The sequence below is a fragment of the Pagrus pagrus genome (assembly GCF_965226575.1).
Source record: "Pagrus pagrus genome assembly, chromosome: 2".
Taxonomy (NCBI): domain Eukaryota; kingdom Metazoa; phylum Chordata; class Actinopteri; order Spariformes; family Sparidae; genus Pagrus; species Pagrus pagrus.
The window spans coordinates 33,146,110-33,268,005 of NC_140186.1; the positions used below are offsets into that span (position 1 = coordinate 33,146,110).

The 121,896-nt window shown below is 40.6% G+C and overlaps 1 protein-coding gene and 1 long non-coding RNA gene across 6 annotated transcripts; both read left to right on the top strand.

Annotated features, from left to right (window-relative positions):
• The first annotated feature begins 20,939 nt into the window (after positions 1-20,939).
• Positions 20,940-30,440, top strand: LOC311265330. Of its 4 annotated transcripts, XR_014623571.1 has the most exons (7): positions 20,940-21,093; positions 21,181-21,254; positions 21,943-22,052; positions 25,116-25,285; positions 27,966-28,006; positions 28,993-29,160; positions 29,261-30,440. It is a non-coding gene; the product is annotated as an uncharacterized lncRNA (long non-coding RNA). The 4 variants fall into 4 exon arrangements; XR_014623572.1 differs by lacking the exon at positions 27,966-28,006; XR_014623573.1 differs by lacking the exon at positions 21,943-22,052.
• A 4,420-nt stretch (positions 30,441-34,860) lies between these two features.
• neurl1aa (neuralized E3 ubiquitin protein ligase 1Aa) lies at positions 34,861-120,483 on the top strand. 2 transcript variants are annotated; one of them, XM_084364668.1, is made up of 6 exons: positions 34,861-35,134; positions 81,431-81,681; positions 82,008-82,329; positions 97,861-98,589; positions 115,486-115,635; positions 117,269-120,483. In XM_084364668.1, exons 1-6 carry the CDS (start codon positions 35,053-35,055, stop codon positions 117,508-117,510), a joined length of 1,776 nt encoding a protein of 591 aa, XP_084220794.1. In that variant the 5' UTR covers positions 34,861-35,052; the 3' UTR covers positions 117,511-120,483. The 2 variants fall into 2 exon arrangements, with proteins under 2 accessions (XP_084220794.1, XP_084220795.1); XM_084364669.1 differs by lacking the exon at positions 34,861-35,134 and adding an exon at positions 65,319-65,573.
• The last annotated feature ends 1,413 nt before the right edge of the window (positions 120,484-121,896 follow it).

Below are 121,896 nucleotides of genomic sequence, written 5' to 3' on the forward strand. Positions count from 1 at the left end.
TGGTCTGAGGAGGCATATACGTTTTGTATCAGTGCATCCGCCGCCAAGTACCGCCACAGACTGTCCAGGAGCTCACTGCACCACACAGCAATAATTACAGCTTTACTAATTGAGATATGAATAATAATAGTGATGATGATGATGATGATTATGATGATGATAGTAGGACTCAAGCAGGACCGCCATCCATGGGAACCTGCAAGACGAGAGAGCACAAAGACTCTGGGGAAGAAGCCAAGTCAGTAACATGCATTAATGAGACATGAATATGTACAGACAGAGAGAAAGAGAGAGTAGCTCAGTGCATCATGGGAAATCCCCCGGCAGTCTAAACCTATGGCAGCATAGCTAAGAGCCTGTGCAGGCCCTAATTATAAGCTTTATCAAAAAAGAAAGTTGTAAGTCTACTCTTAAACATAAAGTGGGTGTCTGCCTCCTGAACCAACACTGGAAGATGGTTCCATAGGAGAGGAGCTTGATGGATGAATGCTCTGCCTCCCATTCTACTTTTGGAGACTCTAGGAACCACAAGTAACCCTGCATCCTGAGAGCACAGCGTTCAACTGTGGTAACAGTGTACTATAAGGTCTTTAAGATATGCGGGTGCCTGGTCTTTAAGGGTTTTGTATGTGAGGAGTAGGATTTTAATTTTTGCAGTCCTTGAAATTTGTTTTATGTGGGAGTTAGAGGACAAATCCTGATCAAAGCTTACTACCAGATTCCTTACCGTGGTGCAGGAGGCAAGAGTAATGTCATCCAGAGTAGCTATATCATTACATAATGTGTCTCTAAGATGTTTAGGGTCCAGCACGATAACTTATTTTTTGTCAGAGTTTAGAAGCATAAAATTGCAGGTCATCCAGGATTTTAGGTCCTCAACACAAGCCTGAAGTTTAGCTTACTCATTAGTGTTGTCTGGCTTAATGAGTAAATATAATTGTGTTTCATCTGCCTAACAATGGAAATTAATGGAGTGTTTTCTAATGATATTTCCTAAAAGAAAAATATATAAAATGAATTGTATTGGTCTGAGCACAGAACCTTGTGGAACCTTCTTAGGTAGTAAGGATTCAAGTAAGGATAACTTGTACGAACTGAGATCAGTCAGTGCAGTTTCTTTAATACCGATTAAATGTGGCAGTCTTTGTAATAGGGATAAGAGCTTAGATCAGGCCCAAAAATCAAGCCCGACCCTACCCGAGCCCGTGCAAATCTGTTTAGAATTATCTTAATGAATAATGCAACAAGGACGAAGCATGTAGCCTACACTGCGTTGTTTGTTTATTCAGAATGGAATGGATCACAAATAAATGAAGTAATGATTAAAAAAACAAACAAAAAAACCCCCACAAATGCTTGATCAAGGGCCCGGCCCGGCCCGGCCCAAGGATAGTGGCGGGAAATATCGACCCAGCCCACGGGCCGGTTCGGGTCAAGTCCGGGCTCGGGCTTGGGCAGAGAATCTAAACTCTAATAGGGATGTGATGGTCAATGTTGTCAAAAGCTGCACTAAGATCTAACAAGACTAGCACAGAGACAAGCCCTTCATCAGATGTGATAATTTGCCACTTTAACCAATGCTGTTTCGGTGCTACGATGCACCCTGATTGGAAATTCTCAGATAAACTATTGTTATGTAGAAAGTCACACAGCTGATTGGCAACTGTTTTCTCAAGAATCTTAGAGAAGAAGGGAAGGTTAGAAGTGGGTCTATAGTTGGCTAAAACCTCTGGATCACGTGTAGGCCGTTATAAGCAGTTTAATTAGAGCTACTTTAAAGGAATGTAGTACATAACCTGTTAATAAGGACATATTGATCATGTCGTGTATAGAAGTGCTCAGTAAAGAAAGAACTTCTTTAAACAATTTAGTTGGGATTGGGTCTAACTGACGCCTTGATGGTTTAGATGAAGAAATTATTTAAGATAGCTGGTGACTACTACTGGGCTGGGTTTAGACCCAGAAGATCTTTTTGATTAGGTTTAGGTTTAGAAGTTACTTCACTACATTACTAAGTTAAAAGGACTCACAGTTGACTTCTGGTTTCACACTGGAGCAGCAGTCTCCTGAATGAAAGTCCTGTGCTTGTTAAACCTGACCATCCATCCCTACCTCCCCTCTAGGTCACCACATGACAACAAACACAAATATATGTCGCAATAATTTCATTTTCAACCTATATCATCGTTTTTCTGATTTGGATGGTCTCCATAAGAGACAGAAAACTTATAACCAAGATGATGACTGGTGTCTGAAAAGTATTTCAGATTCATATTTCTGTTTGATTTATTTCTGTGACTCTCAGTAGTCAATAACTGCCATCTTGATAAAGCTGGCAGGAAATTGCAATCGTAAAAATCAAGCAGCGATGACAACTGTTGTACCAATGTAAACTTAACAGCTCCCATTGCTGTTGGATGACTGGAGATGTGTGTTAAGGTTGTGTTAACAGCCTTGGCCAATTTCAATTTGTATGAGATCAATACAGCTTTCACATAGGCTATCCTGTTCAGGCTTTTTTTTACCTCTTCTCTGTCCAGCATAAAGCAAGATAAGAAACATCAAATTACATTCCTCGATTCTTTCCAAATCAAATTAGATTTCTGGGTTGTATTATACTGCTCCCTGAGCATGGTTCTGCTAATCCAATCATGGAGTGCCAAGGCCCACTTCACCCCTTTCCAAGATAACATGCACAGAATCAAATGATTTTATTCAGGAGGGATTTATGAATGAAGCATTCGTATAATGGTTCCTTCTTCTTGTTGGTGAGAGACACCCCGAAGTAACACTTACCCAGGAGGTGATGGATTATGAATGTTTTCACTGTATTTCTGTGACTCATGAACAAAGTGTGCACTTAAATCCAAGGACGGGCCTTTAAAAGTAGCTGCTGCTCTGGATACCAAGTGAGATGAAAAATCAATTTTTAATATTTTCACGGGTTCAGCTCAAGCCCACAGCTTGTCTACAAACTGAATAAGGTTAGTAGCATATATTTGTCTTCGCATTCAAAGCAGATCAATCTTCCTTATGAAATACTTGTACTTGTTCAGCTGCTTTGGCAAAACAAAAAGGTTGAACAGCCTTTTCCTTTCACCTCACAGGTGACTGCCTCAGGCTGTAAAGAAACAGGAATTAATGCTGCTGAAGATGATTGATTAAAAGAGGAACATAGGATTAAAATCAATAGCCTCACTGCAATGCTCAAGTAGAATTTTATTGTTTTAACTACGTTGACTGTCCCAGCTAAGATTTCAGATTGATTTATCGAGCAGTGTTTTTTGCACTGGTGGCAGATTTTCAAGCAAAAAGGGAAATATTCATGAATGTTTAAGTGTTTCAGTGTCTCAGGGCGCTAGTTGGAGGTAAAGACACATTCAGAAATCCATTACTTGGAGACTGATTTGAAAATCCTGCGTGGCCCTTTGTGACAGCACTCATTGTGGCAGCTAAGGGCTGTAGGAGATGTTATTCAGCACCCTCAACAAGACATTGCTTTAATGGCCAACATGGGAATATTGTCAGGCGGTTTAAAAGTTCAAAATGGAATGTAGAATTGAATATTTTTTTTTACTAGGTACAAAAATGACAGCTTAAAACCAACCAGAAGTAGTTGCACTGTAACACGCTGTGACATAGGAGAAGACTGAATATGAAGACAGTAAGCAAAATCAAAGTCAAAGTTTGGTAGGAAGCAGAGAGGAGAACATTGACTTCTGATACTACATCTCGAGAATTAGTGCAAAAAAAAAAAAATACAGGGCTGAAATGAAAATCCTTACAAAGGAAATGGAAATGAGAAACTCCAACTCTACTCAGTTACACTCGGTTAAAAATAGGGAAAGCATATGCTGAGCTTTTTTTCACTTGAAAGCTATAGAGTCAAACCCTAGCTAAGCTTCAGAAAGAGGAACTGGTGGTATCTTTCCTCTGCTATTATGCTTTAGTGTAACACAATGTCATGGGAGGAATACAACTAGATGTCTCTGACTGTCATAGATGGAATACTGCATGTGCAAAGTGGGCACATGCCCAGGGCCCTGGAGCTACTGGAGACCACTGGCTTTGAGATTTATTATCTTTTATTATATTTTATTTTTGCTCTTATATTATCTTTATTATTTGCTTAAATGTGATTTTAAAAATATTTAATTATTATAAAATCATTTGAATGTTTTGTGAATTAGCCAATTAAAGCCAATGAAATGTTGTAGTGATATAGATTATAGGTCAAATGTCCCTTCCACGGTCAACATGGAGAAACGCACAGTTGGCGATGCCTAAAAAATTACAAGACGCCACAGATCCCTCTTTGGTACAACAACTACCCGCTAATTTCATATTTTTCACCAAACAAAACAAGTGTAATGAGCATCATTGGTACCCATGTACAGAGCATCAGTGAGATTGGTGAAGTGAGGTATCTACACAAAGCCGAAAGGATACTAAAAGACTACACCCACCCCAGCCACAGTCAGTTCATTCTGCTGCCATATGTCAAAAGATACAGAAGTATCCCCTGCCGTACCACCAGACTACAGAGCAGCTTCATTCCTCAAGCTGTAAGTCTCCTGAACTCATCATCAACACTTCATCATTAAAAAAAGTTGTTTTTCTTGTGTAGCATAAAGGGACAACAACTTCCATTTTTGTTAACCTTTTGTTGTAAAATGACAATTAAATGAACCTTTGACCCTTTGGATGAAGACTACTCCTGATGCAAGACTGTTAAGGATCCTGTGCTGCGGGGGAATATATCAAGTGACAAAGTAAAAATGCTTCTCATTGAAAGAGGGGCCTCTTCGTTTCACAACAGGCAAGCAAGATGACATGTTGTGTAGTCATTGCTAACGGACAATAAGCACCATAAGAGTAGCTGTTATATTCACCATCAACTGGACATATTTTCTAGTGCCTGCAAACTTGTAAAGAACTAAACAAACCTAATCTGTCAGTAATTTAACATGTCAAAATGATGATTATAATTTCAAAGTAATACGTGTTGTGTGTTCCTGGGTTGCCCGTTGATACTGTGCAACAAAACTCTTGGAGAGAGCGCAAGCAGTGAGCGTGAACCAATTGGTGCGAGACTGAAAAGTGTGTGTCGAGGGGTCAGTCTACTTTGATGACTGTCTCTGCACATTAGAGACTATAGAACAGCACTGCATCATAAGAAATGAATTTACATGGCCTAGTGTAGTCGAGCTGCCTGTTATAGTGCATGGTAGTACAAAGCCTTTCTGCAGGGTGTTGCTTTGATCAGTGCCTTTTCTCAACCTTTTCTTTTATAAGTTTTCCAGTATTTTAGAGAGGCTGAGACACATAACTATGATGTCTTTCAGTAAAGGGGGCAGTGAAAATGACGCAGGGGCTCTACTCTACTGTCATTACCACCTGGATTGCTGGTTGTCTTTCCTCTCTATAACATCAGTGTCTGTTTGTACTAGCAATATATCCAGCCGACAAAAACATGTTGAAATTGTGAGACAAATGTGGCGAGCTGAGGATAACCGCCTGTGTTGCAACCAATAATCTAGACAAAGTGCCAGCATATAGCCAGGAGTCATTGATGATAAATTGCCATATTTAAATCAACTCGCTTCCTCGCTCATTTTTTTCCTGCCTCATCGACAACACGTGTTAATGTTTTATGTTCAACGCCCCACATGTTGCAATTTATGGAGCACATCATTGGACCATATGTTGGTGAGTGTCTTCAATTCTAAGGTCATCTGTGCTCATACACATTTGTGTGTGCATGTGTGTGTGTGTGTGTGTGTGTGTGTGTGTGTGTGTGTGTGTGTGTGTGTGTGTGTGCGTGCATTGGATAATAATACACAAACAAATAAAGTATCCCAGAAACCATTACAAACTGTTACTTACACCTCTAATAAAATAAAAATGAATGTGCACAATAAGCTGACACACGTGTTCTGACAAATATTTAAATTCGCATTAGCTGAACCTGGGGTACAATTTTTGTATTCTGTGATTTCAGCACCTTTTCAAAATGAAACTGAAGGACTTATTTTCCGTCTGAAGCACTGTTCCAGTCATTGGAAAGCTTTGGGGATACATAGTCTGAACTTTTTTTAATTCCTGGGGCCTTTTCTCAACTTATACTGCTACTCTAGTGCCGGGTGGAGTGTGGTGGAGATTTAGGCAATGAAAAATGTGCCAAGGATTGTTATGCCTTTGAGATTAACACAGTATTCATGGAATGGTGCTAAGCCTAGTCTACTTCTTGAAAGAAAGCTATGAGTTATTTACTTTAATGTTTTGTTTTACTTCGTAGATAATGGCTATGCCTCTTATCGGAAACATAGGATGCTGGGAACATAAGACACTGGGAAAACAGGACTATGGGGAACATAGGACCTAGAAACATAGGACGATGGGAACATAGTAATGATTCCCTATCTTGCACTGCAGAAATGGCAAAGATATGTTTGAGGTCATTCGCAGAGTGTTACATTGCTTGTCTGACTTGGACTGTATCTTAGTGACGATTCTTTGATAACCAGAGTAAATTGATGCATATGAGTTATGTTTGTTATATATGTTTATTTAATGATAAAAATACAGATGATACATTGTTGTCTGATGTTTTGTAACTCTCAAATATGTCAGCATATTAAAGAAAATCCCTTGCTAGTTGGGCTCTGCTACACATCATAAATGCGTGGACTTGTTTGATAAGTTGACAAGGTGTCAAGTCAGTCGCTCATTAGGCCTGTATGTTTGTACAGGACAACACTCCTTCGCTCCTACATGTCAGGCCTGCTCACAAAATCCTGCATCTCTTAGCGAATCAGAGTGTGGCGCAGTACTGCCCTGGCCAATTAAATATGAATGGGCACTCATCTCCTTATACACAACAACGATACAATATTTAGCACATGATGATCTGTGTCAGGAGGACTTTCCCTTGCATCTCACATCGAGAGCCCTGAAGAGCAATTAGGGCCCTTTTTTTCAAGAAGAGGAGAGATGGCTGGGACTTTAAAGAGCTATGTTTTAGAAGCAGCAGTACTCCAGATCAAAGCCTGGCTGTCAGAGCCTCTTATAAACCATTTTTGGGCTCTGGCTTGTGTATTGTCAGTGAAAAGTAGGCCATTGGTCCATACTTCTACGGCTGCCGTATATTTCTCTATATGTTTCTATATTAGGGGACATCAAGGAGCAGCACAGTTTTCCACTGTATGCCTGAAGTACTTTGAAATTTGCTGCACTATGAGATGCTGAAAGTTATAGGTTTCAAATGTTTGTTAACCAAAATAACAATAAATATTTTCATTTACCCTCACTGTTACCATGCTTTGCAATTTGATTTGCTTTCATTTACCCAGGTTTTAAGATGTTTTAAGATAGGTAATTAAGGTCAATCCAATGCACTTAAGGACAATTTTGCATAATTTTTAAAAAATGTATATTTCCTGAAACAATGTCCTCATTACTCATGGTCATACACAGAACATGTCAGCATTTAAGTTACATTTTCTTTGTTGCAGAATAGTTCCAGTGAACTATGCCAGTGGATTATCTAGAGTAACCAAAGCCTGATAATCTGAGGGAACTGCCATTTTGTTTTCTCTTTGGAGTAGTTATCATTTAGTCCTACCCAACACTGTTATCCTTTTGTCTACCTCTGTAGTAGTTTATTAAATAAACTGTTGATCTCGATGCAACGACTCCTATATGGATATATAAATATTCACATGAGGTACAGAAGTGGATGGAAATGCACATGAATTTGCATTTGCTGTTGCAGATTTTCTGAAAAATTGGTTAAAATGTGTGGAACATGTGGCTGAAACCTGGCTATTTTCAGTCAACACAAAAGCAGTTAGGGGTTAGCAGTTAGTGGTGCACTATGCTTAACGTGTCTTCTCACAACCTCTATGAATGTGGGGGTGCATACTGGGTGCTTCTGTCTAAATGAACGGCCAATTCAAATGCAACTGGGGGAGCTGAACATACAGTATAAGCCACAGAGAGTTAGTTATTTCAGAAGACTGGGCATTATGCCTTTTTCAAGAGTGATAGATATAGTGTAGGTGCAGATGAGGATGAAGGCTACATTTCTAAGAAACCTAACTTTAAAAGCAACAAGTGCAAAAAGACACAAAGACAAACCATTGCCATTAAAACAGAGTATGATATAGTACAAAATTGTAAAAGAGAAACAAACTCTGACCCAAAATGATGACATCGCCACCCTTAATTCTGCCTTCAAAGCTCTGGAAGGCTTGGTTGCATTTCCAACCGGGGAAACTGCTATCAATGAGCCCAGCTCTAGAACCTCTAACAACCTGAGATGTGGGCATGGACGCAGCGGGCTGGAATTCATTTCACTTCTATTTTCACCACTAACTAAATGCCATTGACCTCCATTGCATTGTTGCGGAGGCAGAAATCTCTGACAAATTGAGGCAAATCAAACCAACGCTGCCTGCATAGCTAGAGAATTTATGGGGTTTTTGTTGTTCATTTGTTGTTTTTTTCACCTTTTTTTATTTATTTGCATGACCTTGCCCTCTAACAAAAAATCACCAAGTGCTCATGTAGAGTAGATACAGAACAAGCAGGCTGCACTGCATGTAAATATATTCTATACGTTTTCCAGAGAAACACATTTAATACAGAGCAGCTGGATTATATGAAATTTGACACGTGATGTTGTGCGTAAAATAACATGCCAGGTTGGTCCTGTTGTAGTTACATCATGGGGCTGCAGGACGTGTGACCTTTACTATGAAACACAGAGGGTCTTCATATGGTCTCAAACAGGATGAGGTAAATGAAAGTGACAGGCTTATATACCTCACACCACTAACTTCAGAAGCCCACGGTGAGGCTCATAGCTTATTCAGTGTGTCTCTTGGGCCTGATTCTCTGTCAGCCTCTGCTTTAGTTTGGGGGGTTCTCGAGTTGTGCCCGGGGAGGGTGACAGCCACTGTGTATTGTAGTCAAAACAATTTGCTTGTGACATTTTGATAACTGCTATTTTTCTTGCATGACGAGGAGTGTGCCAGTATACCATTTAATTTTGTAGCAGGATGTGGGCTATGAAGTCTGAAAGAAAGCTTACAGTGGTGAGAAAAAGCCTATTATTTTTATGTCTAACAGAATATGATGAGAGTATACATAACAGAAACAGTACAAAGGGAGAGAGCCGGTAAAAGGAAGGACGCAGTGAAAAGACACAAATCTCTTGAAAAAGTAAAAAGGTGAGAGGTAGAAAAAACAGTCAGGGGCAAAAGTAGCCTGGATAAAGGCAAAGAGATCTAAAGGATGACAGGTAGGTAGATACACATGAAGGGATAGAGGGGAGAGAGAAAGTGAGAAACAGGATAAAAACAAGAGAGTGATCGCGTCTTTGAAAGCAACGGGGAGACCAGTGAACATTGCTAAGTGCATTCAGTGTCAGAAAGCATGAGCATCTGGGTTGTCATAAGAAATGGGCATTTCGTGTTCTCCCTTTGGCCGCTGTCCAGTGGATCGTGGATGTTGACCTCCCCATCAGATCCTGGGCTCCCATCCATCACTTCAGGGAGATGTATTAATGTGGCAGCATGTTTTTAACTCATCCATCACAACATCAGATGGCCCACACAGAACTCAGGTAAGGACACAGTCTAGTCGCTCAGACAATTGATTAATCAGACACCGTCTGAGTCTTTTAAAGGAAAGGCCATGTTGTATTTACAGGATACGTCATGCTCTGAGAAGACAAAGAAAGTGAACGCAAGCACGTTAATTGTTTCTTTGTTTGTGGCTGAATCACAAGGCTGATTTTTATAAATGGGTAACCAAAACATACGGACAGACTGTGTAAAGGTTTGTTATATTAGTGGTTGAGCTGCAGGTTTAGCCTTTTGTAATGGAAGGTTTTCTGCAAAAAGCTATTAGCTGTACTTCTTGACCTATATCTGGTAGTCTTGGTCCAAGGCCCTGGGTCATGATCAGTGAGCAAGAGGTCGTACAGGCTCCTGTACTTCTTGGATGCACTTGACAGGCAGTCGCTCCTACACAGCTTTCAGCAATGTGCGCCTCATGGCCTGGACATCCTCAAAGGGCTATTTGTCTTCAATGTCTTTACATGGCCTCTTTGAGTCATTGGTGGGACAGGACTGCAGCTGTGGAAGTATCATTTTGTTGGCAACTCACTTGTGGATTCACTAAATGGACACAAAATACCTTTGGAAGAATGACTGGTCTGCAAAACTAGCAGTTCTTGGATCAAGGTATTCAGGCGTTCAAAGAAGACTTTGGCATCATTCATCAGGACCCCATTTTCATCATTTCATTGAGCATGTCCCCCAGAAGGACTAGGATCATCCCTCCCCCGAAACATTCACTCTGCAACCTCAGAACAGGTGGAATGGTGCGCTAGTCAGAGAACAGTCTGAGCTTAATTCCATGGGTCGTTATCTGACCTTTGAAGATCTTATGTAAAATCAATCCAAGATGGAGAGTTTCTGCCATGAGGGTCAACATTCAGAGTGCTAGAGAGTACAGGCAATCACAGACATATACTGTAATAGCAGAAACACAGGTGGAAGCGATAGGCCAATTCTCACGTGAGCAGTAACCAGGCTGTTCACACTAGAAGCACAGTTCCAGTCATCCAGAGATTCTGCTCCTTTGTGCTGTCCTAATCACACTTAGAGGTGAGCTGCATATTAAACACTTGAATTTATAACATAAAGCTTTTTATGTGTTCCTGAATAAGCGGATTGCCTCTTCTTCAGTAATAATGATTGTATAAGGACCCTCAGCTTGTGTGATGATCTGCAGGGAGGGGCTTCACTTCTGCCTCTGTGTGTGTCAATAGCGTTCTTTTTTGTCAGAAAAGTTCTTTCAGGGTTCTGGGGAGCGGTGGGATGAGGCACTTATGCCCACACTGCACAAGGTTTTTGACATAAGTAACATTAGCTATGTAGCTGACTTATCGGCATGTTAAAGAAATAGTCCACTCTAAAACAAAATTCAGTCATTATCGACTCACCCACATGCTGGTGATAAGTCCAGTGTAGTTTCTTATTCCTCAAAGTGCAGCTGGAGACCCGCGGGGGTACGCTCCGGCAACGATAATCCATATAACGAGCTTAAGTGGCGACCGGGAGAAAACGTCCATAAAACGACACCAAAACTTCGTAATATTCCTCCATACTGCTCGTCCGCTGCAATCCAAGTGTCCTGAAGTGGCGACATCCAGAGTTTACTCCAAACGACGTCATTTAGTACATTTTTCTAGCCTTAACAGTCACTATGCTATGTTTACACGGAGGCACACTCTGCGTTCACGCGAGTCTCCCTCGCAGCTGATTGCACTACGGAAGCCGCGCCGGACGAGATGAACGAGACTCGCGATAGATACACACCTGTATTTACTTGTCGCCACTTCAGGACACTTGAATTGCAGCGGACGAGCAGTATGGAGGAATATTACAAAGTTTTTGTGTAGTTTTATGGACATTTTCTCCCGGTCGCCACTTACGCTCGTTATATGGATTATCGTTGCCGGAGAGTACCCCCGCAGGTCTCCAGCTGCACTTTGAGGAATAAGAAACTACACCGGACTTCTCATCAGCATGTGGGTGAGTCGATAATGACTGAATTTTGTTTTAGAGTGAACTATTCCTTTAACAGAGGGTTGACTACACAGCTAACAACAAGCTTACAACGTGAAGGGTGATGAAACCACAACACTCAACAGCAACATTCAGTGTCCAGCTGATCTGCTCCAACAAATAGGCTTTTCTTCTCATGAGACTTATCAGACTTTTGGTCAGGTAAAACTGATAAGGAGCGACAAACACAGCTAGAACAATCTGCTCCACAATTTCTTGGTTAACAGGGTGAGGACTGATGCCCCAAATAATACACAATTGGTGCCTGACAAAGAGCAATATTGAAAACATCGGCGCATTTCTGAAAAGTTCAGATATTTTATCTTGAAGCACGCAGAGCCAGCACAAAAAACAGTCACAGCGCACTGAAAAAGACTGGGTGCAGGGCTTTTTCTCAAGGTGGCCACATGCTGCCGCGTGCTCTCTCTCCCCATTGTGACCAATTGAAAAGAAAAGGCTCTCCAAAAGAGCCTGAGTCTTCTTCTCTACTTACTGACAAATGTGGATTCAGTCATTTTAAAAACACAATCACACACAGTATTGATTCTAATAAATATAGCGGAAAAATCTGGTCATCTCGCTCGTTCTCGGTTTAAGCATATGTGACCAGGGCAACTGTACGCCACTCTGGGAATTTCACCCAGAGAATACCCACTTAACACACAAGTTCTGATACAGAGACAAGGAGCAGAGATGTGAGTTCCACTTCAAACACTTTTCCACCTTTATTTAGACATCAGATCAATTTGGGGCTCAAAGGATAAAAAGATAAGATCATGTTAAAAGTAAATTGCTTTATTACAAAATATACTTAAAACCCTGAATGCTAAAAGGGTTAGCAGTGCAGGACAGAGGGTGGCAGATAACCCACAGGAGGGAGCAGGTGAAGGGAAAGGGGGGTCACCACCACCAGGCACGGGAAGGAACAAGCCGCTCACACTGCAGAAGACACACAGGTTACTCATGCAATTATAATAAGCATTTAAAACTCACATCTATGTATAAAGGGACACAGTAAAGTTAGCATGCAATAGACCCAGAGGGGGGAACCCTCCACCCAGTGACCCCAACCTGTACACCTATAACAGCCCACCTGCACTGGCACTAAAACAACCCCTCTACCTGTCACACATAACTGACATTAGTGGATATAATATATGGAACAAGTATGCAGTTTAAAAACACTATCTCAACAGCAGCGATGATATTTCTAATAAATATAGTGGATGGACAGATTTTGATATTTAATCAAATGAGGGGAAAACTTGAGGGAATTAAATCTCTCCAGGAGAGCAGCGGTGTGAGGGGCAGCAAAATCAAAGGGGTTGGCAAGTATGGGATGTATATTTCATCATACATCAGAATCTGATCATTTATACCAGATCATTTATATAATTTATTTTAGATTATCGGTATGTATTAACATATTGGCAGACAAAATAGAACAGATGCCAAAACTGTGCAGATCGTGGGCTGGCCGGAACAGAGGTTCAGACAGAGTGAACAACGAGGGCGCCAAAAGGACGCGGGCAGTGCTTCCAGGGGCTCTGCTATGCTACCACCTCCTGTGTGTCCCCGGTGTTAGGCTTTTGTGTTTGATGCAGTGATTGACAGTCTTTTGACAACTGTTGGATGATTTTAATCTGCCTCTGGGTCAGAAGATGAGGACTGGTATCTTATAGTCAGAGTTTACATCAAAAAGAGTAGAATCACATATAGTGTACATCAGCTCATAGTAAGTTAAGTATACTCCATCATAATCATCAAAATTGGTATTGGTTTCAAAAATGAAATATCGGTGTGTGTGTGTGTGAGAGAGAGAGCGAGAGAGAGAGAGAGAGAGAGAGAGAGAGAGAGGGAGAGCTAGTCACCATTTAGCCAGTAAAACAAAAGATATGATGACAAAAATGTAATGATTTACTGAACTGAAAGTGAAACTCTGACATCAGGAAGGCAGGGGATAAATTATACTGTTGTTCCCGTCTTCCATTACTGCTGATCAGATGACAAAGATGACAAAAACAGCCCTGGTAAAAGAACTAAACTGGAGTCATCCTCAACTGCTGAGGTCACTCAGTCCATACAGAAAGTGGCTTAGATGTGTAGAAAGACACCAGGATCTATACAGTGAACTGCAAAATATAGACACTATACAAAAATAACAGTTTGTCCCACAACTTTATGAAAGTGCATTGCTAAGTTGTGAGATTGCCCCTTTAATCATGACCTCACTGGTTGAATAAGAATTTTTTTTCGAAGCAGCTGAAGAAGATGTTAGAAGAGGTTTGTACCACCGAGACACTTGCAGTCATGACAGAGAGGGAAGGACAAGGAATATAGGGAATGTTGTATTAGCCAAGGTGTGTGTGTGTGTGTGTGTGTGTGTGTGTGTGTGTGTGCTTGTGTGTGTGTGTCCTGTCTCTCTCTCCAGTCCACAGATGTAGGTTTTAGTGTCTTCCTGTGAATCTAATGAATCTAAAAAAATGTGTCTTGATGACACTTGTCCCTCTCAGTCTTGCAATCTCCTGGCACATCTGATGCGCCTCTTCTTCTTTTAACTGACACCTATGGGAGGGGCAGGTGAGCCTGTAAAGAGGAGATAGAGAGAGACTAGTGGATAATAGATTTGATAGTGTCACAAGCATTAGGGTTATCACCCTATTTTCTTTGTCTCTGGTGGCATTTCATGGGCGACTTCTCCATTTTATATTGAGGATTTACTCAAGGAACTCAGGTTTCACAGCAGCTTGGGAAAACGTTTTTCTTTTTTCTTTCTGGTGTTTCACCATCCTTTCTTTATCTTCTCTATATTTGGTCTCTATCTCTCTTATCTTTCTCCCTTTCATAAATTACAACCTCCACTACACAGGAAATGACAACAATCCTGCAGCAGCATGAAGAGAGCTTCTCATGTGAAATCAGAATGCACATCATGTGCCAGCACATCAAAAGCAGGCCGTGTTGGCATGCTCCTCCGTCTCACAGGAGACGTTAAGGATGCTTGGTAATAAAGCTTTCCAATCGTTTACATCTAAATGAAATATAAAGTTAAAGTAGCAAATTTGTCCTGCTCAAGATTAGAAATGATCTTCCATCTCCTGGCAGTGGAATACAAGCGTTTGAGTAGATGTGGTTATTTTGTCTGGGTCCATTACATGATGAAGTGTGTCCAAGCAGTGCCCCCTTGTGGCTGCATGTGAAAGAGTTCACCTCTGACAAATTATCCATTGAATCTTTCAGACATGTTTCCATGCGAAGTGTGAAAAAAATCAGGTCCATCCACACTTAATCTGAGCACATACTACCACCATTATTACTTCTAGTTAAATTCAAGATGACATGGCTTGTGTTTCTGGAGGTATAAAATGAGGACTCCAGAGCCCGTCCTCTAATCGTAATTTTAAAATGAGTGACATAAAGTAAAGGTGTTAGCAACATTGGACAAATTTAGCTTGGTATAAATGTAAAATCAATAGAGGTGGGGGTGGTTGGATGGTTGGGTGTGGGGCTGACGACAGTTAAGCTCCAGCTAAGCATGAATCATACCCTAAAGAGCAGTTATTTCCATGATACAAGCATACAGTGCAGCAGTTGGATGCAGTCAAGGCTCTGAATGCCAAACTAAGAGCTTTTCTTTCCATCATCCCATTGCCTCAGGCTCAAGGAGGCTTTTTTTCTGCGGAGATTCTCCCGAAGAGGAATAACATTAGATGCCTCTCCACCTTTCCAAAAAGGTCAAATATCATTCAGTTCCTTCCTTGCTGAGGGCTAAAGGAGAGGCGGCACCTGAAAAAGCAATACTGGACTCCCAGGACTGCTTAGTTCTTTCTGCAGGCAGCGTCACCATCCACAGCGAGGAACACTTTGAGTTGAGAGCGCTGTGTGTGTCTTTCATCTGCACAGTGTGAGGCTGCTGTCAGATTCTTCGCTCCTGCTCCTCTTTCTCTCTCAGGCTCTTGCGCTCATGAACATGAATGTGTCGGCACAGAAACACACTGTGGACATACACGATGCACACAGAGACATTCACACAGAGAACATCAGAGCCGAGGCGCTCCTCTGCTGCTCAGTTGAAAAAGTGTGCTGGTGGTCAAAAGTTTACCTTCAGGTCATGTGCTGACATTCCAGTGAGAGCTGCTCATTGGCCGATGGGAGCAGCTTCTCACTTGGGCAGTAACTGCTCACTTTCGGGCAATTCAAGATCTGTCAGATGCGGGGGAGGGCTGCTGGGAGAAACAACACGATGAGGTGTCCAAATGGCAGTTTGTGCAACTTGTGTAGTCTTTGAGTGCAAAAGCAAAGAGCAAAATAAATTACGTTTTGTTTAACAGTTTTCAGTTGTGTTGCTCAGCAGTGGCCATTTGCAAAATGTCACTAAGCACTTCAAGCTATGGCAGACCATAAATGTCAACAAAAAAATCAACTATGGCACGCTGACTCAGATTGAGTGCAGCCAAACGATAGAGGCACCAGCTGAGCATTTATCACTCTCCAGGCCAGCAACACTTCCGATTGGCACAGTGGATAAACTTGGCTCTGCTACACCTCGCCACGGCCTCAGGAACAGCTGAAGCAACGACGGAGAGAGTGGGAAAGTATAAAAAAGTATTTGTCCCCTTGGATGTTTTTCCCCTTTTATTTTTTTTGACAAAAAAAAATATATTTTAAAAGAACTCTTTAATGTCATGTGAAAACAGATTTCTACAAAGTAATGTCAATTACTTAAAAATATATAATGTAATATAAGTGATTGCATAAGTATTCACCCCCTCTAAGGGGCTGTTTGTAAGAAAAGTAGATTTTTGAGTCTCACTCCCACCTTGTCAAATAATGACACTATAGCATTGTTAGGGTTAGGGTGTAAGGTTGACGGGTCGGCCGCCATCCCAAAGCGTCATTATTTGATCGCTAATGTGTAAATCTGCCTAGAGCAGGCTGTCCTCACAAACTGAACGACTAGGCAAGAAGGAGACTAGTGATGGAGGCCACCAAGACACCTATGACTACTCTGAAGGAGTTAAAAGCTTCAGCAGCTGAGCTGGGAGAGACTGGCCATACAACAACTGTTGCCCGGGTTATTCACCAGAGAGCACTCCACTGGAGTTCACCCAAAAGCATGTGGGAGACGCCAAGGTCAACTGGAAGAAGGGTCTTTGGTCTGATGAGACCAAAATGGAGCTTTTTGGCCATCAGACTAGACACTATGTTTGGTGGACACCTAACACTGCACATCACCACAAACACATCATCCCCACAGTGAAGCACGGTGGCAGCATCATGCTGTGGGGATGCTTCTCGGCACCAGGCCCTGGAAGGCTAGTAAAGGTAGACGATCAAATGAATGCTGCAACATATAGGGACATCCTGGAGGACAACCTGATTTAGTCTGCAAGAGAACTACGACTTGGAGAGGATTTACTTTTTCAGCAAGATGGTGACCAGAAGCATACAGCGCAAGCTTCACAGAAATGGTTTAAAGACAACAAGGTGAATGCTCTGGAGTGGCTGAGTCAAAGCCAACAGACAATTTGTGGCTGGACTTGAAAAAGGGCTGATTACATCTGATCCCAGTGCAACCTGACAGAGCAGTCAGCAGTCAGTCCACACAGACTTAGTGCTGTGATTGCGGCCAAAGGTGCATCTACTAAATACTAATTTGTAGGGGGTGAATACTTATGCGATCACTTATTTTACATTATATATTTTCAATTAATTGACATTACTTTGTAGAACCCTGTTTTCACTTCAACATTAAAGAGTTCTTTCTGGGGGCTGTCTGGGCATATCTATTCCACAGCACAGCAACACACCTCCACTGTTATCATTTTGCTGCTGTCTTTTTAAATACAGTTATCTCCCTGACTTCAGTTCATTCATGCTGCTGTTTTGTGCACGCTCTCCACCTCCACATCTCTGCCCTGTTTTTGCAGATTCACCAGTTTTATCGTACCATCAGCCTCATCAGCCACCACCCCCCCAGTGTCTGGACTCCATGGGGGGATTCTTCTTGCTGCTGCTCACGGGAGATGCACTTCAAGGTTCAAGATGTTATTGCCATATCAACATGGAATTTGTCTCGGTGAGCTCACCCAAACACAGACAAGGGAACCACTCACTCATATAATACATCATATACATTAAACGAATGTGAAAAGATATGATAAAATCAGAGGAATGAAATAAATACATAAATTCAATAATACGCTGAGGACAGAAATATAAATTAGCATCCGAGCCACCCACTAGCACAAGGGGGGGATTAGCCTACTAGCACTGCTCTGCATCAATTGCATTAAGTGCATAGTAAAGCAGAAACATTTGCTACCTGCTCAATATTTAAAACCTACCGACTAGTCTCCTCAGGTTATGTGCTTTTCTGAAGTCTGGATGTTCTCGTCTGAATACTTTTCAGTCTTTGTGAGAGGGGAGAAAATTTAAAAGGCTGTTAGCTGGGCATATCTTTTGTAATCTAGCATTATAGATTTCTGCTAGCGGAAAAGGTCACACCCAGTAATTTTTGATACAGTAAGCACCACCTTATTCGATAGTCTCTCATCCTCTGCTGACAACTTAATCAGACAGTTAAAAGGTAAGGTTGCTCTCTGCAATAGAACAGCATCAAACCATTGCTGGAAACACAATATTTTTTTGGTTGTCTTAAAAAGAAAAAGTCTCTGATGATCTTTCTTCAAAATAATTGTGCCGTTATCCTGCCATTTCAAAGTAGAGGAGACTGTCACTCCCAGAAATTTGTAGCTGTCACACGACTCCAATGAAAGTTCACTCTAAACTCCTTGGTTTTAGAGACATCTAAATTAGTTCCAGGTTGTTTCTGTTGCACTAGACAAACAGAGGTGAAATCTCACTGCTGTATACAGTTTAATCATTACCGGAGATCAAATCCACTTCTATAGCATCGTGAGCAAATTTGAACATTATCTAACAGACCAAGAATTTGAAATACAGTCATTTGTATACAGTGAGTAGTGTCCAAGAAGTAGACTGTGGAGACAGCACACATCCATCTGGGGCCCCAGTGCTGATGGCTAAGGGTTTAGATATTTTGTTGTTAAGATTGACCTCCTACACCCTCTCTGTTAAAAAACCAAGGACCCACTGACACAAAGATTGTTTAACTCCCAAATAAAAGAGCTTGTCACAAAACCTGGATGGGAGAATAGCATTCAATGCTGCACTGTAATTGACAAACAGAACCCTCGCATAGGTACCAAGAGCCTCTAGATGTCGAAGAATATTGTGCAGGCACAATGAAACAGCATCATCAACAGACCTGTTTACTCTATATGAAAACTGCTGAGGCTCTATGGCAACACTGGAAAGATGATTACTTACCTCAGATTCTCACCAAACCAGCTGTCCATCTCACGCTCCATCTTTCCATGTCTCGTGAACAGTGGCAGAGATGGCCTCAGACTTAGAGGTGCTGACCCTCATCCCGACCGCTTCACACTTGGCTGCAAACCAACCCAGTGCCTGCTTGAGGTTATGGACCGAAGAAGCCAGCAAAACCACATCATCTGCAAACAGCAGATATGGAATTTTTCTTGCCCATGGCTGCGCCTTGAGATCCTGTCCATGAAAATCACAAACAGGATCGGAGACAAGGGACACCCTGGACACAGCTCCCACTTTGGTTATAAAGGGACTGGATCGCCCGCAGCAGAGGGCCTGGTACCCCATACTCCCACAGTACCCCCCACAGTACTCCCCAGGGGGCACAGTTGTAGGCCTTCTCCAAGTCTACAAAACACATGTAAACTGGTTGGGGAAACTCCCATGACCGCCCCCACCAAGACCTGTATCCTAGTGTTTCAGGTCAGTTATTATGAAAAGTCCCCTGATGACAGTGAAAAAGTCATCAGACAGGCAAGACTAATTTGCAACAGCTACTTCTCTTAGTTACTATGGTCTGTTAGCACCCCCAGTGGTGTAGTTGAGAGAGTGAAGTGAGATTGCATTCTTCTTGAGACAGACGCGAGCAGATTAGCAGCTCCAACAGTAAACTGTGTGCAGGAAGTCGGATTTGGAAAAGCAGTATGATAAGAAAGCTAACAACTATAAACAAGGAGAGATTCTTGGAAACTCAGAGAAAAGTTATTCAACAGCCATGGAGCTGCCGACCTCGTCCTAATGGCGTGTGGCTTGAATATCCCGGGGAGTTACAAACCACTCAGGATTCGCTAATATCCTGATAAAATTATCAATTGGAGATGTTTAAGTTTCATTGAATTTGTTAAATACTGTGCATTTAGACGACAAAATGCTAATGGTTGGTTAATGCAGCTATGGACATAAACAATCCATGTTTATGTATTTTCTGTCCTGTCTGAAATTACAGTTATTAAGATATGTGTAATTTGTGGGAATATTGTGTATTGCGGTTCTGAGGAGAAAACTTGTGACCTGTTACAGGGGTAACTGAGTAAATTCTGCACATTTTGTGCAGGCTGGTGTTTGTTTGAGACTGTACTACAGACAGAACTGTGCTGCTCAAGTCACCATCATTCCATTGCCTCCTCGTTTTGATCCCCATCACCATCAACATTTTCTTACGACTTGTTGGATCTTCGCCATCATCATCCGTCTTCAGTCTCCACTACTCATCAGATTCTGCTGTTTTCACCTTCTTCATTCCATCGGGAGCCGGGACAGTCTCTTTTTTTGAGGGTGGTAGTAGAAACATAAGTGCACTCAAGCAACTCATGATATTGGGTTAACCAGACAGAGAGTAATTAATTTTTTTTTTGGTTATGGTTAAGTGTTCATTCTGAAGTCTGATGTGAATTTATTCTTTCCTATTGATTCATTCTTCTTGTGTCAATTATATGGTCATAAATTGTCATAAATTGTGGCTGAAGCACTCTGATGTCACTGCATACTGTCAGTGTGTCTGTTGATAAGCTTTCGCTCATTCCCATGTTATAGTCACCATTAGCACACTTTTCAAGTGAAGAGTGAAGATGATTTCACTCATAGAATTTTGAATTTAGCTAAATATTTTGCTACTCCAGGAGAACAATGTGAAGCCCAGGTGGAAAACCACACCATTAAATGAGACCAATAGAAGAGGAGAGAGAGTATTCATTTCTTTAATTTATTTATTTACATTGGCGAAGTTTAAATATTCCATTGCACCTGAATACACCCCTCAGCCCACTTGACCCCACGTGGGGGGGACCTAACCCTCAACAGCCAATCAGAGGTTACGCAGACCACGTTCAACCTGTCACCTCGGAGGTGAAGTGCAGACGTGTTTTTTTCCCTCGGTGCATTCTGATCTCAGAAACGGGAGTGAGCGGCAGCTACTTGCTAAAACAACAGAAAAAAGAGCAAAATCACGAATTAAACTCTGATAACTGGAAGATAAAGCCAGCGAGCCCACTTACTGGAAGACCGGAGCCGAGTGACCGAACGAAGGAGAAGAGTTACGTCGGTAAGACGAGTCATTTATTGGATTAAGAATATGCTTGCTAAAAGTCATCGTCATCGCGCATGCTAATGCTAGCTCCGTGTCTCACAGGCTAGTTACCTGCCATGTGGTGAGCTGTTGCCAGTTTCGACAACGCTGTGCTTGGCTTTGAACACAGAGCAACGGTGAGAAATGTAACTCTTTAACTGCTCTGATGCACAGTTTTCTGTTGTAGTTCTGTGTGCTAAAGAAAGTGGTGGTGGTCTCTGGTCTCTGAAAGTGGATTGAGGTGAATAAGGGTGCACAATATGGAGTATATTGTTATTTTATGCTGATGTGTATAGATTAAGAGGAAGTGTTTTGTTTTCATAATTTGAAAGGTAAATTGATACATGAGAGCACAGTTGTAAATACAGATTATTGAAGGATTTATTTCACTTAAAACTGAGAGTTGAAGTAAATTAGAGGGTCATTTTTAGTGCAGTTTCTCTCTCACTAGAAGGCCTATAGTGTAGGAGTAATGAAGCACACTTCTTTGATACCTCTAAAAACAATACTCCATTTATATACTGTTCTTTTACTTATACATATTATCCTGGGTTTTGATATGATTATTATATTTGATATTTTGAATGTTAATGGTTCCTTACCATAAGTGTTGAAATGCTGTTTACATGAAACCTGAGTACTTGAATGTCTAGTCCTCATATTTGATGTTTGATATATCTGAATGTTGTACAACTAAGATTTGAGATTTGATAAGATTGAAGATTTTGAAGATTGAGGTTTGATGCAATATTTTGTATTTTTGACATTTAAACCTTTAATGATGCATCTGAGAATAGAGTTTAATGAATATGACCTTGTTTATAGGTCAGGTTTTTGAGAGGACGGGAAAATCCGAGGACCAGGACGAGATCCCGGTTGTGACAGATGGCGAGCTAGGAACTTTGAAGGAGAGACACAGACAAGGAGATACACACGTACCCCTTCACACACACACACATTCACATCACACTTCCCTGAAATTCCCTGCAATTCCCTGAAACAATTCCCAGTTCATAAGGGCCCCAACGGACAATCTTATTTCATTTTTGTGTGCACACTTTTTGTTTCTATTCGTTTGGGTCATTTGTGTATATTTTTTGTATAAATTGGCTATTTTTCTTTATTCACTGTCAGGGATGGAAATTAGCACCCGCCAAATGCGGGTGAATTTGTGTGCTGGCGGGTGAATTGAATCAGTTTACCAGTCACTGTGGTGGGTTCATTCCAGTCAGATCTGATCCAAATTATCTTAATGATCGATATCTTGGTTAAGGCATAACAGTGCGCTTTCCACAACCATAGAGTTAGATCCGGTCAAATGATATGTTTCTGATTGGACCAAAGTGTCCGTTGGACTTCACTAGCAAGCCTTCACTTGGACTCTTCACTGCTACTAATTATTACTCGGTGCTCCGGTCAGCCGAGCCGGCCGTATATATGTCTATGGAGCCGGCTACCCCGTTGCTTGGCAACCATCGACTCTAAGTTGGAACTATTTTTTGTTGCGCACGAATAAAGGTAAGCAGGAGCTACTTTTTTGTCGGAGTTTACAAGAACTGAAGTAAATTAAAATGTGGCGTTACATCGCGGGAGTTAAAAGAACTGCTGAGGAGAGTGTAAAGGAGAAAGGGGAGCCAAGCGAGGTAAAGGCCAAGAAGAGATGTTTTAATGAAAAATGGAGAACAGCAGATAAATAAAGAATATATTTGTGAGAGACTTTACATTTTGAATATTATGGACTTTTGGAAGAAAGTGTGCTCATTCATTTATAGGCTAAATATAAATCGCTATTGTATCATATTTGTCTTAAATCCAGCTCCATTATAGCAGGTAAAGCACATCCTGACAGCTTGGAATACTACTGTCAGATACTGTTCCCCCTCTGTTCAATATGAAAGGAGGCTCACACATCTTTCAAATTCATACTCCTGACTTCTTTCCCCACAACAGATAAGTCCTGTGATTTTCAGGCTGATATCATTAAATTTGACCATTTACAACAGGGGGAATGCATCCTGACAGCTTGGAATATTACTGTCAGATACTGTTCCCCCTCTGAACAGTATCTGTTCAGAAGGGAACAGAACAGTTCCCCCTCTGAACACATATCTGACAGTAATATTCCAAGCTGTCAGGATGTGCTTTACCTGCTATAATGGAGCTGGATTTAAGACAAATATGATAAAATAGAGATTTATATTTAGCCTATAAATGAATGAGCACACTTTCTTCCAAAGTCCATAATATTCAAAATGAAAAGTCTCTCACAAATATAAAATGTTTTATTGATAGAAATAACAGTAGTTGGTTGTGTTAATAAAGACATAAAAACACAAACATATGTGCTGTTGTCCCAGTTTAAAAATATAACTAGACAGTCGTGAAATTTGGATTTCACTTCTACAATACAACATCTTCAGATAAAACTTGCAAAAAAAAAGTCAGGTTTGAGCCTTAGCTCTCTCCACAGTGCCTCTGTGGTACGAGCACAACAGCTTCGGGGCGAGCTTTTTGTGAACGCGCGCCTCCTTTTGCCTTTGGGCCATTTCGGACGGGGGCGGGATTTGGGGAAACAAATCTCAATGAGGAAACAGAGCTCGATACAACACCGGTATTGGCTTGTGTACGAGGAGGAAAGTCAACTGATGTACTGCTCGGTTTGTCGTCAACATGCATCGGACACTCAAAAATCGAACAGTTGTCAAGCACATTGTCAATCAGTTCTGTTGTTGCTTGCATGTCCAATTGGTTACTTTGATCATTTTTGCCCCAAATTACCTACTTTCCGCCACATGTTGGCTTTTTGATCTCTCTGCTTTTTGTTATAAGTGTTATAAGTGTTATATTTTATCTATAAGTGTTGATATTTTCCTCAATTCCGAATATATACATTTAATGAAAATAAGTTAAATGTTAAATAAAACCTGATTTAACATGGTAGATCCTTTTGTATTGTTTTTCATATGCAGTTATATTGCTATATATTACTAACCTTCTAATCACCTAATGATGCAATTTCCACTTCCTTTGTGTGGGTCCAGTGCAGTTGAACATTTAAATAAGTTGAAGTAGGCTCACTGTAAATTCCTGTAGTTGCAGAGAGATATTGATATAGATTTCTAACCATCTAACCTTCATTTTGAACCACTTTGTCTATTCAGACTTCATTTCCTGTTCTTTCACGACCTAGTAGATGACCCTTGGATAGTTTTACCCCTGTAATCATTCATTGGTATCACATAATTACTGAATAATCAACTCTGGTAACAAGTACTGATTGGGAAATACTATGTGCATGTCTTGTACAAGAAAAATATGTTTCTAGGCATTGTACTGTACACATCAAGGCTTAAATATAAAAGTGGCTGGTAAAAAAGTTGATTGGCTGGTAGATTTTAGAATTTACCAGCCACAGTGGCAGGTGGACAAAAAAGTTAATTTCCATCCCTGTTCACTGTAACAATATAAGAGTGGCTACTCAACAGTTATCCCTGTGTTGACTCATTATTGGTGTTCATTTACATGGCTCCCTACGAATTTGGGTTCTTCTGATTCTAGCCTATGTATTATTACTAATCTAAGTTATTTTACTGTAATTCATTTTTGTCATTGCTAAATTGGTTACAAATGCATAATCATACTGTCACTGAGGAGCCTTCATTCTACTAACAGTACAGTATAACGTTAGAGCATATTTTATTGCAGTTTTAACACAGAATATGAATTAGATTTAAATATATCGTTACTGCTGTTGCACCTGATGACACAAGGTTTTTGTAGCCTTACATTATTTTTAGCAATTGAATAAACACACACATTGTTAATATTCACTGTCAAATAACATTGCAGATTGAGAAATGCCCATAGCAGCACAGAGGACAAATGTCTCTGTTTGGACGGACACAGACATGTCATTGTGGTTTCCATGCGAAGAAGAAATCAGAAGTCTTGTATAAAATCATCTAGTTAGTGTTGTATTCTGTATTATTACATTTCAGTTTCTTCTCTGTGAACAAGTAACCTTCTAGCCAGGTCCCATCCTCAGTGACACCACAACCAGGACCCTCATCTGCATCAGCTTCTACCTCACCAGATGTAACACCTGACAGTGACACCTGGACAGACAGTGCCAGTGACCCCTTACAAACCCATCCAGTCTTTGGCATTGGTAAGTAATGAGGATTTAATCATGCTAATAATGCTATCATTAGTACTTTTTATCTTCATAGATAAAATTTACAAAGCTACATTTAAGGTTTCTTTTTTCTTTTTGTCAGTTTACAAAGTCACATGTAGGCGGATCTCAAGGTGCTGACTTGTTTCCGTTTTTCTTGAAGATGTTTCACCTCTCATCCAAGAGGCTTCTTCAGCTCTAACTAACTGGAGGGGAGTTGCAGGTTTTTAAACTATGTACAGGAGTGTCCTTACTCCTTGTGGAGTCAACTGGCCTTCATGTGGGTTGTAAGTGGACAGCAGAGTCTTGACCTGAGGAGTTGGTCCCCCTGTGTTGTGCCATTCGTTTATGGAGAGGTTGTTTTGTCTCCCCAGTATACAAATCTGTGCAGTCCTGGCTACATTGAACAGCATAAACTACATAACTCTGTTTATGCCTGGGTGATTTGTCCTTAGGATGGACAAGTTTCTGCCTCAGTGAGTTGGTAGGCATAAGGAGTGATGATGTTAATTTTTCTCGTCTCCTCCTCTCTGTCTGCTCTGAATCTTTTAGAGGTTTTGACAAAGGTCCAGTTTGGGTAGGGTAAGTTTTCAGTGCTCCCCTGATGTGCTTCGGTTCCTTCTCCTTCCCCTCTGTCTTTGTGGCATGGTGTCAGCCAGATGGTTTATGGTTCTGATGACCCCCCAGCTTGTGCTCCAGTGGGTGATGAGAGTCAAACAGCAAGTATTGATCTGTGTGTGTAGGTTTTCTTTACACCTCAATGTTGAGGCTTCTATCTTCTTCAGTGTGTATTGCACAGTCCAAGAAGGGCAGACTGTCTCCTCTGACATCTTCCCATGTGAACTTGATGTTATTGTCCACAGCATTTATATGTGCAGTGAACACTTCCACTTTCCTTGTTCTGATTTTGACCCAGGTGTTGTCCACATACCTGAACCAATGGCTAGGAGCAGTTCCTGTGAAGGTAATCAAGGCTCTACTCTCAACTTCCTCCATGTAGAGGTTGGCAATGATTGGGGACACCGGTGAGCCCATGGCACAGCCGTGCTTCTGTCTGTAGAAACCTTCACTGTACTGGAAGTAGGTGGTCATCAAACCGATGTAAGGCACTAATGTGGTCTGGGTTGAAGTTGGTTCTGCTCAACAGAGTACTGTCCTGTAGCAGACGTTTCTTCACCATCTTTCCCGCTTCTTGAGTGGGAATGCATGTAAAAAGTGCGGTGACATCATAAGAAACCATTATTTTATCTGAGTCCATCAAGTGTCCTTGATGGAGAAATCCTGTGAGTTTTTGATGTAGTGTTGAGTGTTACTGAACAAAGGGGCTAGGATACTGTTATTATTGGATCTATCTTAGTATCTTATTGGATATGTTATAGGTAACTGAGTTGATGCTGCTGCTGATGGGTCTGAGTGGTGCTCCTTCCTTGTGTATCTTAGGAGGGGTCCATAGATGCATGGGATGGCTTCCCCAGCGTACAGTCGGTAATACAGTGGTCTGCCGATGACTTTGTACTTTTCCAGTTTTTGCGGATATTCTATAACCTTCTTTTTGTAGCTACTGGTAGGATCTCACCTCAGTGTATCGTTGGTGTGAGTGTCACTGAGCAGATCAGTGACTTTGGTGCGGTAGTCCGCTGTGTTTAGCATTACAGTGCATCTCCCTTTGTCTGCCGGCAAGATGGTGATGATCTGGTCTCTTTTGAGTGATGCCAGGGCCTTCTTTTCCTCAGTAGTGAGGTTGGAGGGGGGTGCTTTGGCATTTGCAAGTGCGGCTGATACCTTCAACCGTAGCTATTGTGCTTCTGTGTCTGCCAACTTGTTTTTTTCTGATGGCTGACTCTGTTGCTCTGATGAGATCTACTACTGGTATCTGTTCTGGAGTTACTGTGGAGTTCAAATCCTTTGGCAAGGACATCCTTCTCCAGTTGGGTAGGCTCTCTGTTGGACAAGTTTTTCACCCACTTCTCTTGTATGTCTGGATGTGCTGTGTTGTTGATGTCCTTATCTCTCCAGGTGAGAGCTTCTGTTCTATGCCAGTTGCTTTGACATGCCTATAATGTTTGTAATGCTTGTGCCTTCTCAACAAACTTGGAGACATTTTCCAGGACTTTGTTTGGTAGCAGTGATGTTGGTTCCTCAAATGTATGGTCAGTCTTAGTAGTGAGTGCATTGATGGTGAAATTAATCTGTCGCACTCTTTCATTGAATAGCTGGTTTTGAGCCCTTGAATGATCCTTGTGGCCCTGTGTCCTTTCATGATGGAACCCAGTCGTAAGCTCTCAAGTCAAAACACAGGTGGTTCCTGTAATGAGCCAGCTTTCTGGATGTTCTTTTATACTCCCGTACTGTATGAGGCCAAACTTAAGTTTGGCTGGGAAGCATGTAAGCAAGGTAATGTAAGGAGAATGAGAGAACTTGAATTTGATTGTTCATATGCTTTGTTACTGTTTTTATGCATTTCATTCCGTAATGATATGTTGAAATGGCATAGTCTGTTATGCCAAATTATGATTTTTTTTTAATGTTTTCTCAGTCCGCCAGTAGCACTTCTGACTCCTCCTCTAACACCATTACAAGTGCCATGGCAAGGACACCATCACCTGCTCACAGTCCCAGGATGTATATTCAGACTATCTCTGCTCTGTCTCTCCTCCCTCTCCTGTGTTCGCAGCCACCTCAACTTCCTCTATGTCATCAGCTGCTGCTAGAGCTGTGAGTAATTTATTAATTAAAGCGAGGGTTGGTCAGATGGAAAAACCATCAAGTCCATGCTATAGTTTGAAAGTATCCAGCCAAAAAATCCCACTCACTCCACTCAGGCCTCTCTCCAAAGCCACTCCCCAAAAGCGTGAAAGTGCAGTGTGACGACTGCCCAATGTTGCCGATGGAGTGACAAGTCCTCGCGAGCGGTGAGGAGGAGAGTGTATTGGTGCATCGTTTTCATCAAAGTGAAAACAACAAAATTAGTGGTGGGCCTGCTACACATTTTTCATTTGTTAGTCTCAGTGATTCACAGATAAGCATGAATATTGTATTGGACTCATGATAATATGATGTTTTGCATGTTAGAGCTTCCATGATGAGAGAGTCGTTGACTCTGATGATGACTGCACACCAGAGCATTCCAGCTTAGTGAAACTTTCAGATTACAACTTTACTTGTCCAACTCCTCAACTCCTGTGAATGAGAAGTCATCATCTCTGCAAAAATTATAATAATTACAGAAAACTGGATAAGAATGAAGAACTGCTGCAGCCTCTGGTACAGTACCTCCTCCGCACCTATCGCTTCTGTGTCATCTGCAACCAGTGATGTCTGACCATACCACCTCAGGATCAAAAATGGATCTCAGCAGCTCTTTGGAAGCAGCAGCAATTGCATACCGACCTGAAAGTGTTGTATGATCCACCAAAGCCAGTGCTTATTTAACATCAGGCCCCCACTCCAGAGCGCTTTTTCACCCACCAGCTTATCTTGTGGATGCCATACCACCTCTGGAAAGTCAGGATTTCCTGTCTTGTTTGTGGCAAACAACTCACAGGCTGCAGGGTCCACAAGAGAGTCTGTAAGGTTCTGGATGTGGATAGATATTATCTGCTGATAACAGAGACTTATTGGTGCAGTTCCATGGGTTGCAAAACCAGTATGTCGTGTTATTGTGTGAATTTTTTATTTCTGTTGTATTCTTTTTTTTCCAGGCTTTAGATCTTCTGAACATGGTGTCCTCTGGCCCATCAGCTGTTACCACCAGCTCTGCCTCCGTCCATCCTCTCCCTACCACTATCACAACCACTGTCTCTGCTGCTGCAGCTACTGTTCACTCTGGATCACCAGACATCCCCCCAGCAGCACCACAGGAACAACTGGCAAGTCTTTTTTGATATGCTGTATCATTACATGTCTGTGGTGTCATTGTTTTGCTTGTAATAATGTCATTTTGCTGATTTAATTTATTTCATTTAACAGACTGTGTATAAGTACACCACCATGCCCCCTGGCCCATCAGCTGTCACCACCAGCTCAGCCTCCATCCTTCCTCTCCCTACCACCCTCACAGCCACTGTCTCTGCTGCTGCAGCTACTGCTCACAGCCAAAAAAACAAACAGTGCGAATGATGGTCAGTACCATCATTGCCCTGTGGTAGAACCTTCTGCCATACGACCAGAGGTGAATAGTATATGCTGCACGACACCAGACTCATCTGACAACAGGACGCTTCAGATGTTCAAAAAAGAAACCTGAATTTACACCAGGTGTGGAGAGCATGACACATTGTTTCTTATGATCAACAGGATCCCCTACCCAGTGGCCAGACTGTAATCTTTTGGTAGACTCGCCCTTTAATTGTGTGTGTACAAAGACAATAAAGGCAAGGTAAAAGGTGGTGTCGATGCAGAGGTATGAGCAGAAGGTCTGATTCAGTACATGTCTGATTTACTGTATGCAACTTGCAGTTCTGAGGTCAGGCTTATGCAAATGATGGTTCAAAGCTTACAGCCAAGAGCCTTGAAACATGAGGCAGAGCAATCTATGAAAATGTACCGTCTACCAATCATTTTCTACTTGCTCTGTGTCTTGCTTTGCAGGATGTGATAGATTGAAGTGGAACTTCACTGATTTATACATCAAACTCTATTTGCATGTCTTGGTAGTAGGCTACTACTGCATATATAAAGCCTTCAGTGTTCCCAGAGGGAGCTTTGTGAAGTCTAATAAATGTCCTCAAATGATGTCACCTGAGTGAGCGTTGCTTCTGGCTGAAGACTACAAGTTTGAAAATGAAACAAATCTGAAGGTGTGATGTTAGAGAGGAGTGAGCCCTCCAGACCTCTGTAGCCCGTTTCTCATCTCTGCTTGAGGCTACAATAGTCACTGCTAGAAGGACGCGCCTGAATCTCTGACCAGACTGTTGGCTGTTGACCTGCATTGTGGGTAATTTAAGTGTCAGGTTTTAACAAGGAAAAAAGAATGAGTAGAATAAAAAAGACAATATCTCTGGTTCAGCTGCATCGCCTTGGATCCGTTGTGATGGGACTGTGATATAAAAAACAGTTAGTTTTATTTAAGATCTCTGTGGGTAACATCTCCAAATGAGAACAGAAGTCTATTTCATGCATGAATTATTAAATCACAAAGTAATCTCTTTTTCTCAATGTTTGTTTTTTACTCTTAAACAATAATTGCTATTTTGAAAGTGTTACTGCAGTGGATACCATCCATCAACAGTATGAATGATTAGTCTTTTCATCCTCAGAAACTTGAATGAGATTTTATGATCTTTTATCTGTGACTGAAAATACATCTGTCCACTGCAGTGGACATTATGTGCCAAAGGGCATAATCTAGTGGGCCTTAATTTAGATAAACTGGGCCTTTATTCTATACAATACATTAACAATTGCTATTTAATTAAACTATTCAGGTGAAAATTATATAATGATAATCATAAAAATAATATTAATAAAAATAATAAGAAATAATCAGAATCTGGACAGATATATCAGTCATAGAAAAAAGAAAAATATTTATAAAATCTTAAGTATTTCTAACACCCTGGGAAGTGTGAGAAGTATTTGTTTTTACCTGGCATCCTCATACCTAAACTACTGAATAGGTCATTTGCCAGTGAGTCCCAAAATAACATGACTGTTGGACAGTCACGGTTGGGTTAAGGCAAGAAAACTACTGGGTTAGGTTTAGGAAGACATTGTAGTTTGGTTTAAAATAACTACTTAGTTACTCATGTAACTTCAGTTCTGAACATACAGACATTACTACATAGCATCGTAATATAACATCAGATTTTGTAATTTGTGGTCCATAACCTTGTAAGTTTATCAACTCTGGTTTTGCTTTCACACTGCAAATACAAAAAAAGCAAATCAAATCTAATCGATTTTATTTATATAGCCCAAAATTCACAATCACATTGCCTCAGGGGGCATTACAAATCTGTACAGTGAACAACACCCTCTGTCCTTAGACCCTCGGTTCGAATGAGGAAAAACTTTCCATATTGAGAAAAAAAAAAAAACCTTTGAACAGAGGAAAAAAAAGATAGAAGAAACCTCAGGAAGAGCCACAGAGGAGGGATCCCTCTCCCAGGACAGAATATCTGATACAAATTATATAATATATGTAAGGTGTGTGGATCCAGGAGACAACTGAGCAGACAGAGGTATCACCAAGTGGTGCCCGAGCCACACAACCTCCTCTCCACCATTGTGATCTGGAAGAGGGCAGGACACACAAGATAATTAGCAGTAAAACAGAGAAGATCAGAGTGAAGAGGCATCAGATTTTACAGAAGTACAGATATATGGAGATAATAAAACAGAGGAGAGCAATGATCCAGCGGAGCCCAGGGTATGACGATCCATATCCTTCAATATGTGAGGCAGCAGGAGGCAGGAGAGGTAGATGTTCCCAGGGGCCCGTGGTCCATCAGAAGGGAGCCTGAATGAAAAGAGAGGAAGAAGAGGAGGAGGAGGAGGAAGCTATAGAGAGTGGACACAGAGAGCGACAAGGCTTGCATCTTGTGGGAACAGAAAGCAAAAAATAGAGAAATGCAATGTTTATCAGAATAAATTGCTTGTTTCTCGTCTGCAGGACAATGTGAATTCTAATGCTATAGGTAAAGTAAAGCAAAGTAAAGCAGTCTCCTGGGTAAAAGTCCTGTGCTTGTTTGACCCAAACTTTCATTCCAAACCTCTACCGCATGCAGACTTGTCATTCTATGTACCACTTTGTCTTACTTTGCTGTCATAATAATGAGTACAACCACTAGAGGTCACCCCCTAACAAGAAACATAAAGATGGGTCATAATAAGCTGCTTTCACAGGTCACTTTTCTGATGTGGATGGCCTCGATTAGTCATTTCAGTCATATTTGTGCATCTCCTCTTCCCTCCACCATATGAATTACAATTCTATATGTCAAAATGGCAAAGAGATGCAAAGATAACAATCAACTGGAGTTGTGGTCAAGAGGGAGCCTGCCATTTGGTGGTTGGGACATGGTTCTCCAACTTAAATGGTTAAAAAATGTCTTCCAAATATCTGTCCACTACGTATAAAAGAGACAAAAAACACCAAAATCACTTGACACCACTTTATCTTGGGTTATACCAATCATTTCCAAGATTTCTTGACTTATCAAACGCAGAGCAAAGAAATATAGGGAATAATTAACTAGAATTGTTTCCAAGTGCCTTCTCCAGGTTTCTGCCTCCTGGGAATTTAAAAGTGGAGTCAAACTGTCACGGTCTGAATGTTTAAAGGGTAATTGTGCATGAGCTAAATCATAGGTTTCTAGAGACTGCTCCCATCCTCATGGAGAAAGGGAAATCAAATGCACCAGAAATTACTATGTATAGGAGGGTTCATTGCAGTCAAATGACAAGTGATGTGTCATCTGCACATTATCTGCACCCACGGAAAGTTTTCATAAAATTATTTTCCTCATTTCTCTTTACCTGCTGCCAACAGCTTAAAAGACGGTAATTTAGTATTGTTTTTATATTTATTTTAGTTTGCAGTTGTGTTGTTGATCTGCCACTACATCTGTAGTAAAGGACTTAACAATCTGTCTTACAAATTGGACCTTTAAGGTAAGTTGGACTGATGAAGGGTTAAAACTACTAAAATAACTATGTAAAAAACCTCCACCACCAGATGTTTACCTTTTTTCCTTAAAAAATTATTCAAATTGATTATTGATCATCAAAATAGTTGGCGACTATTCGATAGTCGGTACAGTAAGTTTAGTCCTGTGCCTCCAAACCCTCAAGTGATCCGATGGGTCATGAGGTAATTAGGAAAGAAGAAAAATGTCGCTAATTTGTATTCATGTTTTGTATGTTTTTCTGAAATAATGGATAATTTGCATCTTTGGTTTGCATTTGAGAGGTTTAGAGGAGAAACATCTCTATGGCGGAACTGATAACAAATCATACACATGACAAAAGTGATAAGGTAAACCGTTACCTAAAAAAGGCTTTTTTTAATCTAAAGGAAAGTGCAAGTACCCAAAAATGGTACTTAAGTACAGTAATACAGCAAAATGTCCATTGTTGTGGTATATTATTACCTTAGCCAAGGACGTAAGGTTTTCACCTGTGTCCGTTGGTTGGTTGGTTTGTCAGCAGGATTACACTAACACTACTGAATAGATTTCCATGAAACTTGAGGAGTCTCAGCCGAGAATAGACCACTAAACTTTTGGTGCAGAGCCGGATACAGGGATAGATCCAGAAATTGTTTTCTCACTGTCTTTAACATTGCAAGATAAGACATTTTCAACATTTTTGTTAATTTTTCAGGGAATAATTCATGGATCTTGATGAAAAAAATCAGGTATATTTAGGTGGCTGGTATCTATGAGTGGATACTGTTGGGCCTTGGTGGAGGTATGCGCTTCGTGTCATTCTAGTTACATATTGTATTATTATATTATTAACACTGATGAATCAACATGTCAGCAAATTTTTAACTTTCTAGCTGTTTGAGAGGAAGCTCATTTTAATCATTTTACATTATGCTGGGTAACAGGGCATCACATATTTCAGTGTATATATTTTGTATATGCAAAGTAACTAACTGTACAGCTAGTCATGTACAGTGCCTGAGTAAATGTATCTATTACATTTCACCACTGAATTTCAACCATGAAAAACTTAATTAAACAGCTTAATCCAATGCTGGAAATTCTACTTGTTCAATATAAACTAGGTATGAATGTTAAAGATGTATTTCTGAAGATGTGTTGACAATTAAAAGTAGAAAGGACACGTGTCTTTCAGTATTGTTACAGGACAAATGATTTATTAGAAGGCGCCACCACAACTCTGTTTAATCACTCATTATTTTAACTGAGAGTTCCACCAAGGCTTGGTCACTAATCAACAGGACACAATCGAGAAACACTTACTTCTTCTGGAATTACACTTCCTTGGATTTTTCCATTGGAGTGAATAACCCTCATCAGTTGTACTGGCTGTGTTTATGATAGACAGCGGAGGTGGAAAGCAAAGCCAGCCTGTCATTGGCTTCTTTTGTTGTGCTGTTTATTGTTGATTTACACTAGATGGCAGCTTCACACAGTTCATGAGGCATGATGAAACGCTCATCAGGCGTGTGTGTTTTACACATATGACATTGTCAAAAAGCTGCACGTTCAGAGGCGTGCAGGTCCTGACTGAGCTGGAGCTACCTCTACGTGTGAGGTGATACTGTAGCTAGGCCCGTATGCACGCCTATTGTTATTTCTTTTATTGCACAAGTATCACTTTCTTACGCGTGACAGTGAAAGGACATATGAGAACAAACTCCCATTTCTTTTTAAATAAAGCTTACCGTAGCCTGTCAAAAATGCTGTTGAACTTGTTAGCGTGTTTTTAATGAAGTATTACCGTGATGTCAGCTGTTGTGTGGGAACAGTACGAGCTCTCTGAAGAGGATTATTCGCTCGTCAAATTCCGCTGATGAAAAGCCAAAAGCTCCGTCCAGGACTCAGCAGCGTCAGTGTGAGTGCACACACCTGTGTGCTGCCTCTTCCGCTGTGGTGGTCCGGTGATGAGCGGAGGACTTCATTAACACAACTGCACACACTCACTCGTGTTTGCGACCGAGGAGGAAAGTGCGTATCAGTCTTATTGGGAGGAGGAGGACGGTGTCTCAGCAGGGGACAGGCAGCAGTCATCAGTCGGATAAACAGACTTCCGTCAAAGCCGCGGTGAACACCGGTCAGCACCTTGTCATGGGCAATAATGTATCTGGTCTATCGATGCTGCAGAGAGGACAACAGCAGGGGTTTCACAGACTCCGAAACTCTCACAAAGGTCAGTAATCACAAACACACCACACACTTCATTATGAACGCGTGTGGTTAAGGATGTGTGTAGAACAGCACTGAACGCACTGGTGCTGGGGTCATGTGTCGGGCTGCTGCTGCTGCTGGAGCCCCTGAGCTGCGTGCAGGTGCTGAAGAACAGCTCCCGTCCCCGGCTGCAGGAGGCGGGCCTGCTGCCTGCTCGGTGGAAGACGCTGGTTGGGGCGTGTAGAGGTGTGATCTGATCTGCAGCCAGTGACAGCTTGTCAGAAAGAAATTGCTGGCTAGATAACAGTGTGTGTCAGCCTAAATAGTTATTGTGTGCAGAGCATAGTCGGCTATGTGATTCCAACTGCCATTATTACCATATTTTTGCTCTTCGTGCATTTGTGTGGATTAGTTTTGTTTCCCACATTGCTGTTTTATTAAATGTTGTATAAAAGTGACATATTAGTACCAGAATAGCTTCTTAATGGACACAGACATGAGGTTGGTTTGTCAGCTGCTGTTTCAAGGTTGAGAATGAGCTTTGAAGATGTCCATAACTGTATAGTCCATTGTTTGTTGTGTAACAAAGTTCCAGTAGTATCTATTGCACAATATTCCAGTAGATAGATGAGAAGGTTTCCAGCACTCAGCTAGACTCTTCTTGGCTGCTGTTCTTTTATATATGAAAGCTTTTATTAAGCAAATGCTTGTTGACAAGTGAGCGTGTCCAAGCTGTGAGATGCCGACCTCCTTTATTGACTGGATAATATAATTATTTCCAAGTTTTCTTCATGGATTTGTTGCCTGTCAAACAACTATGTTAAGGAACTGGATCCTTGAAGTAAAACATATGGATTTGTGCACAATGAAGAGTACAAGACTGGAAACATACGGTAGATGCAGTGCAGTTAATGATTATAGTCATTAGCCACAATATGAGAATGTAATAATGTACATTTATACTAAGGCAACTAAATCCAATGTGAATACTTGAATCAAAAGTTAAAAAATGAAGTTTCTTTCAGCCAAACCTATTATTCTCACATAACCACTGTAAAGCACTCTCCAGGACCCTCTGGACTGAAATTCATGTGTATTCCAATTATGGATAGCACACACATACACACACACACTTTAAAAAGGAGCTGTCATCAGGACAATCACCATAAGTACACAAGTTTGCCCTTTCACATCCTCTCTTTGTCCAACACCCTGTTTAGAGCACATGACATGACTATTTTCACATCGCAGTAATACAGCGTAGAACAAGTGAGTCAGGCGAAGAGATGCAAGGCGATGCATGAGAGGAGAGGGACCATTATTCAGCCAGGTTTCCTTGACAACCACACATAACATGTGCAACAGTTCCCATGGTGATGGTTTCCAGAGTGCGTTATCAGCGGGAGATGATGGCTGATTGGGATGAGGGCCAGACGACGTCACTGACAGCCGTTCAGTAATGAAAGGACAGGGATGTGCTTGTGCTGCTCTGCATCCCAGTTTATTAGACTGGTGTTCAGACAGTGCACAGTGATTGGTTCGATATGGAACAGATATATCTGCAGATCGAAGCTCAGCTGAGGACATGAAGCATGCACTCAGTCACTTATGCAGCTTATATTCCTCCCAATACACACACACACACACACACACACACACACACACACACACACACACACACACTTCCAACTCACGTCTCAAAGACACACTCACTTCTTCAGCACAGACTTTCATTTGTTTCCTGCAGGATTAATGGCCTTCTCTGAGCTCTGCTGACTCAGCTTTGCAGTGATGACTTTCCATACTTTGTCAGAGCAATCTTCATCTCATTTCTTACATTACCACAAAAGGCTATTGAAATACTGTGTAATATTTGTACTATAGGCAGCTCTTTCATTTGTCTGTAATGTCATCGTGTCTGCTGTTGTAATAGAAAAAGAGAATTGAATTAATTCTTGGATAGAGTGCAGCTCACATTAGAGGTGGGTAATATGGATCCAATTGTGTATTTTAGAGAACAATTAGTTGATAAGTTGCAAAAATAGGGAAAAATTGCTAAACCTGCTCTTGTTTCAGCTTCTGAAGTGAGAGCATTTCCCACACACAAATGCTGTGATGTATATTTGAGTCACTATTTACTAACGTTGATATTTTTTATTACATTCATTCACATATGCTTAAATTTGTCATTGCCAACAGCTCTAAACGATTTTATGTTAATAGGCTGCTGAAAAGGTCTGGCCCATCTACATTTCCTGATTTTAATATCTGGGACAAATGAATTTGTAATTGAATAACCTACATACATACATACATTAAAAATCAGGGCATTTCATCAAATTGTTGCTAAAATATAATATCCAATATCGTCATAAAGAGGAGTGAGAAACAATGGATCAGTGTCTCTTCAAACCTTCTATAGTGAATGACTTGGCTGCTACTGTAAGGTGAAAGAAATAGTATAAAGAATAAAAAACAGGGCTCTTTTTTGGCCAGCAATAGTGTTTTATATTTTATTAAGCTAGCTGATATGAAAACGATGATTTTGTTGCTATAGCTTTTGAATTGCTATTTTGTTCCCTCTTCAGTGACATGTTCGTGTATGGGCCAGTATGATAATCTATGATCCTTTAAATGCCACTGAGCACAGCTGGTCAGCTGTGACAGGGAGATATTGGGACAGCGTTTAGACCAGAGTCATCCTCGGGGATGCTGCATCACCAAACCCATATGAACACAGTGTGCAGTGGCAGCCACTGGCACAAACATGATGTTAGGAAGTACAAGCTGCTCTGTGTTCACACTAGGTGCATGCAAGGAGACAAGAAAACCTGACACACAAACAGATGTAGCAGAAGAAGACATGTAGTGTGATAATGTGTGTCTCTCCCTGGGAATACAATGAATGCCAGACAAAGACAGAGGTAGACATGGGAAATGCAAATGCACCACCGAACACGATGTAGAGTAATTCCTCCTGGGCAGACAGCAGTTTAGTTCCAGGCCATTTCTCTGTCTTTTTAGAGATGAACCCCACCTTACCTGACACAGTCTTGCCTGAATAAAGTCAATTGAATCTTTAATACCTGCAAACTTGATGTCTTCCTCAGGTACGTTTTAACAGTGAGAGAGAGGGAGAGAAAACCATCCACTTTGAATGCTTGTGAGTGGCAGTTGTAACACTTGGAGGTCAAAGTTGTGCAGTTGCTTTTCATCCTGATTATCTCACAGCTCCTATGACAGGACAGAAATTGCGTTTGTGGAAAGTGTTTTATAGGCTGGCATGGTTTGCTTCATTGAGTTGTGACACAGCCCATTTAGACAGAGACCGGAGTGAGGAGTTAAACAGGCTGACTGAGCTGTACATCATCACTTTTTCATTAGAGCCAACTGACTCTGGCTCTGTTCATACCCCTACATGATACTACTGCGAGGGCACCACAAGGGCATGCTGTTACCTCATACACACTTATACAAGGAGATGGACTGACAAGTTCCCACACTGCACAGCATATATTAGTGTGTAATGGAGGTCATTTCTTCATGACTAAATCAAAGATCAAGTCAATTTTGTTTATATAGGCCAGAATCACAAATCACATATTTGCTTTAAAGGGCTTTACATCCTTACAGCATACAACCCTGTCTGTTCTTAGCCCCTCCATCTTGGAATAACCTCCCACACAAAACTTTAGATGAGTGATTTCAGATGTACCAGTGAACTGACACAACTTCCTGTCTGTAAAATGTGGGTGACAAAGCCTCACTCAGTTGCTGTTTTCAACCTGTTCTGCTCGTCACGACTCCCCGTTTCCACATATACCTCAGTTACTATAGTGACAAGGCTGATGTGAACTCTATTTTATTTTTAACCAGCTGCGACAGCATCGGCTGGTATTGTTTCACCGCGTGAGTCTGGAGACACCTATTGTAGCAGTTTTGAGTACTTTGCCAGGAGATTATATGTCTTTCTATATGTCTGTTGACATATTTTTGTCAGCCCTATAGCATCACAACCGTCCGTGATACAGTCACAAAACTTAACAGGTGCATAGTTCAGATCAAAATAAAGGCCGAGTTCAAAGATAGGTATGGTTCAGGCAAAGGAGTTGAAAGTGGGGGCATGTAACCACAACTTTATGGCCCTGGCCTACATTTGTGTTCCTGGACACATCTGTTGTAGCAGGAACTGTCACAAAAGCAGTTTTGAGTACTTTGCCAGATGTTTATATGTCTGTCTGTCTGTCTGTGGACACATTTTGTCAACCAGATGCAGTCATGAAAGAATGTGTAGTTCAAGGGTCAGAATGTGAATATGTTGACTGGCATCACAGTTGGTCCCAAGTTTATTTATATAACACAATGCAACTTGTTGCCTGTGATGTTAGCATTGCACTTAGCTTAAAGCTGCAATAATCAATATGTTTACATTAACAAGGGAAATGACTGCATGGCTTGTGAAAGTGGTCACTCATAGTAATGAACCTGCAGAGTTATCACCCAACTGCAAGTAGCCCACAAACGCTGCTCTCGACCTTTCCAATTGCAGTTTCCAGTTAACTGTCACACAATGCATGCAGGACGAGAAGAACAAGACCGAGATGATTACTCCACTGCTAACCTGTCACACCTTTCAGTAGCCTAAGTTTACCTGTGTTGTCTTACGTATTTGTAGTGGTTCCTTAAAGGAGCTAGTTACAGTATATGTTGGGGTGACCAGATGCCCCCCGTTTTTAACTGTCTGTTTTTTATGTTGCAAGAAAGACCGGGCAGCGGAGACTTACGGCTATCTCAATTGTGTTGAGCTTGTTTTGACCAACAGAGGGAGCAGCTCACTATAACAGCTTCAATTCACTCTTCTTCTTCTAACTACTTGCTTGCTCTAGTTTTAGAGAAAACTGTGTTGGAAAATCCAGGCAAGTGTCAGGTGAATCCACAACATTATCACAAATGTCTTTTAAGGCCAGGCAGAGTGAAGAGGAGGAAGACCTGATAGGAAGAAGAGTGAAGGAAATAGAGAAGGAAAGGTAAATATATGATTACAGAACGTGCCAGAGGATGAAGAGAGAGGGAAGAATGAGTAGAAAAATAATGTCTGTTCAACAGTTCTGTCTTGTTTCTGTGATACAGTTGTTTATCACAGTGTGCCTGTTAGTGAGTGGTGTAATGTTACTAAGTTCATTTACTCACCCTGCTAGCTCTGCTGCACCCAAATGATCATGAAATGTGGTAGTCCATCTCTAGTACCTGCTGAATAGGCGCTACATAAGTAAAACTCTGTTTTTGTTGTTGCTAAGATTCCTTAAGGAAATTAAAAACATTGACGTCTGCTGAAAATAATGGTCTTCAGAATTCAGTTGTAATAGGAAGTTGTTAGTCATATGAACTGTGGACAAGGCCTAAACAGAACTACTAGTGTACTTATTCTTTGGGGAGGGGTCTTTAAATAGAATTGCACTGTATTTGTATTAGAGAACTGTAGACATAAATTCAAGCAATGCCAAGTGCAGTACAAAACACACTAATAATATAACTCAGGAAATGCTGAGAAAACATCTCCACCATGTTCTCCTCCTGTTGCTGTGGCAGTGACCCCTCTGTTTTTCTTTATGTGACAGTTGACCCCACTTATGCAATGTGGCTCCAACAGTACAGCTGCCTGCCCGCAGTGTTTTCTAACATCCTTAACACCTGTCTAAATAAGAAACACAAATACAGAGAGGTGATAGAGGCACATTGCTACTCCTGAGGATTAGAGCACCTCGGGCACTGAACTGCAGCATTCACACTTTGTAAACATTCGTTTCAAAAAAAGACTGCCTGCATTTTATTGTAACCCAGACAGTTGCCTGTGCTAGATGAGCTCACCAGGTTAGACGATGTGTCATACTTATATAAGACAATGGAAAGGCAAGGAGCTATCACAAGATTGTTATTAATGCTTTTTGAAATAGCTTAAGAGTGCCTCTGTGACAAGGATGCATCGTTTTGCTCTTGGAAATACAACAACCTGTTATATTACAATGTATCATGTCATGTATTGTCAGAAACATTTGATTAATTTGATAAAAAATATGCATTTGTATACCTTAAACAGTGACCCAGTGAAAAATGCATCCATGAATTGGCTCTGTAGGTGTTTTTGTTACTTTGGTGACAGTACTTGTTTCCCAGCCCTTCCACTACGATAACCATGACAGAATTATGGCAATAAATCCCCTTGTAACTGATGACCTGGACATTATATTGCCTGCTTGTACGCACAGTGACAGATGTGTGTTTAATGGTGCTTTATGGTGATGTGAGGACAAGCAGGTTGTCTTGTGTACTCAGCGGTTCCACAGCTTTTGTAAGGGAAGAAGTGGAATAATTAACAGCTTGAATCATGACCATGTGCCTTTTGTACATGCACACTGAGTTCTGTGACTCACAGGAAGCTCATAATGAATGTAGGGAACAGTATGTTAAATTTAGGTCAAGGATTCATTGAAGTTTTTAGAATGGTGTAAAACCCACTGCATGTCATTTCATGAATGTTTTTCAAGGATTGTGGTGAATTACAAAGTTACAGAGGTCAGCGACAACCATGGTGTCGTGATTTTTGAAGTGCACATTTTAAGCATTCTCGGCTTCAGGTCCAGTGATAATGTTTTGTGGGAATGGATCCATTAACGTCTGACTCTGTCTTCTTTGGAGACATTTTCTGAATAAAATTGAACTGGGTTTTTTTTTTTTTTACACAATTTGCTTGTGAAGCTATGATACAAATCCTTTTACTGATCACATGTTTGAGGTTTTGCCCAAGAAAGGTTTGACAAACAACCACTATGGGCAGCTACCTTGGGGCTATCTTGACCCCCAAAGGTTTAATTTGCAAATTTGTTATTAACGTATCTGTCGTAAATGTTCACACTGATGGTATACCGATGTGCGTTTTATTTATTTCTTCCTACAATATTGACTCATAGAAGCTACAGCATGACTACACTTTTTGTCAAGTTACGGGCACTCACAGTTGGTTAAGGTCAGGGAAAGATAATGTTCTCCTTAGGGCAAATACACACCAAACCAATCAAAGAACTACTGGCAACAAAGGCTGGCTGTTGCGTCATCTCTCATCACATCATCTCATTGAACACAAGACTACAGCCAACAGCTAACTGTATCAGAGGAAACGACTGTAACTAAAACCATGACGTTTTGTCATAAACCTGCAAAAAACATTTTTTTTGGCAACTTGAGGACGGTTCAAGCGAGGAATAAACCCAATGCTGAGATACTAACCAATTTTAAATAAATATCGCAAACATGTTAGCAAAAAAGTCATGCAGATATAGAACATCAGCACTAAATCTGAGTTGTGTTTCAAGCAAGTCCAATATTGACTCTCTTCTCAGCTATGTTTTGCTCTCTGATAACTCTTTAAAAAATGTGTGGATCCTTAGCAGCTAAATGTTTCACTCTCTTTACCAGCTAGATGTTTACTTTACCTGGGTGTCATTTGGTACACTGGGTTTTTAAAACTTTTTCGCTACTTGCTGCTCATTTTGAATGACCTGACGAGAGCTGTGAGAGTGCAAGAAATCAGTGGGATCAGAAGTTGTGTACTAAAAAAAAAAAAAAAAACAGTGAGTAAAAAGAAGCATTACAGTCCTGTAGAGCTGAGGGGAACTGCAGTGTTGCGTAATACTTATCTGTGGGTTTGTCATTACAAGCAACTATTTTCACATAAAAACAGTCCTGTGATCCACTGATATTATAAAAATATTGATAATGTCAGCTTGAACCATGGTGCTTTTGTTGACTTCAAACTAAACAATGAACCACTGTCGACACTACCAATGTCCTGCATTAGTACACCACCCACCCTGGTTATATAATTGTAAATGTGATGTTAAATTTAACTTCTAACTTATTTTTCTTTTCAGTGGATATTATGTTTACATGGTGTATGTTCCTAAATGAATTCATAATCAATCAAAATACCACAGAAGAAAGGGGTAAATACACCCATAGTGCCCATAGAGTGGGAGGAAGGCCTCACAGCAGATTAATGTGGCCTTGTCACTAGCATGCAAGTTACAGTATGTGTGTGTGGCACTGATTAGCGCTATATCCATGTCCAGTCAAGGTTTGCTACGGAACAAGGATCAATACAACAAAAAGGCATTTTGTGGTTGGAAAATGAACTGACCTGGAGAAGCCAATACCTTGTCCTAATGTGACCTAATGCTTAAAATGTTAAACATCTGAAAGAAAGAAAGAAAGAAAGAAAGAAAGAAAGAAAGAAAGAAAGAAAGATTATTGTTGTTTTTCTTTCCGACCAGAACACCAAACATTTTTTTATTCTACATGGCACCAGATCAAAAGAAGCATATCAAGCACACAGTTTTGATTGCGCAGTTAAAACAGAGAAGAAGTTGGAATGGAAGTCAGAAATGTGGAAGTAGATGTTGGCAAAATGACAAGTCAATCAGGATGTTGAGTGATGCCTTACGTTTGGTTGCATGATAACACTGGCAACATTGTGACAGGAAGGTGATTATTCTTTAATTTAAAAGGGTGAATAACACGTCATTTAAAATTCATTCTACATGTTGTTTTAAACTGCAGAACAGTAACATTTGATAATGATGTGATCATTTTAAAACAGAAAATCAGAATGTAATGTTGTGAAAACAGCATCTACATCTCATCTGCAGATGAGCAGTTTCCATTGTGTGCAGATGCAATTAAGTTACAATTACTAAGGTATTTGTTCTTTCCATGATAGGGAGCAAAGGATTTTGGTGCGGATCACTGCATGCTGTCATAGTTTCTTCAGAGAAACACACAGTAGGTTATTACTTGATGTAAGGTTTTAGCTAAGCTTGGCTTTTAACCGGCTACATTTTAAGCTTAGTTTATTGTGGCTACATTTTCTCATTGTTAACATTGTCGGACCAAAATCTAGCAAAAAGAGTCTGGACAAAGAGTTTAGACAGTCCAGTGTAGTTAGATGACTCTTTGTGACAAAAAGTCTTATTTAATAAAATAGGTGTTGAAAAAGGTTCAAAGGTAGCTCCAAAACTATAGCTGACAGCACATCCACTAACTGCTGTTCTATATACTGTTTGCTGTAGTTATCTTTGGCTGTAGCGACTAGCTGCTGTTAGCAGGTAGCTCACGTACTTGGTAAGTACAATATTATCATAACCAATAGGAATGATGACCAAAAATATGAACATTGGACCCAGGTTGTAATAAAGTGGACTTATGCTTTATTTCAATGCATTCACATAATGATTATTACATATTTTGGTGGCTGAGGTGGGTGTTGCCATACAGGTAGGACAATCCAAAGGTACCAGAATCAAGGAGTTAAAGCAACTACAAACCACTGAAATTAAGACATTTTTAGAGTTATTGGTGTGTGAATCAGTCTTGTGTGTTGATAGATGGAAGCTCTTTACTCCACTTATGATAACATGGTAATTAAGTACTTGTATGATTTCTGAATATATTCCAACCGAAGCATGTGGCTGCCGTTCAAACACACACAGGCACCACTTTAAACTCATTATACACACACATGCGCACACAAAGAGGGATCTCCCCTCCAGCCTGCTTCTCTATGGAGCTGCGGTCGTGTTTCTGATGGGATAATCTCTACGTTGTGCTACGGCCCATGTGAGGAAGGGATTACATATTTATTTGGGGAGTTTTCATCCTGCCTTTACCATCTGTCACCAGTAGTATGGCCATGGGACATTTACGAGAGCTTTACAGTGGAGTGCTAGGATAAGAGTGGGTGTGAGAGAGATTGGGTATGACTGACTGTGCATGAGTGAGAAAGAAAGAGGAAGTCAGGAGTGGGAGCTACCAACAGTGTTGCCTGCTTGAAAAACAGGCCAAGGTCCCAGCTATAAATCACCTGCACTTTCACTAGTACCCAAAATCCCCCTTGACACCTTCTGCAGGGGAGTATTCAGTAGTCAGTGGAAAGTAGCAGGCTTCCCACTGGAGACAAGCTGTGTCGTCTGGGACTTTCCCATGCTTTCTGTTGGGAGAGAGAAGTCCCTCCAAATATCCTCTTTTTAGTCCCAGGGTGATTAAGAGCCAACTCAGCACTGATGTCATAATCCACATCCCTGTCGCTTACATTATGGCTGCAATTTGATGGGAGGTCTGGCTTACTTAGCCAGTCCTGCCCGCTTAGAGAAGGGGTGGGGGGGTCAAAACAAGTGATATCATACATGACACTACAAGGAAGTTCCCTACTTGGATGAAATTTAAAAAGATATGGTGGGCTTAGATGATTTTAAAGTTGTAATGTGGAGGGTTTGAATATATCAAATCCTTTACAAAAGAAAATGGTGTTTTACTGTCAACTCAGATCCTCAGGAAGTTCCTTTAAAAAATTCAAACATTTAAAAAAAGGTGTTCTTGGATGTTTTAGACTTGCATATTAATTTGTGTCTACATGTGGCCTTTCCTAAGGTAGTTGGAGCCATTTATTATAATATTATCCTAAGTATTTTTCAGGGAGAAGGTGAAGTCTTATATTTAATTTACTGACCTTTTAGATGTGTCCACGAAAGTTTAGAGAGTAAATAGAAAGGTTATTAAATCTTAACAGAGGACACAAGCAAAAGTGACTCTTTTCACTGAAATATTTTATTCACTGCACATGAACAACTAAAATAGCATGGCTACAACTGCTGCCCATTGGCCCACAGGGAGAAATGACGTGGGTCTACTTGATGAATCAATGCTGCAGAATGTGGTGCTGTACTCACATTCACTATGGAACAGCCAAACGTTATTAAACCTAAACAACAATAGCTATTTTAGCCACTGGCAGCTGTCTAGGTCTTTGAGGGTTAATGGTTAGCATTTTTTCATTCACTGTATTTAATCTCTAAATCATAATATTCATCATTGACTGTAAAAAAAAATAGCGAACAGAGCCATAGACTGTGCCAACTCCCTGCTAATCAGAAATGGGCAAAGAGGAAGAGTGTGGGTGGAGCTGAAGTGGGCCGAGCTAGTTAAGAATTTACACACACAGATCAACATCACCATTCAATTGGAGTGGTATTTTTGAACACTGGGTGAATGAAGAAGAGTCTGGGTACTAAGCTGCTAATGCTCCACTATGTTCACCAGCTGGCTAACATATTAACCACACCTAAAATGTGTGTACCACTACCTGCTGAACATGCTAATTTCTGAGTTCTTTGATTAATGAATATCTTATCCAATTACTTTGATTCAGTTTTTGTGGTGCAAATACCTTTTGCTTATATTTATATAGCTTGTTCTTGAACATCCTCCAAAATGCATCATCTTCACCTAAATTTGGGCATAGAATCTGGTGCTGGTTGATTGTTTCATAACGTGTCCACTGGGCTAAAAAATGGAAGTCGAGTGCTGACGTTAGAGTGACAAAATCATGGATGGGAATCTACTGTTTGTTTTTCATTTCCCACCAACAGTCAATGTTGGCTGATAAGATAAGATAGATCTGTAGCTAGTCATATTTATTTAAGGAAACTGTTATGCAACAGTTGAAGTACAACAAGTGAAAAATAAATACAGTGCAAATAGAAAATGAATAATGAAATATCAATAAGGTGTAATCTAAAATATACACTTTAATAATGCCAAACAATAGAAACAGGTTAAGACATAACACTGTTTTTGGTGTGTTGCATAAAAATACAATATGTTTCCAAAGTGACCTATAGCTATGTATGTGCACTATCAAATCTGAAGTACAGGTAAGTGTCTATGGTTTACTCAGATGATTATGATGATAATCTACTTTATATTACATCTCATGTCCCATTATTGCACATTATGTCCTGTAAATCAGAGCATTGAAATGATAATAATCCACAGAGAGACAGTAATCTAGATAGGAACCATAGATCAAATGAAGAAAGCAGAAGAAAGTTTACATGGAGGCTGCAGCTAGCTAAGCACCCCATGCCTCTGCTATCCATTTCTTGATATGAGGTAGATGAGTTCCTGCTGCTGAAGGTGCTCCTGTGGTGAGGATGAGTGTTACTGTCCATGATGCTCTACAGTTTGCGCTGCATTCTCCTCTCTGACACTACCACCAAAGAAGATTGCACTGGCTACCAAAGACTGGTAGAACATCCTCATCATGATGTTAAAGACACTGAATGACTGCAGAAAACAGAGTTGGCTCTGGCCCTTCTTGTGCACAGTTTGAGTGTTCTTAGCGCAGTCTAGTTTTACTCCCAGGTGCTTGTAGTCCACATCTACCCCCTGGGGGGAAATAGCTTCAGAAGACCTTTTCCAACCCCAACTCTTTCTTCTTACAAGTGTTAGAGTTAGGGTTAGTAAGCTGCAAGTGGTCCCAGAGTCATCCAACATATTCAGCTGGCAACAGGACTTGCAGTCGTACCTGAAGTTCAAGGTGTAGCGGGTGAACAGAAAGGGTTACAGGAGGCGACCTATGTTGCTGACCACAGTGCCAGTCACATATTTGGTTAATTATCTGGTCAGTGCCCTTGATCAAGGCACTTGCTAAGATCTAGAGATCTTGGTCCCCTGGCGCTGTACATTTGCTGCTCACTGCTCCTCTGGGATGGGTTAAATGAGAAGAACCAGTTTCACTACATTGTACATTGTATGATTGTATGTGATCAATAAAGATTATCATTCTTCTTCTATTATTGTAACCATGATGATGAAATGTATCTACTGAGCAACATTCTACATACATCTCTTCTACTTTCCCTTTCATTAAACTTTTCCACTGGGAATCTTGTAGCGTGGCTCAAGGGTCTTCACAAAATATCTAAAACCCTCATCTCCAACTATGGAGAGAGGCTGAAGATCCTTTACGATCTTTTCTGCAAGGCTTCTCGTAATATCCAGAGCTCTTGGGGAATCAACTATACCTAGTTGTTGAAATGATAGCCTATGATAGATATCAGAATCCTACACCTTTCACAGTTACACCAAAAGGTTACTATATTCAGCCGTTTTCATATTTCAGGTTTGAAATATATATATTTTTTTCAGTTTTATTAAAATAATTCATCTAGATAATAAGTTCCAATGGGCTCAATATATTATTTGGATGTCTGAATATAGTATGCGATATTTAATCAGTTTGACTAAAACATTTATTTTACTATGTGTACCTGGATATTCCCTGCCTCTCTGAAAAGACTGCCAGTGAACTCTGTCTCAGTGTCGGGGTCTGGGTGCTGATGGGGCATTTCCCTCCTTCTTCTTTTGTCTCTGCTGCAGCTCTGTGTTCACTTTCTCATGTTTTTATGTGTTTAAATAAGTGTGCGCTGTTGCCACAGTAGTGAACTGCTTTCCTACACACATCACAGTTTGCAACATTTTCATTTACAGTTGTGTAGTAGCTCCAAATGACGCTCCTCTTGCATTCAGCCATCATTGCATGTCGGATGAAACCAGTGGTCAGAGTGCGTGCCGGGGCGACACACAACACGTGAATTGTGCACACGACACGACTTTACATGTGTTCACGCGCAGAACATTTTTAGACAGCTGTACTTGTTGATGAAATATAAATAAATGAGCACAACGTAAAAAGTGAAACTGATCCCTTTACATCGATCCAATTGACGCTTGAATTAATCTACAAAAGGAGTACATTGTATTGGCAGTATGGATAGTTTTGGATCGATCTGCCCACCCCTAGAGGAGAGACATTATTTGATTATTGACCAAACACTCTATAACAGTAATTACTGTTGGCATATCGAACTATTTAACACTCATTCTAATAAGAAAATAACTCTTTAAGCAGATTTAGTGAAGTAACAATTAAACCCAAACCATAATGTTTTTCTTTACCAAGGTGCTTATTTTAACACCAGCCTGTTCTTTTCCTAAACTTAACCATGTTGTTTTTGTGCCTAAACCTAATCAAACCTTAACCATGGCGTTTGACAGGGGGACGGCCGTGAATGATTCAGGAGCTTGACAGGGGCCCTGAGACATGCCTGGAATGATTGATTTCAGGCATCCTAGAACTGAAAGGAGTGGTACTCTGCAGTTACAGTCACTTTGGAGCTCTCTCAGCTTCCCTTTTGTTGACTTCACTTCTCTTCTGGCAGCAGGCAACATTTTTTGAAGATAAGAAGGTCTCAACACAAAATTCTTTCACATGTTATTTTCTTTCACATCACATAGTTTACAGAATCAGAAACACCTGACCCGTCTCTGCTTACATGATGACCTCGCTTCATTCAGTATGCCACAAAGCCTCCCTCACATCTACTAGTTTTACTCAGAGTCCCACAAAACATATTTTTAGTGGCCATAGCGTCATTCCATTTTCCAAGTTTTTCCTTGTGATATTACCTATATTCAGATGCCTCTAAATAGACAAGTATGCTCCAATAAAACTCATATTTTAAATCAATAAGCAAATTTTTCTTTATTTCTTTGATTAGATTTTCTGTTGTGACAGAATCTGGCTCAGTGTTTGTGGAGTTAACCCACTCTGTGGAGTCTCTCTGTCAGACCGTAACTTCTTTAGCCCCCCTAGCAACTCTGGCTACAGAACGTGATGAGCTCTTTTTTAAATTCTTTCTTAACAAATTGTTTTAAATGTTGCCATTCGCTTAATGACTTAATTTCTAAGGTGTAACTGCGTCAACAGTCTCATGCAGTGAACTCTGTTGCAGCCAAGGGACATACAACAAGTCTTTAATTCAGGACTTCAATGACACTCCATAATTATTCATATTTCTGGTTGTTTGATATACATTTACCTTGTCAGCTGTTCAAACTGTGTACTCCACTTTGTGTTTTGTATTTTATTAACACTAAAACCACCGGTCGATTCTCTCACACACATCTTAAGAGAGTCTAATGGTGGACTGTGTCTGGGTAAGCCAATGTGAAAAAAGTGGGGTCATCAGGCCTTTTTGTATATGGTGATTTTGTGTTTGTTAATGTAAGTAACCATACCCTTACCATCATATTCCAAATAGGAAGGACTTCAAAAATAGATACGTATGTTTTTTTAAAAATATATTATTTCCATTTCTTTTGATATATCATTTTAAAATACTTTATGTATATATATATATATTAATATATATATATTAATATATATATATATATATATTAATATTTGATGTACTGTATGAACTTTAAAGCATACAGTAGTTTAGGGTCACATAATTCACTATAATCAAACACTAAAAAGAGGGAGGTTTACTTTTTCAATTTGATTCCAGAAGATATACATATTATAGAAATGTGTTTCAAGTTGCTCCAAAAGGCTTACATCACCTGCGCTGTACATGATGTAACAAATGTTGTATATTTTAGTTACTTTTGGTATTTTTTCACTCAACCAAAAAGGATATTTAGCTAGTTTTTTCCTAACAAAAAATATGACATTAACACTACTTGAAGAGAAATGTGACTGTTTTCAAATCTGGTCGAATACATTTAAAACAAAAATGCAACAGAAGTGACACACCCCATACCTGGGAACCCTTAAGAAAGTGATTACCTGGGGATACCTGGGGACCCTGGTCAGCTGTTAACCGGGTTATTTTACTTACTAACGTTGTAATGTGATGTCATGTACATAACGTAACTAAGTTGTGTACATCACATAGGTGCGTTAGTAACTGAAGTTACGTAGGTAACATACTTATTTTAACCCAAACCACAATGTGTTCTTAAACCTAAACAAGTTTTGGTGCCAAAACCTAACCAATCAGTACAGTGCAGTACAGTGAAGGTTCGCCTGTCACTGGTATGCTGTTTGGGAATGGTGGTATATAGTTTTTGGAGTCACTGGCAATACGACCTATTCAGTCGTTTATGAGGATGTGTTGTCTAGGGATGCAACAATATACAATATTTTATCGAACCGTTCAATACGCCCTGCTAGGTTCAATACACAAAGGCAAACAATACAATACAATACAGTACGATACAATACTACAATAATGTTTGCTGTTTAACTTGATCGGATACTGTATATGTTTTTTATGGAAGGCAATTAAGATAAGTGTTCAATTTTTATAATAAGGTTTGTGGTTTGACTATATCTGCTTTTACATGCAATATTGCCTTTGCTAGTGTGAGTAGTTTTATATTAAGATATCGAAACTATACCGTTACCGTGGCCCAAAAACTGTGATGCATACCGAACTGTGGGAAAACTCTACCATTGCATCCCTAGTTGTTGTTCCTTTGTCTCATAGAGCCAGGGTTCACAGCATGAAGTCACTTCTCACAAAGCGGCTCTCAGCACTCTTTACCACTGACATCCATTCAAAATATTTACCCATAACTCAGCCATGGCTCAGATCTGCAACTTGGTTTCTTTTAGAAAGAGCTGCAGGACAGTCGTAGGGAAATATAAAGAAGATAATCTCATGTGTCTTATGACTGTCCTCGAAATAGTCTGATCAAATAACACAGGGCTGTTGGAACAGCTCAAACAGAGCATCTCCCTGGCATTTTCTTTTACTGTTACATATTTGCTTGTCTTGAAATGATTGTCTTTAAACATCTGTAGGATTGTTAGTTTTATCCAAAGACCTTGAATAAGTGGCCCTGCCTGAACTATTTACCTTTTTTCTGGACCAAAACAAAATATTGAATCAATTTCAATCCAGGTCAAGTGGTCTTCATATTACACTATCTGCTTTGAGAAGTGACAGATGATTATATTCTGTTTGTTGATTTACACTCCTACTGACAACAATGAACACTGGGTCGAATTTCAAAAACCAGTTACAGGTAGAGTTAAAGGTATAGGGAAGATGTCATCCTGTTTGTGCTGCTCCAAATCTTGTATGGTGTTTATTTAACGTATGTGGCCCCTCAGGTTGTATCACTCAGAAACACAATGTCTCCCTTCATTGCTACACTGATGATGATGATGATGTTACACACTGAAATGATTTATCTGAGACCAAAGTGATATTTCATGCCAGATGGAAGCACATTTTGAGAATGAATGAAAACAAAACTATGTTTATACTCTGGCCTGTTCCAGCCTTTATTGGGGAAACCTTGGGTCAAGACATGCTTAAGCTACGTGCAAAACACACAGTGTGATTTTGTTACTTTCTCTCTCTATAGTATGAGGAGTTAGTAAAACCTTACAGTGAACATTCTTCTTTGGGACTCTTTCATCCATAGACAGTAGTTCAGTTAAAAGGCATTCACAGTGAGGTCTGTGGGTTGTTTCTAGAATTAAATATTTCTGTTAAAACTTTAAATGCAATTTTACAAAAGTTTCATCACCAAAAATGAAATTTCATTGACCTACATTTACACGAGGTGGAAAAGAAGGTTTTATTGAATGTATTTTTTCATTTATTGTGGATTGTGTGGCTGTAAAATGGATTGCGTGCACTGTTTTGTTTTTGCTTTTTTCAATCGTAAAAGTAAAAAACTTTGGTCAGTGTAATTTGCAATACATTTCTTTCTTTCTTGGAAAGTTTTAAACTCAAATTCAGTAATGCGAGTGTCAAGATTGAGTTTTCTGTTGGACCCAAGTGCAGAGACTACAGACTACAGTCCAAAAGTGTTTATTTAAACAAACTGAGATGCAGGGAGCGAGGAGGGCAGGCAGGCTGGATGGAGTGGTTTGGTGGCAGCGGGGAGAGGTTCAGAGGTGCAGGTGAAACTGCAGGCTGGGCAGAGAGACGCTGGAGAATCTGCACATGATGAGAGGGAAAAACAAAAAATATGAGATGGTGTCCAGGCTTAGAAAAACACTAGTATGACTCAAACAAAACATAGCTGGTAGTAACTAGAAACACTGAGAACATTACTGAGACTAAAGTGAGCGCAGGTATAATCACCGACTGTGACGGAACAATCTGGCACTGGAGTGGTGAAGAGACCAGGGTCATGCAGCCAGAGGTGATGAGATGGAGATCATCAGGTGTGTCTGTCTGCTGCAGCAGGAACCAGTAGGCCACTCCCACGAACACAGACACACACACAGGAGGGGGGAAACAGGTAGGGAGAAAAATACCTGAAAAACAAGAACAAAACAAGCTGCCACGGCACACACCGTGACACCGAGGACGTGTTTGATGGTCTAAAGATACCAACATAACCGTAGAACTTCTGATTTATAAACTGATTTGTTCAGCAGATAATGTGCTGTTTGCACTCAGTATTTGCAGATTACAGTAGATGGTGTCTGTGTGCTTCTACAACCTCACAATCTTTGCTTTAACACATCTGTGATTAAAAAGCAGTTACTTTTCATATACTTTACAGTCACTTTATGTCAAGTATTAACAGGACACATTGTTTGTTTGATTGCAACACATTTTGTAATCAAGTCATTTCAGTCCCTTTCCATGGATTTTCTCCAACCCTCTATAAATACTGCAGAGCACATATTTAAAAAATCCCTAGAAAGTGATTTTTTCATCAAGAACAGAATGTTAGCGTATATGTAGCACCCTGCTCCTCATGACTTCCTGATTCTTGTTCCCTGAAGCTACCAGATCTCAGCTGAATCCTGTGACTCCTCTCTCCCTCAGTATTCCGCCCTTTTCTTAGGCTCTGAGCAAAGCATGAGACATCTTTGTGTTTTTTTCCATCGTGCTGGAGAGAAACCGGTGGGAACAAGAGGAAAAGATGCCCTTAAAACTGTATCTCAATCTACTTTTTCCTCTGTTGTGGTCCCAAATGAGAAAAGGAACAGTTTAGCCCCCGGTAATATCTTTGGTGGCCTCTCTTGTGCCTAATTAAAAAGGCTAGTGCTTTAGTGAGAACATATAAAGCAGTGATTGAGGTGATTTTCATTCTGAGCTGTGCCAGCTCTATGGGACAATCACAACTGCATTTTCATTTGATCTTGTTTCAGCTCAACCCAGCTCCTCGAGGATCTAAACACAGCGTAAAAACCTGGAGAGAGGACCGACACAGGTTGTAAATGTGATAAATGAGAGGAAAGATGAAGTGAGGGCCACAGAAATGGATAAAAGAAAGCTCTGGTAATCTGTCTCTGCATCTGGAAGTGTCCTTTTGCCAAACATGACTTGAGCCAGGGGGTGTCAAGGAGGATACAGTGCACTGATTCACCGAGGGCACGATTTGGAAACCACGAAACCAGCAGGGCCACTGACTGATGGTGCCAAAAGCCCATTCAAACACATGCATATGTTTTCCCACGCAGCAGCTGTCCCATATTAATCTAATGTAATGAACAATAAACACCCATCATGATCGGAATTGCAATTTAAAAGTCGCAGTGGTCTGTTCTGGGAGGAATTGCAACCACATGTACTCCTGCCTATACCCCTCGCTCGAGAACAATGAGTTTCCTCATAAAAACACGTTTTTAGCCACAGCAGTGCTCGAGAGATGACAATGCTAGTCAGCTGTTGAGTCGCTCAGTTGGTCGATGTATCACTTTTTTTGTACACATGCAGAACATTTTCACTATGGTGGCTCCTTCACTGACAATAGCTACATCTTGGCTGGTAACTTATGAAGTAACATTAGCCTCCTGCCTGGCTATCATTCTCCTCAGCTTGGCTAAAGTTGGACATTTTTGGGGGGGGAGTCTAAATCCATTGCAAGATCCCCTTTTCTTCCCTTATATTTTCTGACAACCCGATGAATGCACAGGTTTTGGCATGGCATGGAATCTCCCGCCAACCTTAGATAGTGGTTAGTTTAGATCAGCTAATTTCTCAGGTCATGTGGTTGGCTGCCTGCAATGCACTTTTGATGTTTCAATTTCACATACAAAACAGTAACTAATTTTTCAAAAGATGCATTTTATTAAAGCAACAATTAATATAATGTTTATTTGTGTTGTTTTGAGCATTTTGGTTTAAAATAAAAAGGGGTTAACATTGTTTATATTGCTGGCCTCCATGGGTCACTAGGCCCCACAAAGCTTTTTCCTTTTTCTCCCCTTTTGGGCCAGCCAGTTCTCACTCCCGATGCGTCCCAATGTGAATGGGCGGCCCTCTTTATTCTTCAGTCTGTACGGTTAATATAAAGCTACTGCCAACAACCTAAGTTTAGCAAAAACACTTGGAACAGAGTAAATCTTTTGCACCTCAAAAACTCACAAATTAACACATTATATATGGTTTGCTGAATCCATGAAAGGCAATCACTGGAGACTTTTATATGTTGGTTTATTGTACAGCTTGAGCAAACAAGATATAATGTGTTGCGTGGTGTGTTAAAGAGGTACTAGTTGGGGATTTTGTTACCACTGGACAGAGCAGGCGTTGCAAGAAAGTGAAGAATACTTTTTTACAAAATGCCAAACTGTTCTGATGACATTCCCATCAGTACATTGTTTTTCTGCATTTTACAGCTAAATAGCAAATGTTGGAATGCTAGCACCCTGTGGAGGTTAACATGGTTAACATTATACCTGCAAAACATTAAGAATTTTACATTGTCATTCTTAGCATGTTAGCATGCAGATTAGCATTTGACTCAAACCACTGTGCAGCCTCACAGTGCTGCTAGCTGGCTGTAGACCCTTAGTCTCAGTCTAATATGATACTGTGTATACTCCAGACATCATGTAGACCTTAATAAATCACTAGCTTCATTGATAATTCAAATCCTCTCATATCCACAGTGATATCCCACTGAAGCCCATCACTCCTCACCAGCACATTTTGCCCCAGCATATCAGACATGAAAACGGCATTTTCAGTTCCTAGGCAGCAGAGACAATAAGGCATTTCTTTGTAACAATCCAGCCCAGGGCTGAGCGGCTCTGAGAGATATTAAAGCAGAGTGACAGATCTAATTATCACCTCCCCACTTCTTCTTGCTCCAACTCTGATGAAAAGTACTACATTACATCAGACATCCTATGCCCTCAAACTAACTTTCACCTCTGCTAATAACTAAGAGTGTAGTTATCTGGAATACCTGCTGGGGGCATGTCTCAGAATAGACTGAAAGGGATTTGTAATAAGGCTGGATTTATGAAAGGAGGAGACCATCATTATTCCACAGCTCGCTGCAGTAACTGTGCAAATGCCTCCTATTTGTTATCTTTCACCTCTCCGCCCTCCCTATTCCCATGTTTCTCATTTTCTCTTCTTCAGATTACATAATGATCCAAAGTCACTTTTGCAAAAAGTCCTGTTTCGGGATTGTATGGGGTTCCACTGTTACTCATTGCAAATGGCCTTGTGCTGGGCTCCAGAGGCTATGCTGAAAAAGGAGCTTTTGTTTGCACACACGCGCCGAGCAGCACTCTCAGACAATACCAACTGCAGGCGACCCACTCTGCTGACCTTGCCCGCCACTCGGCATCTGCTGCCAGATTCTCTTTCACTTCCATACAGATCACTTAGAAAGAGGCAGCAGGCTCCATTCTGCTGGCAGGATATTATGTCTCCCCCGTGGATCGGTACACTTGTGCACAGCTCACACCTTGCTGTGCTATTACTCCACTAAACTGTTATCTGTTGTGTTGTCTCCTTTTGTCTCACTGTAGGGTTACTGTTCATGGACATGGTGTTTCATTGGACTAATGGACTATGTGTGTGCTAGCCTGTGTCCCTGTGTGCTCACATATGCCTCCCTGTTAGCCGCACATTATTCCTCTTGAGCAGTGGTTGTCGTGGAAACATTGGTCAGGTCTGGTCTCCAGCTGCTGTCAACGACTGAAGCATGCTGGGACGTGTGGTGATGAGGGTTGGTTAATCATCAGCCACCATGTCAGATCTGCGGCCTCATGATGTCTGATGGCTGTACTCAATTTTAAAACCATGACACACAATTGTTAAGCAGAGACAGACAAATACATCAAAGATGTCACCGATTAAAGGGTGACAAACTGATACAAATATGATTTTACATTTGTTTCATCCTCATGTTTCACCGTGCTAGAGATAAAGGACTGTGGGTGTGAGAACACCACATGTCGGTGACTATTTGCATAGATGGTGATTTGCATTATTCAGAGGGATTAGCGATTCCAGTGTAAAACTGAGTAAATAAAATGTGCCATTATCTGTTTGTACTTGAAACTAAGAAGATGATAATAAACCAACGTACTATATGGTGCCATAGAATTAGAATTTTAAATTTTTTGTCATCCTTTAGTCATCCTTTTTTTTGTTTTATCCCACTTAGCTTTAATTGTATTGATTTTACCTTTGACATAAAATAATCAAAATTTACTATTGGCCAATTATGTTACCATATACAAGGTATTTGACTCCGGTTTCCAACACCTCTGAATGTATTTACTTACAAAGTGCAAAGAACAAATAGGAAAGTAAAGTAAGATACACATAAACAGCTGAAAACAAAGGCAACAAAAAGAAAGCAAAATTAATTAGAACTAACCATAAATTTATAGTTAAAGGTTTAACTTTATACTGATAAATAGATAGACATATACATACATACATACATACATATAAACGATAAATGACCACATACGGTACACTTTTGTAAATACGTACAATAAGTAAATTGTTCCCATAAACTGTGTGTACATTGTTCGAATAGAGTGTGTGGGTGTTTGTGCAAATGAAGTCGGAATAAACAAAGAAATGTCACTTAGACAACACATCCCAAAACCTAAATTAAATAGGCAGTTTGTCACTGCCTTCCAAAAATGATATGAGCATTTGGATCTAATCATCAAAGCACATCTTTTGTTTTTGGCTTTAAAAACCACTACCTTCTCAAAAAGTGACTTAAAAGTGATAAAAGTGATTGCATCTCCATGGTTATGGTTTAATTAGGTTAAGGCAACTAAAACTTCCTACTCATGTTCAGGAAATATTGTGGACAGTTAAAAGATGTTAAGGCGTCAATGTTGACTGTTGACGGTTTTGAATGGGATGTGAACAGTGAACTGTCTAGGTTTTGCAGCACAATGCCACAAAACCTACACATCCTCATACCTAAATGACTGAATAGGTCGATTGCCAGTGAGTCCCAAAACAACATAAATCACTATTCCCACAACAGCATTACCCTGGCAGCATTCAAGCAAAAGGTGTATCAGACCTTTGTTGTACGCTCACACTCTGGTTACATTCGACCACTAAAACTACTTGATTTTATGAAAACGTTATAGTTTTGGGTTAAAATAAAAATAGTTACTTACTTAACTTTAGTTATAAATGTGCCTACGTTATGTATCTTAACTATGTTAGTAAGTAAAATAACTCACCGTTGATTTTCACTTTCACACTGGACACAAACAGCAGTCTCCTGCGTGAAGTTCCTGGGCTTGTTTAACCCAACCATCCGTCCCTGTTATCCTTCTTATGTGGAGTTGTCTCCCTTTATACTACTTTGCCTGACTTCCTCATTTGCTGCTTTAATAATAACTGCCACCACCAGAGGTCGCCACCTATCTAGAACAGTAGATATGGGTCTGCTACTCATTATTCACACAGACACAAGATGTCACTTTCAAGGTACATGCAAACAGACTGTAGGTTGGTTTAAGCGTTTCAGCAAACAAATAATGCTATCATTTTTCCATATATATATATTTTATCCATCAACATATCTGCAAAATGTATTCTTTCTACAGTAATTGACAGAAATCCTACTGTAAGTATCAAAGGTTCAGCAAGAGTACACCAAACCTTATTAGAACAGAGCCACATAACATCTGTTGATGTTGTCAGTCAGAGATGCCCCCTTAAAGGAATAGTTCACTCTAGAACGAAATTCAGTCATTATCGACTCACCCTCATGCTGAGGGAAGTCCGGTGTAGTTTCTTATTCCTTAAAGTGCAGCTGGAGACCCGCGGGGGTACCGTCCTGCAGACGAGTCTCCCTCACAGCCGCTCACACTATGGAAGCCGCGCCAGACAAGATCAACAGAACTCGCGATAAATACACACCGGTATTTACATCCAGCTGTGAGCGACCGAGCAACACAAACACAAGAGGGATCTGCCTGCACTGGTGATTTGAAACTAGAAAAATTTGAAAAAAGAAAAATGTCCGAGGACTTCGGCTTCGGACTACGGCTTCCGTAGTGCGAGCAGCTGTAAGGGAAACTTGCGTGCACACAGGCAAATATATATATATATATCGTTCTAGAGTGAACTATTCCTTTAAGCAAAACAGGCAGTATATCAGCTGAGGTTGTATACATAGTCCCTCTGATACCAGATGAACGGCAGCAAACCATAAGCTGCATGGCATTATCTGGGTAAGTTATGTAATGCAATTTTATATACACACCCTCAGGGATACACCTCAGTCAGGTTGCAGAGAGGACTGTGGGCCCAAAGAGGCTTTCTTGTTTAAAGGTTAAGGCCAACAGAGTGGTGGCTGCATTATTAAAATAGGAAGTAAAAGGCAGTGGACAAAGGAAGAATGTTCTACAAATGGATTCATGTACAGCACCAATGTCAAGCAAAACGAGGAAGTGCACTTTACTTCAGGCCTTTTCCTCCACTTTGTCAGTAAGGTTACATGACATGGCCATGGTAGGATATTTCTTCCTGAAAACTTGTCAGGCCAGCGTCCAGTCACCGCTCTCCTTACAGCTGTGTCCCCTACATGACAAAAAGCTGTTATACCTTAGTGCTATGATGTAATTCGACTCAGCTGACCTGTTGGTGTTGCATTGATCACAGCTTTATCTAAGAATATGGGTTGGTCAGGACCAAAGCATGATCTCCTGACTTGTTACTTGAGACTTTCTCTAACTTATCAAAATCAAATGCAAGTGGTTTTCTTTTTTGACAGGATATTTATCCCCTGATCTAACTTGATGAATGCAATCAGGGAGCTAATTTTCAGTTTCCTTTGTTTGAGATGTCTTGAAGGTGCTTAGGCTTAAGTCAACTCTCCTTCAAAATCCTGAGACCAGATTGTTGCAATTGTCTGCAGAGGTGATACTTGAAACCAAATGTGGTTAGCCTATCATTGTGCTATGAGCACTTTCCACCAACTGTCTTCACCTCAAATGTGCATGCCATATGTGTGTCTACAGTGTCTCATTTAGCAAACCAAACCTTGAGGTTGTGGTCCTGATTTCATCAACATCCCAGACAGGCTAGAGTATTTGTTATGGTTACATGGTTGTAATCATTAAAAGTGATGGGGAAATGGGGTCATGTAAATATAATTACCTGCAGGATGTAGTGGGCAATGCTTTAAACATAAGGCAAGGCAAGGCAAGTTTATTTGTATAGCACAATTCAGACACAAGGCAACTCAAAGTGCTTTACAGGCGCATAAAAGCATTTAAAATACATTAAAACAAAACATTAAAACAAGTTAAGAAATAGACATTAAAACAAAACATTAAAACAAGTTAAGAAATAGGCAAGTAGGCTAAAATAGAATAGATTTCCTACGCACAATAATAGAAAACAAAAGTCACAGAGAAAATAAAAGTTACAGTGCAGTTCAAAGCCTTAAAATTGCTTCGGTGAAAGGCAGTGGCAAACAGAAAGGTCTTACACTATACGAAAGCTGCAGTAAACAGTAATGTCTTCAGCCCTGATTTAAATGAGCTGACAGTTTGTGCACACCTCAGGTGTTCAGGGAGTTTGTTCCACAGATGAGGACCATGGAAGCTAAATCCAGCTTCACCCTGCTTGGTTCTGACCCTGGGGACACTGAGTAGACCTGCCCCTGATGACCTGAGGGCTCTGGATGGTTCATATCCCACCAGCAGCTCTGACATGTATTTAGGTCCAAGGCCATTTAGTGATTTGTAGACCAGTAACAGGATTTTAAACTCTATCCTTTGGCTCACAGGGAGCCAGTGCAGGGATTTAAGGACAGGTGTGATATGGTCCATTTTCCTGCTGTTGGTCAGGACTCTGGCAGCAGCATTCTGGATGAGCTGCAGCTGCCTGATTGATTTTTTACTGAGACCTGTAAAGATACCATTACAATAATCTAACCTACTAAGAATAAATGCATGAACTAGTTTTTCCATGTCTTGTTTAGACAGAAGTCCTTTAATTTGTGCAATGTTTTTGAGATGATAATAGGCTGATTTAGTGATAGTCTTTATGTGGCTGTTAAAATTCAGGTTTGAGTCCATAACTACACCCAGATTTCTGGCTTGGTCAGTGGTTTTTAGTGTAATTGAGTGAAGTTGGCCACTGACCTCAAGCCTTGCGTTTTTGGGACCAAAAACAATGACTTCTGTCTTTTCAGCATTGAGCTGAAGAAAGTTCTGGCCCATCCACTGAGTGACTTGTTGGATACATTCACTCAGTGACTGTAATGGACTGTAGTCATATGGTGACACTGTGATGTAGAGCTGTGTGTCATCAGCATATGAGTGGTAAGAGATGTTATGATACTCCATGATCTGGGCCAGTGGGAGCATATAGATATTAAACAAAAGTGGCCCGAGAATAGAGCCTTGGGGGACTCCACATGTCATCTTTGTTCGCTTAGATTCACAATTACCTAGCGACACAAAGAAGTCTCGATCTGCTAAATAAGATTTGAGCCAATTTAGCACCGTACCAGAAACTCCGACCCACTTCTCCAGTCTGTCGAGCAACATGTTGTGATCAACTGTGTCGAATGCAGCACTAAGATCCAGTAATACCAACACTGAAGTTTTTGATGCATCAGTATTAAGGCGTATGTCATTTAACACCTTAATAAGTGCAGTTTCAGTGCTGTGGTGTGGTCGAAAACCAGACTGGAAAGCATTGAAGAGATCGTTTTGGGTCAAGAAAGAGTGAATTTGTTGATAAACAACTCTCTCAATGATCTTTGACAAAAATGCAAGGTTTGATATGGGTCTGTAGTTACTTAATACTGAAGCATCCAGATTAGGCTTTTTTAAAAGAGGTTTGATTACTGCAGTTTTCAAGGCCTTGGGAAATTGTCCTGATAAAAGGGAAGTATTTACTATCCTCAATATTTCTGGTGCAACACAATTAAAAACATTTTTCAACAAATTTGTAGGCAGCATATCAAGGCAGCAGGTCGTGGATTTTAAATTCTTAACCATTACTGTCAGAGATGCATGGTCTACGAGTTGAAACTTTTCTAGATGTCTAGAAGATTGAGGAGGAACTGGTGACATAACCAAGTTTCCTGTGAAGGAGCCACTTACTGTTTGTCTTATCCTCTGAATTTTATCTGTAAAAAAGGCTGCAAAGTCATTGCATGACTTGTTGGACAGCAGTTCAGGAGGAACAGATACTGAGGGATTTGTCAGTCTGTCGACAACAGTGAATAAGGTGCGGGCATTGTTGGTATTATTTTCAATAATCTCAGAGAAAAAAGACTGCCTTGCCTTTTTCAATTCTTGGTTATAGATGTGAAGACTCTCTTTATAAATGTCATAATGTACCTGGAGTTTGGTTTTTCGCCATCTGCGTTCAGCCTGCCTACACACTCTTTTTTGAGCTTTCACCAGAGTGGCGTTCCTCCATGGTGACTTTTTCCTTCCAGATATAACTTTGGTCTTAATCGGAGCAATGGCATCCATAACAGTCATAACATTGGAGCTGAAATTATTAACGAGGTCATCGACAGAGTCTGAGGGCAGAGTTAGTGATGATGTAAAAGCCTGAGTGAATAATGCACCGGTGCTACTGTTAATAGACCGCCTTCTTATCATCTCTGCTTCTCCTTTGCTGCAATTAGCAGGGATGTTCATTTTAAACTGGACGCAGTAATAATCAGAAAGAGCAACATCACTCACCACAACATCAGAAATGTTTAGACCCTTGGAAATAATTAGATCTAAAATGTGGCCCTTGTTATGTGTTGGATCTGACACATGCTGAGAAAGTCCAAAGATACCCAGAGTATTTAAGAGTTCCTTTGCACATCCATCTTTCACATTATCAATATGAATGTTAAAATCCCCCACTATAACCACACAGTCAAACTCAATGCAGATAATAGACAGTAATTTGGAAAAATCATCAAAAAACAGTGCATTATATCTCGGGGGCCTGTAGATGGTTAGTAATACTGCACGACAGGAGGCTCTCAACTGGACAGCAATGTATTTCAAAGGAGTTGAAGTTACCATGCAACATTTTCCTGCATTGGAAAGTTTCATTAAACAAAATGGCGACTCCACCTCCTTTCTTCTCCACTTTAGGTTCACTCATGAAACTGAAGTTAGGAGGTGTTGATTCGATAAGAACTGCTGCACTGTTGTCTTGGCCTAACCAGGTTTCAGTTAAGAACATAAAATCAAGGTGGTTCTGTACAATATAATCATTAATCAAAAATGATTTACATGCTAATGACCTGACATTTAATACTGCTAGATTCAATGTGCTAGGAGCAGTATCTATACAACTATGGACTGACTGTAGCTGAAACATGAATGTACAGTATTATTAAGCCAGCTATTTCACAATCACAACTGACTCCTTTTACTAATAGAATTATTATGTTTTTATGTACAATAACTCATTTTTAATGCTTGATGCATAATCTAGAAATGTGCAACGAAGCAAAGCAATGCACCAACAAAGGCAAGGATGAAACAGACTGCAAACGAGCAGACATGTATGCAAACACTTTTGTTCATACTTATTCCACTGTACCTGAATGCATGATTTCGACTTCCAGTTGGTTATTTTAGTGCTATGTGTGGAAGTGCTACTTTAATCATAAGTTCAGCATTTTCTACCACATCTGAGCCATAAATTGAGATCTCTGCTAGCTGTCTGTCAGTGTGTCCGAGCCAGGAAATAATCTGGAACATAACATCCTGTAAATGTTTAAGTTTTTGTATGGATTACAAAAAGCAAATATAAAGTGCTAAATAGTGAGGTCATGAGAGGCTGACGTGGATTTTGTTACCTTTGGGTGGAGGTAGGCTAGCTGTTTTTCACAGTTTCCAGTCTTTGTGGAAAACCAAGCGAACTTGCAGCTAGCTGCAGCTGGGTACTGAACGGACAGTTAATTGTTATTTTTAACAGGGGGGATGGTACAATCATAGCACCTTCCTTCCCCCACACCACCAGCAAACACACATTCTACCTAACCATCACCCAAGATCGTAGAAATATTATAGGAATACTACAGGCAGCAGTGTTTCCCAATGATCTTCTCCCTCGTCAAGTTGCTACTTACACAATGCCACATAACACTTTGATTATGAATGTGACACTAGGCATATAGAGCATATCCGTTAGGCTACTATAATTTAGAGAACATAATAGATCCAAGATTTAACTGACAGAGGGGTGGGACAGAGACAAAAAGGGGCAATTACAAATCCGTCCACTACTTCAGCACCACAGACAGCGCCATGGATTTCTATCATATAATACACAGCACAGGTGGGTTACTAATAATTCAGAGCCATGGTTGGGTCTTGCACAAAGCTCATTCAGATAAAGGATCAAATAGTCAGGCAGACTAGACTTACATAGTCCACCAAACAACCTCCTTGCCCCTGCACTCTCTCTGCTACAGGGGATGGGGAGGGGGTGGCAGGTTAGGAAGCGGGGTGCATTTTAGTCATTTTGCTAAGAAGGTGGATGGCATCCCCCTTCATATCAACTACTGAGCATCAATGTTGTCATCTAACTCTCTGCCAAAAGCACAGGGATGTCTCCCCAAGGAAACCCATCTCAGTGCCTCTTCCACCCCTTTAATTGACATTCCAGGCTTCCACCTGGTAAAGTTTGGTTCATTAATTCATGTATCTAAGTAACCATTGCCTCACCCTGGTCTTTCACAGTGCAATTATCTAAGAGCCTGCAGCTTCAGGCCCAAAGCAAACACAGTGTGTCTGAGATTGAGGGCTGCGAGGTCACCACGAATACGTGATGACAGCTCCAGTCACGGGCCTGGCTCTCCAGGGGTCACCCTGTCTGTCTGCCAGGGGCCTTAGGCACATGGGGAAGTAGCTTGTGCAAGGTGAAAGAGTGAGTGCTGAGAGCAAAGAATGTGACAACCTGCTCTCTAAAGGTTCTGGAGGCATACTTAGACGTAGACTGGATTTTTTAAACAACAAACTAACAGTATGATGTTGTTCACGTGGCCTCTTTGGTAGTTATTGTGCCAGCCTAACCTTTAAACAGGAATACAGGAGGATCCATTTGTGCGCAACAAAGGTTAATATTTTCTTTATTCTTCCTGGGCACTACCCCACCATAAATCTCCCTCCTCCAGCAGCTCAGTGCGGCAGTGAGAGCGTTAAAACCGCTCAGCCAGTCTCCACCTTTTATGTAAATGCCAGTGTGAGTGAGTGAGTGAGTGAGTGGGACCCGAGGCGGAGAGCGCTCAGTGAATGGGGGGAGTTGCCTTCACGGATCCCTGCGCTCACAAGAAAGGAGGTGTGGGTCTCCGTGTCCAGTGTCTGCATCTATTCTGAGGAGGGAAGAAGCGATAGGTTGTCTTTGAATGCGAACGTGCAATCATGTCACGAGCGTTGGACTGTGCAACGAGAGCATCTGAATAAAACATAAAGGCGATAAGCGGACTCTACAGGAATAAAGCAATGGGTGGCCAGATAACGCGAAATGCCTTTTACGGTAAGGAATACACACTGACGCTGTATTGTTCGGGCTGTTGTGGTTATTTGGTTCTAAAGGGGGGTGAGGCGTTTCATTCATACACGAGTGCTAGCTCTGTGGGCTGTTATCAGGTACCATATTGTCATATAGCCTATTCTTTGGTCACAGTTACGTCACTGAGTGGAAGGGGCAGACGCGCAGCTGTGTTTACTTTCCCTCTGATTCATACGATGCAGGGTACAGGACGGCATCTCCTCCTCGCGCTCTAACGAAGACCTATAGCTCATGTTGGTGTCGTAAACAGTTGATATTGTGAGCGTGAACATGTCGGTGTCAGTGGAAGTTGTGGGGTTTCCCTCTGCTCTGCCCTGCTCTGCCCTGCTCTGTGCTGTGCTGTGCTGTGGTTCCCCCTCATTAATAAAGAGGCACAGTGTGCAGCTGCGCTTCACAAAATCCATACATTGATTTCCTATCGCCACATCCTACATGCCAACAGTAAGGTCGAAGCATCCATCTCACATGATGAATTGTCGCTTTCAGCAAACAGCTAGCTGTATTTGCAAAAATGCTAAACATTTCCCAGTTTGATTTGGTGTTGATGCAGGATGAAGTGATATGTTCTTCTTTAATAACAACAAATGAACATTACAGTTTGTGTGTGTGATACTTTCAGGTCTATTACAGAGCTCTCGGGGACTTTGTGGCTTTACTGTCAGTTGATAACCAGTGGAAGTCAACAATGTAGCTTCTGTGTGGGTCCATGTTCAAAACATAGGACAGCTTTGGGCCTTGTGCGTCTTGTTCTAGGCTCCTTGCAGTGACAATCAGAAAGAACCACCGTGATTCATTTTTCTTTTACAGTAAAAGTAGTCTTCCTCCTTCTCCCCTTCTTCCTCTCTACCCTTACAACATTATAAGAATGTAATGAAGTCATTAGTGTGATTCCAAACTCAATGAATGTTTCTGTAGTCATTATTAACGTGTTGTTGTGATACACTGTATATGAGTGAACCTGTGGGAGTTAAGTCAAGTCCCTGTTCCAACAGCCTCTTCTGGTTTTGACCACCTGATCGTTCTAATTAAAGCCCCAAGATTAATCCAATTAGTTAAAGAGGGACAGACTAAGACAGCATGAGGAGGAGGCTATAGCTCTTTCTCTTTGGGATCAAGGTCACACACTTGTAAGGTGTGTGCATTCAAATATTACCTAATTATTTACCTGTTGGATAATTAAGATTAAACAGGTGAGTTTTACAGTCTATATTAAATCTCTTTCTATATGCCAGAGCAGCTGATCCTTACTTCTAGTAATAGAATCCCTTAGAACTAATGCAGTACTACAATACAGTACTGATACAGTATTACAAGATCCAATGATACCAATTTTGGTATAATTTAAACACACAATATCTAATTTCCTTCGATCCAGCTTTCTTAAAACAATAAAAGGAAAACAAGACGTGCAATTTGAGGATGTCATTAAGTAGCATGGGATCATGGGAGTTTTACTCCCAATATGTTTCGTCACAGTCTCTTCCTTCCTTGCTCTCTGTTGTATTGTCTGATCTGTTTCCCTGCAAGTTACAGCATCTGGCGACCAAACGAAATGCACCATTACATCAATTCAATGACAGATTTCTCTGGATTTGTTGGGAAAACAATTGTATAATGTAACCACCCAATCCCCCCTTGCCTTTTTGTGTATTCCAATACTAAGAAAGACTAAAGTCAGACTCAAGCTGTTTCCCTGCCACACAGTTGTTATGGAATGGACTGTGTCAAAATCACCTTGTAAATAAAGGAGAACGCCTGTACAGTCACATTTTATAGTGTGCCATTGTAGCTGACTGCCATTCCATCTTGGCAATTGCTGGTTTGTTTATTTGTTTATTTGGTCCTCTTTGTGTTCTTGTACTTGCTTGAAGTCCATGATGTAGCTGTTGCATCGTTATCAAATATTATAATGGCCTACTGCTTCATTAGCTTTGTTTTTTAATAGGATAGAGATTATGGTGTTAAACATGGTGGCTCACTGATGTGGCCACTCAGAAACTTTAATTAAAAGATTTGTTAATTAACGTTATTAATAGAGCCAGACTGATCCTCATTTTTTGGCTGATGAAGGTATTAGAAATTAGAAAATACTGATATTGATATATCGGCCGATATGCATAATGTTTTGGCAATGATCACTAAATGTGGTTATCAAACAGTTGTGAGAGAGATATGTAATGGAGGCAGGATATTTTACAGTTTAACAATGAACTTTATTGTCCAAAATGACATTAGTACACCGAAGCAATAAACTTCCCTGGGATTGTATTAAGTGCAGCCAAAATTTTCAAATACTAACATGCTAGCTTGTTAGCTGTTAGCCCTGTTTGTTATGATAGTGTTTCCTTAGATGCGAGACATGGTTGTGCTAGTTGGATATGGTTAGCTATCACAACAATATGCTGTGATCACAGCACACAGCCACTGAGCCAAAGGAACGAGTGAGCAGCAGCAGCATTGACAAACTTCTACTGAGTAGAGCAAAGCACATACACAGCAACAGCCTTTCCTTCAGTGGCTAATGTTAGCACAAAGCACACAGCTCATTAGCCATGCTAACCCAGTTAGCACAAAGCACAGACTTACAGCAGTAAGGATAGCCAGGTAGCTAAATTTGGACTGAGGTACATTTGTGATCGCTATTTTACTTCTGTTTATGTGATTGTGCAGGGCAAGTTTTTGGAGGAGTGACACTGAAGTGGGATAGTTTTTAAAATTGCTCTTGCTGGTTTATACAATCTTACCAACTCCAACTTTAATTACACCAGCCCTCTCCTGCTATGACAATCCATAGTGTCTTGCTTTATTGGCATCTTGACCCAATGATTGACTTCATCTTTGTCAATATTTCCTGGACCTTCTTCTCAGTTGAGTTCTGCAACTGAAGTCACATGACAATGATTTTGCCACCAGTCCAATATAACAAGTACAACAGTCCTTCTCATGATGTTAAATGTCTATGCTGTCCATATCAATGCATTGGCTCTTGGTTGAACATAATCCATAACTCATTTTAGTTAAATATTTGGCTCATTCTAAGGTGTTGCTGAATGTTTTGTACCAGATTTTGTGATTCTAACAATCTTCTGAACTTTATCCCACTAAGTATGTCACTAATTTGAAAAAAAAATCAGTAATTTGACTCAATACAGTGATTCAGAAATTGATCAGCAGAAACGAGGAGGTCCGTAGTCCGTTTTGGCTGCAGAGGTGCCGAAAAAGTTGAGACAGAGTCAACTTTTGGAGAAACGCAGCCTGACGTCACGTTACGGTGGCCATAGGCTGGCGATCAGACTACGACTTAAACCACAGTGGAGTGTAAAGTATTATGTTGTGTGTATTCACTCAGTTTGGCTTTGTGCACCAGTTTAAAACATATCTGTGGATGCTGACGATCACTGTAGGACCGTCATGTGTAACCTACTGTGGCAGAGGCATGACCAGAGATCATAAACAGAGTAGAATGGGTCAGTAGCAGGGCATGTTATTTAGCGTGGATAAATACTACAGAGGGAACACAGCAGTTTCACTTTCATTTTGGTTCAGCCTTGTGCCCCAGTTTAAAAACACACAGTAATGACTTTACTGTTATTTTTAATCCATCAATGAGGACAAACAATCACTAGTAGGTCAAACTTACAAGTAGCCGAACAACATAACAGCTTCGTCTGTTGGCAAACTGATTGGGGGTTTCCCAACACGTCACAAACACGGACCATGGGGTGACACTCCAACACCAATGCACAAACCTGCAGCATTTCACTGCACCACCGTCTGCTGGCTATGCGTGTGTAGCATACGCGTCCACAGGCAACTCGACAAATATGGCAGGACATCACCGTAGGCATCATAAAGAAGTAGACTTAACTGAGAAAAACAACACCACATATTATATATATATGTGTATATATATATATATATATATATATATATATATATATATATATCCCTCTATGACTTCTTTTGTTTACAGTTAGTTTCGAATTGACTGTTGAAACAAGTTATTGTTACATTTATATTATTAATAAATAATGTAAATTTGACAATAAGGCATGAGTGTGGTACACTGCAAACAATTTATGGAGATTATATCACTCATGACACCATGTACTGTAGACCGTCTTTTGAAAAAGAATTTAAAAAATTAAATGAGTTATCATGGCATGAAACCAGTGATCCAAGACTAGACTAGTCTAAAAATGGCATAGCCATCTGTGCTCAAAGAAAAAAAGATTGAGAATCGAATTGTGACCTTAAAATCGAAAATCAAATCGGAATCGAGGATTTGGCAAATTGTGACACTGCTACTACTAATTGACCTGATTATCAGACAAACCAAATTGACCTGATTTCTCACTGAGGAGTGATATGACTGGAAACATCCGTTGCAACAGCAGGGTATTGATAAACAACATGGCTGTTGACTGCCATAATAGACTGATAAGAATATTCATGAAGGCTGTCTAATAATCACTAATAACTTACAGTTATGTTTACAAGTGTTAATTCCAATGGGAAGAAGAGAGGGGTTAAATAGAATTTAATATTAAAGGACAAGTTGCTATGGTGATCCACAGCCATTGATAGAAAGTGTTTGCTTCTGCTGCCTCTTACTGGAACTGAAAGACCAAAATGTAAGATGCCAGAAAATCATATCCGAACCCTCCTCGTCATGTTTATCTCCATGCTTGTGATTTTGGTAAATGTAGGTGGCAAAGAACTAAATTTGAACTTCGCCAGGAACATGTAGATATGAGAAAGGTGCGACTCACGGGGTAACAGATTATGCTTTCTAAAGCTGCACCACTGCAGGCTGTTGTTCTCAGGTGTGAAGCACCAGAGCACATCCAAACAGCGTTTGCTGAGTTGGTTGCATAATTGAGTCTGCCGAGTGTGTGGGAGCTCCACTTCTGTGCTCCCGATTGACTGAAAGTGGGCCAGTGTCTGAGGCTGCACAGGCTGATTCGATGGAGCGTCTGGCTGCATTAGACGTGAATTGGATTCAGTATCCGAATGCAGAGCGGAGACTGAGCTGAAGAAATGCCATATAACAAAGTAAAGTTTCTTAACTTCAGAATCAGATGAGATCTCAGTAATGTCATGGGATATGCCTAAGGATATTGAATGCCAAATAAGGGCAATAGATTGTGAATACAGCATGCAAGCCACCGTTGAAAATATTTCCATTTTCTTCTTCATCTTTCTTTTTCTTTTACTTTCTTTCTGTGTATTTCAGCAAGAGCTAAAAAGACAGAGCTTTATTCAGGCCTGGACAGTTGCTACGGAGTGACAGAAACATATGTCTCAGGGTCAGGTGGCACTACTTCTGACTTAAGGCAGCGTGTTCTCATGCTGTCACCTTCATCAACACACAGGAGGTAGATCCCCAGCAACCGTAACCTTGCTGTCTGTCCAGCAAGCGTGCAAAATTGTGTGTGTGTGTGTGTGTGTGTGTGTGTGTGTGTGTGTCTGCAGCCCTTTCATCCTCATCCTCACGACAGGTCACCTTCAAGGCAGCGCCCACATAATGCCTTCCAGCCAGTACTGAATAGCATCTTGCCTGCTTTCAGTCAATACATCCTGCATATAATTACGCCTCTCCACCAGCCTGCTCTTTTTCACTGCCAAAGAAGCCTCATTGGATAACATTGTGCTCCATTGTATGAGGCCTTGCAATATTATTACTTATTGATCACTGTTGTGTAATCCCGCTAGTGAAGAGAATGCGGTAACAGCGGAAAGACTAGTGGGCCATAGTGGATAACGTCATCCAGACTTCATCATCTCCGCTGTCTCACCTTTCATCGTCAGGTCATCACGATGTGAATTATTGATAGCAGTGTCTCTGCAGTAGATAAGCAAAGGGTTGGAAACATGATAGATATATTCCTTTAAAATGTAAAGATTGGTATATTTCTAGTGCTCATGAACATATGTTTCATAAATGTATTATGTTTTATGTTAAGGTCTCCCATAGAGTACATTTAGGGTTGGGATAGATGATGCGATCACCCATTGCCAATGGCTGACTACAGATCCCTGTGCCATTGTAACATCGTCATTCAAAAGGCCCCCCAGCAGAGAGCACAAAAAAATCAGTCCCAACCCCCGCCCCCCAGCAACACTGTCATCGTCTATTACAATGTTTGTGGAAATTGCCATATGCCCAGTTGGTAGACATCACCCAACTCTAGGGACAATTAGGTTAGATGAGCTGAAGTAGAGTTAAAATTAGAGATCAGATAGAAGAGCATTAGGGTTAGGAAACAGAAAATTAAAAGACAATTGATTGAACATTACAGTCCAGGGCTACAACTATCTGTTATTCTCATTATTGATTTATCTGCCAGTTACATTCCTCATTAATCGTGTGGTCTATAAAACATCAGAAATCAATGAAAAGTGACTACCACAAGAGCACAAAGAGACTTTCAATAGATTAATCGATGAATCATTGTATCCCTATTTAAGTCACTCATTTGTTGTTTGTAGCAAGTGTGAGGCTTTCTTTCATTGTTAGTTAAATACCTTTTGGTTTTTTGCTCTAGGTCAATCAAAACAAGCAATTGGAAGACATTGCCTTCGGGAAACTGTGAATGAATGTTTTCACTATTAAGGCACTTTTGACATTTTATGGACTAAATGACTGATGAATCAGCTATTTTTAGTATTTGTAATTACAGCCGTGCATTAGAGGGAACAACTAGTTCCTGTTGGTGTTGATTCAGACCGCTGAATCGCCACCAACAACCATCTCTTAATTGTTCAGTGATTCAAATAGATATTATGTCATGCTTATTGACATGATGCAATCTGGTCCTAGTAGGCATGATTAAGAATGGGAACATCATCTTCATAAATAGCTAGCAATAGAGCTAGCTACAGCTACAGAAATGTAGCAACAGGAAATTACTACAAAAATGGTGACAGGTGTGTAACAACACAGCTGCACAGGTGGTCTCTCAGTCAAAACAAGACATAGTTTAATGATGTTGCCAAGCAGCAAGGGAACATGGGAGTCGCTGTCTTTGAGTAAACAACCATTATTGCCGATGAAAATCTATCTGATGTGACTAAAGCATAAATGTCCATTGACGAGGTAATGTTTCAAAGGTTTATTCATGGTACATTTAGTCTCCTCCGCCGATTTCCTTCCTCACTCTCTGACTCTCCAAAAAGTAATGGCAACAGGAGACCAAATAAAACACACTGTTTAATTTACCTTGAGTATATTTCTCTTTGTTTGAACATTGTTGGAAACATTTGGGATAATGTAAGTACACAACTCAACAACACATATAGAAGGGTTTTTTAGACATTTCAATGCAGAAATCCTACATATCTTTAAATCCTGCTGTCGTTTAAAAACATTTCAGTAATGGCACTCTATACATTACTTTGTTATTCAGTCACTTTCTACATTAATATCAGGGTAAACGTTAAGTTAGTTGGTTTATCTACAAAGGTATTCTCCTGGAAGATCAGGAAAATGCTTTTTAAACATTTTTGCCTGATGAAACCAGCATTTAAATCCAGTGTTTTCACAGACTCCGCCAGCTACTGAGGCGGTCTGTGCAGCAGACCTAATGTACTTTCGAACAAAGAACAACGGGATTTGATGAAGTATTGGACTTGTCAGGATGAATAAAAACAAAATGGCAGGTCAGTTTTTTTCTAGGATATTGTAATATAGGCTAATACAAGGCATAAAGCAGCACATAGTTTAAAATTACAGGATCACCTGATGCTGCTCTGACTGGTGTCATCATGGAAACCCCCCAACATGCAACCTTACCATGGGCACGAGTCATCTATCAGTGCATCAACACTGAACCAATAGATTTGTCATGACGTTGCCTAGCAGCATGTGTAGCCCTTTGGTTACCACCAACATAATGAGTGATGACTCTGTAATGAGTGCCCCAGGTAGAATAGCAGCTACAGGTACAGTTACTATCACTGCCTCAGTCATAGACTCCCTGTCATTGGACACACGCAGCCTATTGTGTTTCACACACTTGGCCTGTATGTGTGAAGCATCTGTCACACATGTATAAAAGCACATACAGTGAACTTTGAAGATCACTAAGAACAGGAAATGTAATACCCTGTGAACTACACTGTAAAAGGCACCATGCATAAGCTGTGAGCATCTGCTAGTGCAGAAAGCACGTAAAACCATCTCGCCTGAGTTGTATTTTAAAGCATTTAAATCTAAATGATAATGTGTGTCGCTATTAATGCGTGATTCATTTCACAGTTGGTATTTCATCAGACTGAAATGCCATTTTGTCATGAGTCAGTGGGATTGGATACATCTTCCAGACACAGCTACGTAAACATCATTAAGATGTTGTTTGTCATCGCCCTCCAGGCTTGTTGCTGGTGTTGTTAACGACACTGTCAAGAGATCCACGGAGAACAACATCAAATAAAGAACTTGAGCAGCAACAGTAACATTTTACACTGATAAGCTTTGTAAAAGAGGATACTTGCGGTTTGATCGTTCCCAAGCTGATGATTTTAGTTATTCCAATAGAACAAAATGAGTGTTAGAGCATAAAAGTCATCACGACATTAAAATAATGCAAAATAAGTTTACTTAACAGATCATTTTTGGTGATGGATCTAAATTTCAACGGTACATTGGCAACAATGTACACAAATGGCTATACAATTGTAGGTTTCAAATGCAAAGTTATTTTATGTTACACCCAACACCAGCCTGCATGATGGCTTTTTCCCAAATGGCTTAAACATTAAAGTAAGGCTGTATTCAGAATCAGGAGTTGCAGCGATTAGTGTGCGAGTGTTATTCCATGGCCCATTTGTATGATGTATGGAGGTGTGGAAATGTCTCGATTATAAGAAGCATCGTGATGTGGATGTGGAAGATTCTGTATCGATGCAGAGACAAAGCATAACCAAGAGTCTGCAGCTCATGATGATTGTTGATTGTCCGGCCTCAGCTGAACAATAAAGTTACGTTGCGACGTTACTCTCATGCTTTGAATTGAAGACGGACATTAGGCTAATGTTACTTATGTAGGAGGCATGTCAGAGGGAGGCAGAGATCATTATCTACCTCTTATGATCAGAGTTTTATTTAAAATGGACATTACAGGCCAAATGCGGATTTTATGAACTTGCTGGGAAGCATGAACTGGACAAGACCTACGCTGAGCGTGACTTCTGCCTCACAACTATTACTAATCACATTAGCCATTTCCACCTGAAGCTAACGTCTGCAACCATAAATAATAACTGTAACAGCAAGCCCAGCTAATCAGCCAAGATCTGAGGAGGCACTGTCAACTTAACCGTCCAGCTCTTAGAGAGGCGTGTGCAGCCAATAAAGTCCATAAATCCTTTATCTTAAAGCTGCTACAGTATGTGAAAACAGTATTATTGTAGATTACAACAAACATGTAGGCAGATGGATAAATGTTTTGTTTTTATAATGTTTATGTCTTGAAATGATCGCGCTTTTATTTTGTAGACTGCTGTAGTCTGATTATTGGAAGGACTTTCTGAATAAAAGGGGAATTTAAATGATGAAAAAGTAGCCATGTGCAGTAATATAGATAATCGAGGATGTAATACACTGAGATGCATCTTGAAAACGTTTTGCACTCGAATCATTGACAGCTGAATCATAATCAAATAGAATCATGAGGACAGTGAAGATTCAGACCTCGAGTGATGTAGAGTATTATGAACTTTAACCCCAACCCTCAAACACAGATCTAGAAGGTAGTGGTAGAGAAGTTTGCCAACCATCATTTAGCTACAAAGGAGAAGCTGCAATGTTTCTATCTACACAAAGCCATACTAAAATGACTAAATAGATTAACTGACACTGACAACAACTCCCGACGACATATATCAGTGTTCCCAAAACAACGTGACAATTGTAGTGTACCAGGGACAGGTGTACTGGACGTTTGTTGCAAGGTCACAGTCTGGTTAGATTGGTTAGGTTTAGGAAAACATTGTGGATTGGGTTCAAATAACCACATTACTTATGCAACTTACCAACATGACTTAAGTAACTTAAGTCACGTTATGTATGTGATTTAAATTAGCTGCATTAATAAGTTGAAACAACTAACCACACTGGACCTGAACAGTGATCTCCTGAATGAAAATCCTGTTTTTGTTTAGCATGACCATCCATCCCCAACCTTCTCTACCATCTAACAAGTAACCTAAATAAAGGGTTTTCATAACCTGATTTCATTGATGACCTATGACAGCGTTATTCTGATGAGGACAAGCTGGTTTCTATGCTACTACCACGTTGATCCTACCAGTGATTGTCCACATGAACAGATTAAAAAAAACATTTACTTGCTATGACCAACCAGGATGCGAGGGATGCCATTACATTATCCAAAATGGATTGTGTTTTAACTTTTTTCACCTTTCCGCTGCTGCCTAAAAACACCACTCTCACTCAAATAATAAGGCTGCTGATTCTGTGTGAAAACGGCCTGAGAGACTATCACAGCTCCACAAAGGCTGTGTTTGTGTGTGTTCTGTTGTGACTGAATGCTACATTATGAACTCATTCTGTTCACTTGGTGGTAATATTAGGTGAAAAACACTTGAACAGCTATATAGGAGGGTAGGCTGATTTCCAGGAAATATGAGAAACATTATGATTATGCGGTCAGGCACAATAAAATACTCAGAGGATCCACTACTTGTGAGGTTTCTTGTAGACTCAAACAGGTTGTAGGACTATGGAAACTGGCACCAATTGAAGCTGGTTTGACATGTTTTCTCTCAGACAGATATTTGTTGCCAGTAGGGAGGCCAGGATTCTACCACAGGTGGTTAAAAGAGCTCACACCTGAACTCAGTCCTTTAAATTAGGGATTTTTCAGGGCAGATAACGATACTGATTATTAGCAATCAAGGAGACTGATAACCAATATTTAGAGCTGATATGCATTTTCAGTAAAAATAGAAATCTTGGTGTCAAAATTTTCCCAACACATAGCCTAGCTGAAATGCATTTAAGCATATGTTTCAGTAAAATAGAACTTATAGTTTGTAATTTTGTTCCAAAACATAAAAGTGCACTTTTACATGTGTTCATCACGTTAACTGGTTATGGGAGATCTCATATGCTGCTGGATAGCTTAATCTATAACAGTACATCAATGTATTAGTTGATTTTCATTTTATATTAATAATCTGAAACAGCTAAGTAACTAGTAACTAATGTTATAAAATAAATGTAGTGGAGTTAAAAGTACAACATTTGTCTCAATAACGTAGCAGAGTGGAAGTATAAAGTACCAGAAAATGCAAATACTCTAAAGTACCATTCAGGTACCACAGAGGTGAATACAGACAGAGAGGTAGAGGCTCCAGCAGAGCAAAGTATTGCACTTTAAGATTAATTCATTCTTTGCAGCAATTGAAAAAATAAAATGCAGATACAGATAATCTGCAAAATGCCGGATATGGGAGCCGATGATCGCCTGGGCCGATAATCAGTCCACCCCTACTTACAGGCTCTAATAGTGTTAAGCTTCTCCTCCATCCTGCTGCTCCTCAGCCAGGTCCTCCCTCAGATCTGCTCTTCACAACATTAGGCATACTGGTGGAGATCTGGGCCAGTGGTATCTGCAAGTACTGGCCAAGGTTTGTTTCAGTATACCTTGGAGACACATTGACAGGGGGTCCTGCTTAGGACAACAGTGAGAGAAGGTTTAGATTACCCTCCATATGTTGTTCAGTGTTCTTTTAAAGTTCACCACACCCTGTAAATGCCACACATTTAAAAAATACCAATAATTAATTATTTTTACTTAATTTCATATAATACAACTGCTACCCTGTGAGAACATATAACTTGGAGAACAGTTGTTTCCTGGAAGTCATCTGCTGACCAAATACTGAGCAAATATTAGACTAGTTTTCTTCCACCTATCAAATTCTATTTGGATGGTAAAGCACTTAGCTGATGGTGAGTAACGACTACACAACTCTAGATAAAAAGCACACACTGATAAACACACAAGAACACACACACAGCTCACCTCTCATTCGCTGTCACCAGCCAAATTGAACTGCTGAGAGAGAGATTAGCTTACTGCGCCACAGAGATGTTCATTGGTGTATGACAGGTATTAGCCACACACAAGCGTGTGTATTGTGATGAGAGGTTGTAGCTGTCTTGTGTGTGTGTGTTGTTATTAAGGGGATAAAGACCTCTACACTCTGGGGCAGAGGGATACAAGCTTTTCATTTTCCGTCTGTTCATAATAAGACAACCTTGACCTTTGGCAAAATGGCTCCTGTGAGGCTGTTAAAGCTGCTTTTTCCTAGATAACACACGCATAAAGCTGTGTGCACAAACAGGCTTATAAGAGGCAGCTGTCAGAATGATGTTAACAAAAGTCATTTTCAAGCCTTTTACATCAGGGGTTCGCATCTCGGGTTTGTGTGGACATGAGCATACTCTAGGATTTGTTTTGCTGAGGTAATTGGAGGACTGAGACCAGCCGTTTGGCTAGAGGCTGCTTTGGTCTGCATAAGAACTTAAAACTGCAACATGGGATTTAAGAGTAAACACTGAATCTTAAAAAGTAAAACGGCTATATGAAAAAAAAATTCCAGTCTTAAAAAGACTATTTTGCTCAAATGTCTACAGAGTACAAGCCTGAACTCATATTTTGCTGTCACATACAAGGCCATGTTCAGATAGACAATAGATGAACACGGCAACTGATTTGTGTGTTCTGCCATCTAGTGTGGCATCATTACTGTGGTGGCAACTCAGTGTCTACTGACAGTGACAGCAGATGCGTGGGTAGTTGTATTGATGATGTTGGGCAGTGGCCCCCAGTTAGTGATGCTGGTACTTTATATGGATGGCGATCATAACATTATTCTAAGATTTTACATATAAGACAGTGGTTGTCACAATAGTCAGAATAGATAATAGAGAAATAGAGCAAACATCTTACCATCTGCCAAATTTCAAGTAATGAAGTACTATTTAATATACTGACATTACTGTACTAGCCAGCATAATCAATCAAGAAGTGAACTTAACTTAACAATTTCAGACAAGTTCAGAGAGAATCTATGGTAAGTGGTCTCAGACAGGGGTGGACGGGGGAAGTAGAGACTTGTGTATTTCATTTTCAGCTTTTTTCTAAAGTCAAAGTTTGCCACTACTGTTGGAGTAGTCGCATGGGTATTGTACTTATCTACGTCTGGTACTTCCCTGGATTCATGTATGGCCTTCAGATTGATGGGGTGGTGCTAGTAATTTGCTATAGGTTACCTATGACACGACAAAATTTGAACCAGGAGGTCTAGTTTGAAGTTCATACTCCTCTGAAGTAGGACTTCAAAAGATATCAACACATTACATTTCTTAAGCTCATGCTTTTATCCAAAGTGACTTACAGTAAGTGTATTCAACCATGTGGATACAACCCAAGTATTGCAAGAATCATGCTTCATCACATACTGTATACTGAACTGCTTCAAGGGCTACGTTCAGAAATCTCTATATTACACCCATGATTTTCTCCTCCATCTCAACATTTTGAATGTATGTATGTTTTTGTCCACTCGGTAAATTAAGTCCAGTATCCTCTCTTCTTTTAGCTCTGTTTTGCTCTCCAACAACTCCTTAAGGAATTATCGAGCTCTTTAGCTGCTAAATGCTCCACTGTTTTCAACAGCAAGTGGCTAACTTTGTCTGTCTGGCATTTGGTGCTGGTCAGGTAGCGTAAGGTTGGTTTGTTGGACCTTTTTTTTTTCTTTTGATCAAAAAACCTTCCTGCTGGTGCTGGAAGAAGGGTTGAGAATGGTGAGAGTGAATCATTGCGGTTGTTTTTACTGTAAGTATAATGGAATCAAGCCTACAAACCACACTGCTCCTCTTTCTGTGCATTTTAACTTTGATAGCAGGAAAGGTTGAAATGCCTCAAAGCATGTACAGATACTTGATACGCTGCTCCCTAGTTGACACATTTGCTATGGGGGATGAGCATATTCTTCTATTTAACTGCAAATACAAATACCTGCAAATGTTTTGAGTCTTTAAGGATGTCTTGTCAGTCAAGATATTTGGTAAAATAGAAGATGTAAAAAGATCTATCAGAATTACATGAGTAAAGTAAGATATTTGTTTTGCACTGTAAACTGATACTCTCATTTGATTGAATGGATTCTCAGAATAGCGCACACAAGCTGAATTTCAAAAAGCTGGAATCGGAGACTATAAATATCATTTTGTCGTGTCTGAGTAAACAAAAGGCATCTGTTGTATCCCAGCTGATAGCCACAAAGTGAAAGAGTGCACTGATCAAGACCTTTAGATACGAGGGGTTGCTAAGGAACATGAATTCACACATAGCCAGTCTTTCCGTACAGCAGCTGCGTCTCTTCAGAGCCTGGTAATGCATTCAGCTCAATCTGCCTGGGACCATGTGCACCACATTCAACAACTGCTCTCCTGTGGCTCTGCCCAAGACAAAAGGCCTCAACGAGGCTATTAGGTTGGGGCCAGATTGAACGGTAGACACGCTTACAGGGTGAAAAACTGGAAGGGCCATTACTAGATAAACAAAGATGAGAGGGAGAAGAGGGAAACAAAGAAAGGGAGAGAACACAAAGCGAGCTGTATTTTCGGATAGTCTTATCAGGACTCCACAGGACAACTGCTGCTGCCACTGTGTAAGCTTTCATCTGTTTGTCAAACAGTCCTCTGTGAATATGACAGTAGGTATAGAGTCCAAAGCACCATAAACTGAATACTAAGTATAATTCTTCTTTGACACTTTCAATTATAGACATTTTTTTTCTGTTGATTGGTCTATAATTTATTTTTCCCATGGACAGGTGGCCACATGCTTGGTACTGAAATGTTTCCAGCATCACTGAGTAGAGCCAGGGAACTGTAGCTGAAATGTGAGCACCTCTGCTGAATATATATATATATATATATATACATATACATAGACAAATTTCCAAATGTCCACAAAACTTGGATAGAGGATTGGTTATGGCCCAGAATAGACCCCATCAACTTATGGTGCAGATCTGCACAAAGACACCAGGAAAATCTTTTCTCACTTTTTTAACATAGCAAGATTGGGCTTTTTTGACATTATTGTTAATTTCTGAGGGAATGATGCTTGGACCTTGATGAAGAGAACCTGGTGAATTTAAGTGGCTCATATCTATGAGTGATTAAAAACGGGGATTGTTGGGCCTTCATAGAGGTATTTGCTCCATTCTTGTGGTGTACCATTTTTTAATACAATGATAATGTCTTAATTGTCAACTTCAATTTAACTAAATAACGGATCATATCATTAATATTTACATGGCATATAATATGTTGTAACTGTATCATGCCAGTCAGCACATGGCTTCTGCTAAAACCTTGTAGTGACAGATCCTGAACTTAAGGCTCACAGTTGACATGAACCATTTTATCTGGGAACAATTCAGTATGTATATAACCGGGGAGCATCATTTCTGCCTTGGACTTTGCAATCTTAATCTGCATAGAGATTTGCTTTTCAACCTGCAGGACCCAATGTGATAATGACTTATTAGCTTATTACTCCATAGTAGTCAAGAGCCAATATAAAAACAACAGAGTGAGTGTGTGGTAATATCTGATGTTATTTTCTCTGATGCAGAACAGTTCATCAGGCTTGAAACAAAAACAGACACAGACACTTATTAAAGTGACTAACCCTAACTTCCTGCCCCTAATTGGGAAATTTTTGTTTCACAATAATGCTCATCTGTCTGTGCTTTGTCTGTCTCTGCCTCAGACTCCCTTGGCGGCCCTTTCCCATCCACATCACACCGATGTCACCACAAACCCAAGAGGTGCCTGCCTATCCAGTGTGGAACTATTGGTGGGCCCCATCCCATCAGCCCGCTTCTCTTCCATCCAAACGCTAAGGGATCCCAAATCGTCATGGACCTTGCCCAGAAAACAGTCAAGAGGCAGGCCAGCTTCTGCAACGCCATCACCTTCTGCAACAGGCCCGTAGCCCTGTATGAGCAAGTCCGCCTCAAGGTATTTTATGTCAGAGTGGAGCACTTGAGCTCTCAAAAGTCTGGGAGGTTTTAAACTTCCTTACTTTACTGTTGTACTGCTTTTATATTAGGTTGACACTTAAAATGTGGAGTTCCTTGATGACGTCTCAACTACACTGTCTGCATTGGAATGAAAACCATGTTAAGTCAAATAATGGTCTTGCATTTCTATATTAAATAAGTAAATAATGTAGAAGTTGAGAGTTTGGGGTGATTCAGTCTCATGCCATGTGTCAGTCTGCACTATTAATCAATTATTTTTAAAAAAAATACCAAGAAAACCACATTTGACTCTCCTCTCCCCAGATTACTAAAAAGCAGTGCTGCTGGAGTGGGGCGCTACGCCTGGGCTTCACCTCCAAAGACCCCGCGAGGATAAATCCAGACAACCTGCCCAAGTATGCCTGCCCCGACCTGGTGTCCCAGAGTGGCTTCTGGGCAAAGGCCCTGCCTGAAGAGTTTGCCAACGAGGGCAACATTATCGCCTTTTGGGTCGATAAGAAGGGCAGAGTCTTCTACCGCATTAACGAGTCCAGTCCCATGCTGTTCTTCAGTGGAGTCCGCACAGCTGAGCCCCTCTGGGCCCTCATTGATGTTTACGGTCTGACCCGCGGAGTGCAGCTGCTAGGTAAGATGGTTGAAGAAGCATAAGATGCACAACTGAATCACCAACCATGCAAAGCAGGCAACTGCCCCAGAGACCAAAACCCTGGGGGGGGCCTAATGTAATTGGTGTGAATTCTGGAAGCACTCACAACATATGTTCTTCTATGCACAAACCTTCCACATCTTTCATACATTTGGGGTGTTATTCTACTTTCAAATCCCATTAAAACGTATTACATTTATAAAATATAACTTACAAATTATTCAGTTTTCTTTGAAGCTTAGTTACAATTGAAGTCAGGTACAAAAAAACCTTCAAAGCCACTTATCTTTGATCTGATTTCCATTTATTGTCAGAATCTTCATTTGAAATTTGTCTTGCGTCCCAAGACAGACGCTGTTTCACATGAATAACAAAATACATCATTTAACCAAACAACAAAAACAATACTACAACATATCACATCAGACATTATGAATATGTTGATGTTGCTTACATAAACTCCCTTTAAACTTTAAAATGTTCACAACACTTGGGACTCTCTCGCTCTCTCTCACACAGACACACACACACACTCATGCATGCACACTCTTAGACATTTTCCGCTTTCCCAGCATTGTTCAAGCCTTATCTGTTCATTCATACTTACTTATTTATAATAAACCATACTCTTTACCACTTTTCCATCAATTCATACTCTTTCAGCTGCTTCTTCATAAAGCCAGCAAAGCAGTTTAACTCCCAGCTTAAACTATTCTTTCCCTCCCTCATCCCTTTCCTACTTTTCCAACTACTCTTTTCAACTTTTATTTACTCATTCATACTTTGCTTTGCTCCCAGCCATTATGCATACTCATTCAGCTGCTTTTTCATACAGAGTTAAGTTAGTTAAGAGTTAAGTTTAGCCCCCAGCCATTATTCAAGCAATGCAGTTTAGCAGACTGTATTAACTATAATTTCATTGTATTTCAAGTTTGACATGTTTCCCATAAATGTGGCTGTCTTAGCTCTATGGATATAACTTTGCACTCCTTAAGTCCATTTCAGTCAGACTGAGAGAGAAGCATTTGGAATGTTTGTATGTGAAAACCATATTTGTTGGGAATGTCTTTGTTTATTTTAATCATAATCGGAGTTGTTCCGATTCCGATACCAGTATCGGAAATGCCGATCTGACATCACGTGGGACCCTGCTACTTCCCAGTTAGCTCCGTTAGCTCTGCTTAACGTTACACACCGGAAATCAATTCTTCTTTGCTGCTCTAAAAGCCAACACAAGAAGTTGCGCTGTGCTGCCCCTTGCAACTAATGTTTTTAGAGCGGCGAGCAGCTGTTAAAAGAATTTTTTTTTTAACATGCACTGGATTTGGAATTGGTATCTGGATGGAAAAAATGGTATCAGACCATCTCTAATCAAAGTCTTCACACAACCTGCCCTGATGTATGTTTTGTTTTGCAAGTGAGCCCTCAATTACCAGTGCAAAGTTGGCATGAACTGTTGAGCCACAAAAGCCATATTTGTTGGAAATACTCCAGGTTGATATAAACCAGAATTATCCTTTAAGGCCTTATTTTTATTTTGAGGAGCCCTGTGTCAAGATAGACTTTGAATAGCTTCAATATTTTGGCAAAAATTATACTTATATGGTTCAAAACCTGTTAATGAGTTAATCTGGCCCTTATACTGTATCTTTGTTAATGGTGTGAAACTAGTGTCCTCCACGTATACCTTTCTGTTTACAATGAGAAACTGACAATGATTACGTTTTACGTCTTGTCTTCAATTATGTCAGTTTCACATATTTTGGAACAATACAATACTTTAACCAAGGAATGACAACTGTGATCTTTTTTCTTTCTTATCATTCATGTCGTTACTATTTCTTCTTTAATGTGGTTTTCAAAAGCCATGAGATGTTCAGGTATTTTTGGATTACCTCAGATTTTGGTGCTTTTACTTTCCACACTTCTACAGTTGGCAAAGCAGTTTTCCTTGTGTCTTCATGTTTACTGTAAACAGGTCCTTTCTAGAGGTTACCACTCCTGTCTTTGTGTACAGTAAAGCCTGCCATGAAGTAATGGAATAACAATGAACAGAGGTTATCTATGTCTGACCAATGTTTGACCCACATGTTTACACAAAAGTAGCGGGCTAATAAAAGCCACGCTGCTGTGCATTGTCAAGGTATGCCAGGTGGCTTAACATACATGCCACAAAGGCATAACACAGGATAGTATGGCTGAGGCTTTGATGTTAAAGAATGCATACACATTTCTTTTCCCTGGAGAGTCAGTGCTGTCATCCCTTCTGCTGCTGTAAAAATAGAACAGGGGTCACATGTCCCATAGATAGCACATTTGATTGTAATTGTGCACTGTGTTGACTGACAGTGGTATCTCCAGGCTGCCGGGGTGGATATGTAGTGTCTTGAGTATGAGAGGAGCCATATTCTTTGTTTCTTCTCTCTGTGCTCTCTTTGATGACCCTTAGGGTTCAAAACCCAACACAGTCTGCTGTTTGCAGATGGAAAAAACAACATTATCAGATAATGGGACATGCAGAAAATGGTTCAATTCCAGGCCCACTGGCCAAACTTAGCACCCTAAGGTTTGCCCTGATTGAAGTCTCTGTAATGCATGTTTCCGATGGATGTCCGACCCCTTTGAAACACTGCTCCAAGCACCAATTCAATCAAAAACCGGGCTTCTCCTTAGCCCTATTTAAGTCATTTCTACTGCCTTTTAACAGTCAGGCCAGATGCCAGGTTTCCAACAGAGCAGTACTCCTGTTCCTCAGGCAGCCGACTGACTGACATCTGCCCCCACAAACGGGCCTGTTCAGAGGGGTGGAACGCTACAGAAAAATGAGATAGAAATACATCATCCAGACTAGACACGGCCCTTTGTGACGCTGAATGGCCAACTGTGTCAGCTCTGTGCATCATGTTTCTGTATGCAACGCTCCATGAACCTTTGCCTATCTGCAGATAAGCCCTTGGGCTTTCACATCTGAGGCCTTTCCGTGGCTTTCACTCCTTATTTTATCTGGCATTTGAGGAGCTGTTGGTTTATTTCAGTGTCTAATTCTCAATTAAACCTGCAGCTTGGGAGGCAACAGAAGATATAGCAAGAGAAGTGGTAAAAATATAGCATTTTCTTTATTCCTTTTTATTATTTTAGTCTTCCAATACCTAAATAGCCATCTTAGAACACATTTTTGTGCTGAGAAAGGTTTTGTTACAACATATTATCTTTAAGCCACTTTTTACTCAAATTTAGATCCTTTATCACATTCTTACTTAAAATATCCAATTCAATCCAGCCTCTATTCTTTGCTACTGTGATGACCACATTTCCCTTCTTGGATCAATAACATTTATATTCTCTCCATTTCAGCGCTTTTCAGCAAAGAGTGAGATTATTCATTGTGGCCCCATTGAAATACTATAATCCTTGCAACATAAAGATTGAATTAAAATTCTACGGTGGATTAAGTTTCTCATTCAAAGACGTTTTGTTCAGCTTGTGTATGTAGCCCTCTCGTAATGTAAATACGCAGGAGGCCTCTGGTAGTGTCTCTATTCAGCAGGGAGAGTCCTACACACAAACACTGGCACACACAAACATGCACACACCTTCAAAAGCAGTTTTCACTGCCAATTCAAATCAGCCATTCTACCTATCTTCATATGCCTCTCCTTCCAGCTGTTGCGTTATGTTGCTCATTTCATGTCATCCATTTTATTTAATGGCTCCTCTGTATTCGCTGTACTCACTGTCAGGATATATTTGGAGGAGGTTTTTTCATGAAAACTTAGCTGGGTGCTTTGCTTCATCATGACTAATGGTTTGACAAGCGGAAGGCGGGTCTTGTCACTGGAGCTCATAGGTAGTTATTCTACCAGTCAGTGTTTCCACCTCCTGCTGTCCACAGAAAATATAATTGTTTCCCCTTTAGTCCTTTGCTAAAGACTTCATAGGGATGCAGGATATGGATTTTATGTCAACTGATACCTACCTTATTCTCATGGCCAATACTGATAAAATAGCCAATAGTTTCATATTATTGTATTATAAAAAGACCTTGTAACCTGTAATACTGACCACTGAAGTTGATATGGTGACCTTGCTTATTTGCACAGGGAGGAGGTCGGGGATAGACAGTCGGGACATTGATTCAGGAGGCAATTATTCGAGTCCAGTGTGAAATCAGAAGTCAGTGATGATTTCTTTTAACTTACTAATGTAGTGAAGTTACGTCACATACTAAACGTAACCTAAGTTACTCAGGTATGTTACAGTAACAGAGTAAAGCAGTTATTTTTACCCAAACCAAGATGCTTTCCTAAACAAACTGTATGGCCTGTATCAAAGGACTTTGATATCAAAGGACTTTTATACAGGCCACCGCTGTTTGAGTCCAATGTGGTAAGCTGCTATAACTTACTAATGTAAGTTACATCACGTAAATAACATAACGCGAGTTACTAATATAACATTAGTTACAACAGTAACTATAACAGTAACAAACCACAATGTTTTCCTAAATCTAACCAAGTAGTTTTAGCACCTAAACATAATCAAGTAGTTCTGTTGCCCAAACCTAACCAAACTGCGACTGTACGAAGAAGGTCTGGTGTCTTGCTGATAGGCTGCAATTGTTATGTTGTTTTGGGAATGGTGATATATGTCGTTTTGGGAGATGCTGACAATCTACCTAATTAGTCGCTAAGATATGAAGATGTTAAACAAAAGAGTACATTTGTGAGTAGGAAAACCAAAACAATTAAGTGAACAGCACTTAAATGCTCCTTAGAGGTAGGAGCAGCTCTGGAGCCAGGTGGCAGTTCGCTGTGGGTTTGCCAGGATGACCCCAGGTTACGTTTGGAACATCTTTGATGTAGAAAGATTGAAATAGAAGTCTTAATAAGGCATGTGATAATTCGCCCCACAGGGATCACCAGGGGTATACATCATACATGACAGAAACAATGGGGGCAGGGCTGATTTAGTGGTTTCACACCTCCATGAGCATGATGACAGTAATTCAAGACTTCCCCCTCCCACCTTCCAACATGCTAATGAAGCAGAGGCTGAAAAATGCAGCAACATTCACAGTGACTCCATTAACAAATGCATCAAGTCTATTTCAACTCATCCATATTTTCATGCTTCTGCTGCTACAGAAAAAAAGTGTCACATGCTGCTTGGCGCCTGAGGTAGCAGGTGATTGACTGCATCTGGCCTTGACTTGGGCAAATACAATATTGCAGCGGTTTGGCAGGATAACCTTTGGGGCAGGCTGAAGCTGTCCCCATAGGCTTGAAATCCAACAAGCCCAAAAAGGTTGTTTAATATATACCCATGTCCTGGTTCCTAAGGTTAGCTGTCACTCTCATATGTACACACACATACACACACACACACACCCAGCAGAACTTTACTTGACATCGGAAAGGAGGCTGAGTAACTGAGCAATTCCAGCTGTTGTGAAGCCAGCAGGACTCAGATTGTATGAGTCAGTCACTGTGGAGCTTTAATCAAGAGGGGCCCTCTGTGGGACTTCCCTGAAGGACAAGAGAATAAAGTCTGATTGCAAAGCCTGGAGGCTGCTAACACCTCTCAACCAGGCTGACTCAGAGGAGGAGTTGGCCAATCTAGCTGTCACCACAAAGAAGCAGAGCAGTTAATTTAGTTCATACAAAACATAGTGTCCTGGAAGAAAGGCTGTCTCAGTATTTCACCAGGAAAACTACATTTATACTCTTTGGTGGAAACACTAAAGAGGTTCTGACTTCTGCTGTGTTTTGAGAGATTGTCCTCAGTGGATGGATTGAATTACATGGTAGCTTTTGAGAATGCGGTCCCATTACGCCATCAGGAAGGAGCAGCATTTTCTGTCACTCAAGATGAATGGCAGAGCAGCAGTAGTAATGAGAGGAAGACTTGAAATGGCCATCTTGGTCTTTTTCCACCGAAAAATATGATGCAGGTTTTTTCACAAGCATAATCAAACACTCAAAGCTTTGTGTTTGTGTGCTGTGCTGCGTTCTGTGTATATGAAACCACAATCTCCTTCTCTGTTTTATGTAACCACTCATAGTTTGTTTTGCAGGACGAATCACCATTGATTGTAGCAATGTGCTGTTGTGTAAAGATGACAGATGTGGGCTAGGTGAAAGGAAAACTAATCCTGGAAACTCTTCAGTGAGAGTAAAACAATGTGTGAAGGTTTGATGGATGAAGGCGCGGCCGGCCTGATTCTTTGTTTACATCTTTTACAAGACGTGTCAGAGGAACTAGGTTTGTCTGACGGCGTGTCGTGAGCCGGGGTCGTCCTGTTTGAACCTTTCAAAACATGTCAGTGTTGGTAAGTCTAAAGTGAAGAATTGCATCTCTCTTCACTGATTTTACAGGTATAGGATATTATGATTAAGTACAATTCAGGTCTTCTCCAGTGCTGAATGCATTGAATTCTGATGTCAACAAATGTTTCAGAAGTGAAATGAAGTCCAGTTTAAAGGGGCCTAATTAAAAAGAATAAATGAAGGGGGAATTTGAAGGAACAACAGTGTTGACATTATGTCTAAGACATCTATGTACTGTGTTGCAGAGATGTCTACTAAAGTTAGAATGCTTGCCCGAGCTCATCCTGTATCATCACCACGTTGTACTACAAGAGGTGAGTTTTTGGGAAATATTTGCCAGTTGCCTACATGTTTTCTCTTAGCTTTTAGTGTAATCAATGAGGAAAATAACTTTACAAATGTAAGGAAATACTGTTACATCTATTTCCTTACCAAAGAGAAGAGTACAACCCCACACATTCTGAATTCAAGTTTCTCTTGTTAACTGAACTAAGATGAGCTTAATGCCTTCTTAACTCATCATAAAAGACACTTCATTCAAACAAGACTCACAGCAAATAAAACTAACCAAAACAGTCTTGGTTTGTCTCTACACAATCACCTCTGGTTTGTTGGAAATAAATCATTAGTTTACAGAATCAGATGTAAAAATATTCCATCTCTACACTCTGTTTTTGCCCGCTGCTGATAGCTCACGGTGGCTAGGTACAGCCAAGGATTGCTAGCAAAGAGCAGCTGTTGTCTGTCTTCTCTGGGCAAGATGTTTACATTGTTGTCCTCAAAGTAATGATTTGTCTCCTTCAGATGTAAGTGGACAGCCTTGACCTGAGGAGTTGGTCCTCTTGTGTTGTGCTCATTCTTGGCCAGAGAAGACAGACGGTTTGAAAGAGGAGTAACAGATTCCTCCAATTTCAAACTGGAACAACCACCTTTGAACAGAGGAGGTGGCCTAAGACATTACCTATCACCCACCTACAATGCTGTACTGAGTTCTCTCCCCAGACAGCTTAACAACCATTCACACCTGGGCTCACCTAGCCTTAGCAACCCATATGAAGGCCAGTTTGACCAACGACCCACAAGTGGCCCTAACGACTCTGAAACTCAGAGCTCACACGTGTCCTTAACAACTCTGTAAGGACACTCCCACACAGAGTTTAAAAGCCTGCAACTCCCCTCCAGTTAGTTAGAACTGAAGAAGCCTCTTGGATGAGAGGTGAAACATCTGCAAGAACCTGAAACAAGTCCAGTTGCCTACGATACAGCACTTGTATGATTAATGAAATACAGCAGGTTTTAAAAAATTAAACAAGTCAGAACTTCTGTTTTTACACTTGTGGTCACTGACTGGCTTTGGCTGTCTTTGTACTATACTCTGGCTCCACTCCTAGGTCTCCTAATATGAAGTCATCTGAAATGAAAGAAGTCTATTAGGACCGTTTGTTGTGTCGTCCAGCTCAGAGAGAGAGGGACCAGGGTTCCCATACTTGTGGGAGAAACTGATTACTTTCAGTGAAATGATGGTTTGATTATTGTGCGCACTTCACTGGCACTGTTGTTTGACTTGGCAGGACTCCCCCACCCAGCTAATAGCAGCACTTACAAATCCTCATGCTTCACACACGCTCTCCAACAAAAACACACAGAGCAGAAAAGCTGCTGTAAATCTGACTTTTTCCTACTTAATTAGCAAATGTGGTGGTTTAATGTTGTGAAGATCTCTAGACATCAAACAACGCATATTTAGCATGTTGTGTTTCTTGGCTTCAGTGTGCTGCATAGAATATATGATGATTGTTGGTCAAAGAGTTCAAAAGGCCAAGAAGAATGAACTGGATTTGTGTAAGTTGGCATTCAGTATCAGTTTTAAGTTACTGTACCTTGGCAGAACAATCCAACACACTATATTTCTTTTCAAAGAGAAAGAAAATAATTCAATTTTGAACTCTTATCAGTCATGAGAAATTCAACAGAAAAACATGAATGGGGGTAAACTAGAGGTAACTCATGAAGTTTTATGTGGAGTTTCCTGTTTTTCCTCAATTCTGTGTGCCTTCACTGTATTCAAAAGGGGTTATTTTACCCAGCGTTCAAAGCAGGATATTTATTGAAGATCATTTGCTGTCGAATACAACTCGCAGTCTCAAGCATCGCCAGGGGAGTCAATACCACAGTAACTGCACCCTGCTTATACACTTTTAGACCGAGAGAGAATGACAACAAGGGTCATGAGGTTTATGAATGTTCCTTTATGACACAGTTCAAGCAAGTGAGTGACCGTCAGGGTGACTGATCAGAAATAAGATTAAAAAATAAGACAGCTGTGTCAGCCATGTGCTGTGATCATTCTCCCATTACAAGAGCCACTCCAGTTTATAGCAACTTGGGTCATCAATAAAAGAAATATAGCCGCAAGCAGCTATTTGCCAGGATCAAGCCTACTTTGCTTTGGTTTTTGACCTTCTGCTAATTAGCACAAATCCAACATGGCGGACCTATATGCTCCAGTGGGATTTTTTGTAGAGCACCTTTACCTGGACTTGTGTATCAAATTTCTAGTCACTTGGACTCACTGTGTTTCTTTGGCAAATGTTTCAATAATCACATTTTGTTTTGTTAATTATAGTGCCACATTATGCCAGATTTCGCTCATTATACGTTGAGTAATGCACAGCATTTCCAATTACTGTGCCAAGTTTGGTGTTTCTAGCTCATTCCAGCTCATGGCAATTTGAGCCGCGGCATAAGACAAATGATAATAATAATAGTAAACTGGCACAATATCAATAAAAACATAAGCAGGCAGATGATCCTGAAGTTCCTGTTTAAACTTTGACTTCTTGATGGTTACAAACATTTCTGTCACACTTACTTTTGGTTATAGATTCAAATAAAGATATTTAGAATAGAGCTGCAATGATTAGTTGACTAATTGATTAGTCAATCGTGAAATAATTAATCAGTGACTATTTTGATAATCAAATCAATTGTTCCAGCCATTCATCAAGCAAAAAAAACACCATTTGCTGCTTCTAGCTTCTTCGACGTGACAATCTTCAGACTGTTCATCTAAAATAAGCAAATTCAAGAAATTGCTGTGACCTCTGAGAAATTGCATATGCCACGTTTTCAACCAAACCTGTGGAGTTTTCAACAAAATCTCACCAAAACTAGTGTACTTCTACGAGGTCCAGCAATCGTGATTACTAGGTTGAGTACTAGTAATAGGTCGATCCTTACTAAAGATATTAAAATGTAATCCAAGTTGGCATAAAATCAATAAAATAATGTTTAAACAGTATTTTCAATCTGGATTCTTTTGGGTGCAGCACAACAAGTTGTAAACACATCACATATGATAACCTTATAAAGATGTCATGGCAAAAAACTTAATAATTAGCCAAATCTTTTATAATCATCTTTATCTTTAATCTTTCTATGTGAGCTAAGATTTGACATTTTTAATCCTGTGTGTTTTTATCACTGTGAACAACAGATTTCACATTACACATTTCACCCTATCCATTGTTAATATAAAACTGAATTAGTGCAGCTTTCAGAGTTGAACCAGTTTTAGAAATAAGCAAAGGGTGGACCTGCATGTGTTGAGCGTGTCACTCTTCACCCAGTCATAAATAATTAGCCTAATATCAGCCTTCCTCCGTGCTTGAGCACAGGAATAAAGCAGGGGGGCTTTAATATAAGAACCTTATGATGGAGGTTATTAACACTGAGGTCCTGGCATGCTGATTGGCAGAGAAGGGGCGGCACATGCTGCATTCTGCCGATGACCTAAGGGATAGGGCTTTTGTGACTTAGCGGGCATTTTGCCTGGCTCTTTGTTATGGCCATGTGTCGCCCTGGGAGCCTGCTGCTCTTTCCAAAAGCCCCGGGTTCAAAGCTGCCCAGCCCGATCAGGGAGCGGGGATTGGGCCCATGCCAGGGAATAAAGAACATCCCAAACATCTAGCACAAAGACCCTTCTGACTCCATCTCTCTCTTCTACGATCCCCCGCTCTCTCCCTCTTTCTCATAGCTGCTTTATATCTCTGTCACTCACTCGCCTCACCCATGTTGTCTCCCAGCTTTATCTGTTCCTAGAGAAATCTGCCTGGATATCCATCTCTAACCTCTGCCTTCGTAGCTGATCCCCACTTTCCTTTCCTTTCCTTTCCTTTCCTTTCCTTTCCTCTCCTCTCCTCTCCTCTCCTCTCCTCTCACCCCATCTCTCTCACCTGACATTAATATCACTCTAGGATCTCTTTTCATTTTTTTCTTCCTAGTTCCAGCACTCTCGTTACCTTTGCCTACATCAGATGAAACCGCCTCCAGAGACTATGGATAAAGATAAGCCCTGTGAGATAGATTGTGTGCGTGAGACAGAGTAAATCCCCCAAACCTCCCTCCCCCTCCCTGCCGCCACCCCGCTCCAACACTGGCTCAAACCCCTGGCACGTTCCGTCTGCTCAGGCTAGCAAAGCCACTAAGCCAGCCTCTGCCTCCGTCCACCTCCCCATGCACAGCATTAGCTAACCTGCTTTGCAGCTATTCCCTAATCAAAAACATTTCCAGCCTGAGACAATGCCTGTGCGGGCCAAAATAGACACGCTGCCATTCTCCCTCCCATAAGCACCCTTGTCCATGTATTTGCAATGGATTAGCCCAACAGGTGCTTGATCATTCTCATCAAAAAAATGCTCCAAGGAGGGAAAAAAGGCTGAGCCAAATGGTTTTCAATCTTTGTAAATCAATGAATCATCAATCCAATGAAAGAGCTGATCATAACTGTCAAGCTCCTCCTGCATGATTGAAGCACTGGCTCAACCCAACAGGTGCTGCGTTTGGTTTGAAATTCAATCAAACGTGTAGAATCAGGTGATGACCCCCCCTTCCCCAACCCCTCCAGGCTCAGTGTCAGCAGCTGCATCTTCCATGGCCCTATTACAATGTCTTCCTACATGAGAGAGAAGTAAACACACACACACACACACACACACACACACACACACACACACATAAAGAAACACACACAGAAACACACTGTTTAATGCTGCTTTCAAAGAGCAGAATTCTGGACTTGGCCAATGAGAGAGAGCATCTGTGAGTGTTGGATTTGAAAGGGACCAATAGGACAAAGAGATTGTATCAGTTAAAAACGCAGGTGCACCATGATTAGCGGGCAGCAGCTGGTGAGGTCACAAACGGACACATGTTGAGTGCACAGAATCACACAAGCTTTTTCAAATGCACAGTAAATATTCTCTAGTCCTCTCAGTCCTCTTTCTGTCCTCCAATCTAACAACAAGCTTCAGGAGCACGTCTCACCAGCCTTTGATGAATAAAGAAGCAAAAAAGAAGAATGCGTGGCACACAAGCCAGTATGGTTTTAAAATGACTCCTCTTTGAAATGTGAGAGACGAAAGGGAAAAGGGAGACAATATAAAAAGGAACATAAACCCTCAGAGAAGCTTTTTGAAAATAGCTGATAAAAGACTAGCCCATATTTTTTAGAGGAATCAATTTACCGTGTGTATGAGTTTGTGTTCACACATTGTGCGTTTGAGTTAAGAGTCGGAGTGACACAGAGAGAGCAAGAGGTGATTTGTGGCTCTATGGAAGCCTGCACGGACTCCTTTCAACATAAATCCAGCATTGTCACAGGCAGCCATCCCTGCCTTCCTGGATTTACCTTTCAGTTCTCGCTCCCATCCGCTGTTATCCCCCGAGACATGTCATCATCCTCTCTGCAGCTCCAGTCCTCCTGTATGTCCCTGAGGTCTTGCAGCAGTCTATCCCATCGTAATCCAATTTAGGATGGAGTGATGGGCGGCAGAGGAATGGCCAGCTCTGGAAGAAACACATTCAAAATCCCTCAATAACACGGAGGGAGTGGGTCGCCGGCGACTGGGCATCACAGTCGGTTTGTGGTCGAGCAGTTAGCATGCCTGCTTCTCTCTCTATGGCCAAAGAAGAGGCCGTCCCTAATCATCAGAGAGCATGATTTGAGGCTCGAGCCACATCAAGGTTTCTCTACTTCATTAAAGGCCTCCCTTCAGCAAATGACTCTATGTCTGAGGAAATGGCACCAAATCAAGAAACGGGTTACATGGCAGATTGAGCTGTTCAGTTACAACTTAACAGCTATACATCGACAGGCTCTGGTAATTTCCACAGCCTGTCCTCTAAGTCCTGGAGAGGGTTTTCATGGAGGCTGAGAGTCCATCAGGGGGAATTGATCGCAGAGGAAATAGCAGATGAAATCAGAGCTGGCATGCTAGTCATCTTCAGCTAGCCTTGGGGACTCTCAGTTAACTGCTGCACACTTCTGAGCAGAGAGGTGTTTAATGGTTGATTAGCAGTCCCTGGGAGCTGCCCTGTGCACCTAAGGCACTGTCCGCTCCATTTTATGCCTCTCTGAAAAATCAATTAGCACAATTACAGGGCCTTAGTTCCATTAAACATTAATCACAGAGCGCCATGCCTAGGGTTAGCAGCAAACATTAATTGTAGGCTGACATGACTTTGAGGGAGCGGCAATAGCGTCTCAGCTTTACAGTGTACAAGAGCTCATCAAACAGCATTTCAGTGATGATGCAGAAAATCAGACTCGTCACTGGAAGGTGATCAAACACTGAGGAGATTGCTGTCATCTTCAGTTCAGTTGAACACTGGCAGCATGGTACGTGATGTCATCCACCGACTTTGTAGATGACTAAGGTAGAGCCCACAGAGACGTGGTTTTAGTGAAGATGTGGAGTCGGATCTTGGATCCTGGAATGACTGTTTCTAGGGCTCCTGGTAGTTTTCTGGTGCCGATCGATATGTAAGTATTAAAACTGTCAAAAACTGTCAAACTGAAGGTTGAGGAGGATCAACGCTCTTCATATAGAAACACAGGATTCTCCTACGTTATGTTATGACTACCAGTGTGGCTCTAAATGATACAATACCCATGAGCCTTGGTCACTGTTGCTATGAAGAAGGCAGCAGTCAGTGGCATTGATCAAACTGGAGCAAATTCAAAATGCTTTGTTGTTGCCTTTGGTAACAAAACAGTGTCACAGTTGCTGAATACTTCCAAATTTACCAAGAATTCAGATGTGAACTGATTTAGGCTGCAGATCAGGTTTCTACGAAGTGCCATCTTTAGCGTCTGTGTGTCATTAGCAGTGCATGTAGCAGAATTAAGTAAGACGTAAGAGTTAAGCTCACTGATTGGATAAAATGCACCTTAGAAGTCATAGTTAACTTCTCTCTTCACATCTCTATGTACACAAGCTTGTATCTTTTGGCACATGAATGTATGTGACCCTGAATCGCAGAGTGAAGTGATTTAAGCAGCAGTTTGCTTTATCCAGATTCTACAAAATATAACCTGTTTATTTTGGTCTTGCTAGTACTGAATTTTGACCTTGATCATTGTGTGGTTCTTTTGTGCATCTGAGTCATAGTTGATTAGTCTTGTGTTTTTATGTACACAAGCTTTTGACTTTTAACCAAAGAACCAGATATAGAAATAGGACTGTTGGGTCACATTAGCAACCTTGTTTATTTTTTTTTTGTAAAGATAGTTCCCGATATTTTAAATGCTCGTTTTAGACAATCTTGACAAGCTGATTTTGTTTATTTAACATTTTAAACTTTGGCTTCTTTTAAGAAGGAACAGTTCACACTAAAATGAAAATGCAGTCCATCTACTCGCCCCCTTGTTTCGTAGTTCAGTAGACCCTATATTCATGTTTGCTGATGACATTCTCATGCATAAATGAAATTAAACATTTCCTTGATGATCTGATTGTAGAATACTGCAATTTTATTTTTTATTTACCACTTAAAGTAATTAATCATCAACAAAATGGAGTTAAAACTATATGGAGATACAAACTACAAATGTCAAGCTGTATCTGTCTCAGCCAGTATGACTTCTGCTCTCTTTAGGCCTGTCATGAATCTATCTTCCTTTGGCTTGTGTCCCTTTCAGCTGTGTGAGGGCATCATAAGAGGCTTGGCTCTTCTGTTTTCACTGCTATAGTTTACAGTTAGCTGTGGGCAGCCTGTCCCACAGCCCTACTAATTGAGGCTAAGAGGTTTATCTGGAGTCAGGCTCTCAGGTCCTGGTCAGAGAGAGGGGCTCAGCACTGACCAGAACTGGAGAGACTCTCCAGAGACAGTCAGTGGCAGGTCGCTGTCTTTCATCCTCCATCCTCCCCCCAGCCCTCCTTTTCCTTCAATTGCTCTCCTTCACCTCTTACTTTGACCTGAGAAGGGTCACTCACTATCTTCATAGCCTTACTGTGGGGGAGAAGAGGCTATTTTCTCCTTCTTCTCTCAGTCTTGTTTCCTCTGTCTGTCCAACAAATACGCATGTGCATACATCACACAGGAACCCTGACAGCCTATCCCGACAGCCCACTCAGAGTAACAGGGGTCTCTCTCAGGACGCCAGGCTAATTTAAGCCCTACCACCAGGCCAGGAGGGGGTGGGTGGGAGAGAGACGGGGCACATTTAGAGGTGTTATTTTGAGCAGGCATTGGATGAGCAACCTGAGGGCAGCTTATCAGAGGTGGAGTCATTTGCGGGTGTATTTGTGTGCATGTGACCACTACTCCTGCTATAAGAGACATGTATTGGCTGATATTCATGGCTCTCTGTGGAGTGATACTGTACTATGGATTGCGAAGAATGCAACCAATACACACCCATACACTGACACAAACACACATCCACACAAGTATTCATTTTGGCTTCAGAAAAGTACTTTGTTCTCTGCTAAATGACACCATACAGCATTTTCTTGTATAAAACTTGATGATTCAGCTCTGTGCAGATATTGGAGCAACCGACTAGCTTCTTTCATTTCTTTATCTTTAAACACACTTCCTGACACTCTCCTTTGGCGCAGCGTTGAATAATTAGAACAGTCCTGTGTTGCATTCAACTTGTGCAACTGAGGTTAAATCGCTCTCTCTTTTTTATCATTATCTTGTTGTCAGAGCGGCTGCACATTCAGCCCTTCTCAGAACTGTATTCCTAACAATTGGGATTCCGCTGACTACAAACTTCATCGCTACAGGCCTCGAGCAGATTGCTAATCAAAGCAAAACACAGTAAGGCCACTATTAACTGCTGTTCTTTCTTTCTCCATCTCCATCCCACTCCCTCTTCTCTCTCCTCCCTCTCTAGACAGTGAGATTGTTCCTCCCGACTGTCTGCGCCCACGCTCCTTCACCACAGTGCGCTCCTCCTCTCTGCGGCGGGAAGCTGACGACTCCCGCCTGTCTGTCAGCCTGTGTGACCTCAACCTGCAGCAGGAGGATGGACGCTCCACCCACACTCACTCCCACCGCCACACACTCCACCTGGCCTCTGCCTCCTCCTCCTCCACCTGCCCTATACCACAGAACTCCCTCAACTCCCAGCAGTCCTCTCTGCTGCCATCTGCCCTGGAGAGCGACCTCCACTTCCACCAGCTGCGGGGCGCCCACATTAAGACGCTGGACGAGCAGACGGTGGCCCGATCTGAACACGCACGTGAGGAACGCACTCTAGTGTTCACTAACCGGCCCCTGCGCACGGGAGAGACTGTCTTCATTAAAGTTACCAAGTCTAGCCCGGCACGCTCGGGCTCGTTGTCCTATGGGGTGACGTCCTGTGACCCCGCGGTGCTGCGCCCCAGCGACTTGCCCTACAATCCGGAGGCTCTGGTTGACAGGAAAGAGTTCTGGGCGGTGTGTCGAGTGCCGACGCCTCTCCAAAGCAGCGACATCCTGGGCTTCTTAGTCAACCAGGAAGGGGAGGTCATCCTCAGCCACAACGGCACCAATGTTGGCATGCAGGTGTGTGTGGACAACTCCCGACCACTCTGGATGTTCTTTGGTCTGCATGGGGCTGTGACTCAGCTGAGGATTCTGGGTAAGTAAGCACTGCATGAAGTCACATAAGATACTTAAGGGTTAGACAAAGTAAAATGAAAAGCATTTGAAAGAAGACTTAAAGGTTAACTCCAACAATTGTACACATTAACGTGTGCTAACGAATTTAAGGAGTACTACTTTTATGTGAAAAATCTAGTATAAATGATTGTGTGGCTCCAGAGGAAGCTGCATGTAATCTGATAAATGTTCTCCAGTGATGTCACTCAGTGACTAAGTTACATTGTTAGTTTTGGTTTTGAAAAGCAGTCCACTGGTCTAGCTTTGTACTCCTTATTTATGTTTAGAAACAAATGATCTAAATCCATACAGCAGAACCAGAGATAACACTTTCTTTTATTCCACACATTCTTCTTCCTTTTTAAAATGTGGCACCTACATTACCCACAATTCAACTTAGCCACTGAGAGACATCACAGGAGGCATTTTATCAGATTACATGCAGCTTCCTCTGGAGCCTCTAAAGGCTTTTAGTAACAATAGCACCACCTAACACTAACCCTTTGTACTAAAATACAGTTAGGAAAAAAGGAACGGTCAAAATCAATACAGGCTGAGATACAGTATACTGACTTTTAGTCTCTCATATACTGTACATCCAAATCGCCAGACCCTACAATTCCCATAATGCAACCAATAACTTCAGTTTGAGATACCCTCTAAACGCAGGCATCTTACAAACTCCATGCCAGCAGTCTGTCAGGTTTTCTGTTAGAGATAGACAGATAAATCAACCAGGCTGATATTATTATTATTTATGATATTATTATTGCAGATATATCAGTATCTGTATGCCAGCTGATATGTAATAAGAAATTAAAGGTGGACCCGAAGTTGACGCCAAAACAGGGAGCAGGTTCAAAGGTGAAGGGCTCAGGCAGTCAGGGTTGTGCAGGGTGGCGGAGGTGTGGGAGGCTGGGTGGCGAGTGGTCGAGGAGCCGGTCCACTGAAATGGTCTGATCACACTGGAATGGGAGAGAAGATGGATTAGATCGCTGCCGAGTGAACTAAGAAAACTTCAAACATACAAACTCTAGAGTCACTGAGAGAAACCAAGTACCACTGGAGCTGGTGACATTAATCTGGCAGCATGCAGAGGGAAGACCAGGGCAGGGTAGAAGAGCAGGTGCAGGTAATCCAATGTGCTGCAGGTGTGTGGACCACCTCTAAAAAACAAAGTACAAAACAAAACCACAAAAACAGGTCACCACAAAGTCCAATCATGACACCTAACCCTCATCATTCTGGATTGTAATTATTACCACTAGAGATAACTAAAGATACAGATGGAAGTCTATTGGAGTAATACAGCACAACCACATCACTAATGTTTCTAAAGTTCTTGTTCTGCCGCCATTATGAGTCTCTTGTTTAGTGGAAGAGTGGTCAGAGAGGAATGACAGAAGTGATTCTGAGAAGACTTTTGCTCATCTTCATTTGGGATCAAATGCCAGGTAAGTGTATTATTACTGCTTTGCTTAATGCATGTAAGGTAAAACTGTGGAGCAACATTACAGCTAGCTAGCATTATTGTGTAGACTCAACCCACTGCCTTCACAGTGGCGCATATGCTAACTTTAGCTTCAAGCTAATTAACATTGTAACACCACTTGTATTTGTAGTTTATGGACAGCATCAAGTGGTGCAGCATCTGTAATAAATCAACAGAGCAGTATAAGCTTTTATCTGTAGACTGATGGCAGGTGCAACACGTGTGTAGGGGGGTGGGTGTTGCCTGTAGTTTGGTCGGTGAACACGTGTGTTTTAATCTGAACAGAGCTCTGTAGGCGAACAGTTGTTGGCTGCAGTTTGGTAGGTGCCAGAGTACAAAATTAGCACCATTTAGACTTCCAGCCACACTATCAGTCCCTCTGTGGCAAGCTCAAATGAAACGGTGGAGCTAGAAGACCAACTGTAGATTCCCAGTCAGCCACAACATCAGAAAAAGGATGTCAGCCTGCTCCACCATTTAGTGCGGAAACAAACCAAACATGCTAATGTGCATTACATGGCATCATTTCTGTTTGTTATCATACTATGATATTATTAATGATGGCTGTTACATTGAAATGAACTTTTTCTTGTCATCAAGGATGGAAGAGTGCGAGTGAAGTACTGAGATCATCAGAAGTACATTTGTTATGAAGGGCCACTGACTTCTGATCCTTTTTGGACTTTGGTGAGTGAAAAATGTTACTACTTTCACACAATAACCTATAGAACAACGTACTTGGGATGTTGTTTATGCTTTGCACAGCTGCTTTTTATATCTTTAATGACTATTGCGCCACACCTTGACGTTCACTGTTCTGCATTGACTTCTTGTCTGTAGATTGAGCAGGATCTTCGCCTGATGTTTGGTGATGCAGCCTCTGCAAAAGTTCCTGGAGAAGTGTCCTAATGCCTACAAGCAAAACGCCCTCAAACAAAGCCGTGGCCTTACACAGACCAGCGAGCTGCAAGACCTGTTTCAAAATGCTACATGGAAAGGAAATTTGTTTTTGAAAGCAAATGGAATGACTTTTCAGGATGGGACAGTGACATGTCATCCATTTTGATTGTCCACCTTCTGCCCTGGTCACCTCATGTCCTCAAAAGATCAGGAAAGCTCTTAGCCAGACAAGCCAGTGACCATCTTGTGAAATTCATCATGGTAAGGTTACAGTTAAAGATCACGATCACGATTTTTAAGAATATGCTCAAATCATGGTATGATCATGTTTATCTGTGTTAAAGACATTTTTGGAAACTGTCATTGTGATAGTGCAGACTAATGAAGTTCTTGTGTCACAGACTGGAACCAGCATCCAGGGGCATCTGGACAGCATCACGGAAAAGCCGTCAACCCTATCTGCTCGCTGTGGGGACCCAGAGGACTGTGATTCACAAGTACTTCATTGTGATTGACACACTTGCAATACCTTGTAATTCACTGGACTCCCTTGCCTGTTTTGATGAGATTTTCAAAGCCCATTTTGTCTTTGGCACCTCATATAATCAGGATCTGGTAAATGTATACAACTTCTTGCAGATCACCATTTATGAAATAGATGTTGATACCACAAAGGTGAACCCTAGGGTTGCAGAGTTGAGGGCTCTGAAGCTAAAATTGTATTTTCTGTGTGGATTTTATATCTGTGACGGATTCAGTTAAAAATCAGTATTTTGATGTTTTGCACTTTTTACAAATATGTTAAGAATAAAATGTGCTGTGTTAAATACTAATTTGTGATTTATTGTTCTTGTGCTCACAGACTTTGTACTGTACAAATGCCACTCTTCACAGATCATAATTCAATTCTATATTGAGTGAAGTACCTCTCTATATTGAATAAAATACATCTCTATATAGAGTGAAATGGAAGTGGAGTTGTTTTCATTTTTCCTAGATATAATAAATTATCATCATGTAGGGTAAAATATACTGAAAAGAGTCAAAGTAACTCTGCAGTAAGAGTACATTTTACTCTATTTAGACGAGGACCAAATGTTATCTTTTTCAGAGTGAAGGACTGCGGAATGTGTTTTTGTTGGTGCAAACAGTTTATTTTTGAGGAAATTTTAAATGAGACATTTGATGAGAAATATCACAGTTTCAGTTGTTTTTCCTGACGGAGCATTTCTCACACATGATTTGTTCAAGGACTGTTGGAACCGTGAAAACTAAACGTTGATTTCTGTTTTCACAGTTTCTGGCTATGAAAAATTATTAATTAGTAATGTTGGTAATTGTTTTTAAGAAAACATGCCTTGAAAACCCTCGGATGGGTTTTGGGGCTCAGAAACATTGTCACCATTACAGAGTTTGCCCATCAAAGATCACTAAGTTTATTTTTACGTTGTAATATTCCATTCAGTATGTATATTATCCCAATAAATAAAACAGATCTAAGGGATCCCTATCAAGATTTTAATTTTTTTATTATGTGCTCATTTTTAAAAATCATGATGGCAAATGTCTGACACAGATAAAGCACACTGGAAAATATGGTGTTTACAGTAATCCACAAGGATATGAAAGACATAACAATCTCAATCTTATTTTGAAATTGTGTTACACTTCATTAGAAATTGAATTCATGTTTTAGCTAATGTGCACCCTTTGTTCTCCTACAGCATGCTTTATCTTTGTAAATAATCCCACTTGAAAGAGTCATTTATGCTGGAAATAACTATCTTTTTAGTCCAGTGATGAGTCTCGGGTCAAGAACTTACAGATCAGCATATTGATCTTCATTTGGCTGGGCACACCACTGCTGACACCTCTGAGATCCTTGCTTAATTTATTTACTCCCTCGGGGTTGAAATCTATTTGTGCAGAGTGTTGATTACTCTGACAGTATGCCAATGGAGGTAAACCACATCAGCAGATGTCTTGAGACAGGAAACATCTGTACACATTCATAGGATAAGCAAGAAAAGTAGATGCTCTGTCACGACCCGGTAAAATGAAAAACAGGAAGCGAGCGAACAGAGGTGGAAAGAAGCTGCAGGAGGGAGAGCTGTGACCTGCACACAGCAGGGACAACAAGATGTCTCTGCAGGGTGGACACTTTGCCTGCCAGTGGTGTACCGGGACACCTGAGGTTTGTTTACCCTTTCTAAATGCTGATAATGACAGGGGGAGCGCGAAAGGTGTGTGGCAGTTCTGGCCCCGGCACTTCATTTCGCCCTGCCAAGCATATTGCCTTCCTGAGAGGTGTAGGCAGCTGTCGGGGGGGGGGGGGGGGGGACTGCTCTCCAGAATATGAAAAGTGAAAGACAGCTCGGCAACAGGCTATCTTTATGAATGTCACTCTTAATGCCATTTGTTCCCACATCTGCTAAAGAAATTCAGCGAAATCCCATTTAAACAACAGCATCACACACAGTAACACGTTATTAAAATCATCATTTTTAACAACATGCTATTATTGTATATATTCACCCAGAGATAGCAAAGGGCTGACAGTAAAACGGCTGCATCTTTGTCAGCTGTGTGAGGCAAAATGGCACATGCAGCAGTGGATGCTGTCTTCTATTACAGCCACTCTTAAGAGGCATAACAAAACAGCCGCAGCCTTTTTTAAAAGTGTCCTAAGTGTTTGTCTGTGGAGGAAAAAGCATCTATAAATACATCCTGCTTCTCTTCAGCGATGGGAGCGGAAAAGGAAGCAGAGGTTAAAAGCTGTTGGAGGGAAATAAAGAACATTAGACATGCAAGAGAGAGAGAGAGAGAGGCTGAAGATCAGGCTTAAACCTTTCTCCTGTCAAAACGCTTTAAAAATAATAAACAGGGTTGGGTGCTAACTGATTACATGTAATTAGCATTATGTAATCTGATTACAAACAATAAGTAAGTATAGATTACATTTGACTTTAGATTACATTTATAAAATTTGTGTTTAGATTATACTTACATTGTCAAGGATTAATTAATTACATTTTTGATTACGTCTTTAAAATCTTTAATCGTGATAATCAATGACCCATCAGAGGTCCCATGTCAAGTGAGATTATTTTGTGATTATTCAGCAGGTGTCAGACCTGTATAAAAACAACGACAGTAAGAAAACGCTCAATCCACGGACCAATGCACAACTTCACAATATCTGTCTGTAACCGAGCCGTCAGGACTTCTATAAGGTTGTGTTGTAAGGGTGAAACGAGGTACTGTAGCAATGGATATTTTGAAAAAATATGTATTTTTGAACATTGAAGCATGTAAGTATTTACACCTAACATAAAGAGATACCAGCCTGAAAATCGGCATAAGGAAGAGCCACAGAGGAGGGACCCCTCTCCAAGGGTGGACAGACACGCAGTAGATGTCACATGTACAGAACAGAGCAGAGTAAACAGACTTTCTATTTCCAATGAGTGATGAATGATTCCAAAAGTATTCAGAATAGATTACTTTTTGTAATCCAATGGATTATGTTACTAATTACAAAAAATGACCATGTAATTTGAATTCAGTAACTGATTTGAATGGAACTTGACACAACCCTGATAATAAAATATAAAGGATTTGAAACCTCATAGGGGGAATCGCTGTGTTCTCTGTGCACTTCTGTCGTCCTGTTAGCTTGACCCACTTAACATCAACTGACAGGAAAGTAACCATGACAGCCACGTCAATACAAATCACAGTGAGCTTCAGAATACAGTAGCTTGGATGTGTAGAGAGAGAATATCAGTGATCAATTCAGCAAGTGCCAAAATAGCAGGAATTCAGTTTTCATTGACTTTATGTGTTTCAGTGTCCTCTTCAACTTCAGCAAAACAAACAGTGAAAAGGAAAATGTCTTGATGCTACAGCGAGATCTTTTTTCGATGTTTCCTGTGTTATCGCACAGAGCGATCACCGACTCTACTGTTAAATTACATTTTGGCTTAGCAAATGTGCATAACAGACCTCCTGGTTTTACTATGTGCAGCTCTAGCAATCATTTAGTGGAACCAGAGTGCCTTGGCAGCAGAACAAAGCAGGAATAACAGAACAATGAGAGCGTCCGAGGCACATCTCCTTATCAGAGCAGATCTTGGAATTCCCACTGAGGTGTGAATCATCTTTACATTCCAGCTGCTTCGAGTTAGGAAGCATCTCTTATCTCTCTCCTGCAACTCTTGATCTATTGCTTTGTGTTGACTGGAGGGCAATTTAGCTTTCAGTCAGGCTGAACTCGAGCCATGTCTTCTACTTGGAGTGAGGGATGTTAAACTTGAAAGCCTGGCAGTCCCAGTGGACTCCTGCTCCTCAGGATGGCAAGATAAAGCAGTCATCACAGAGGCCTCTCACTTCAAACAAAGCATGAAGTAGTGGACCATCCTAATAGGAACAGGCACACTCAGGGATACATCAGGGTAGCTCAGGTCGACCGAGAGTGCTCAGACGGGGTAATGATGGGGTCGCAATCGATACTGCATTAGTTCTATTAGTAGTAATGGCCGTGAAAGTAATGCTTATTTTATCATTTGGAATTAAAACGTCTGTCTTTCTGTATTAAATCTATTTGTGTCTACAATGATTGTACCCTTGTGGCTTGAAGAACGTGTTAAATGTATTACCTTTCTCTGGAAACCATTCTGGGGACTTGAATTTTGAACATTTTTAATCTTGAATTGTTTACAATCATGTTCACCAGCTTGTAGTCTTCTACTTCACTGTCTTTGTTGGAGCATTGCTTTTCTTCTTTGTGCATATTTCTCTGTCGACCAGCAGAATAGAGTGTGTGTGCATGTGTGTTCACGTGAACACTGGTCCATAGCAGGGGTAGTGGTCAAAATCTCTGCAGGGTACCTTCAGTTTAGATTTAACCAAAACTAAATAAATCAGTATATGAGACATTAAAGGGGAATTCAGGTGTTTTTAAACATGGGTCCTATATATACATGTTTTGGTGTGTGAATGATTGATATTAAATGTATTTGAATCTAGTTTAGAAGTCTTGGTGGAACATGAACTGATTTTGACTATCCAGATGGGGAAACAATTGTAAGAATGATGTCTTGACATCACCTTAAAAATCCTGGTTTTATTGCCACAAACAAAATATCTGAACATCTTGTTGAAAGGATCCATTGGTTTCACACTTAGACATGGTGAAACGCCGCCGCAAACAGTGGTCTCTGACTTGTCAACAGCCTCACCCTGCTGTAATGCCACCACCGTCCATGTTGTATGATACATATGGTACGTAGAAAATGTGAACGTATCTGTTGTTTGCAGAAACTTTAAACGCCAACATTTTATTTCGATGACAGGGTTATTTTTCTCTGTTGTCCACATATCTCTTATTAGTGCAATTATTCACAAAAACAAGTTGAAAGCAGAGCAGCTGACAGGGGGAGAGACAGTGAGGGGACCTTGTGCCTTGTGGTGTGGAAATAGGACACCCATCCAGTGACCCACTTCGCATGTATTATAGATTCCATTAAAATGTCAGCGCACTCATGCTCAAGTGAAATGTCTCACCACCCACGTCCTCGCACACTGCAGCTGCCACGCTCTTCTCTCCTCCTCTTCGAAACTTCTGTCATTTCAGCTGGTGTCTTGTCTTCTCTGCTCTTCTTCCTTTTTGTTTTCCTCATCATTTTTGGGCTCCCACCTCTTTGTTTCTATGCCCCCAATTATCACACTTGTACCGCTGCAGCAGTGTCTAATCCACAAACACACATACTGACATTCACAAAAGCTCATATACACATGGACAGGCTCGTTGGTCATCTATAATTAAGTATAAAGGGTAGCGCACTCTGACGTGATCATCTAGCACTCTGTGCTATTACAATAATTGCTGTTTCTTCTCATGTGCTCATGTCTGCTTAGCTTTCTCCAAGTCGGTCCATGAACAGTATGTACCAGACAAGAGTGTTGCGTTGGTTATATATTAATATATAATATAAACACAAAATGCATGTAAATTACAGTATTACTATGCACTCACACAAGGACGTAGGTTTGGTTTTGATATTGGTAGGGACAGAGGACATCACAGATATTAAAATGTGAAGCGTTTGCAGAGCGCACCCTGTCGGGAGGTTTCTAGATGCCTGCTGGCACCAGAAAAAGGGAGAAAGAGAGAGAAGAGAGCAATTACACAAGTTACATTACCTGCTGTGTTACAATGGTGTCATTCATCCGTGGTGAACCAGGGACACCTGTTGTAGCAGGGACGGGAGGAGGAGAGAAGAAAAAGCCAAGTGCTGTGGTTGTTAAGTCGCTCCATTCTCCGCTGTCATCAAGTTTCAACGTTTTATTTTGTCATCTGAATATGGCGACAAGGTCTAAATATTATGAAAACCAAGACTTTGTATATTTAAATTAAGATGAAGACCTATCCCTGCATTGTTAATACACTGCCCAGCCAAAAATAAAAGTCAAGATCTAATATTTCGTTGAACCGCCTTTAGCTTTGATTACAGCACACGTTCGCCGTGGCATCGTATTGATAATCTTATGCAATGTCCCGACATTTATTTCCATCCAGAGTTGCATTCATTTTTCACCAAGACCTTGTGTTGATGATGGGAGAGTCGGGTAGCTTTGTAAAGTCTTCTCCAGCACATCCCAAAGATTCTCAGTGGGGTTCAGGTCTGGACTCTGTGGTGGCAGATCCATGTATGAAAATGATGTCTCATGCTCCCTGAACCACTCTTTCACAGTTTGAGCCCAATGAATTGTGGTGCTGTCATCTTCATCAAAAAAAAATCCATTGATGTAAAAACCTGGTCATTCAGTATATTCAGGTAGTCAGCTGACCTCATGTTTTGGGCACATAACCTTGCTGATCCTAGACCTGACCAACTGAATCAACCCCAGATCATAACACTGCCCCCACAGGCTTGTACAGGAGGCACTAGGTATGATGGGTGCATCACTTCACCCACCTCTCTTCTTACCCTGATGTGCCCATTGCTCTGGAACAGGGTAAATCTGGACTCATCAGACCACATGACCTTTTGCCATTGACTCCAGAGTCCGATCTTTATGCTCCCGAGCAAATTGAAGCCTTTTTTCCAATTAGCCTTCCTGATAAGTGGTTTTCATAAGGTTACACAGCTGTTTAGTCCCAATCCCTTGAGTTCTCTTCACATTGTGCGTGTGAAAATGCTCTTACTCTCACTATTTAACACAGCCGTGAGTTCTACTCATAATTTATTACGATTTGATTTCACCAAACATTTAAGTGAGATTTTTTTCCGACCACATTTCTTTCTGGAAGATGATGGTTCACCACTACCCTAACATCTTTTCCACGACCACAGGATAAGTCTTCTGACATTGTTTGTTGTTGTTTGTGGTTGTTTAAGAAATGAGAAGCTACTCACTGCATCAGTTAAATAACTTGTTGCCAGCTGAAACATATTAATCACTGCAGTAATTATCCAATGGAAGGCTCTTACCTATTTGCTTAGTTAAATCCAGGTGGTGCCTTTTTTTCCGGCCAGGCAGTGTATAAGGCTAAGCCTTTCATTCATAATCTCAGAGAGACAGAGCGCTAGGGAGGGAGAGTTCTGAGGAGGACCAGAGTGCAGTTGATAATCGTTCCCTGCTAGCTTTTGTCATCATGCCTTTACCAGCTTCAGAAATGTATTTATCGTCTGAATCTGGTGATAAGAGTTTGATATTCTGAAAGCCAAGTCTTACTGAAAATCAAACAAAACCCCCAAATGACTAAAATTCAAGATGTTGACATACATCCACGATTATCTAAAAATGTGCCGTTGCGACATCTGACTGATTTTGGTAGAGCCCATCACAAATGTAGGCTACTGTGACTGACTGAATCGATATGAGACATTCTTCTCATGTTATTGATCCCCGGGTGCTCAGAACAGCTTTGGCGCAAATAAATTCAACCAAGACCAGCCCACATTCATGAGCCAGCCTGTCACACGTTAGCAAGAAAACACAAAGCCAATCGTACTAGCGATATTGGTTTAGGGAGGCGGGACTAGTAGAGAACAAGATCTGTTAACTGTTTGTGTACCAAATAATTGCCGGGGACTATTTATTAGACTCATCTTGTCTGAAAATAGTGACTGACATTATACACTAACCGACATTGACTTTTTTTTTTTACCAGAAAAATGTTCAAAGGAGTTTACAGTATTTTAACAGCCCTTCATAATATCTCCAGGTCACCAATAAACATACTTGCCAACGTTGAGACCTCAGAAATAAAGGAGTTTTACAAACCAAAGGGGGGTCAGAAAAAATTGAGTTTCAGAGACTATGTTTCCTGCATTCTGGTGGCTTTTAAAGAATTAAAATAACAAAATAACAAGTACATTGCAACAGCATTTTTATGTAATTTCACAATTAATGCTCAAGAATGAATGCAGAATAATTCACCCCACTGGTGTGGTAATAACTTACATTCATCAATTTCTATATATTCATCCATCATTTTGCCCCTGCCCTTTCGAAAGTCATGCCCTTTCGTTATGATCGACATCAGTGCAATCTGTGATCAAAAGTAACATCGTCAGACAAATTCATGCCAATTTCCTGTAAAATGTCCTTTCAGACTTTCTGTAAGAAACAGAAATTGTGTCCTTGACATTTGAAATTTTTTCCAGTATTTCTTACTTACAGAACAGTAAATGCATGCTGCACAGTGGCAGGAACTGTTCCCAAAAGGGGAAACTGCGTGAAAATCAGGAGAGTTGTGAGAGCAAAAGAAAGCAATGAAAAACTGGTGTCTCCTCAGGAAATCAGGAGTGTTGGCAAGTACAGTATGCCAATGAGAGAGGAGAGCAGTAGCCTGAGAGGTAAAGGAAGTAGCCTGGGCAACAAAAAGTGAGCACATCCCTCACTGCTCTGAGTAGAGCATAATAACTGAACGCATTGTAATACTCCTATTTTCTCTGCTCTGGATTTCTGCAGCTGGACTGTATAAAGATTCTGTGTAGAGAGTTTTTTAAGTGGCTTTATCAAAATGAAACTATAATTTCGGGGGCATGTCCAGCCCATTACGATGGAAATTATGCCCTTGGTACCAGGGTAAGAAATTAATTTTCATATAGTCTTCTTTCCCCTGTGAGCTGTAATGATTGAATGATGAGCTCTGATTATTGTGTTGCATATTGGCTCAATCAGTGAGTTTGTGCTGAGATCTCATTTATTTTGTACTGCTGAAAATGGCAGCACGCCTTATAGAAGAGACAGCACATCTTTCACACCTCAGTTGTTGAATTTTTTACTGATGTTGCTTAATTATTTGTTGGCCAGTGGTTTGTGGGGGCTTGGCATTTCCTGTTGCTGAAAGCAAAGGATAAATTCAGAATGAAAAAGAAGTTAATCCTGATGACTTTTTCTTTTTTTTTTAAGTTTTCATAAACAGGTCCTTTTATTTTCAACCCTCTATCTTTCTACATAGATACATGTGTTCATAAAGGGTTGCAGCGATATATATCAAGTTATACTGTGGTGTAAAAATTGACATTTATAGTGATGTACATCTGCTTATCTGTGGAATTGAATTCTACCACATTAGTGTTATTATATAAAAGCACTTGTTCAACAAAAAAACCCTTCTGTTTTCATTAATTTAAGGGTCATTGTAACTGATAAATGATCAGTTATCAGTAAATAATAATGACAATAACAATAATAATAATAATAATGTAATATTATAATAACGTACGAACATTTCCGGAGATACTGTGAAAGTCTCACACTGTTGCAGCCGTAGTTTATACATATGTATGGAAGCACACATACACGACCTGATAAAGGGACAAACGACTCAGGGATGTGTGATGTGATGTGTCCTCCCTCCAGAACAGCTCTTTTGTCTCCTAAGATAATATCTCCACCCCAGACAAAAAAGACTACTACCATTTTACGCAGCAGGGTAAACCATGACCTTAAACAACTGTCGTCTGCCGCTTTCTTCTCATCTGATCCAAACACACAAAACAAACTGAGCCTAAGTGCACATTTGTCCCAGGAGTGCCTCAGAAAAAAGACATTGTCTGCAATTAAATTAACAGCCACCCATTTTGTGTTTGAGGATCGTGTTTCACCAAGGAAATGTTAATGTAAACTATTTGAAAGGTTATTTTCCCTCTTCTTTCTTTCTTTCTTTCTTTCTTTCTGTTGCTTTTTCAGTCTACAATAAGCCCCCCCCCCCTCTGTATGTGAGACTTTCTCAGCAGCAGCAGACGCACCTTTACAAAACAGAGGGCGCCCAGCCGCCCACTCTTCACACGGCAACGTGACAGAATTGATTTGACGTGTAAATGAGCAATACAAAAACCAGAGGAAATGAATGCAAACAAATTTGAGGATGCCGGTACGGGTCGGTACCGGGGGCGATCTGCCGAGATGAGATAAGCCCAGAGGTGGCTGCTACAGTGGGTGACTGTCCGCTCTGTATTTTCTTTTTTTTTCATGCCGCCCCTCCACGAATGGCTGCCCATATTGCCCATATGAGAAACCGCCCCTGGCCCCACCCACCTCCCTGATCACATACTCTGCATACCTCCCATGCTTTAAAGGACGACACTCTCTCCATAGATGTACTGTATACGCTAAAGATGGATGGATGGGTGATTAGATGGATAGATGAAGTAGATGTTGCCACAGAGCAGAAGCCTGCCTGTCACAGCTGTTCACACAGGTCGCTTTAATCTAGTGGTGAGCAGGCGGGATCAGGGCTGGGCACCACAGCTCATGCCTCAGCTGCCCTGAATGGGTGGTGCCGGCCTGCCAAAGGGATTAACAGGGAGAGATGGACAGAGAGAAAGAGGATTCAGTTCCACAGGGGAAGCACTCATGCTGCAGGGCTGAAGGGTGATCAGGCTGGAGTAATCCGATAAAAGGTGAAACATGACAAGTCCGGTAGCACCTTGCAGGGGCGGCACGGTGATTTACTGATCAACACTCAGCATGATAGTGTGATTCTGAGCTTTTAACGCAAAAATACGTCACATAACTGGGTTTTTCAGGGCACATTTAAGGCCTCGGTATGCTTAAAACCAAGTGCTTGTTGGATCGTTTAACAGTGTCTGATAGCCCATATCAATCTGTGGAAGACATTTTCCCAAACAATCCAACAATCATTGCAACTTTCAATTGCATACTGTAGATGTGAAAGTAGACTGGGTTTGAAGTTCGTTCTCAAGCTCTTGTCACTTTGTCGTCTTGTGGGGACTGCAACACAATGAATGCCTTCAAGGGGTTGCTGGGGAAAAAAAAGTCTGTGCCTCCACCTCATTCAAATGATTAATTGTTTATCACCCTTTTTACTATGATGGCACGTTTTTTTGCCCCACATTTGAGGGTGGTCATTTGGAATACCTATAAGACGTTTGGATGTTCTTGGATAACACAACCCTTGTTTCGAGCATACTGAAGCCTTTATTTTTTACTGTTTATACCACGCAGTTGCTATCCATATCCATATGCACAAAGAGAATAGATGTGACAAAATGTTGACATTAAAGTTAGAAAATTAAAACATATATAATGATAATGGTAATAAAACAGTTGAAAAAACAGTGATAATCAGGAGAGAGATTTCATTTATTTTGCACCTCTGGAAAATAGCAGCATGGCTTTTAAAAGAGACAGTCCATCCGTCACAGCTCAGCTGTTGAATATTGATAATGATGTATTACTTTACTTTTTGTTGGTGCAGTGGTTTGTGAGCGGGGGGCATTTTCTGAGCTGAGCACAGGATAAAATCCATGAATGGAAGTCAGAATGAAAAATGGGTTGCTCCTAATTATTTATTTTTTTATTATTATTTCAGAGGCATTTTCTAAACCTTTAAAAACAAAGCACAGATAGACATACAGTAGCATATTAGCATACCATATGACCTGAAATACATTTCTCTTATCTTCTCTTATCGTATCTAAAACTATATGTGATGTATTTGATGCTAGTGTTTCTAATCAGGGTCTTCAAGATAATTAATTTTAGGTTTTCAAAAAGATGATTGCCCTTTTTTAAGCATTTCCAGGAAGATGCTAACATTTGAAGCTACTGTATTTAAAACGTACAATGTTTTATTACAACCCTCTATAACTGTGTTCAACTAGCAGCTTGTCTTCAACCTGTATGATTGTTTGACCACATGTACCTGTTGCTCAGTTTAACCTATTATTTAGGGATGTTTGACTTTCCAAGATCTCAGTATAACTTTATTACAGTGCTGCCCAAAGTGGGGGCCAACTTTGGCCCGCCACAAGGTTCAATTTCAACTTAGGGCTTTCCAGACCCAGTTCAGTTTACCGTAGAAAATTACATTTATCGTGACAATTTGACATATGTAGTCAGGTAGCGGGGATAGTTTTTAATGCCAAGCAGGTTACAGAAGAGAGAATAAATTGGGAGTTTGCTTGTGATGGTATACCAACCTGTCAGTGCTGATCAGTGTATTCTTATACTTGTGGACCGTCTTGTATCTAAACATAGACAATGGGCAGAGCATCTCATGTGTTCTGCTTGGCTAAAAATGCATTTACTTACGGTGCTCTAGGTGACCTGTTATATAATGTTACACACTGTACATACAGTACAAATCATACACATGCATAGCTGAGGGGGCTCAGAAGCACCAGGGCAACCCCTGGTATGCAAACAAAAGAGATTCTTGACCCCCCCAGCCCTGAAATGCCACATGAAACAGCTCCTGATATAGAATTATGCGCAGCAGTGACATGACGACTCACCAACTGTAACAGAAACACGGCTGCTGTTTATGAGCTGGCAGTTATTATAGGACAGTTTCTCTAAATTCCAATGACCCATTATTGGCATGGCCCTAAAGTGAAGCAGGCCTGTGTCTGCTGGCCCTGGGCATCAGTTGGATTGATTAGACTGCTGGTGCAGATGGCATGCAGCCTGGCAGACTGCTGGGGCATTCGTTAGTGTGGGGCTGTCATGATGTTACTGGTCAGTGTTGACAGTGACTCTGCCACACCAGATGACTCTGGTTTCACAGACACAACATGAAATGTTCCTCAGTAACATTCACCACTGTGGAGTGATGCTCTTTGAAAAGACGAGCAGGTCCTGAAATAGGATGCATAAATATCTGCTGTGCACACAGTAGCTGATTTCTGATGCAGTTTTTAGTGTGCTATTTTTTGACAGCGAGCTGCAGGGCAGGTAATTAAAGTAATCAGCACTTACACTGAGAAGCAGTAAAGCATTGGATAGGAATTCTTTGTTGTTGATTACATGCTTGCTCTGCAAGACAACTAATTTGCATATTAATTTGTTGTGTATTTTGGCGCCTCTGCACTACCTGTAATGGTAAACTACTGAAGCTATTTTATATCATTAGACATTGACTGTGGCAAATACTTGGACAGACTATAAAGAAAAGATCAAAATCGATACAGCAGAACCGAAGACATGACCTGATGCCTACATTACCCAGAAAGCAACTTAGCTTCACTGGAGGCAATTTAACAGATTACATGCAGCTTCTTGTAGAGCCACAAAAGGCTTAATACTGCTTTTTTCACATAATGCACTAGTAGTCCTCAAAACCTGTAAATACGGTTTAATGTGTAAAATTGGTGGAATTACCCTTTAAGTCCAACACTGACTCTTCTTTTAGCTCTGTTTTGGTCTTCATCTACTGCTAAGAGAAGTGTCTGGCTGTTTAGGTGCTAAATGTTCCACTCCTCTTCAGTGGCTAGCCTCTAAGTACACAGCTGTTTGGTGCTAGTAACGGTGTGTCCACTGGGACCGTCAGAGCTTTTTCACTGAAAACAAGTGCCTGCATCTGGACACAAAACTGACAAGAGCTTGTTTACAGTTAAAACATTGAGCAAAAAGAAGCTAAAAGGTCGTAGAAATCAGGTCAAATAAAACGTATCTGTCGATCCATCATGACGAGCGACACCTTTGACATTAGACGTAGTCATTTGACCCATTGGTAATGAATTGACTCCTTTGACTCCAGATTGTCACGTCAAACATACTGTGGCCTTTAACAACCTGGCCTGTCTTTCTAGGCATCATTGGCAACATGTGCTCCCCAAACCTGTTCTTGGAATTCCCATTTGTTTTCCGGCCATCATGTAAATATAGGATATGGAAAGAATGAAGGACGCCAACTCTGTTTTGAAATACACTTTCCCAAAAAAGAAAGGCAAGAGCTCTTGTCTTTAGTGATGAATATGTGCTCACTTCTAAAATGACTGCTCTTACAGATTGGAGTGCTCTCTGCACTCTCATGACTATAAATGTAACACCTAGATAGTGGGGAAAAGTGAGTCCTGCTTCAGTTCATTGTCCGTACCTATGTACCCTTTCAGCATGTGCTACAGAGACAGATGAAACTACATTTATTGGTTGCTGGAGTAATTATAGTTCTGATTAAACATAAACATCTAACCTCCTGCCTTAATCTGCTCCAACTAGGTTCCACTCATGTCGGGGATCCACGGACCACGTCGAACCCCAGCTCGCCCTCCTCCTCTCCACACACCCCCAGCACCCTGGGCAGTGGCAGTTCTGATCCAGTGCTGAACGGAGGCCTGTGCTCTGCAGCGTATTGCAGCTCAGCAGGGGGTAGGTACACCCAGATAGAGAGCTACTAGTATGGAAGCAGATAATCTATCACCTCACAGGGGACTGAGTGGAAGCCATTAAGGGATAGTGAGCAGATGTCATCCTGCAATAGTTGGAAACAATGGCCAGCGCTTCATGGTCCCACCGCTGCTGCAGCTGCAGCTGGATGTGTAAGCGTGTTGAGCACGTATCATTATGTCACATAGCTGGGTTATGTAAATGGGCCTGATGCAATGTCTTTTTTTGAGATAGTTCAAGACATAAACCTGATACAAAACGTCCTAAATGGGGTTTTTGTTTTGTAGACTGATAATCAGGCTGAGATGCCATTGTGTGTCACTTCATTCAGTTAACTGGATGTTGTTTTCATGTTTGCAAATTTAAAAAGCACCCAATAGTCATAACTGTGTAAAAGTAAAGATATCGTGTTTTACTTTGATAAAAGTGAAAGTTACCCATATAAATAGTAGCTGAGTAAAGATCTTAAAGTGTCTGATATTAAATGTACTTCAGTATCAAAAGTAAGTGAAAGTAAATTATACATTTATTTACAAAAATGTATAAACTGCACATTGTGGGACGACCCAATTATCAACCTGCTCGTTTATCAGATCAAAAACTCAAAAGCATTTTTCTAATTATCTGAATCAGTGTTATTTTAATACAATTGTAGATCAGAAAAAGATTCCTGCACAATGTCCACTTCACTTGCAATTGAGTTTAATGACAACAATGTTTCAGTTCTTCATCAGGACCTGCATCTTATCTGTCAATGCATTGCAGATAAAATATATTAATTTAAAAATGCTCTGATGCAGCATGCAATCTGCAAAGTAACAAGTAACTAATGCTACCAAATAATGTAATGGAGTATAAAGAACACTGTTTGCTTCTAAAATCTAGGGGAAGTTTGTAAAGTAGCAGGAAATTGAAATACTCAAGTAGTACAAGTACAAGTGCCTCAAAATTGTACTTAAGTATACTGTAAACTTAAAAGTTCACTTTTTAAAAACGTTTTTACAACTTAAAATTGTTAGTCTACTTAACTTGGTATTTTTTTTAAAGTAAAGTCACTTTGTCAGATTTTACAGTGACAGTACTTGACTAAACTATAATGTTTAAAGATATATAGTTAAACATGTTTCTCCTGTGCTTTATTTATTTAGGCTACTGTGTTGCTTTGCTAGCATCTTTGATAAACCAAATATACCCACCAGCAACTTCTCACTGCCGGTCGGGCTAACTGCTACTGCTAGTTTAGGGTAAAGTCTGTGGCCTAACAGGGGTAGTAGGTCTCCAAGCTAACGCTAGTGAAAGTGTAGGTGTATACTTTAAAATACCATCATGAAAATGTTTTATAAAATGTTATGTTAACTGAGGTAGGAGTTATCCGCTGTTATTTCTATAGCCATCAGCAACAACATAAGACCTATTTGGAATTGTTGTTTTCTCTCTCGGCCCAACAGACAAACATACTCTAACAGTAGCAACACTTTATCACTACTACTTAATTACATTTCCATCTAGCTGTTTAAAAAATAAAGGTAAAAGTATGTATGAAACCAAGTCTAAATTTATTTGACTACTTTTCCCATCTTTCCTTATTTAACATTTTATTTCAATTTCACCACAGGAACAAACCCAAATTCACCGGTCAGCCTCCCCAAATCACCTACGTTCCCAGCGGGCCGTGGGACTTGGTCCGATGAGTGCTCTATCTGTTATGAGAATATGGTGGACACGGTCATCTACGCCTGTGGACACATGTGTCTGTGCTACACCTGCGGCATCAAACTCAAGAAGATGTCCAACGCCTGCTGCCCCATCTGCAGAAGGCAGATCAAAGACATTATCAAGACCTACCGGAGCACGTAAAGGGACAGACGGACAGACGGACTCCCTAGGAACAGCAGAATCCCAGAGTCAGGGAAAGAAATGTCTATGTTCAGGGATATGAACTCTGGTACTTTCATTTAGGATTTCCATACATGTATTGTTGGTTGGTTCTCTTGAATGACCTTTTCCAAAGCAGGTACTGCTTTACTTGAAAGGTCTCTTTACCTTCATAGTCGCTGTCACAGCCTCCCTGCAGAGGTGGCACATGATGTGGCAGTGGTTTTCCACAGAGAACTTAATTCTTACCCGAAGAGTGTTCGCTCTCTTATGATCTTGGAAGACTTTGAAGGAGAGAAACTGAACCAATTCCAAAATAATTTCATTTCTGGAGCCATGTTAAAGATTTAGGGACTTCCACCCATTTGCGCCAACGCAAATGAGTCACTTTGGGCTTGAAAGTCTCAATAATAGTTCTCTCAGAGGATGACTGAAGCTCTGAAATATGGCCTCACACCACAGCAGGTAATCGTCTCAGTATGTCACAACTTGTGTCTGTGTGTTACTGAGCATTGGAGAAGAGAAGTCACTGTAATACTGAAGTGATGGATTTCTGTATTTGTCGTGGTGATTATCAGTGAGTGATGTGCTTAGAGATGCAAGGCGGTGCTGAGTATATTAAGTAGGATTGTAACACATCTCGTGCTCGTATAATCTAATGTACCTTCATGGTAGTTCTATTGCAAACGTCGGTGGTAGCTATATTGTTGTGCTAGCTAGCTGCTTGCTCTGCAATGTGGTATGTTGCACTGAAATCAGCCTCGTCCTCTCAGAAAATGCCCCATTATTGATAGAGAGAATGAAAGACAGTCATCTTTAAACAATCTACAAACCTGCGTCCTGCAGACTCAGCAGCTCTGAATCTATGAAAGGAAACAGGAAGTGGAAAAAAACAGTAATTTGGGTTCTCCTCAGGGCCAGGGACCTTTTTTAAGATGTGAACTATTTCCCCAAACTTTACCTACACCCTTGCCTAATACACTGTGAGCACTCATGATGAATTGACAGGTCCTCTAAAATAGTTCCCATAACAACACATAAAGTCAAAGGATTGTTGCCATGGTATCAGAAGCCACCACAGATACAACACAGCCTCCTGCCTTAACCCACAGAAGATTCATTTGTAACATGCGGATGGATCGTATTCTGTGTTTTCTGCCATTTTCCAAAACCCTTGACAAATTACCAAATAATACCATTCTGTGTCACAAACAGTCACACAATGTTCACTCAGAGGAGAAAAAGCACAACAATTTAAAGTTATTTTTGTAAAAACAAATCCATGACATTTTCGATATTCAACTCTTAACATATTTAATATCCCTTGTCACAGGCCTTTCACCAGCAGCAAAGATCCTTTACAGAAGTCAGTTCAGGGGCAGGGTTATAAGAAAGTGTATTTTGAATATTTGTGTGATTGCTATCCCCTATGTTCAGTATTAAATGTACTGATAGAAATTTCAGCTGTAAATACACCACCTCAGCAGTAAGCCATAGCTTATCACAGGACATCACACAAAGCTGAGAGGCTGTTTTGTAAAAAAGATATTGTACTTCATTTTGTAGATAACCAACGAATGGGGCTCAAACCTATGCTGCTATGGCATTTGCCAGCTGTCCTTTCTGGGAAAATGCTGACAGTGATGTTTCACACATCCCTCCTCCCACATTACAGTTCGATTACGCTACTGCTTGAAGTGTTAATTCACATTTGAATGTTAACTTATGTATTTAGAGAGATTTTTATCAGTGTGCTTGATTTGAACAAAAACTTTTTTAATTTGTTGTGATTGATAATCATGATTCTACGATTTGTTTTCCTGTTAATCCAAAACCATGAGAATCTAAATTTATCCTTGTTTTCTAATAGTGATATTATAGAGAGTTGCTTGTACCTTGCCGCAATAAGAGATATTGCAGTACACAATCAAAACCTCATTGCTTTGGGGTGCAAGATAGAAACTCTTGGTTTTATTACAATCTTTGAATTTCAGGCTTTCTCTTTTGTTATTTATCTTCTTGTGTGTAAACCCATGTTAGGTAGCCCTATGTCCCATTCTGGTTTTATATCTCTTATCGTTATATAGTCTGAAAGCCATCACTGTATGGCAATGATAAATGTCACTTTATGATGCTACTGATTGTAATCTTGTAAATGTTTAGGCTGGCGTTGCTCTCTGAGACTCAAATGTGGCATGTTTTATTTTGTGCAGACACTCCGACCAAATCAAAAAATCATTGATTTCTTTTTCTTAATCTTTAATGCATTATATAAATGTCATTTCCTTGGTGTAAAACCCTGTGTTCAGTATGGGTTTTTTAACATTTACATCGATTTTTGGACCACATTCATTGAGAAACACAAACAACAGTTCAAATTAAGCTGAAAACAATTGGACTGAAGATTTCCATCTGTAAAATATTCTGTACACACCTTAATGAACAGATGTAATGCCAATTTTTATTTTTTATTTTATTTTTGCATCCACAGGCTCCTTGAATGTTACTGATCCTGTAATGTACTATTTATTTGTCCATCGATGATGTGTGGACTAATTCCTCCAGACCTTTTCAAGCTTTTCTTGCGTGTTTGCTTTTTTCTACATTGCCACTATACAGATAAGACTGCTGTGTGTCCAGCCAGTGGCACAGCAGCACATTTAGAGATTCTTTCTGTAACTCTTAGTACTTTTTGCCATGCATGAGTAATCTATTCACTCTGCGTGAACATCGGGACCAACAGTAGACGAGCATCAGAGTGGAAATCTGTTAGTGTTCATGTAGACTGGAACCAGTGGCTAGAAATACTATATATTTGTCCGTTGTTGTGACTCAGCAGCTGAAGTACTTTGCATACCTGTATTTTCTTTTGTTTTCATTTGAAACAGCAAGTGTTTGTTTGTGAGCTCTGTTCAGTGTGAGTCGGATGATTGGTTAATAAATTTTCCAGATGTGTTTGAGCAAAAATCATTTTGTTTCTTAACTGAAGTAACATTGACAGAGGTACATGAACACAAGCAAAAAACAACGTACTATATTTTGTGGAATACAAGACAGCCATAGTTGTAGGTTATGTACCTATAAGGGACAGTTCACACCAAAGAAGGAAGCGAGCATCACCAGTGAGCTAGAGCTAGCTAACATGCCAGCTCAGCCGAGGAGGACACCATTAATGTGTATATTCCATGCTTCCTTCTGTCTAGTGATACGGCTGGCAGAGAGACAGAAAATAGTTCCTACCTAAGCTGCTCACAATAAGGTCTGTGGATTACTTTTGAGGGAGCGGGTCGTGATTGTCATTGGTGTTTTTCACATGTATTTCTTGAGGCTTTGAGCACCACAAGCCACAAGTGCCATCTAGTTCCATTATATTTAAGAGGAGGCAGACATCTCTACGGCTGACATCTTCAAGATTCTACAACTCACACCAAAACATCTAGATGGATAAATAGCACTACAGGTAAGAGGAAAATATGTATTTTTGATTTTGAAAGAAGCACTTAGATTTACCATGACCAGGATGACTGAGAACTTTCATCAACAAGATTTTGATGTATCTATCAAAATTGGGGAATTGCAGGGAATTGCAGATTTGGGTGCCAGTTGTGTGTGGGTTTGTCACTATCAGTGACACCTTTTACATTACATATAATCATTTGATTCATTAATAACATAAAAATATCGATTAGTGCAGCTTTAACTGGAAATACTCCATTCGTTTTTCGTTTTTTCATCATTTGGTGTACTTGTACCAAGCACGGTCCAGCTAGAACAGAACCTAATCAAGCCATCTTTGAATAGTGTAAAGCTTTGGTCACTCCAGAGCCAGATTTATTCATGTTTCTTTGTCTTCTATAAAACCTCAAATGTGATGTTGTCCCAGATTACAACATTGGGAGATATAAACCTCTGTCTCTTGGACAGTAGCTGTCAGGCCCTTCTGCAGGATGGTTGAAGCTTAAGCTGCAGATTGATAAATGCCCACTGGCCCTGTGCAGAAGAGATGTTGCATGAGTCACTCAGGGCCTGCATATTAATGTCAGGTTTTACTTTTCATTATGCAATAGATTGAAAATTGACATTTCAGTGCAAGTGTTGAAGTAAAGTACCCTGTCTTTCTCCATTGAACGTTTTATAAGATGAGATTTATTCTTGTGAAAATGTATTTTATTTTGTGGATAAACGTATTTTATTCCCTGGTTTGTTCAGATATTTGAATATTTTCAGTAATTGTAATTTCATACATTACATTGTATGCTCCCCTTTGAGTTAAATCAGGGAGTGCATAACGTGGTGCACCTCCCCTTTAAGTTTAGGATGATTTAGATTGCAAAGTGATATGAGACAAATTGAAGTGATGTATCACCT

What these genes read in the sequence shown, in the direction of transcription:
- neurl1aa (XM_084364668.1), top strand. Translation starts at nt 35,053, where the DNA reads ATGGGCAATAATGTATCTGGTCTATCGATGCTGCAGAGAGGACAACAG. An exon ending in ACTCCGAAACTCTCACAAAG is followed by an intron (nt 35,135 to 81,430) that starts GTCAGTAATCAC and finishes TCTCTGCCTCAG; the next exon opens with ACTCCCTTGGCGGCCCTTTC. An exon ending in ATGAGCAAGTCCGCCTCAAG is followed by an intron (nt 81,682 to 82,007) that starts GTATTTTATGTC and finishes TCCTCTCCCCAG; the next exon opens with ATTACTAAAAAGCAGTGCTG.